Source organism: Pinus tabuliformis, chromosome 3_2 (genome assembly GCF_031772625.1).
Source record: "Pinus tabuliformis cultivar Carrire ecotype Pingquan chromosome 3_2, CPIR1, whole genome shotgun sequence".
Lineage (NCBI taxonomy): Eukaryota > Viridiplantae > Streptophyta > Pinopsida > Pinales > Pinaceae > Pinus > Pinus tabuliformis.
This window is the reverse complement of record NC_142302.1, coordinates 374,669,163-374,813,341: the sequence shown is the minus strand read 5'-3', so window position 1 is coordinate 374,813,341 and position 144,179 is coordinate 374,669,163. Positions and strand designations below refer to the sequence as shown.

Genomic DNA, 144,179 nt, shown 5'->3' with positions numbered 1-144,179 from the left:
TTAATTTGGCTAAAATAAAATTAAAAAAAATTAACAAAATAAAAATAACCCTATAAAAATAAAATTAAATTAAAAAATTAACATGACCCATGCTATTTAGAGCCCATGTTATTTAGAACACATGGTATTCATGTCAAATATAACCTATTTAAAGGGGTAAATTAAATCATCCTAGATCTATCTTAACTTTGGATCTACGAAGCACTGAGAGGGACCAAATACCTTGAGATACAAAACTCGTTTAAAGTGGAAAGAAATTTCATCCCTCTTGGGTCTTGGTAGGTCCAAAGTTAAGTTGGATTTAGAATGTTAGTATTTACAAATCAATGGTTAAAATTTATCTAAGAATTGATTAATTAAAAAACGTCATATGAACAAGTGGCATATGAAGTTAGTTGTCCTTTTTTTGGCATGTGGTATTGATAAACAATGGTATCAACCTATGGTATTAAGAATCTGTGGTAATGTGTGGCTATATATATATATATATATATATATATATATATATATATATATATATATATATATATATCTTAATTGGGTTGAGCGGCACTATTCAGTGTGTGTCCTATTTTCATGTCATGTTATGTAAACATTTTGACTTGGTAAAATTACTTAAAAATAAAAATTAAATTAAAATCAAATAAATTTAATAATTTCAAAATACATTCTCTAGTTGGATTTTGAGAGGCCATTTTTTTCTATTGTATTATTAACCTATGGTTTTTCTCATGATATTTTTCTCTAATGTAGACTATTTATATAACTCCCCTCTATTGTTATGTAAATCTTTCTTACTGGTTCTTTTTAGACTATTATTGTAAATGGCCAACGTGCCATAGGAGAAAAACTCAATGTTAAAATGATATTTTGAATAATAAAAAATTTAAGGGTTAAAGCTCGAAAATGTGGGAAAGAGAAGCTTGCCAAATGTGGAAAAATATATTCATATTATTATCCACTCACTTGAAGATAAACACTGAGGGAACATATATGTGGGAGAGAAAAACATATTTTTAATATGTGGGAGAGAAAAAAAGATTTTTTCCTTTAAAAAAAAGAAAGGGAACAACCTAGGTTAAGGGATAACTAGAACCTTGAAAGGCATGACTCTGTCAAAGAAACATCTGGTGAGAATCAATGACTAAAATACATGGTTGAGAATCTATAGAGGGTTGTTAATTCGAGGCAAGTGACTTCTCAAATCGGGGGAAACTTGTAGATTGGGTTCATGGTTTGGAGGAACAACATTTCCCAATGGCATTTTCTAGCCAGGGTTGTGGTTAGAGATTTCTTTTCCACTATTATTTTACTATGATTATTATTATACCTCTAGATTTCTAATAAGGAAGTGACTTTAGTTTGTATATTTCCGATATAGGATTATCTATGTTTGCAATTATTGATAAGTTGATACACCAATATTATACTCGGGTATTTTTATATATTTAATAAATGATTATTCAGTACTATTATACATAAGAATTTTCATAATCAAATGGATGTATGAATGCTTAGATTTGGTTGTTCATATTACGTTTATCACATGAATAATTATGTAGATTGGTGACATTAGATCAAAATTATAATAAATTATAGAGTTTCTCACAACAAGATAATGACTAGATTTTCATGATAAGTTCTTTAAAACATCATTATGAAAGTTCATGTGTTATACCTAGTCCCCACATGATGTATGAATCAGGTAATATAGCTAGCTGTAGGTTTGTGTATGTCATAAAATTATGGGTGAAAGGATAAAGAGCCTTCCGAGAAGTAGGAAGGATAAGCCTTATCCCTTGTGGTAAGACAGGGTGCAGCTGAATAAAGTTGTTTCTAGCATGAAGAATTATACTGCATCCATCCTAACTAGCTTAGATTCAAGTAGTAATATAGTTCTAGGAAAAACCATAAGGGAGTGTCTCCTGTAAGCCTTCCCTTCCTTCACAGGTGACATGAGCTAAATCCCTTATATACTGGAAAAGAATTAAGTTCTTCCTGCCTAACAATATCTCATTGATAGCTAGATAATGGTAGATAATTCCATATAGGAGTAATTAATTTAACAAGAGTTGTGGGTAACAACTGTTGGGTAACAATGATTTCCGTTGGAACATAAATTAAGATAAATAACTAAAGTCCTATGCAAAACATGTGAAATATAATCTAGAATGATTCAAAGCATCAGAGAAACACATGGAGACTCAATTTTTAGAGGAAAAGTTAAAGAAAATCAGTCAGCTAAGAGTATGCTACTCCTGATGCAGGCATTGAGACTTCTAGTAGTGTGAACACATCTCCAGATTAAAAAAAAATTGAAACAATAATTTAATAATATTTCAAGATAACCAGAAGACTAGTAACACCTAGAAAATGCAACAGGGCCAAGAGCCAGCAAAAAGGAAAACATTGGTACATGAATAGGAAACAGTATATTGAAAAATCTGAATGATATATGTAAAACATATTACAGATCAATTACTTGGATCTGAGAATCCAAATTAAATGCATGGAACCCTCATTAGCCTATAACTCTATTGCATTAAAACGAAAAGAATGCATATATGCTTTAAAATTCCTTTTAATAAACCCTAGTAAGAAGTATTATATCTTGGTTAACTGTTCGAGAAAAAAGGGAAACAAATCGAGGAAACAATTATTTCCCCATCATAACATTCATGATAGTCATGTAGTCGAAATTAGAAGTATAGTCATACCGAAATATCATGCTAGCGAACAAAAACAACACTTCAAAGTTATAACTGTTTGCGTAGTCGAAAACTAGAAATAAAATAAAAAAACACAGCTTTATCATCTTAAGAACATAAATTACATTTTAAATTAGTGACAATTTTGTAGCTAGAACTAGAAGAAGCACTGTATTATCTCCTTAAAAGAACAGGAACAACAATACAGCTAGTCACTAGAGAAACAAGAGTAATGAACGAAGGAACACTGGTTGCATTAGAGGGGTGGTTGACATTTCCACACTCCCTCATAACATAGTTCTAGAATTTCATGTGCTATAGTATGGTCTTACACTTCAACATAAAGGTAAAAGAAGAAAACTTCTAGCGATGAAGCGTAACATCATAAAATATTATGGAGACGCACAAGGGTAGGTTCCCTGGCTAGAGCAGGGGTTCCATAGCAAACAAGGTGCAAATCAAAGAAGCACCCAAACCATTATAGATACGCTGGAAAGCTAAATGTGTGAGGTACCCACATTTAGTAGCATAGAGGGAAGGTGAGATAAATCCTTACACCAATTTCCAAGTGAAACCACAATAGAGGAAATAGCCTCAAAATTATGTACTTGTCACAAATATGAGGAAAACCTAGGATTAAAACATTGTCTACAACAAAATTGGAGGAAGGAACGAGCCTAGAAAGAATACACCAATGAAAAAAAAAATTCTTGATATAAATGTTGTTGCACAAAGTATTTGTTAGCCACCTACCACCCTAAGAATTCATTAGAACCCTATTCACAAATTCAGTTTTTAAAAGAAGAAAATACAACAAGAAAAATGCAAGTTGGGGTAGGGATGGATGACCATACAAAACATAAATCCCCTCCACCTATTGGTAGTCGGTGAAACTCCTCTCTGGTAAAAAGACTCATCAGAGCTAGTGAATGACCAAAATGAGGAGGAAACTGCACACATTACTGAAGCCATTAAGAAAGTCGGGAGAAGGGTTAATCATTTTCACAGACCCAAATGTGTAAATAGGGTGGACTCCTTAGACCCAGGATGCAAATTAGTGATAACTGCCAAGGGTGCAAGGGCTTTAAGGCCCTAGTGGCGAAAGTGATCATCACTTGGAAGGGGAAACCTACAAATAAGAGTAGAAATAAACATTTAGACAAAGTGTGGGAGATCATCGAGACAGAGAAAACAAAATGAAGAGGAGAAGGTTTAATAAGGGTCAAGCTTCACCTGTGAGGGCAATAGCCATGAGAGAGTTGTTGTGAAATTAGCCAAAGAGAACCTGAATCACCATGGATAACACTTGGAAGACTCAACTATCACTCATGAGACCTCTGACAGAAACAACGAAAATAAGTCCAAATGAAAAGAAAATAAGGATTGTTACGGTTAGGGTCATTTCCAATCAAGGACAATGGATCTACCCACAACAAATCTACATTGTTGAAACCTGTACCCCCTCTCAAAAAATGAGTATGCCAGTGTGGGGAGTTAAGGCCATGTGAAGGTGGCTGATGTGGAGACGGAGGAGTGGTGGAGATTGGAAGTGGTACCCCTACCTTCGTTAAATCAACCATGGTCGCGCCCTAGATATAAGGTTAACATGTGGGACATAAAATACCATAGCCACTTTGAGAAATAATTATTGAAGCCATTGTATGGGATGAGTGTAGGGTGGACCAAGGTTTCCCATGGTTTAAAATTAAGATCAAAATTCCACCTTAAAATAAATTAAAGGTATTAGGATTCATAATGGTAACAAGACTAATGATGGGAATAAGTCTAGTAAACTCAAGAAAATAATTATTTTAGTTTCACTTTAAGCAAGACTAGCATTGAGGATTTTCTATCAGTGTATAAAAAAAAAATCTTGGTGCTTGTTATGAACATTTAAATTCCTTACTATATTAAATGATATATGTGAAATATGGTATCAGAGCTCTAGTTATCACACTGGGCCTTGTAGGCACCATCCTAGGAAAAATAATAATAAATCATATAAGCTGATAATTATGATTATATGGTTCATAAGGTACATAGGTGGACTGAATTGTAGCAGAATGACGGAAAGATCTCCTCCAATGAACATGGGGGGCAAGGATTTGTATATTGAATTGGGGGAAGGTAGCACTTCACTTCCCTCTCATATGGTTGATATAGTGAAGAGTCTGCAATAGGAAATAGTACAACTTCATATTAGCAATGAACAATTATTGAGGGCTAGTGGACAGCACGAGAGGATGATAAAAGAATGGACAGAAAAATCCAACCATAGAAGCACTGAGCTAGAAGGAAATAAGAGGAAAAAGGGTGAGAAAGAATAAAAAAATCAGAAAGTGGGAATGAGTCGAGTTGGATATCCCCAAAGGTATATAAAGGAAAGAAGAAGGTTAAGTTACATGATGAGTTCAGGAAGATTAAGGCCCCTACTTTTGATGGGGATAAAGACAAAAATGAAAATACTTGGCTACTAAATATGATTAAATACTTTTAGGTGTATGAATATGAAAGTAATTCGAAGTCCATTCTAGCCATCTATCAACTCTAAGGTAAATCTACCTTGTGATGGGAGGAGGTAAAAGTGTACATCTATTAGAAGAAAAGACAATATCTTGGGAATAATTTTAGTGACAATTTAAGTCACGTTAAGTTAGTCAGCATTATTATGATGATCATGCCAAGGAATTTCACGAATTAAAGCTGGGGAAGCTATCCATGGATGAATTTGTGGCAAAGTTCACCAATCTATTGCGATATGTGCCTTACCTTAAAGAGGAAAATGCCAAAATACAACGTTTCCGGAATTATTTACCCACCTCGTATAAAGAAAGAACTGATTTTGATCAACCTAAAACCATGGATAAAGCAATGAGGAAAGATAGGTTATGCTATCAACAGTTTAAGAACATAAATGAGGTTAGAAAAACATGGAAAATAAAGGTTAAGGGCAAGTCGAGAGGGAGTTTTAAAAGGTGGAAACTCCCTTACCTTAACATTTTTGGTAAGGATCATCAAAGGAAGAATATTTTTAGAGGAAATGTACCTCCACCAGCACAATCCTACACGGGATCAAAACCCACATAATTGAACAACAAAAACAATAATGACACAAAAGATCAAGAACCATTAAAATGTTGGGGTTGTGGGGAGCCACACCTCCTAAGAGATTTCCCACATAACCCATATCTTTCTGGAATATTCAGACAATCCAAGACGCAATGACAGTAAATGATATTGCTAGGAGTATTCCTAGAATAAGCGCAACTTTGGAAGACAGGCAAGTCAAGCATCAATCCACCATGATTGAAGTCAAAGGTAATATATTAAACCAACATATGCTTGTTTTAATTGATCTCAATGCTAGTCTAAGTTACATCAACCCCCACCTTATAGAAAAATGTAATTTAAAAACTGTAAAATTTAAATTTTTTTAGCTAGTCTAGCTGGAAACCAGTGCACAAAGATGGTTCACCAGTTGAATCAAACAATGTATTGTTAACTTAAATGGTTATCATTCAAAAAAAGATATAAATTTTATCCCTTTGGGGTCTTATGATGTACTAATAGGCATGGAATAGTTATAAAAGCAAGGTTCTTTTATAAACTACCTAAAGAAAATAGTCCAATGTGTAGATTAGGGTGGACAGATTTGGTTAATCAAGGGGAAACCAAAACCAGTATCAGTCCAACAAATCACAACATTACAACTAAAAATAAGTGTTAGCAAATGGTGTCAATTGTCTATGGTACAGGTGGAAACTATTGAACAACCAACTGAAAAAGAAAAACTGAAAAGTTTACCAGTGATTAGGGAGTTTCAAGATGTCTTTATGGAAGAAATTTTGGGATCACCCACGCATAGAGATATATATTCACCATTAAATTGGTGCGAGGTGTGACTATGGTGTCTAGAGAACTATATAGGAAGAGCACACAAGAGTTATTGAAACTAACTCTTTGTCAAGAAAAAGGATGCCACCCTTTGAATGTGTACTGATTACCATTAGTTGAACAAGTTAACCATAAAAACAAAATACTCATTGCCTCAAATAGATGATTTGTTCGATCAGGAAAGAGAGGCAACTATATTCTCAAATATAGATTTAAGAATTTGTTATCACTAGTTACGTATCAAGAATGAGGATATATATAAGACAACCTTCAAAACTAGATATAATCATTATGAGTTTTTGGTGTTACCTTTTGGTCTCACAAACGCACCAACAACTTTCATGTGCCTGATGAATAACATAATTCATCCCTACTTGGATAAGTTTGTACTAGTATTTATAGATGACATTCTAATATATTCAAGGAATGAGGAAGAACACAAGGAGAATTTGAGAATAATGCCACATACCTTAAGGGAGGTTCGAATATATGCAAAAATTGATAAGTGTGAATTTTACAAAAATAGCATAAAATATTTAGGGCCTATTATCTCCAAGGAAGCATTGGATGTGGATCAGAAGAAATTTAAGGCCATCATGAATTTGCCTACAGCTAAGGACGTATCAGCTGTATGTGCATTTATGGGAATTTTTGGATATTATCACATATTTATAGAAGCTTTTTCTAAACTAGCCTATCCTATTAGCACTTTGCAAAAAAAAGGTATAAAATTTGAATGGATAGTCAAGTGCAAAGAAATATTTGATAAGTTGAAGCAATTGTTAACCACAACTCCTATACCAAAAATTGCAAATCTTAACATACAGTTCATGGTATGTACATATTCCTGTTTGGAGGGTCTTGGAGGAGTACTAATGCAAGAAAATGTGGTAATATTTTATGGGTGGAGAAAACAAAAATTACATGAACAGAACTATGCACTGTATAATTCAGAACTAGCAGTTGTAATCCATGCGCTCAAAATGTAGAGACACTACCTTTTGGGAAAAATGTTTACCTTAGTGACTGATCACCTCAGTCTCAAATACGTTTTCATTCAACGTGACCTAAATGCAAGGCAAGTAAGGTGGTTGGAATTCCTTAGTGACTTTGGCTTTGAAATGCAGCATATGAAAGGAAAGGAAAACAAACTGGCAGATTCTTTAAGACATGTGCACATGGTGTTGGGAATGTTAGTTAGTAAAGTAAGTACATATTTTATAGAGAAACTTAAGCAGTCAATAACCCAACTCAGTAACAGGAACTTCAACAGAAAATATAGCAGAAGGAAGTTTCAGGATATGCAAAGACTCTTGAAAAGTTACTTAAATATCAAAATAGGATATACATTCCCAATGTAAGCACACTGAAACAGACAATACAAGATCAATATCGCAAGAGACCTTATGCATGCCATCTCAGATACCAAAAGATTTTCATTGCACCGAAAAAGAATCTATTTTGGCCAGGTATGAAAAATTATGTCCCAGAATATTTAATGAAATCCATGGAATGCCAGAAGGTTAAAGTAGAACATCAACATCCCTCTGGGTTACTAAACCCCCGACTTGTACCTGAGTGGAAGTGGGAAACCATTTCAATAGAATTTATTACCAGACTACCATGAACAAAATGACAACATGACTCTATCATGGTGGTAGTAGATGTTTTAACTAAGGCATCTCACTTTATACCAATACATTCCACCTTTGGGATTGCTCAAACTGCTAGTATTTTCATGAAATAAATTTTTCTTCTGCACAGGGTACCTGAAACAATTAGATCGGATAGGAACTCTAAATTTACCTCCATGTTCTGGAAGGCACTATTGGGGGGTTTCAGTACACAGTTGAATTTAAACACTGCATACCAGCCTCAAACTGATGGCCAAAGAGAAAGGAAAAATCAGGTCCTTGAAGGTATCCTAAGAATGTATGTCATGAACCATCCCATGAGGTGGGAAGAGTTTCTGCACTTAGCATAGTTTTCATATAACAATAGCTACCACGTTACCATTAATATGAGTCCTTTCAAGGCATTGTATGGCAAGAAATGTCATACACCCCTAAGTTGGAATCAACCGGAAGATAAACTCTTATTGGGACTAGATACGTTACAGGAAAGGGAGCATATGGTGCGGAATATATGTCAAAATATCAAAGCAAGTCAAGACTGAGAAAAGAGTTATGCAGAAAATAAAATGGTGCACAATGAATTCAGCATTGGGGACCTTGTATTTTTGTGGGTAAAACCCAGGAAAAGAATAGTTTGAACAAGAACCGATGCCAAGTTGACACCACGTTACAATGGACATTTTGAAATCTTGGATAGAGTTGGGTCAGTAGCTTACTATCTAGCTCTTCCCAATCATATTAAAGTGTATAATGTATTTCATGTATCATTATTAAAAAAATATGTCCATGACAATTCTCATGTGGTTGATTGGAATGTGATATAGGTGGAACCCAAAGGAGACTTCCTACCAGAGCCATTCTGTATTCTGGATCGGAGAGAGTACATGCTACAGAATCGAGTTGTCGCTTGGGTTAAAGTAAAATGAAAGTAATTTACTCCTGAGGACGCTACCTAGGAGTGGGAGGATACTATGAAGGAAGCACACCTAGGGTTATTTAAATAAAAAGCAACTAGATAAATAAAGACACTGACTTCGAGAGGGGGAAAATGTAACACCCCTCTGTCGTTATGTAAATATTTCTTACCGTTGATTTTTAGACTATTGTTGCAAGTTGCCAACGAACCATAGGAGAAAAAATGAATGTTAAAATGATATTTTGAATAAATAAAAACTTTAGAGTTAAAGATGCAAAATGTGGGAAAGAGAAGCTTGCCAAATCTGGAAAAATATATTGAGATTATTATCCACTCAGTTCAAGATAAACAATGAGGGAACATATTTGAGGGAGAGAAAAATAGATTTTTAATCTATGAGAGAGAAAAAATAGATTTTTTCCTTTAAAAAAAATGAAACAGCCTAGGGTAAGGGGTCAGTAGAACCCTAAAAGGTAGGACACTGCCAAAGAAACATCTGGTGAGAATCAATGAATAAAATACATGATTGAGAATCTGCAGAAGGCTGTTGATTCGAGGCAAGTGAACTCTTGGCTAGGGCGTAACCTGCGGATTGGGTTCATGGTTGGGAGGAACGACATTTTCCAATAGCATTTTCTAGCCAATGCTATGGTTAGAGATTTCTTTACCACTGTCATTTTACTATGGTTTTTATTATACCTTCAAATTTCTGATAAAAAATTGAGTTTGGTTTGTATGTTTCCGATATAGGATTATCTATGTGTGCAATTATTGATGAGTTGATAAATGAATTTTATAGTTGGGTCATTTTGTATATTTAATAAATGATTATTGAGTACTGGTTTACATAAGAATTTTTATAAGCAAATGGATGTATGAGTGCTTAGATTAGGTGTTTTATGTTACATTTATCAGATGAATAATTCTGAATATTGATGACATTAGTTGAGAATTAGAATAGATTATAGAGTTTATCACATCAACTTAATGACTATATTTTCATGATAATTTCTTTATAGCAACATTATTGAATTGTGTGTGTTATACCTAGTCCCCACATGATGTACGAATAAGGTAATATACCTTCCTATAGGTTTGTGCATGTCATAAAATTCTAGGTGAAAGGATAAAGATCCTTCTAGGAAGTAGGAAGGATAACACTTATCCCTTGTGGTAAGATAGGGCATAGGTGATTAAAGGTGTTTCTAACATGAATCATTATATTGCATGCATCCTATCTAGCTTAGCGTCAAGTAGTAATATAGTTCTAGGAAAAACATAAGGGAGGGTCTCCTATAAGCCTTTCCTTCCTTCACAAGTGACATGAGCTAAATGCCTTATATACTGGAAAAGAATTAAGGTCTTCCTGCCCAACAATATCTTGTTTATGGCCAGACAGTAGTAGATAATTCCATATAGGATTAAATAATTTAACAAGAGTTTTGGGTAACAACTGTTGGGCAACAATGAATTCTGTTGGAACAAAAACTGAGATAGATAATTAAAGTTGTATGAAGAACATGTGAAATATAATCTAGAACAATTCATAACATCATAGAAAGACATAAAGACTCAATTTTCAGAGGAAAAACTAAATCAGCTCATTTAGCCGAGAGTATGTTAGTCTCGATACAGACATCGAGACTTCTAGCAGTGTGAACATAAATCAAGAGTAAACAAAATTTGAAATGATAATTTAGGAATATTTCAAGATAACCAGAAAATGCAACAAGAATGGGAGCCAACACAAACAAAAACATTGGTACATGCATAGGGAATAGTATATTGGACAATTTGAACGATATATTCAAAGCATAGTATAAATAAATTCTCTGGAGCCGAGAATCTAAATTAAATGCATGGCACCCTCATTAACTTATAACACTATTGCATTAAAATGAAAAAAAATTCATATATTCTTTAAAATTCCTTTTAATAAACCCTAGTAAGAAGAATTATATCTTTGTTAAGCATTCTAGGAAAAAGGGAAACAAATTCGGGGAAACAATTACTGCCCCATCATAACATTCTTGATAGTCATGTAGTCGAAACTAGAAGTATGGTCATACCGAAATATCATGTTACCAAACAGATACAACTCTTCAAAGTTATAATTGTTTAGGTAGTGGGAATATAGAAATAAAATTAAAAAACACAACTTTAACATCTTAAGAACAAAAATTACATTTTAAATTAGTGACAATTACGTAGCTAGAACTAGAAGAAGCATTGTATTATCTCCTTAGAAGAACAAGAACAATAGTAAAGCAATCACTTGAGCAACAAGAGTAATGAACCAAGGAACATCGATTACATTAGATGGGTGGTTGAGATTTTCACCATCCGTCATAACACAATTCTAGTTTTCTGTGTGCTACAATATGATCTTACACTTCAACATAATGAAAAAGATGAAAACATCGAGTGATGAAGCATCACACTGGAAAAGATTGTGGAGATGCCCTAGCATAGGTTCCCTGACCAGGGTGGGGGTTCCAAAGCGACCATAGAACAAATAGAAGCAACACCCAAACCATTACATATAACCTGGCAAGGTAAACGCGCAAGGTACCCACCTCTAGTAGCGTAGAGGGCATGTAATAGAAATCCTTACACCAATTTCCAAGTGAAACTGTAACAGAGGAAATAGCCGCAAAATTAAGTATATGTCACAAATTTGAGGCAAACCTTGGATTAAAACATGTATACAACAAAATTGGAGGAAGGAATGAGCCTAGAAAGAATAACACTAATGAAAAAAATTACCTGGATAGAATCCATTGTCACACCATGTATTTGTCAGCCACCTACCACCATAAGAATGCATTAGAACCCTGTTTGCAAATTCGCTTTGTAAAAGAAGAAAAGGAGCCAAGAAAAATGTGAGCTTGGGTAGGGATGGATGACCATGGAAATAGTATATCACCTCCACCTATTAGTAGTTAGTGAAACTCGTCTCTGGTAACAGGATGCGTCAGAGCTAGCAAATGACCAAAATGAGGAGGCAACTACACATCATTCCCAAGCCACTGAGAAAATGTTGAGAAGGATTAATCATTTTCAGAGACACAAATGTGTAAATATGGGTGAACCCCTTAGACCCAAGATGCAACTTAGTCATACCTGCAAATGGTACGAGGGATTTAAGGCTCTAGTGGAGAGAATGATCACCATTTGGAACTAGAAACCTACAAATAAAAGTAGCAATAAACTCTTACACAAAGTGTGGGAGATCATCAAGAAAGAGAAAACAAAATGAAAAGGAGGAGGTTTAACAAGGGTCGAGATTTACCTGTGAGTGCAATGGCCTCTTGGAAATTAGCTAAAGCGAACTCGAAACACCATGAAAGGTGTAGCGAAGAACCAACTACCACTCACAAGACCTCAGGTAGAAACAACAAAAGAGAGTCTAAATGAAAATCAAAGGAGGATGGCTAGGGTGAGGGTAATTAACAATGAAGGAGGATCATGGATTTACCCATGAAAAAATCTACACCATTGAAAGTTGTACACCCTCTCGAAAAATGAGCATGTCAATGTGCAACGTGAAGGCCATGTGAAGGTGGTTGATGTGGAGACAGAGGAGTGGCAGAGTCAGGAGGTGGTACCACCAAATGGAGTGCATAGTCATTCTATTAACCCTTACCCATACCTCTGCTAAATCAACCATGGTTGTGCCTGAGATATCAGGTTATTAGGTGGGACAGAAAATACCATAGCCAATTTGAAAAATAATGGTCAAATCCATTGTATGGGATGAGTGCAGTGCGGAAAAAGGTGTCCCTTGGTTTAGAATTAAGATCAAAATTCAACCTTAAAATAGATTAAAGTTATTAGAATTCATAATGGTAACAAGACTAATGATGGGAAAGAGTCTAGTAAACTCAAGAAAATATTTATTTCAGTTTCACTTTAAGCAAGACTAGAATTGAGGATCTTCTCTGTGCATATAAAAAAGAAATTGCTTGGTGCATGTAATGAACACTTCAATTCCTTACTTTATTCTATGAGATATTTGAAAATTTAAAAGCATAAAAAACTATTGACAATTTTTTTTGAAAGAGAACAATTAGGTTGGTGTATAAGCAAGGAGAAAATTCCAGTACTTGCATTAGATATACAAACTAACTATCAAACTAACAAATAGCGAAGACAGGACAACCTCCATGATATTATAATCAAGCAGTTCCAATCTAAAGAAGTGGATCCCCATGTTGCTTATGGACCCCATCAAATTTTGTGGCCAAGATGGAATTTTCACTGAATGCAAGCCATCTAAGGACATTTCAGATGAAAAAAAATCGACTCACGCCAAATGTGCATTTTTTGAACGACTTAAGTAGAGTTTTACATTGTGAAGGACTTATGTAGAGTTTCACAGATTGCATAAAAATAAATTTTCACATATCTTTGGCAAAGTTCTGTTTAACATTTGGAATTTCCACAACCCCATGTTGTCCATGTGAGCAAGAATGGCGGGGAGAGGAAAGTACCAATATGTAACTCTCTTGGTCACTGTCATAACTAATAAGGAATGAAGAACATGGAGTGGACATCTTCTCTTCTGAATATTACAAATCAATTAAATAAGATTACATTGGAGACATCAACATTAAATGACTGGAGTGAGACTGAAATAAAATGGACTAAGTGAAACTGAACTAGGACACTTGGAAGGACTGTTTTGACACCTAGTAGGTACTCGGAATTAGATTATCCAATAGTCCCCCTTAACTACAAGCACATAAAAATTTAATTAACATGCTTGTTGGTCTATGTCTCAACTAGGCTTATAATTTAAAAAACTAACTTCAACTAGATTTACTTTTCTTCTTCTCTTCTTCCATATCCTGTAGCCTCTAAATTATTTCGACTTTTTCTTCTTGTTGTATCGCTCAAACCTTAGTTCCTTCACTTGCTGGTGCAGGTATTTCATTGTTCCAAGCTGGCTAAGCATGTCTTGGACTTCTCCAAAAAATGGCTTGTATGTGGACTGCTACCACATGTGATCTCTTTTTGTGTGATCTTTATCATCAATTTGCTACAACATAAGTTTATAATAAAAAAATATTTCTTCATGACTCTAATACCTAAAAATTTGATTAATGTTTTCATCATCTAGGCTATCTTTAAGATTCATTTTTCCAGCTTGTATGTAGACTTTATCAAGGCATGGTGTTGCAGGCTGCACTTCAAGGAACTTTAACTCTTCTTCATAATCATCTTGTTAACCTACACATTGGAAATCAATGGTAAGTGTAAAAACGTCTACATAACCACATTGGTTTTGTTCCTTTTTTCACTGCAATGGGAGCTTTCTCATGTTGCATTTTTTTCTCTGCCTCTGCTTTTGTCTCTAGTTTCTCTTTGTGGGCTTCCTTCTTTGCCTCTTCCTCTATCTCTGTCTCACTCTTTGTCTCTTCAAGTTCTTTACTAACCTGTGTTGCTGCAAACATGTTGTCTTCCACTTGGTTTTCAAACTCCAGTGGGATTTTCTCACTAAATAACATCATGTCGATAAGATGTTTCTGTTGTGTCTTCTGCAACCATTTATTTTTAACCAATAATTCTTTATCAAAATCTACATCAACAATATTAATTGCTAGATTCACCATAGCATTGACTGATCCAATGACAACTTCATTGTCATCAGCAAACTTTGTTGTTGGATTCACCGAATCTTCGTCCACTTGTGGTTGTGCATAGTGGGAATCAGGAGCATCTACATGCTCCTTCTCTATTGCTTCTCCATTTTTTTCACAATCATCATCCACTCGTGGTTGATCACAGTGGGATTCACAAATCTCTTCCTCTTCAACTGAATTACTCCCCCTTACACCAAAATTCCTCTCAAGGGTATCTAAAGACTCCTCGGCTTTCTTGGCATCTGAAATTAGGGTAAGAATATTGTCATCTACAAAAAAAATTATGCATTTCAATGCAAAGACGTTATTTTGCCTCTTCACTTCTAATTCTTTCGAAAAAGCTTCATACATTTGTACTTGTTGCTTCGACTTTCTTAGCTTCTTGACTTTTCTTATTTCTTGCGTGTTAACTCACTATGACTCAACGAACCAATCAAACTTCAAACCTAGTGGCTTCTCTACCACTGAGCTTCTACAAAATAAACAGGTGTACAAAGTTCTTTACAAAAGCGACACTTTCTCCATACTTTCACAAATCCTTTTAAAAAGAAATATTGCAACACGATCTAAAAGACATCTTCTTTTATAAAATATTATTATCATTTTTAAAAGAACCTTCCAATATGAACAATGCCTTTTTGTTAATAGACCCTCTTTTTAAAAAAATGATTTTTTTTATCCTTTTCGAAAAAAATTCGAACAATTAATAAAGCCCTTTAACTAAAATTTACAGAAGCCTTTGCTTCAAAATCACATAAACCCCTTTCAAATAATATCAAAAGACTCAAAAATTACATGTGCCTTTTTTCTTTAACACGCGTATTGTTTATAACATACCATTGGAGTCCCTTTTTAAAAGGAATTCCACAAAAGTTTTAATAATACTTTGACCTTTTCAGCACGCATTCGTATGGTCTTCTCTTTTTAAATGGAGTTTTATAATACCATTGACTGAGGTGCTTTCAAAGTAAGAGGTTCTTCGTAAAAAACCACTGAATTAAAAAGATCCCAACCCTTGAAAACATTTGTTTTGTTCTATTTCCGTGCTTGCGCTTGATTGGAAAAAAATATCGTTTTGTTGTATTTTCGTACTTGCCCTTGTGTGTACTTGCCCAATCAAGGAATTTGACCTCTGTGCCTCGTGCTCTCGATTGACCACCAACTCGTATTACAACGGAAAATTTGACATCGACCTCGATAAGGAGCTTGGTGCTGTGACTTCGAGGAACGAAGGTTGAATTCTAAACAGTTGCATTCAGCGCACTTCGCGATACAGACAAGCCACGCTATAATTTTAAATCGTTAGCAGTTAGCGCACTTCCCAATATAGACAAGCTGTGTTTTATAGCAGTTTTGTAAAGATTTTCTTCCTGGTCAACGCACTTTCTCCTCTGTTCCCAATGCGTTGGACGCTTCAAAATTGTTTGAAAGAATGACAGGACGAATTTCTTTTAAAAACTAATTCTAGCAACCGTGCAATCGTTTCCTCGACTTTCTTGACTTTCACTTGCCCAACTTTCTTGCCCCATAAATGCTCGTTCTTATTTTTGGCTCTTCTTTGAGACTAAAGCTTCTTTGTGACGATGATATGATGTTATTTTTATCATATTATAGAATGCATATTATGGAATGTGTTGGAATATTTAATTTTTATTTGTTTTAGTTGTGATTTTTATTAAGTAAATGAGTCTGTTTTTAGTAGTTAGGATCTATTTTCTAAGTTGGTGTGTGGTTGAGACAATCTCTCAACCAACATGTCTAAAATAACTTACCTATCTTGAGACAACACTTCTTGTATATATGTAATTGCATTTGATTAATAAATTAATTTAGATTCACATATTTTATCTTGGTATCAAAGCCCTAAGGGCCTGCCCCTCGTGGGCTTGGCCCCTCTTGGGGTGAGAAAGCTTGGCTCGTCCTAAGGAAATAAAAAAATATATTTAATTATTTTAATTTTCGGCTTGTCCATTTATTTGCTCCTCATGGGCTTGGCCCCTCCTGGGGTGAGAAAGCTTGGCTCGTCCTAAGGAAATAAAAAAATATATTTAATTTTTTTAATTTTCGACTTGTCCATTTATTTAGGGCTGCCGGAGGAGCGATTCAAGTCTGCGTGTTAGAGTTGCATGCTGGAGCTGCGTGTTTGAGCTCAGAGGTGAAGTTGCATGCTAGTGTGTTGCGTGGAGCATTGGGTCTGCGGTGTGCGGAGGTTTTTGGACAAGTCGTGACACAGTGGAGGCATGGTGAGGCTGTGGCGGATCAATCGCAGTTGCAATGGCGCAGAAGCATAGTGCTCTGTAATTGCCACAAGAAAATCGTCACGCTCCAATTATAGTGCAGGGGCTTTGGAACTCTCTGAATTCGCAGGCTGTTGCAAAACGATGAGATGCATTGCTAGGGCTGCAAAATTGATGTGAATATGAGTTGGCAAACATCTTCAGATTTCGTGTTTTGAGCGTTGGAGGAGCGGGGTTCTGGGAGCTTCAAGGTGTGGAAGATCCCAGGTGGATGCCATTTCAGTGCATTTTTGGTTACCTCAATCGCCGCATTGGACGAGCGGTGGTGTTGTACCAAAGATCTAGAAGTGTGTAGTGGTTAATCATGGTGGATCTGTCTCGCTTCAAGGCCGGAGTGGTGACGCCAAAAGCCGGGGGCCGAACTAATTGAGCAGGAAGGGGTTGTCTCGATTGCATATGAATCCATCTATATATGCGAATTGCGAAACTGGTGAATTTACAGTCTAGGTCCAAGGCCAGAGTCATCCACTTAGACGACTCTTCGCTGGAGTGCTTCACCATGAAGGTGTAGTGTAGATCGTATTCCCTCATCATTTTGTTCGACTCCATGCAGCATCAGGAGAAGCGAGAGGTCTGCCTCGATCTACTTCGTGCCGAGTTCGAACTGGTAGCCTCATCTTTCCTAAAGAACAACTAGGGCCAACCCTCGGCCACTAAGGTCTTCTTTTGTGACATGGAATTTGGAGAACCTCGAGCGAGTTTCGGGAAATTAAGAGTGAATACACTACCCCACATCTGCCACGTCGGCCCCGGAAGCACCAAACTGAAGGACGAGGAGTCAATGAAGCAGAACGAGATTGCGGGATCGACAGAGGGCATTGTTGCATTTGTGGAATCAAAAACTAAGTACCGCGTGGGGCGGATCGTGCGACCACCATCAATTTCAAAGAAGCAGATGATCTTTGTGGGAGGGGGGTTGGTCTAGGCCACCTCCTTCATTGTCAAGAGGATCTTGACCCAGGACACACCCTTGCAAACCCCAAGGTTTGGCTGGCCTCAACAGTTTTCATCTATTTCCTCAGCGTCTTCAATGATATGCACAACATTATTCGGAAAATGTCGCTTTTCATGATGGACAGGAACAATCCCAACAAATTGGTGTTCTTTATCCAGGGCTCTGACATCCAACTAGGCGTCGAGGGTTTTGCTGTAGGTTTTTTGTACATGCTGATAGGGTTGTTGCTAGTCTTTGTCATGCATTTTCTGGTTTATGTGAAAAGCGAGAACGCTCGAAGGTTTCTCATGCTGATCACAATGGTTGTGTCGTTCTGGGTGGTGAAAAAGGTCTTAAACACATAATTTATTGGTTGAGATATTATCTCAACCACACATCAATCTAGTAAATAGATCCTAACTATTAGGAATAGACTCCTTTACTTAGTAAGAATCACAACTGAGACAAGTAGGAATTAGATATTCCAACACTCCCCCTTAATGAGTACTTGTCTCCATATCAATATGTAAAATCTAATTGTGGACAAATAAGCTAAAAATAATATGTTGATGTCCATATAAAGGAGCAACCATCCACTAGAATGCATGGGTACTAACCGCTGCAACTGCAAGTCTTGTAGGATGTCCTTTGCATACATGGTTCTTCCAACCATTATAACTGCACACCTATACCTATACCTATACCTATAAATATCCCTCCAATATCATCATGGGTTTTATCGGATTACCCGTAACCATGCTCTGGGTTTTGTCAAATCACCCTCAACCATGCCACCAAGGGCTCTCAGCCACCAAGACTCAACTCAGCTACGAAAGCTCAACATAGCCACAAAGGCTCAACTCAGCCATAAAGGCACTCCAACCACTATGGGCCACAAACTTTCCACTAGCGCAGTCCAAACACCCTACTCAACTAGGTCGAGGTTTTTCTCGGCTAACCCTAAACCATGCCAACAGGAATCTCTGTCCCACTTCACTGTTACACGTGGTTTCTAGCTTACCACAAACCCACAATGCAAATACAAATTGGTTTTTAGATTACCACAAACTGTATGGGGATACACGTCTTACAAGGCTTACATTTCACACCACAACTCTAGAGTTATGAGGTACACAGTTTACAAAGACCACTACAAAACACCCTAGACTTGATTAAAATGTGACTCAAAAAATAACATGCTAGTGAGTCTATTCCACAAACTCACACTAACTCACACAAACTTTCACCTAGTTGTCCATCATCTTCAAATCTCTGATGCAGCTCCTCTAATGCCATCTTCACTATCATGTCTTCACTATCATGTCTTCATGATATCTGGTAGTTAATCATTCTTGCAGTTAAATTTGTCTATTGTTGGAATGGCCAATTCAAGCAAATACACAATCTCGTGAAAAATAGTTGGCCACACTAAATGTCACGACAATACAACATCCAATTCTTTTAACCAGATTTATATGAATGACATTTTTACCTGAAATGCATGTATCAAGATTCTAGTGTGTGTAGCAAACAAGATTCTGTGAAGCAGAAGAAAACCTGTGAGCAATGAGGAGCTCCGTTCATTACTAGGCAGAAGGCCAGAAACAGTGAATCCTGTAGTGAGTGTTCCAGTTACATTTGATTAATAAATTAATCTAGATTCACATATTTTATCAAGATGAAGATTCAATATTATAAATCAGTTAAATAAAATTATATTGGAGACATCAATATTAAATAATTAAATTGAGTCTAATTAAATTTAACAAAGTAAAATTACATTAAAACATAAATTTTAGCACCTAACAAATAATTAAAATTAAACTCTCCAACGATAATGATAAGTTACATCTCCCACGATCACAATGAACTCAAATGTGGCTTCAACGCCGTTCGTTCCCCCTCTTTCGTTGCCCTTGTCGCTTCATTGATCCCCTAGGCTCTCGATTTCACGCAGACGTGTTACAAGTGATCTTTGGTTTGTTTTCTATGTTATATTGGAGAATCTAGTGCCGTTTTCTTTCTGGTATGCTTTGTGACCTCTCGTATTCTTTGTATCGATCAATCTTCGGTTTGTTTTCTATGCTATATTGGGATTTGCTTTGTGACCTATCATATTCTTTCTGTGATCAAATTTATTAGCATGGATTTGTGGACTTTGATCTTTTGTGCTCTATAGCCTTTGAATCTTCTATCTGCCACAAGGATTTCTTTATTTATTGTTTTCCATTTAAGAAGAGAGAATCTTCTCATTATCCTTGTTATTGTATATTCTTGGAATTAATAAAATTCTTTTCCAGCATTAAAATTTCTCTTTTTTTCGCTACTTACAAATTTCTTTGAGCAGAATGGAGTAACCTTAAATCAAAATTTATGCAGGTCGCATATCTATCCTATTACGTATACTGGCTGCGTACTTATAGTGGCTGCTTCACACGTGGTGTAACTTTGGAAATCAGAATTTATGTAGCTGACCATTTGTATCTCATTACTTACAGTCCAACATGTGGGGTAAACTTGGAACTTAGAATTTAAATAGGTGGCCATTTGTATCATGTTACTTACAGCGGCTGCTTCACATCTGGATGATTATAGACATTTTCTTTATTTTTATTTGCTTGGCAGTTTACATAGCGTGATTTCAATTCCCTCTCTAAAGAGATCGAAATATTTTTGCAATATTTTCTAACTTGATGATAATTGTTTTTTCAATACAAAAGAAGCCTTAGTAATATATAAAATCTTTTTCCAAAATTATCAACATATTCATAGTATGAAATTTAAATTCGAATAAAAAATTATCACTAAACTTTCCCAACCACCAAAACCATACATCATTGACATCTTAATAATAAATTATTATTTTATTTTCCCTTATTGACTGAACTTGTTCGAAATGGTTTCTCTGCCCTTGCCCTAGTATTTGCCAGAGATCTCGTGATAACTGAAATATACGTGACTGTATAGATAAAAATCAAAATCGTTTCGAATAATAAATTAAATTATATCCACGGCCACGTCAAATCGTAAATTATCATATTTTTTTTAATAAGGGGCATGCCAAAACCTAAATTTTAATACAAAAATTAATAATAAAAATAATCATCTAATATATTTTAAAATTAAAGTTATACTTAAATGAAATATTAAAGTGGTTTATGAAATTAAATTTATATTATTCATGAAGAAATAATTTAATCTATTTTATTAATAATAAAAAATTTATATTATTCAAAAAAAATAATTTAATCTATTTTATTAATAATAAAAATAATCTAATTTATTTTAAAATAATAATTAAAATTTGATATTAATTCTGAATTTATCAAGCTTGTAAAATGATAAATCTCCTCAGTGGTAAAGATTTCTTAATTAAAGTTATAATTTACTTATTTTTTAATGATTTTTTAAAACTTAAGTATAAATGGTGTATGAAATCAAATTTATATTAATAATAAAAATAATCTAATCTATCTTATTAATAATAAAAACAATGTAATATGCTTTAAAGTGATAGTTAAAATCATTTTGATATCAAAGTCACTAGATTTATTTTAATTCTGGATTTATCAAATTCTTAAAGGGATCAAATCTCTTAAGTTGCAAATCTCTTTTGATAAAATATGTGAATATAGATTAATTTATTATTCAAATGCAATTACATATATACAAGAAGTGTTGTCTCAAGATAGGTACGCTATCTTGAACACACAATTTGTTGGTTGAGAGATTATGTCAACCACACACCAATCTAGGAAATAGATCCTAACTACTACGAACAGAATCCTTTACTTAGTATGAATCACAACTGAGACAAGTAGGAATTAGATATTCCAGCACTCCCCCTTAATGAGGACTTGTCTCCATATCAATCTGTAAAACTAGTTGTGGTCAAATATACCAAAAAGACATGTTGATGTCCGTATAAAGGAGCAACCATCCACCGGAATGCACGGGTACTAACCGCTACAACTCTCAGTCTTGTAGGATGTCCTTCACATATATGGTTCTTCCAACCATTATAACTACACACTTGTACCTGTAAATCCCCCTCCAATATCATCATGGGTTTTATTGGATTACCTGTAATCATGCTCTGGGTTTTATCGGATCACCCTCAACCATGCCACCAAGGGCTCTCAGCCACCAAGGCTAAACACAACCACCAAGGCTCAACTTAGCCATGAAGGCTCAACACAGCCATGAAGGCTCAACACAGCCACGAAGGCTCTCCAGCCGCTTTGGGCTACAAATCTGCCACTAAGGCACTCCAGCCACTCTGGGCCACAAACCTGCCACTAGGGCACTCTAGCCACTAAGGCTCACCAAAGGCCCGACTCAACCAAGCTGAACATTTTTTCGGCTAACCCTAAACCATGCCAAGAGGAATGTCTGTCCCACTTCACTGTTACATGTGGTTTTTGGCTTACCACAAACTGACACTGCAAATACAAAGTGGTTTTTAGATTACCACCAACTCACTGTTACACGTGGTTTTTGGCTTACCACAAACTGACACTGCAAATACAAAGTGGTTTTTAGATTACCACCAAATGTATGGGGATACACATGCCTTACAAGGCTTACATTTCACACTCAAAAATTAGAGTTACTAGGTAGACAATTTACGAAGACCACTATAAAACACCCTAGACTTGCTTACTAATAAAATGTGACTCATAAAATAACATGCTAGTGAGTCTATCCCTCAAACTCACAATAACTCACACAAATGTTCAACCAGTTGTCCATCATTATTTAATTTCATGCGTCTTTGTTGCTCAAAATCAATATTTGCTGCACTTCAACCTTGACCACCTAGTGCCTTTAGTCTCTTCTTTCTATTTCTAATTTAATTGTCTTGGATTTACCTACACGATTTGTTAGAATAGCTAATTCTAACAAAAACCACTCCATTGAATTAGCTAATCTCAATAATTCTAATTCCAAAACAATAATAAATACCACACTAATTTATTTCTTATTGGAATTTTTGAAGTATGCAATTCTAACAAATTGCACTTTTAAGTTGATAAGGCTTAATGTGTTCACCTTCCGCAACTCCAATTCTATCAAGTTTACCCGAAAAAAGAAGAAGAAAAAGGCGGTAAACCTCCAGTTGCATGAGCAATACACTATCCATAGTTCTGTGATCTCGACCGAAAATCCGTTGATGAACCGCGGCCTTCTTCAGCGACTTCTCATCGTTCTCAAGCACATCTTTGTACTATGTAGCCATCAATCGTCACCAAATGGGAATTTTTTCTCTGTAAGCATGACAGCTACCATCGTTCGCTGTGTAAGGGTAATCATCCTCACTGTCGAGCCCACCGTTGTCTATAATAAACTGAAAAGCATAATCCATGAGACCGCATCACTTCCCATAATTTAAAGAGGTCGAGTAGCTCCTGAATTAATCAGTCGAATTCCCTACACCATGGCACACTATACATCCAGGGCTCGTGGCTTAGAACACTAAACAAACAACAACCGAAAAAGCCTGCCACTTCATCAATAACTGCGCAGAAACCCTCTCCCTGTTCAGGAAATCCTCGTCCGATTGCGCAACGAAGGGAAGCTCCACAGCAGATCGCAACCGCAACTTGGGTTGCTGCTTCAATCACCACAATGGGATCCACGACCTGTGACGAGCAGCAGATCTGAACTATTACGGAAATCACACGTTGCGCCACCTCAATCTAGCAACAAATCACAATGAATGCCACAAACCCGCAGCGGATCCACCACGGTCTTCAGCGATTTACTAGCAGATCTTCGATGCTGCTCCGATGGCTTATTTGCTCCACAACGTCTGGGCAACTATCCACGATTTCTGCAACTGGAACTCACCTGCCCGGCTTCCACTGCCCACGTATAGAACTCAAAACTACAGAGTGATCGCCGCTGACAATAAAAACAACATTTCCTTCCAAAAACTGCAAAACCCATGACAGGGACAAGGACAGGCCACCCAAAAAAAAATTAAATCTACGGCAACAAGTGATTAAGATTCAGGCATACTATTGAGGGTACCGAATCAGAAAACAATATCGCAAAATCTTGTGGTCTGTTGGAATTCAACAATGAAATTTCATATGAAAATGCAGTAACTGGCTGCAGTAGACATTCCATCAGGGTTGTGGAAGGACAAGCATTGGGATATTAGAAAATGAACACACCAAATAGGACGCTCTGCAGCCAGCATAACCGACACCAGGTGACCCTTTGCAACATAAATGGATCCGAATTCTTTTTCCACATAAATCACGCCTTCCTCTGTTCCTTGAATCCGACCGTAGTTACAGGCTTCATGCCTCTTCAAACTCACAGATGACTGCACCAGTTCAAATACCCACGCAGATCAGTAAGCTCACATCAACGAGCCATAACATAACAGCCACGCTCCAACGACAATCCGATCTCTTACACTACACCACACTCCTGCTGCAACAATTAATTTAGCAATGGAGATTGTATCGACTCTCCTCCATCGTCTCTATTGTTGCCTTCAGGATTTTCGCTCACCTTAATGCACATACAAAACATCCACACCATGGATCCACCACACCGCCATTGCACCACCGAGAGAGCCTCGCGCCAATCATGATGGACAAACCCAAAAAATTACAACAATACAAATACATTCTTTTATTATTTTCCTCAGCCCACGATGGGCCAAGCCCATGAGGGCCTGGACTTCGTGGCGGGCTATTATACCATGTAAATCCAGATTAATTTATTAATCAAAATGCAATTATATATATACAAGAAGTGTTGTCTCAAGATAGGTATACTATCTTGGACACACAATTTGTTGATTGAGAGATTATCTTAACTATACACTATTCTAGGAAATAGATTCTAACTACTAAGAACAGACTCCTTTACATAGTAAGAATCACAAGTGAGACCAGTAAAGATTAGATATTCCAACATCTTTTAGAGTAAAAAGTGACTTTGATCACTCCGAGGGTCGTTTTAAAATAAAATTATATTCTTTAATTAGTTTTTAACAATTTTTTTAATTATAATCACTTGAGATGTATTATAAAAATATTTGATGTATTATAAAATAAATATTTTCATGATTATTATGGATTGATCCAAATTAAAATTTACCAGCTACATAATTTATATCATTACAGCAATATATTATAAATAATATATCATTACAGCAATATATTATAAATAATAACCCGGATGCGGGTGCCACGTAGAAGAAGGACGGCGCGCCACCTGGTCAGCATGGGCGGCCTCAAGCTTGAACGGGACATTAACTGCCCTCCGCCACCCTGGATGGCAAGCGTGAGAGCAAAGGAGCGAGAGGACGGCAATTCATTGCCGTGGCTGTGCGCCATTAACTGTTGCAGAGGGGAGTTATGGCTTACCAGGATCGAGGCAAGCCAGAGCAGCATAGGTATGGCAAGAATTGGGAATGTTATGCATCGGATCAGGTTCGAATTGTGGAATTGGGTTTCTGGGCGTCAGGTCTCAGAGCACAAGCTCGAGAACTCCCTCTGGCATTTGGAGGTGGAGATAGGGCATCAAAAGGGGGTGAAGGCGGTCTCACACCCTCATCGGACTTCAAGGAAATCATGCCGCCGAGACAGAGGCTCATTAGCCGTCGAGGCACGGGACGAGGCGGAACTTCACGCCCCCCGGTTGCCAATCCATCTTCAAATTGCTGCCGTTGTCTGTGCCACCGGGTGGCTGAAGCAAATCCCATTCAGTCGCAGCAATTCATGGACGCCAGGACGCCGGATTCAAGCGCTGCCCCGCTACCTGCGTTTGGTACAGCGGTATTCTCCTTCAGCGGCGCCCAGGGCAATTCTAACATTCAAGCTCACATCTCAGTCCTATTCCTGGAGGAAGCAAAAGAGGAGGTTGGGGAGCAACCCAGCGCCCAAATTCATCTCGCTGAAAGCTCCAGAGCAGCTGAGGAAAAGGCAGAGGCACAACCTGAGCCAGGGGTCGCTCCACCATCATCTCAACCAGCGCCCGCTTCAGGCAAGGCCAAGTATGATTGGGGACCTCCCCCAGAAGGCGAGTACTGGGTTTATCTAGAAGACTCGGATGAATAGACGCCGGCTCAACCAAGCTCCTGCCCTCAGACAATGCTCAGGTTTTTTTGTGAACTGCTACTCTTATCACAATTTCTCAATGTATGTCGTGAATGTCTATGTTTGGCTTGATAATTATGTAGTTCTATGCATGACCATGCCCTCGCGAGGGATTTTGCTGAAAAACTTCCTTTTCTCTCTCTTGCCCCTGCGAGGGATAGATAATTTTGCTTTTTCTGGTCTTCAAAGCTCTACAGCCCCTGCGTGGGTTACCAGTCTCAGTCACGGTGCCCTTGCATGGGTTCTTGGTCTCAATGGTGTTGCCCCTGCGTGGGTGTTCAGTCGCGATGAGGATGCCCCTGCGCGGGTAGTTTTTTGTGAATACCATCCATCCAGAGCGCCACCCATGGCCTCTGGCGACATGTACTCCTGACTGTAATTGTTCTCTACTGTTACTGTAAATAATAGAAATAACATAGTTTTAGCGATAAAAAATATATATATATATTATAAATAATAAACTTTTTGTTGAGTAATTCCAATTAAGTCACTGATTTAAATATTGCGAAAAAGGATGAACGTAAGAGTCACTTTTAAAGTGTACAGACTTCACGCAGCTTTGCACAATCTTAATTACAACATTTTATAAGGGGATAAAACTTTCTTCTATCCCATATTAAAACTGTCCGCGGCCTAAGCTCACGAATGGAAGGCAAAATAACTATGTTCACCATCAGAAGAAAAAACTAAGGCTACCATTTTTTTAAAGTCCAGAGACATCTAGATCCAAATATTGGAAGAAATTTTCGAAATTTTAAAATAATTTAGACTGTGTTTCTATTTTTACAATAAGTTGTATTTAGTAGATTACTGATCATATGTACCAGTACCGAATCAGAGGTGAAACGAAAACTGAAGTGGAGCTGTTAGAAATAATTGACGTAAAGATCCATAGAAGATAGAAGATTATGACAATGTTCTTTAAAGGTACAGCTGCTGCTAACACAAACTATATATATCTATATATATATATATATATATATTCACAATGGTATGTTTCAGTGATTCGTGATGAATTATAACAACCCCTGCTCATAGTGAAAATCATCTTCGAACCTTGAAGTGATCATCAGTTGTGAGCCACATTCATGTGATATGTCCTGTATTTAAGAGGAGTGCCTGTTCGATTCGAAGCATATACAACGCTGTTAACACTAGGGACACGTGGCTGCAGTGATCCTTCAGGTGTTAATCCTTCTCCTCTGTGTAAAATTGCAGGTCCGCCCTGACAAATATTACGCATGAGTACTTGTCTGTTTGGAACAATATTGTAAACTAAGACCGGAACGATGTGCGTGTGATAAGGTTGAATTAGATTGGGAGAGCTGTGGACTCTGTGCAGGTTGATTCCCATCTTGGAAGGCGAATCGAGGAAGGCTCCCACGGAAGGAACCCTCCTCATATTTTGCTCGAAAAGGAATGGCGGATCATCCATCCACGGAGCCGCTGGGGACTGGCACTCTGTTTCCGTTGGTCCAGTGGATTCTTGGTCGGAAAAGTAAACCGGAATTTTCAGTGATGGCGATGGTGGGATGTTTTGCTTCATTAAATTTGGGATTAGTCCATTTATTGCATCTAGGTACCTCTGCTTTGGACTCACCTGGTTTTCTACAGGTGGCATCCGTGGTTTTTGAGGAAACATAAATGCTCTAAAGCGACGATGAATAGAGCTTTCTTTGTCGCTGTCGTGTCTGTCGTATTCTTCCATCATGTTCTGTAAATCCTCGTTGCATGTTACTGATATCAAGATGTCCAGATCCAGTGTTGGCAACTGATATTTTATGAGCAGACCCGTGGTTTCGAAGACATCCTCTAGCTTTTGCATAAAATCTGCATAATAAAACTTAAATTATATAATATGTTTTATGCTATGACACCGATTACACCGAGAGAAATTCCATGGCCGATGAAAAATTAACTTATAAGTTGCCATAAGTTTTGGCCACCTAGGAATCAAAAACCTTGAAAACCAATTGTCCTCTCAATTAACTTAGAAAATAAAAACTGTAACTGTTAAAAGACAAAGGTATAAATACTCATTTTTTTTAAATTTAGGTTATTAATATTGAAACCAAGCAGATGTTATAATTATAAATATTAATAAAAATTTGGTTGAATAATTAATTTATAAAAATAAATATACTAACTTAAATTTGTCTTTAACTTATTTATCTGAGAGCAATTAAATCTTTCGACTCACAAACCTTTTTTACGCATACAAAATTTGAGGAAAGAATTTTGAGGGTTTTTTATATAATTTGAGAAAATCAAAATTATTTTATAACATCACATAACCTTACAAGATCGCTTCCATTTTAGATCAGAGAGTTTCTCTCCACACACAACATATGCACCACCATCAACCTAAAAAAATAATTAAAAACTACACAAACCAACAACAAAACTATGCTCAAAAACAATAATTAAAAACTACACAAACCAACAACAAAACTATGCTCAAAAACACAATGGATAGTTATGTTTCTAAAAAGATACACTGATTTATTCTATATAATCATATTCTCCTTTAAACTAATGCTCTCATGTTTTATTTAGATTAAACACATTAGCGTGAATAAACATACTGTATTATGTAGGTAATTTTTAAGAAAATGATGTTTTTCCTCATTTTTTGTGATATAAAGAAGTGACAATTTCACGCGACTTAAAAATAAAATCGTAAAAGAAATCTCAATATGAAGTCAAAAGTTGCATAGTTTTCCATTGAAAGTGTCAAGATCACAATTGCTCCATGGAATGCTTGTTTGGCTCACTAACAATAATGTGTAAGTGTGGATTCTGTTGTCAACATTCAGAGAACTGTAAAAAGACATAACCTCAAAGAATATAAGCTAACCACAGGGGTGAAGTGGTAAAAACTACTTAGATGTTAGGCATAGCTAAGCATATTTGGTTTGCTTGTCGCTAACATCGTGAGAAAGCACTCGGCTGCGATATAACAGAGTGCTCCCACAACATTGGTGGCATATAAATATTTCTGATAGTGTTCAATTAGTGTGGCAAGGTCGAATTCAGCATGAGGAGCACTATATATATGCAGCTGAGCATGATGTTACTTATTAACCTTCACATCCTAGGTGATCACTTTGTGCATTTTTGGTGGAGGTAGAATAGATTTGATGATAGATTTGAGGATAATGATTTTAATTGGATTATTATGTTGTTTGTCAACTATCTTGATGTTTTTAGAGTGGGAAAAGTGCAAGAATAAACTTATAGGACCATTTTTACCAATTGGACCCAATTTGCCAAATAGAGGTCTGAAATGTTCTCGGAGCATTTTGAGGTATCAGATGACTTTTTTTGGGGTAGAATATTTCCTCCTTGGCATAACCTTTTTTTCATATTCTACACACATGGAACTTTCCAACGGTGCCACATTGTTCGGAGTTCTTATGCAAAAGTAATGTCACTTATAACCTGAGCTTCCCATTTTCAGGTGCATAATTCAAGAGGATGCCACGTTACCCTATTATTCATGGAAGATGGGTTAGCCACATCATTATGATGAAGAAGTCTCTAGAAGAGTCCACATTGTAACTTTAGCTAAGAGTTGAGGTATTCAAACATAATTACTAGTAGGCTATTGGGCTATGTTATAACTGGACCACAAGGGGGAAAAGGGGTTCCATTCTTTCTACTGCATTTCTTCCATAGATGAGAAAAAATAGTCAAAGTGGATAAGGTATAGAGCACATGGAGAGGATTTGTGCACTGTAGTAGCCAACAAAGCATAATCCATACTTCTTTCTACTTGTAGCCATTTTCTATTTAGATAAAGAGAGTAGAGTGGCCTCACCTTCCAGCTAGGTTTTCTCCCAGAAGTGTTTGCCAAGTCATATCTTGTGTCAAATCATAGCTTGTGAGTTTTATTTCATGTTCTATATTTTATGCCTAATTTTAATTTGCATGCATACACAATTAATTGCAATCTACATATCCATAAAAAGGGAAGTGACAACAAAATAGAGTAGATTTTAGGATTTTTAATTATAGTTTAATGAGATATGCAATGACAAACTATGAAGTGTAATATCTATGAAATATTATGGATCATATTGTTATCAAAACAAACTTATTGTGGTATATTGTGGATATTGCAGGGGATCTAGTTCAATTAGACTAAAAGGCATACAACACTAATCATGGTCGAAAAATCTGTAAATGACCCTTATCATCCTGCATAGGAGAGGCTTTCTTGGCTTGAACCACAAGTTGCAGAAATATGATGTAATATGGATCTCCCCATGTTGACCTTGTTGAATTTCTACTACTAATTAGACAAGAACAATTTTTTGCATCTGGTAATTACTTCCAATGATATATGAACAACATTAAGTAAATACACACAAAAAATTCAACTTCTTAAAAGCTTCAACATTTTCCTTATATTACTTCCTATGTAAGAGGAAGAGATAAATATGTGTGTAATGAATTTCTGTATATGAAAATTTTAGGTGAGTTTTTATAGTGATATTAATTTTCCTGAAAGTGGGACATGTCTTTGAAAATTAAATTTTAAATTAAATTAAATTTTCTTTCTTTTAATTTTAACTTAAATGTAATTTAATTTTCATTCTTCTGATTTTTACATCTGTAGGTGGGGAATACCTCCCACAGCTACCCGAAAATCATCAATCCCTCTTAGCTAGATAGGTATTCACCTTAACTTCCTCTGTTGTCCACTTCCCTGCAAATTTGTTGCCACGACGGTTTGTTGGCTTAAGGGGGCTTGACCCAAGCTCAGAGTTATTCGCGCCAACCAACAAAACCCTAACTGCTAACCCTTTCGGTAACAACTTGCATAGTGCAGGTTGCAATCTCACCCGGAGCAGTATTAGGGGATGCTAGAACCAGGTTTTTGTATCCAGAGACCATGTGATATGTAATTTGAAGCCCTTGTAGCTCAGTTCTGCCTTCGCGTAGATCTATACCTTCCTATGGCTCACTGGTGCAACTCTATCAAAATGGCTCTCAGATCTTTGTGAAGGTCTAGGATCAGGATTTTCATATTGAAAAGAAGCATACTCACAACTTTCGCTTAGTAAATAATAACCCTAGATCTGCCTTCACTCAGATCTACCCGATTCGAATGGTTATCATATCAGACTTAGTTACCACCTTTGCAAAAATAGTTCATTACTCATTTCACACATAGATACTAGAGATTTGACAAATTCGGGTAGAGAATACTCTTTACTTCATAGAAAATAGATCATTAAGCAACAATGCATAAAGTTAAACAGAATTAAGAACAAGGCACATATGCAAGAGATTCAGTTAAAAGTAGTCTTTATTTGATTCAATATTCAATTTACAGACTCTTCCACCCTATGCACCCAGCTGGAGTGGCCGACGCACTCAGCTACAGACTTACCAATGTCTCTGCACACTGATCCAGGTGGCTCCAGAGACACACACAAGATAAAGAGGACTCAAGAAAGCTCAAAAATCAAAGTGTTTGGGTTATGCTCGAACTAGGACCAGAGCGTAGATCTTGTCGTCCTGATTGTGGCAGTTCGAATTGTTCGTTAATCCGAGTCTGGATGAAGGAGATAGAGGTAGTCAAAGTTGAGTTGACTTTCCGCTGACTGCCTAGGCTTAAGGAGGCTGCAATTTTGACTTTTCTGGCAGATGGAATCTGGCCAACTATGGCCAGATTCTGAGCAAAATTGTCGCCTAGTTAAAATCACTCCGGTGAAAAATCCAAATTTTCAAAAAAAATGTCATTATGTTATAAACTATACAGATTAAAAAAAAAAATATATAGTGAAGGTGGTTGGCCACCACCCCCACCACCCCACACCTCACCTTAACATGTATGCATATTAAAAAGGCGTCGGCGGGGGTCGAACCCACCCAGCCCATGTGGGTGGCCCCCAAGCAGGCGGCTCCATGTGATGTACCATTAACATGTGATACGGTCCATTAGTATGGTGTACCACCCAAAACAAATGCGACCCATTAATATTCCAACGCCAATCAAACAAACATGGAGATTGTGGGGAGTTACGGGGGCGGGCCGCCCAATGTGGACCTGACCCTCCTTAAATTCATTTTGGTTACAACATTAAACAATAATGTGTAAAAAAAGGAGGGGTGGGATTTGATCCCCCGACCCCTCCTCAAGAACTTCACGATTTTACCACTACACCAAACTAACTCCTTGTTAAATCTGCCCGAGATTTTATAAAAACATTTATTTTCATCAGTGCACAGGGGAGATGGAGGAACAAGGAGTGGGCATGGATTTCAAGACATAGGAGGCAGAATATTCTCTGATTCCCAAAGATTCTCTAGGGAGGTAAAAATTATTTTTGTCGGAATATAGTCAAGTTTATAGTCATTTTTCATGTTTTTCCACAGGGATCACAATGACAAGATCAGATTCACATTTTTAATTGTAGATTTCTAGTCCACTCATGGAGCAGAATCTTTAAAAAATCTAGGGGGAATCTAAAAGATTCCTTGAGCCCCAGATTCTCAATTTCTCAGAATTCAGAAATTTGACAATTGATTTTCAATTATTCGACGTCACAAATTTGATGGTGCATTCAAAATTTTCATTTGCTCATTCCAGCTACTTTTCTATGTGGAGAGCAGGTGTCAGCATTCATGTGCGAGTAGTGATTTCCATGAGATTCGACGCTGTGAGATCGATGGCACGAGAAACATCAGTAGTTTGACATCCGCTTCTTTAGATGGCCCTTGGTTGCGAGGTATATGTAGTGTGTCCATGTAATTCCTTTTCTATGCACTGTGCTACACAAATCCCTGTTGATGCTTGATGTGGGATCTTGTTTATTACTTGTTTTCATGATTCCTGCTTGATGTGATGCAGAATCGTCTATGTGATGTACTTGTTGTCATGATTCATCATGTTGTGTCTTGAGATACCTTTGTTGTATGTTGATGGGATACTCATGTTGTTGTCATGTATGTTTGCATTGAGGTCCTTTTTGTGACATGTTGGTGGGATACTCATCATGCATGAGTTTTGTGTCATACTGATAGGAGTCTTTTGACTGAGAGTTCCTGAAGTGGAAGATCTCTAGGAGCCACTCTTGCGTGAGGGAATTTTCCTTGTATGATAGCGACATCACCTCTTACATACATCATTACTATTGACAGCACTTAATGTAGCGGCCTACACCATCTTGACACCAGTTCCCTGATACGTACTCCCTTCTGGATGAACTCCATTATCAACGACTTATGTTTTCATGTCTTGATGATTTTCATGTTCTTCTTCTTTCAGCATGCACATGTATTCATTTATGTTTCTTTTAAAAAATGCAATTTAACACATCATGAAAGTAAAAGGTCTTGGAAGGGTCCTTCATCACACCTGGACCTGGATCACACACTCATCTCTACGAGCCTTCCCCTTCCACTTAAGTACAAGCAAAAAGAGCCTTCCTACCTTAACACTTGCTCTTACATGTGTTCTTTTCCCCCAAAGTTTGATATCTAGACTTGCTATGACTCAAATATTTATAGCTTTTCTATTACAATACCATGGTCTGTGACCCATGGTTGAGTCACAAAACCATTTGATTTCTTACGCATACAAGGGGCTAAAGCCCCTTTGACTCCTAATTAGTTGTGCACTTTGTGTCCACATTTCACGGAGACTTTACATTATTTACAAAATTATAATAAAATTTTTATTAAACTAACCCAAAATGGATCCCGGGTACCCTTTCCCAACAGGCCCCAAACACCAATATGGTGACTTTCCTTCAAGTCACTCAGCTAGCTTCTCAACTTTGTGGCAGAGCTCACTAAACTGCTCCTTCAATGTGTTCAGCTCCGTGGTACTTTGTATTGCAACCTTCTTCACCTCTTCGACCAACTTTTCTGTAGTTGGTCCCTCTGCCACAAGTTGCATGGTCCTATGAGTCTTTTGTAGAGCTTTCAGCTTCTCTTGAATGGTGTGTGAAATTTGGCTCGCCTCTTCTATCCAAGCTTGAATCTGAGCCTTTAACATTGATTCTTTTTGCTGCAGTTCTTGTACTTGTGCCTGTATCAACTTCCCTTCATGTAGACGTGCGAAGCATTGGACTGGCACCAATGTGCGGGCAACCAACCTCATCTCATCATAATTTTGCTGGTCCTCTTTGATTTATGTGCTCAACCTTTGGAGGTTTGGGTCCTCTTGCAATGTGTCCCATAATTCTAGGGCATGGTTAAAAACAAAGTCAGATCCTTTAAGTGTAACCTCCAGAGTATTCATATGCTCCTTAATGGATGCATCATGCTGCTCTGTGACCTTTGACGAAGTAGTCGGCTGTAGCTTTAGCTATAATTCTGTTATTTCCATCTTGAAGTCAAACGTGACTCTGCCTATCCCATCTTTTGATTTGCACACTGCAGAATCCAATTTCCCGATCTTCATTGTCGCTGGAGCGTCATTCGGAATATGTAACTCTAGGACTGAATTGTATGCCTGTGTTATTATTGTTTCTAGGCTCTGACTTCATGCTTCTATCTCTTCCTTTTCTTGCAAATCCTGAGCCTTTTCAGTGAATATTTTATTTGTTTTTTACCTTAACCTCGTTGATTACTGTAAGTGTGCATTGCTCTATTGTTATAAGCTCATCCGAGACCCCCTGATATAGCGCATGGAGAGTCCGAAGTGGAAACACAACTAAGTTCACCCCTATGTCTTTGATCATTCCTAGCACAGCGCGGTCTTGCTCTGTTTCCACGCAGACTCATCCTTCTGGTAAGGAGATGACTTTGAGGCCAAGATTCCTTTCCATCTCCAATACTTTCTCACTCCCTTATGCCAGGCTCGCTTGCACCCCGCTCGCTTGCCATACACTTGCTTGAATCCTGCCTGTTTGGATCTATAGCTCAGGCAGATCCTTCTGGATGCTCCCTAGCATCTACATGTATTGTTGCTCAAATTGCTGTCATAGCTCTGTTGTGGTGTCTTTGACTTTATCCCCAAATTCATCGAGATCCCCTTCTACGAGGATCATTGGGTCAATGCGCGGTTGTTTATTTGATTTGTGCTCCTTTACTGGCCCAACAATTGTCTCCTTACTCTGCTTCTTTAATGTGAAGTGAGTACTCTGCTCCTCCCTTCCATCTCCACATGGCTTGGACAGTTCCATCTCCCGATTATGCTGGGAAGCTGATGATTCAAATTCCTCTATGTTAGTGCGCTCTACCTCAGCATGCTCTTTTGCAGCATGCTCTTTTTCAACAGCTGCCTTAGCAGTAGCTTCTTTCTTCCTCTCCTCGGTCAAAGCTCGCGTCGCTGCCTATGCTACTTCTTTTCATTACTGTGCAGCAGAGCTTTCTCCGCCCTAACTGGTACCTACACCAACATCCATGGGTTTTCGCCACTCTCGTGGCCAACTCTCCATAATTTCCTATACGTCTTTCTTGGAGACCAGGTACAGAAACTTGTGGCAGATATGCTTAGGGTCTAACCTCGCCCGAATTGAGATATTATGGATGTTGGCCTGAAACTCCATGAAGGCCCTCAACTACTCGAACAATTTTAGAGACAACCTTTGTCGCTGACTCATTACTGTGCAGAGGTCCATTTCAACCAATATCCATAAAATCTTGGATTCATTGATCCTCTCCGAATCCTTTTTCATCCATAGCGAAGTGAACATCGCTAACTCTAGTAAATCTTCTTCCTACGGAGGAAACTATCTATCCTCCGGCAGGCGCCATGCTGCTAGTAAAATTAGTTACAGGAGCTATTCATAGTGGAATGCCTTCCCTTCCTCCTATGCTTCACAACAATTCATGATGAATTATTTACATAAATACTACGCCCAATTGTAATGTACTCCCTTCACGCACTGGGCAGCCAACGACACTACTGGCACTGAAACTTTATGCGCATGGCATTTCCTCACAATCTTCCCTGCTAGAATTTGGGCAGCAAACTACACCGCCTAGTCTTGAATGGAGCGGATATAATATACGTGCGACTTCTCGATCAATCTAAAATCAGTTTTCATCCTATATGCTAGCTCCTTTTCTCCTCTTTTTCCTCCAAACTCCTTGACAGGATTTCCCCCTTTATAGGGAAGCTTTGTAATCCTATGGATGAGCATATTGGTTATAGGGATGGGTTTACGAAGCCACAAGCACCCATCATGCACCAACGCTAGTGTTTGGCACACACACACAGTGTTGATAATCGACCGGTGGAAGTGTGGTATGCAAAGCATGTGCAGTAAACCGAACTCCTCGGCGCCATTGATCCATTTAATGGGTTCCAGTTGTGTAACCCTAGTTTCTTTGTAGTAGTTCTTTTTCATATACTTATTAGTTGCTAAGTGATGGAATTTATCGTGGTCAGTGAGATCCCAATCCTCCATCTTCAACACCAGGATGCGCGCTATGAAGGCACCTTCAAAAATGACTTGTTCTAGTAACAGTGGGATAGAGACCATAAATTTAACCAATTCTAGGCCTTTGGTTACTTTCGTTTTCCCTTTCCGCAGAGGGATATACTTAGGGAGCCTAATGATAGGCTCGCCCTCCTTAACATCTAATTCCTCAAGACCATCATGGAGTTCTTCTACCTCCGAGTCTAGCATTTTCTCTGGCTACATTGCCTTATCCTTCTTCTCCTTCAGCTGAACCTTTGGGTTGTTCCTCGGTGAATGCTTCACTGATACATGTTTCTTTTGCTTCTCCTTAGCGGTTGATTACTTTGGCCTAGGTGACCTCGACGTCGTAGGCATGGATAGTGTAACTTCCATGCTTGTTATTTCAGCGCTGCCATGTTGGAGACGACAATGTCAGAACTAATAGCCTCTGTGGGATTTTTTGTAGTCATTCAGTCAAAAATAATTTCATAGTTTGTTGTAGATACATTTACGAATGATGGTCATGAAAAGAGTTCTTCCCATTTTGCATGCTTCATAAACTTAAAATAATACAGCTCACAAACAATTCTTAAAATGCAAAGTGTTTCTCTACAGGTCGACATGCCATATGTAGGTTTTAATCCCATACAAAAATTACCTACATACAATTTCTAAACCACATAAATTAAACAATACGAGAGCATAACACATAAAACACATATACACAGAGATTTTCCTTGGATCCCAAAATCAAGACTACCAGCTTGATTTTTCATTATATTCCTTTCAATGTTACATTACATATCTATACATGTTGAAGCATCCAATACCATGGACCGAAAACCATCGCATCAAAAACCATGGACCGAAAACCACGGCGTCCAAAACCATGTGCGTAAAACATGCATAAAACCATAGGTAGGTCCGCCCAACTTAATATAGGGTTGAAAACCAATATTTTTTGTGGCACTGCCCCAGACCCCATAGAGTGGGGTTACCTGCACCCCTCAAACCCCTTGTGACTCCCCCCCACTATGGAATCGATGAAATAAAGTGGGGGCTCTGCCCCACTTCTAACCCCCCTGTTAACTACGTGTGCTAGTGGTAGAAAGAATATAACACAACCCAACATTCTCCCACTTGTTTTATTCTTTCCATAGCGGGCCACAAGAGAGCTTAGTCATTTATCTAGCCTTGCAATGTCCATTGTTTCTCTACACCAAGAGAACTTCTCAGAGCTCACAGATTTTGTCAATGCATCTGCAGTATTCTTCAAAGTGTCCACCTTTACCAGCAACACCTTTTTGTCTTCTATCATATCCCTCACAAAGTGATACTGAACATCAATGCGCTTTGTCTTTGAATGGTAAGAAGGGTTCTTTGCCAAGAAAATTACACTTTGGCTGTCACAGTCTACCCTTATAGCTTCCTCTGCTAATCGCATACTTGAACACAATCTCTGCAACCAAACTGCTTCCTTGCTTGCATGAGTGGCTGCCATGTGTTTTGCCTCTGTAGTTGATAGTACCACTATAGATTGTCTCTTACTCATCCAACTGACTGCACCTCCAAATAGGTTAAACACATACCCACTTGTAGACCTTCTTTGATCCAGATCTCCAGCCCAATCCACATCCACAAAGCCATAGATATCCAAAACTCTATCCAATCTTGGTCTTCCTTGGTAGGACAAACCATAATCACTAGTGCCACGCAAATACTTGGAAACCCACTTCACTGTTGTCCAATGCTCCTTCCCTGGTTTTGACATAAACCTGCTCAATACTCCCACTAAATGTGCAATGTCTGGTCTAGTATATACCATCACATACATCAGGCTACCGACTGCACTTTCATATGGAACACGAGACATATCCTCTTGCTCTTCTTATGTCTCGGGACACTGTTCAACAGATAACTTTACACCTACAGGAATAGGAACCTTCACCGGTTTACTATCCTGCATATTAAACCTCTGCAATATTGTCTCGACATACTTCCTATAGTTTAAATAGAGCTTCCTCTTTGCCTGATCTCTTTTAATTTCCATGCCCAAAATATAGTTTGTAGCGCCAAGATCTTTCATGTCGAATTTGGAGGACAATTGGGTCTTCAAATCTTGGATAATTTCTTTGTCATTTCCAACCAGCAACATATCATCAACATACAAGACCAGATAAATAACACGGTCACCAATTAATTTAAAATACACACAGTGATCTGCTTTGCTTCTAGTGAAGCCAGGTCCCCATATAAATGTATCAAATTTCTGATACCACATCCTTGGTGACTGTTTTAATCCATACAAAGACTTCTTTAACTTGCATACCAGTTCTTTCTTACCCTTCACAGCAAAGCCTTCAGGTTGCTTCATGTAGATCTCCTCTTTGAGATCCCCGTGAAGAGATTTTGTCTTCACATCCATCCGTTCTACCTCAAAATCAAAAGTAGCAGCAACAGATAAAAGTAGTCTAATAGAAGTTGCCTTGGCAACAAGAGAAAAAATATCACCAAAATCAATTCCCGGCACCTGGGAATAACCTTTTGCTACCAATTGAGCTTTGTATTTCTCCACCTTTCCTTTTGCATTTGTCTTCTTCTTGAACACCCATTTGCTGCCAATTAGTTTCCTTCTAGATGGAAACTCCACCAGATCCCAAGCCTCATTTTTGTGCAATGATTCCATTTCATCAACCATGGCCTCTTTCCACAATTTTCCATTCTCTGAATCTACTGCATCCTTTACAGTTCTGGGATCATCATCAATAATAGATAAAGAAAATTTTGAACAGGAAGCAGATGGACTATACCTTTCTGGCCACCTTCTTTCTTGAACTGATCTTCTCACACCCGGAGTTTGTGGCTCTTCATCTTCTGATTCCTCCTCTGTTGTAGAGTTTGATTCTTCCTCCTTTAGCTCAAAATCTATCTTCTCAGGTTCCTTTGGTTGGACTTCATGTTTAATAACATCTTTTACCTTTTTGAACACCACATCTCGGTTGTACAAAACCTTCCTTGTTACTGGGTTGCAAAGCTTATAACCCTTTAAACCATCCTTATACCCAATAAAGATGAACTTTTCAGATTTACTATCCAACTTGGTTCTTCCTCCTTTGGAACATGTACATATACATCACATCCAAATACCCTCAGATGTGAAAGAGAGGGTTTCTTACCAGTCTATACCTATTGTGGAGTCTTATCCCCCAACGCTGATGAAGGTGATCTATTGACTAGGTAACATGATGTCTCCACCGCCTCTGCCTAGAATTCCTATCCTAACCTGGCACCACTGAGCATGCTTCTTTCCCTTTCCATCAACATCTTGTTCATTCTTTCTGAAACCCCATTTTGCTGAGGTGTATATGGAGTAGTCTTCTGCCATGCTATACCACACTTCTTACAGAATTCTTCAAATTCCTTACTGCAAAACTCTCCACCGTTATCTGTTGTTATCACCTTTATCTTCTTCTCTATTTGGTTTTCCACCAGTGCCTTAAATTCTTTAAACCTGTCAAAGACTTCAGATTTCTTCTTAAGGAAATATATCCATGTATTCCTTGAGAAGTCATCTATAAATGATACATAGTACACAGACTTACCTAGTGATGGAACCTTCACAGGTCCAAACACACCACTATGCAAAAGCTCTAATATCTGTTTCGCCTCTTACCACTAGAGGAGAAACTCACTCGATTCTTCTTCCCATATACACAATTTTCATAGAAATCAAAATCCAGAGAACTATTACTCATACTTTCTACCATAACTTTACCATGAAGTATTTGAAGGCCCTTCTCTCCAATATGTCCAAGCCTTTGATGCCACAACATGTTCTTCTCTCCAGAGACCACTATATTTTATGCTCCGCTTTCAAGAACCACAGAACTGTTGCACCCATCAACAACAGTGCTACCTTGCAGCTTGTAGAGAGTTCCAATCCGAACTCCCTGCTTCAATACCAGTACTCCCAAAACCATCTTGCAGGTATCCTTTTGAAACATTGTTTTGACACCTGCATCATCCATCTTGCTTATAGAAATCAGATTTCTGGCCAATGCAAGAATATGTAGAACACCCGGAAGTGTTCTAACACTTCCACCTTGCGACTTCAACTTTACTTTTCCGCGACCAATGATTTTAGCCTTCCTATCATCCCCTAAGAAGACATCACCACCATCGTATTTCTCATACTCGTATAACCATTCTCTATGGGAAGTGAAGTGAAAGGATGCACCTGAGTCAATCAACCATGCCTCATGATCTACATGCGTACTTGAAGAAGCCAAGTACACATCCCCACCTTCATCTGAGGTGGTTTTCACCTCTGTAGAAGGAGCATAATCAGATCCCTTTCCTTTGTCAGGAGCTTTAGATTTACAGTCACTTTTGTTGTGCTCTTCTTTTCTGCATTTCCAGCACACCACCTTTACAAGTTTTCCTGGAGATTTAGATCTCCCTCTAGATTTAGATCTCCCACTCGATGACTTATTTTTGTTTCTATTCTAGGACCATCCTTGTATAGACAAGGCATCACCATTCTGGCTCTCCATATTTTTCTATCTCATCTCCTCTGTCAGCAAGGATGAGACTATTTCATCAAACTCCAAGGTAGTTGCATTGCTACCTATTGCAATAACTAGACTATCCCACAAATCTGGTAGAGAACACAACAAACTAATGCACTTATCTTCATCTGAAATTTTGATATCAATAGATGATAACTGACTTACCACAGTATTAAACAAATTCAGATGCTTTGTCACCAAGTCTCCATCTTTCATCCTTAGGTTATATAGATTTTTCCGTAGGGAGAGTTTATTCACCAGAGACTTAGATTAGAACAAAGTCCCTAACTTGTCCCACAAAGCCTTCACCGTAACTTCCCCTGATACATTCAGCAAATATTGAATTTGAGACATAAAATCGTATTTTTCTCTTTTCACTCCTATCCAACTTCTTCCATTCTTCATCAGACACTCCCATTTGTTTAGTACCTGGATCTATCACGATCCACTGATCTTTATCCACCAACAAATCCTCCATCTTGAGTTTCCACAACTCAAAACTCTGACCATTAAATTTCTCGATCTCTATATTTCCACTGCTCACCATCTTCTTTCACTACCAGAATCGATCCCACAGATCTGCCACTGAACAATGTCTACCGCAGGCCCGAGAGAAACCCCTTAGCAGCAAAGGTGTCCCCTTGAAGTCTAAACAAATCTGATACCAAATGTAGGTTTTAACCCCGTATAGAAATTACCTTCATTTGATTTCTAAACCACATAAAATAAACAATGTGAGAGCATAACACATAAAACACATATACACAGAGATTTTTCCTGGATTCCAAAACTGATACTACCAGCTTGATTTTCATTATATTCCTTTCAATGTTACAATACATATTTATACATGTCGAAGCATCCAATACCATGGACCAAAAACCATCGCGTCCAAAACCATGTGCGAAAAACATGCACAAAACCTTAGGTAGGTCTGCCGATTCTAATATAGGGTCCAAAACCAAAATTTTCCAAGGCGCTGCCCTAGAATCCATAAAGTGGGGTTACCTACACCCCTCAAACCCCCTGTGACTCCCCACGCTACGCAATCTGTGCAACGAAGGGGGGGCTCCACCCCCCTTCTAACCCCTTGGTTAACTACGTAGGCTAGTCATGGAAATAATATAGCACAACCCAACACCATATTTATAGTGGTTTTCAAATTATATGACCATTCCCTCCATTTTCTGATCATAAATGCATCTTTGGTGATAGATCTCCAAATATTTTAGCCATAAATGGCCCCTACCCACTCCTGTTAACGATAGTTTTTCCTTCAAATTGTGAATAGTGACTCCAACAGCTATTTTTGGAACTGGCTATGTGGTAGCTCCCCCTATGGGGAATCCCATCTAGCGCAGCTTCACCTATCACACTTCTTCCTTCCATCGCACAGCCTCCTTACTATATTTGTCTCCTCTTCCGGTAGCATAGTTTATAGTCCTATAATCCCTTGCAACTGCCTAGATTACTAAGATTGTTTTACTACCATCTAGTCATTGTGTAGGGACAGGATCCCCTGTATACAGCTTCAGCCTACTTCCATTCACTTTCCCAGGGATTGGATTCAAATTCAGCTTCACGAGCTAAACTACGCCACCATCTATGATCTCCTTAACAACATATGGTCCTAATCAATGCATTTGGAATTTTCTTGGAAATTTTGTGAACTTGTTGTCATATAGTAGCACTAAATCATCCACCTTGAATGTGTGCAACTTAATATTCTTATTATGCCATGCTTTCTCGCGTTCCCTTTGTACTTTCTGGTGAAATCCTACAAGAAAGCGGTCCTCTTCTAACTTCATTAGCTGTGAGAATCGTTCCTCCAAGGTCTTACGATCCACCATCTCTGTCAAATATGAAATACATAGACTTGGCACAATATATTCCATAGACATCACTGCTTCAATCCCATACACCAACTGTCAACTTCTTGGAGGTCATCCTATATGGCCATAAAACTGCTGGTACATGCATATCATTCCTCTATGCATTATAGACCTTTGTCAACACATTCTCCAAGATTTTGTTAAATGCTTCCACCATTCCATTCACCTGCAGGTGATGGGGCATGCTCTTTTGGTGGTAAACTGAGAATTCTTCGAGCATTGCGCTGATCGTTTCATTCAAGAAATGTATATCACTATCATTTATCAACACCTTAGGTCATCCAAACTGTGTTAAGATATATTCAAACAAAAACCTCGTAGCGGTGGCAACTGTACAATCTGTCACTCGATGCACTTCTGCCCATCTGGTTAAATACTCTGTGGCAGTAATAATATACTGCATGCCTATCTTCTTTCTTGGTGGTTGTATCGGGCCTATGAAATCAACAGCCCACTTATCAAATACCTGCAATGAAACCTGAGGATTTAAAGGAAATTTGTATCTTCGCAAAGGATTTCCCATCCTTTGGGAAGCATCGCATGCCTTGTAGTATGCCATAGAATCCTTATGTAATGTTAGCCACCAAAACCCAACGCACAAAATCTTCCCCACAATTTCTTTTACTGCATAGTGTCCCCCTTCTGCTTCTCCATGTGGTTCGATGAGGATACTAACACATTCAAATTCTAGAACATACCTTCGCAGTATTTTATCTATTCCCATCCTATATAAGTTACCCAAAATCATTGAAAAATCTATAGAGCAGACTACTAATTCCTTCTTCTATTGAGTGGAATACCCCTCCGGAGTTGTACCTGTGGTTAAAAACTGAATGATATTAGTAGAATGGCCATCCATAATGCACAAAGTAAAGCATATGGTAATCCTTCCTCCAAACTATTTGGTTCTTCGCTCATCTCAATTCTTGATAGATGCTCTGGTCCTGCATTCAACCTTCTAGTCTTCACAATCACTTCATAGTGATATTCTTGAAACAATAATAAGTAGCCACAGATTTCCCCCACATCACAGGCTTATTGACCAGGTACTTCAACGCGGAGTGATCTGTTTACATTTTAAAACGTGTGCCCAACAAATAGTGACGAAAATTTTGTAGCGTGTAGACCATTGCCAGTTCTTCGCGGTCTGTAGTGGAATAATTCTTTTCAGCCTTTGACAAATTTGTGCTCGCGAACGAAATTATATAATCAATTTCTCCTTATCCTGCTCGGGTCAATACCACACCGAGTGCAATGCAAGAAGCATCTACATGCACATGGAATTCTTTCTTCCAGTCCGGAAACACCAAAATAGGTGCAGTCACCATCTTCTCCTTCAATACATCTAGGCTGTGCTGATATTCTTCATCCCTGTAAAGCATCGCATCTTTCTTCAATAATTTTTCCATCAACACAGTAATTTAAGCATACACCTTGATAAACTTTCTATAATACCCAATTTTCCCCAATGTTACGCGCAACTATTTTACATTCCTGGGAGCTTCCAAATTTACAACCATAGTGATCTTTGCAACGTTCACCATCAATCCCTGCTTACATACTACATGGAAGAGCAAAATTCTAAAGGGCACACAACATATGCACTTCTTCAAATCTATTGCGATCTGATACATTCGACATGTATCCAACATAAGGCACAAAATCCCAACACGGTGCTTCACCAACCCAAACATAGTCCAAACGTCAAAATAAATCTCCAAAAATTTATGGATAAATTCTTTGAACACCATGATGACAACCCAGGAGAACATTGAAGGCGCGTTCCTTAATCCAAATGGCATTATTGTATATTGGAAGAAACCCCATTCTTTCGCAAAGGTTGTCTTGCTTCGATCTTCCGACATGATCTTGGTTTGATGGTATCCTGAGAACCCATCAGTAAATGAATAAGCCTCCTTTCCTCCAACATTATCTAATACTTTATCTTTAAATGGCATTGGAAATGGATCATGCATGCATGCATCATCCAAATTTCTTAAATCTATGCATATCCCAATTTCACCTTTCTGTTTCTTCTCTTGGACAACCATTAGGCTTACCCAGTTGGATTCCTCTACTGGTTGAATAACACTGGTATCCAACATCTTGTCAAGATCTTGGTGCAGCTTTTCTTTATACTTCGGATTTAGCCAATAAGATCTATGTTGGACGGGCTTCACATCAGGTTTCAAAGTGATTTTCATTACACCTAAACATCCTATGATCCCCTTCAAATTTTAAAACTTTGTTGGGAATAGATCCTGGTATTCATGTAGAAGTTCAACCACCATATTGACTGTATCTTCGTCCCAATAATCTCCTATCTTTGCAAACTTAGGCTCTACTTCAGATCCAATATTTACTTGTCTAGTTTTCAAAGGCTTCGATATATTTAGGTTTTCTTCTTTCGTTCCTTCAACTTCACGTTGACCTATGTCTCTGGAATGTTAATATTCTGTGGGTTTTCTTCTTCCTCTTCAGTAGTCATAGTGTAACATTCTAGCACATGGTGCAATTGTATACTCCAATCCAGCTGAGCCCATTCGACCGGTTCCTTATGCCTTCTAAATATAGATTCTTTTATCTCCTTGAGTGCTTCATCAATGCATTCAGACCTATCCTCAAAGCTGAAAGTTAATAAGAAACTCCTTCTTAAGATATCCCATTTAGCTATCCCATGGCGAAGCTTCTTTTCCAAGTACTAGTTCATTGGGATTGTATCTAGGGTATGATAGAAAATGTGCACCCATTCTGGTTGTCATTCCATTCCCCAGGCCTTAGTTGATCATGGCAAATGATTGCGCACATCATACTTCCCACTGTAATTTTCTATCATCAGGGTATTAACATACCCAAAACTTAATCTCACCATTCTTCTCTATTCCTTCCATCGAGCAAAGCTCTCCTTGTGCCTACTACACCAACAGGCAGACGTTGTGCACAGTGCCAACTCTAGTGCTTGGAAGCAAGTTTTTTCCAATACTTCCATTTCAAATTCATCTAAAAACAAATCCACATCAGTCAATCCATCATAATGTAGAAGCTTCCTTTCCTTAGTTGAGACACACCGCAGTGATTTGGTCATCATATTGCAATGGAGAGCAGATACTTCATGCAATTGATTATGCCAGTGTTCAAGCTCTTCATTCAAGTATGAGGTGTAGGAGCTATCCCTGTCCCACACAATTCATCCATCATTCGTAGGATTGATCAAATCTTTATTTCACGTTGTGATATTGTATATCTGATCCAGGTGATCATCTTCTTCCACAAAGTTGCGAACAGGTTCAATATAACACGCTCCTTCAGCCGGGTCTAGTGGGAATACAACCCTAAGCTACTTCCTTTCAAACGTCCTCTTCCGCTTCTTGAAGTTGATTACTGTGTCCATATGAAAATCCCAATTAATTCCTTGTAGTACGGGGTATGAGTTACTATCATTCACTATTTCAATGACCTTAAAGTCATCCAGCATGCTAACGCCCTTGATATCTACCATTACACCATATAGGTTCCCCATCGGAATAATCTTTCGTTGACTTTCCATGTGCAACTAAATAGGAGACCACTACAACATAGGTCTCCCCATCCTTTCGCATGTCTTCTTAGGTAGTACATTTGCATCAAATCCCAGATCCAGGATTACCTGGTCCATTTCTGTTCTCTTATTTCTGCGGTGAGCCTCAGCTTGTGCCCTGTTCAATCTTTATGCTTACCAATTTTTCTCACAATGCATTGTTTAGCAAGGGTCATTTCTTTAGTGGCACAACTATTGATTAACTCCTAAAACCATTCTACTACTTCCTTATCGTGCAGTAACTTCATACAGGTCTTGAGAAAGGTAGTTGACACTGAATGATCTACCTCTTTTGTTTTACTAGTTTCACGCATTTTCTCCTGGATTCCTAAGGTGGAGGCCTCAAAAACGTTTTTATTTACTTCCATGAAGGTCTATTTAGCACGATTAAGGTCAAAGTATATTTCCTTGTCAATATCCTTGCACAACCACCCATTAGTCTCACGCTGCTTGCCCTTATCTGCACCAATGGCCATACAACTTCTTGTGACTATATTTATGCTCGGATCTTCTCCGCGAGGCTTTTCCCTCATCATATGGATGTTCTGCGTAGGTTGTTGGGGCTGTGTGTTATTTTGTTGCATCTTACCCATAAGGATCAAACATTCCTCTGTCTACAATACTGACGTGACATATGAGTGGGGTTTGGACAATCTCACATGAAGATTCTTGCTTCACCACTATTATAGAACATTATTTGTGCACATCTTCAGCCAGCTTCGTCCCCTCTTCCTAGTCCTCAGCCTTGGAATCTTCTACGCATTGCTCCTGCGCCCTGATCTTGAGGTCAAATTTCTGCTTGCATTTGGTAGGTAGGGCTTCTATCCATGATCGGCAGATAAACCCTACAATGGCATTCATAATGACTTACATATTTCTAGAAATGGCAAAACAACTTATGAGGGGTCTGTACAAACTTTTGTAGTAAATGGAAACTATCAGTCGCATGCAGTCTTTTAGCCTGAAAGATAGCGAACCATGGTGTAGCTCCCATGCTTGGCCCAACGTTGTTCTCTAGTTTTAGGGGAACATGCCCTACCCCAATAAGATAGTTCTTATAAATCAAGAAATGGTCCTTATCATGCCCATGTGCCTTCCATTTTAAGCTCCAAACTTCAACGCTCACCTCCAGCTGGGCTTCCTTTCCTTTCTTCAGGATCTGCAACTCCAAGTGCAGGCTTTCTAGCTGTGAGTGAATTTGTTGTACCCCAAGGTTTGTATCCCGTATGGGTGAGGCGCCTAGCCTCACTGCAATTTCTGAGGCTTCTGTTAATGTTTCTATCTTTTGTTCTGACATCAACAGTCTTAACTGCGGCAAGAGTAATGTTATGTACCAGTTGCGGTGTTGCGAACTTGTAATCAACATATTGGCTTTCTTGATCAGGAATTTCAACCTTTGATCGAAATCCCAAGGTTCCTCGTGTATCTTTTGTTGAATTTCTTTAAACTCAGTCACCAACTGCGCCTCTAACTTAGGCTTTCTAAATTCCTTGTCGAAATCTTGTTGGGTTTCTTCCAACATCGTGATGGGGTTGTCAGCACAATAATTGATGTACCATGTCAATGCTCGACCTTGTAAGGTTGTGACCAACTTCACTTTCTTGATGTTATCATCCATAATCTGCTATGTCGTCGATACAACTCCTACAACAAATTAGAACTGTTTGGGGTCTTCGCTCCCTACCCCTTTAAAAACTGGCATCTTCATCACTTTTTCCATGTTGAAAAGTGGAAATGGAGGTGAAGCTGTAGGTGTATGAGATGGAGGTAGAGATGAAGGTGGAGTGCACAGATGAGGTATCCTCAGGATACCCTAGTTAATTAACTATACTGCACTTCATGGTGTAGTCAGCAGCATCCCTTCATCGTCACTTGAAGGGGGTTCAACGAGTGGATTGTACTTTGAACTAGATCCTTTGTTTCTTCTAGAGAATCTCCTACTTCGTGTCGCCCCAAACATCAAGGTAACTACATAACCCTCTTTTCACATAAGAACATTTTAATCCAAGTCTTTAATAATTTCAAATACTTAACTCGCAATCTCTTAAAGAGCCTATGTTCCACTTCTCTATAGCTAATATTTCTATCAATCCCGAACTCAGTCAAAAAACTTCCAGGTGTGCGATCAATCCAATGATCCACGACCCGCATGATATTTATTCTTGATAATTCCAAATGTCGCACCAGTTTTGGAGTCCACACTCTATGTATGTCAAGCCTCCATGTCCCTTGACTATCTCCTAATTTAGACAACCATTTGTGTAGTTTGCTAGGGAATAAACATAAGAATGCCTCAATCTCATATGTCTATAAATATCTCTATAACCAATGAACTTTGGGTAATTTAGGGCTCCTATTCTCTTAAGCTGCAAATGCATGCACTTTTCAGTCAATCCACTTCTCAATATATTTCTTTGTAGGAAACCATTTATCACACATCTCTTAGATAGATCCCAGTCCTGGAAACAGAACCATTTGTTGTCTTAAGAAGGACAAACCCAAGTTTATAGTTATTCACGCCAACCAAAAAATCCTAACTGTTGGCCCTTTCAGCAACAACCTGCATAGCGTAGGCTGAAGTCTCACCCAAAGCAATATTGAGGGATGCGAGAACCATTTTTCTGCATCCAGAGACCGTGTGATACGTAATCTGAAGCCCTTGTAGCTTAGATCTTCCTCTATGCAGATCTATACCTTCCTATGGCTCACTTCTGCAACTTTATCAAAATGGCTCTCAGACCTTCATGAAGGTCTATGATCAGGATTTTAAGACCTAAAAGAAGCAGACTCACAAAGTTCTCTTAGTGAATAATAACCCTAGATCTTACTTCACGTAGCTCTACCTGATTCGGACAGTTATCATATCAAACTTAGTTACCACCTTCACGAAAATATCTCATTACTCATTTCACTCGTAGATATTAGAGATTCGAGAAATACGTGCAGAGAATACTCTTTACTTCATAGAAAATAGATCATTAAGAAACAATGCATAAACTTAAACAGAATTAAGAAAAAGGCACGGATGCAAGAGATTTGGTTCAAAACAGTCTGTTGGCTTGAGGCTAGCTGACCTAGGTTCGGATTTATCTAGCCAAACAAATCCATACACTACTGGCCCTTTCGGCATCGGCCCACAGAGCGCGGACTGAAGTCTCACCCGAAGCAGTATGGGGGGATACTGGAACCAATTTTCCACACCCTTGAGATGTCTGTGGTGTCGATTTAGTCCAACCATGCCTAACTTTACTTCGTGCACTATTCTAACTTTCTATACCTTCGCGATCTGTTATAACCATCTTTTTTGCAGCCCTAACCAAGGGTTGAGATGCTTCCACGCTGATATGGTAATGACCTGCGATATTTCCCCAAATTACACCATGAATCTTACTTATCTTCTTACAGATGTTAGTTAACTTTGTGTAAACAGATACTCTATATTGCATTCACTTAATCAATAGAGTCATATATATTTGTGCATCATATAAATAGTAGAAGTGCAATTTATACCCAATATATTCAATGCATAAAATAGGAAATAAATACACATAGTTGATGTGAAACTTCTCTTTATTAATACTTCCAACTGTTACAGACTCGACTTGTCCTACACACTCAACTACATGGGTCCACGCACTTAGCTGCGAACTACTAGGCCTCTACGCAATTAGCTGCAGAGCCTTCTCCTACTCTTCGACACAAAACTAGACTTTACTCCATAGATATGACTCAACTCTTCATCCTTCTCGTGATGTCTTAACTACTTAGAGCCTCACTCTATTTATACAATCCCATGGTCCGCAGACCATGGGTAGATCTCTACAGCTGACATTATATTAACAAAGTTGAGGTTGGACAACCCTATGACTCTTTTACAAGCTACAACCTCCGCACCCACAAAATGCGAAGTCTTTAAATTGCAGTTACAATTTTTGACTAAAATCTGGGCTCTAAGCCCCAAAACGTCCCTTGGGGGATCTCGCACCCAACACAGTATTTATTAGATTCAACATTCAAATTACAAACCCTTCCACCCTACGCACCCAACTCCAGGGGCCCGCACACTTAGCTGTGGACTTGCTAAGGTCTCAGCACACTCAACTGCAGGAGCCTTCCCCTTTCGCCTAAGTATAGGAAATTAGATCTTTCCCACCTTAGAACTTGCTCTTACACTTGTTACATTTTCCCCAAAGTTCGATACCTTGATGCGTTATGACTCAAATATTTATAGCTTTTCTATTACAATACCATGGCCCACGGCCCATGGGTGAGTCTCAAAACCATGCTATCACTTACCCATACAAGGGGCTAAAGTCCCTTTGACTCCTACTGCACACTGTGCGTCCACATTTCGTAGAGACTTTACATTCTTTACAAAATTCTACTCAAAAATTAATTAAACTAACACAAAATGTACCCTACGGACCCTTTCCCAATAGAGTTTCCATGGAATGGATATCTATTATCCAAACCTCTAAATGATCGTAATAATAGGCTTCCTTGACTAAGGAATATCTCTCATGGATTTTATCACACTCCTAGTCCCAAGAAGTAATGTATCCAATAAATATCCTTCATCACGAGCTCAGAGGTCAACTCCCTTTAACATTGAAGTAGGGTTAGACTACTCCCTCTATGACAGAAGAAGGTAATCCTACCATTGTTTATCCTTTTGTCACATGATTCCTTCTAGTCCCAATGTAAATAAGTTTCATAATAACAATATCAACCAAGACTCATCAAATATCTATCAATCAAAGAATACCAAGCCCAAATGTCTACGTGTGATTGTACTTATGTATCTAGGGAATACCTCCTACAACTACCCAAAAATCAATAGAACCTGAGTAATATGCTTGGGATATTTGGGGAAGATGGGGGTTCTAAGGGAAAGGATACATTAGAGGGGATATCAAGAGATCAGAAAGAAACAAAGAACTAGCAGGAGAAAGGACCTGAAAAACATCAACCAATTCAAGTGGTGTAACCATCCATAATCCCTATTAAAAAATGAAAGTGACGGTCGATATTAAGATGTACCAAGGTATGGTCAATTATTTAAAGTCGAATCACTATTTGTAGCAATTAGAAGATTAATTTAGGGTCCATCATGTAGAGGAAGAACAAAATATTTGAGTCGTGTAGTTGAGATTAGAGGGCCATGCCCTCACATGGTGGGAAGCCCATAAAAATACTCTAAGGTCGGAGGGAGAAACTCTAGTTACCAAGTGGGAGGATTTAAAAACCCTCATATATTCATAATTTTACATTGTTGAGTATGTAGGACTAGTGGATCCAGTTGCACTATTTCATGCAAAATCCAGGGTAGAGTGTATAGGAGTACACCACATAGTGAAAAATGATGGCCATAATGTTTGGTATATAGCCAAAGAACCCATATGTACTCCTCAAGTATTTCTGGGTTATACACAACCATTTTTCTAAGCAAGTCATGCTATTCAATCACAAATTAGTAGATGATGATTGTATATAGGAATAGTACCTGGAGAACATATGAATAAAGAATGAAATCAAGTGGATCGAAGAAAAAGATAAATATGATTCTTCTAAAGAAGTGGAAAGTGGGTAAGTATCAAAAGATCACAACCACAACACATTAGTCAAAAGATCCTAACAACCACTACAATCACTATAAAATTGACAACCACACTAAGGAGAAGTGATAGAAGTTGCATCCATAGCTTAACTCAAAGAAAAATAAGAAAGACAATATGAAGAATAAGCTCATGGCCATCGATTTGAGTAACTGAGTTGAAAGTAGCCTAGATGTTGATGAGAAGATTGCTTATATATCAGTGTAGAAGAAAGTGATTATGAGTATCCTTCATAATCTGGAGGACATAAAAATTACCAAACTCTTCCACATAAAGATATAGGTCAAGAAGACAAATATTTATGCTTTATTTGATTCAGGATCAGGGGAAAATCTCATTGGAGAAGAATTGGTCAAAAAATTACGATAATAAGTTCATGATCATTTGAGACCATATACATTGGGATGGATAAATAAGCATCCATAGATAAGGGTAACAAAATATTACAAAATAAGATTTTCTATTAGTGCTGATTTTATTAATGAAGTAGAACTAGATGTAGTTCCCCTTGATGCATGTGGAGTCGTGTTTGTAAGTCCCTACATGTGCAAGTGAGATTTTATATTCATCAGAGATCCAACTAGTACTGTCCATCAAGGATGGAAAACCATTCACCATTACCGCACATAAAGTAAATTAAACAATTTCGCTAGTAAGTGTCAACCAAGCCAAGAAATTGATCAGTTCTAGCGAGAATTATGTTTTACTTTTTCTAAGAGCAAATCAGTCTATAGAAGAGTCTGTAATAGGCAAGGCATCGCTAGAGAGATGTACTACAAAAAAGAAATAATATCTAGGAGAATTTCTATAGACATATATGCATTTGTTTTGAGAGCCTAAACGGTTTCCACATACGAAGGAATTGAAGCAAAAAATATAGCTATTGTCAGACTCCCCTTTTCCAAACATTGGTTTGCATTGGAAATCTGTTATAGAAACAAGTGAGGTGAAGAAAAAATCGAAGTAGTGACTACAACAGGTTCTCATTTGACTAAGTACATGACCTTGTAGGTCATCATTCTTCTAAAGAAGGATAGGACTTCGTAGACATGGATTGATTACAAGGAATTGAACAAAATCATGCTCAAGAATAGGTAACCCCTACTTAGGATAGTTTGATCTGTTCGATCAATTGTAACAAGTGAGGTACTTCACGAAGATGGGCTTAATGTTTGTATATCACCATGTTTGACGTAAATAAGAATATAACTAGAAGATTACTTTCAAAATAAAGCAAGGTTTCTATGAGTGGTTAGTCATGTCATTCGACTTAATGCACCAACGACATTTATGAGGTTAAGGAATGATATAATGTTCCATTTTGTAGATTCATTTGTTATTATATATTTGTATGAGATACTAGTATACAATCCTATATGGGAGGAGAACATTTTACATTTACCACATGCATTGGAGATATTAAGAAACCACCAACTATTAGAAAATATGAAGAAGTGTGAGTTTGCTCAACAATCTTTGGTGTATTTTGGGTATGTGATTAGTTGAGGATAGATGAAGATATATATTTCCAAAATATAGGCCGTCATGAAATTGATAATGCATACTAATTTTTTTGAGGTGAAGTGTTTCACTGGGGAATCATAATACATGTGGAAATTCAAAGCCTCATTTTCAGTGGTAGAAGATCCACTCCACACCATAAGAGAAATTGGCAAGAGTTTCTAGTGTGGAAAGTGTCAAGAAAGGGCCCTTGAGTAGCTAAGGGAGAAGAACAATCAAGGACTAATTTTGGAATTAGCAAGCTTGTAGAAACCCTTAGAAGTGGAGACAGGGATGAGTGGTTTTGTTATGGCAGTTGTCTTGATGCAAGGAGGAAGGCCTGTATTCTACCATTTTGAAGTATTTCATAGAGAAATTCTTAACTACCCTTCCTACAATAAGGAGATCTATTCCTTGGTAAAAGCTATGAAGAAGTGGAAGCACTATCTAATGGGAAAGGAGATATGAATCCACATATATCACTAACCACTAAAGTACAAAGTAAGCTACAATAAACCAGACATTACAAGTGAATGGGGTTTATACAACATTATCATTTAGTGATCAAGTACATAAAGGGAATCATAAACAAGTTTGATGAAATGCTTTCAAGGCCACCCACATCCAAGATCATTAGTTTGGGAAATCTGATTCACATGGAGCCATTCACCCATGATGCATATTTAGAGGTATACTGAGGCGATGAGGACATGAAGGAGGTGTTTCATTAGTTGCATAATTAGACTAATGTGCACAATGGTGACATCACCATTGATTACCATTTCCAGAATAGATTACCCTTCAGGTTGGATAAGTTATGCATTCCTAAAGGTGAGCCATTACATTTGATTAGGTAGGCTCACACCTCCAAGGTTGTAGGGAACTTTGGTGTAGGAAAGATAGTGGCAAACTTGCAGAGGTTTATATGTTACTTGAGGAAGTAAGAACATTTAGTTAGGTTCATAATAGGATGCATGCTTTGTTGTACTGCAAATCCAAATAACAGAAAACAAGGTCTATATCATTCCTCACCTACAACAACACATCCTTCACAAAGAATTTCCATGGACTTTTCGGGAGGATTAGCAACAACCAAGAAGGGATATGAATACATGTTCATGGTATTTGACAAGTTTATTAAGATGTGCATTCTAATTCCATGTAGAAACACTGTTGGTGGGAAAGAATGAACAAACTTGTTCTTTAGACATGTCTTGATGCAATTTCAAATATAAACAAGCATCATTTGAGACAAGGACATGGTATTTATTAATGCATTATGTACGACAATTTTGGAGAAGATGGAAATGAATTTGAAGAGGTATACAATGCTCCATCCTTAGATAGATGGGAAAACATAAGCAATCAACATGAATTTGGTGCAACTTTTGAGTAATTTAGTTAGAAGAAATTGAAGCCTTGGGATGAAAATGGGGTATATATACAACACTCTTATAACATAGCAGTCTCAACTTCTATGGTAAGACCCCATTTAAAACTTATTTCGGATATTTCTTGCATTCACCTTTGGATATTGCATTGGGATAACACAAAGGAGTAATGAAGGATCTTATACGATATTATTTGAGGGTCAAAAAAATTATTGAGAAGATTAAGTGGACCCATATACAGGTAGAAGACACTATATAAGTTATAGGAAAAATTGAAGGAAAGCCATGATCAACACATAATAGAGAATTTGTTTAACGCGTGAGACAGAGTATGGCTATAGTTGAACAAGGAGACACTATATTGTCCTTGTAAGAAAATCAAGGCTTTGCGATATGCTCCCTTTGAGATACTAGAAAAATTGGTGATAATTGCTATTGACTCAATCTATCAGCATTCGAAATATAAATAATTTGAAACTCTATCAATGTTCCATGCCAGGTTATGGAGAAGAATAGGTCCTACCTTCTATGGAGGGTCTGACACCAGATGCTCAGGAAGAGTTCAAAAAAGACACATTTTTGCAGAATAGGTCCAAAACTATAATAGAAGGGTAGCATGACTTTTGGATGGTTGGGTTGAAAGGACAACTCCTAGAAAAATTTAAATGGTACACTTGATAGAAGGAGGAAAATTTTCCTCACCTCATTCAATAGAAGCTTTTGGGAGAAAAATCCTCCCAAAATGCGAATGTTTGATCTAGATTGAATTATTATATTATTTATCATCCATCTTGATGCTTTTACAGTCGAAAAAGTGAAGGAGTTAGCACACAGGATTATTTTTACCTATAGGACCATTTTTCTTCCATCTATCATGACACTTTTAGAGTGTAAAGAGTGAAGGAGTTAGCACACAGGATCATTGTTACCTACAACACCCAATTTAGAAAATTGAGCTCTACAATATTTTGCGAGAATTTTGAGGCATAAAATGATGTTTTGTAGGGGTAAAAGTTTTTTTCTTTAGAATCACACTATTTTTTCATATTCTACACACAAATAAATATCCAATGGTGCAAGGATCACATCAATAGGAATTTGTGTATAAAATTTATGCCAATCTGAATATGAACTTCATATTTTCACCACCATAATTGGAGAGGATGTTTTGTCAGCCCCATTATTCATAGAAAATTATCTAGCCATGTGATTAATATGAAGAAAAATCTAGAAGAGTCCATATTGTAACTCTAGTTGAGAGTTGAGGTAGTAAAACCTAACCACTACTAGGTTATTAGGTTGTGTTCTAATCAGATCACTAGGAAGAAAATGGGTGTCATTCTTTTGAGTGTGTTTTTGACATGGATGAGAAAAAATAACCAAGAGGGATAAGAGATAGAGAACTCATAGACAATTAGTGAATTGTAGTAACTAATGGACCACATTCCACACTCTTTTGTACTTGTTGGAATTTCCTATTCAGAGAAAGAGAGGAGAGCATGTTGGGAAAAATACTTGGGGGGGGGGGGGTGGGTGCATAAGTAAGTCACTTAAAATTTTTCATTTCGTAATCTGATTTTCGTACATTGCTGTCATTCATGTAACCCACATATGTATGTGACTATAGTAAAGGAAAATAATGTATAAATAATGAACTAACTTTTCATATATATCATTATGAGTTCATCTTAACTAGTCCATCGTTACTTCATTATTCATTAATTAAATAGTAACCAAACGTAGTAAGAAGAAGATAGATCATTAACACACAAGAAAACCATGATTTTAGGTGGAAAACCAATGTGGGAGAAAACCACTGTTGTCCTCATCTCTTTCTTCTCTTTATTATAAAGAAAAAAATTACAATCTTGTACTAGCACAAACTCATACGAATATGATTGAACCCACGTGGAGAAGGCTACAACCTTCTCTCATTCTCTAGCACCCACTAGAAGGGAGCTCTAACCCCCTTATCTTGTTTATCGGCTCCTACCAAAGGGAGCACTTACCCCCTCCACAAATTCACCAACTACTACTAGAAGGAAGCTTTGACTTCCTCACAGGAGGCTCTAACCCTCAACGCCTTTGTGGACCAAGCTTCATAATTTTTCATACTAGATCCACCTGACTCAAAAACATCAAACTTGTAGGCCACCTTTCATCATACTTTCAGACTGGACCCACTTCCATCATTAAGCCCAAACAAAGTAACAATACTAAAAATAAATACTAAATCAAATCATCTAATCACTACAACATCAACAAACCAAACAATGAATCTTATCCATTGTAACTATTCCATATCAAATATAAATCATCAAATCATATCAATGCACAACAACCAAACCATGCAATGTTCATCATCATAGAAATGAAGTTTTGCCACTGCAAACCCTGATCAACCATACATTAGAATGTACATGCTATTATTCTAAATCATACCCATGTAATTACACACTTCCCTTAAAGAATATCTTTGTACATATCTCAAATCACTGATTAGTGCGATTTTTTTCAAGTTGAATCACTGGTTTAGTCACTAAACACTGAATCATAACAAATACATCAATACTAACTTACTTAAAACCAAATCATAATGTTGCACTATCACTTATTAATATACCAAGTATTATTCAACCCAATCAACATTTTCAAACACAGATTATCATGATAGAGACATCATCGACAAATAGTAGCAAACATAAAAAAACTGATCAAATATCATCAACAAGTCATACTACAAAACCCTAGCATATGTACCTGACTTTCACAAAGCGTATTAGTGTATGTACATGGTTTCCATTCACAACACCCACGTACATATATGCACAAAGTGAAAAACACTTTGCAAAATATATACAGGACTACCCATAAGAAAATCCATAGATGTATGTGACTAACTTGAGTAAAACTAGCATACAGATCTTAAATCACTAAATTATACTTTCCTTGCATAACACCTCATCTATTAAACCCAAATCTTGGCATACATAGTTTTTCAGTCATACATCATTATACCATCATCATATATCTATCAAATGATAAACATATTAAGCAATATGTATTCATTTTAGATCTATCATATCTAATCCATCTCCATGTTCCCCAGTGCACACCTATTTTAGATCAAATTATTCATAAACAATACATGACTTGCAAACCTAAAACTTTGATCTTGTTATGAAACCAGCTCAAGAAAATATAGAAAAGATAGATCAACGCCTTAGAATTCAGCCTCTTCGAGGGGGCAACCTCCTTTACATTACATAAATGAAAAATTCTTCGATGATTCAAATGACAAAACCTCCTTTCTATATATAGGAGTCTAAGGAGTCACAATATAACCCAACCGACCTAACAATAATAATATAAAGCCACAAAAATAACAATAGAGGGATTCTATGGGGCACAGTAATAACAATATGGTGATAATAGGGGCACAACTATATTAATAAGGGATGCAACTACAATATTAATGGGGTAATTACTAGTATTATAGGGACCCAACATGCCCCTCTCCTTCAAAAAAAGTGTTGTCCTCAACACTTGAGTAGTTCTAGATGCTTCTGTATAAAATTCTCATCCTCCCATGTGGAATCTTCGGCAGATATGTTCTTCCACTTGATAATATACTCTGAAATTAATCGATTTCGTAGCTGTCGATTTCTTGTTTCAGTGACTGCTTCCGGTTCCAATATAATTTTTCCTTCCTCGTCAAGTTCTGGTAATATTGTTTGAACTGGGAGCTTGTCACCTATAACCTTCTTTAAACATGAAACATGGAAAACTAGGTGCAATCAAGAAGTTGCAGGAAGCTCCAATTTGTATGCCATAGTAACAATCTTTTGCAACACCTTGTACGGACCATAATACTTTGGTGATAATTTATTATCCTTCTTAGCTTGCTTGAGGGACATTTGCTTATATGGTTGTATCCGTAGGAATACCCAATCACCTACATCAAAACATCTTTCGCTGTGATGTTGATCTGCCTGTTGTTTCATTCTATTCTGTGCCAACACGAGGTTATCCTTTAAGAGTTGGAGGACTTGTTGTTGATGTCCGATGTGATGTTCCACTGCTTGAACCTTATGATTTTCTCTTAAATATGATGTGATGGATGGTGGTTGATATCCATAAACTGCCATAAATGGGGTCATTTTTGTTGCTGTATGGAAGGAAGTGTTATACCACCATTCAGCCAGAGGCAACCATTTGACCCATTGTGTCTGTTTATCACATACAAAGCAACGAAGATATCCTTCCAAACATTTGTTTACTATCTCAGTTTTGCCATCAGATTGATGATGATAAGATGAGCTATGAGCTAACTAAGTACCAAGACAAGAAACTAATTCTGTCCAAAAATGTCGAGTGTAAACGGGATCTCTGTCACTTACAATAATCTTTGGGTTTCCATGTAGCTTTTGAAATGTTTCCATAAATGCAGTAGAAACCATACTGGCTTTAAATGGATGTGATAATGCACAAAAGTGTGCATACTTGGTAAGTCTGTCAACTACCACCATGATGACACTCTTCCCCTCAGACTTGGGTAAACCCGTGATAAAATCCATTGAAACCTCCTCCCAACGTTGGCTTGGAATGGATAGAGGTTGTAATAGACCCGGTGTCTTAACTGTTTCAACTTTATTTTGTTGGCAAACCAAACATTCCGCCACAAATTTTTGAATATCCAATTTAAGGCCATCCCAAAAAAATTCCTTCTTAACCCTGTGGTAAGTTTTTAAAAATCCTGAGTGCCCTCCTAAGGGAGAAGTGTGAAATTCCATAAGAATCTTTTGTTTTAGTTGGTAATTCTTACAGAGGTATAAGCGATCTTTGTACCATAAAGAATCATTTTGCCAGCTAAATGTATCAGACGTACTGGAATCTTGTTGTAACTTTCATACTTCCCATCATAAGTGCCCATACTTCTTCATCATTCTTCCATTCCTCCCTTGCTTCATTTATCTAATCTTGTTGGATAATAGAAATGGCACACAACAATGCTTCCACATACTCATCCTTTCTTGAGAGTGCATCTGCCACCACATTTTGCTTCCCTTTTTTGTAGATGATTTCAAAGTCATAACCCAACATCTTTGTGACCCACTTTTGTTGCTCTTCAGAGGATAGTCTTTTTTCTAAAAAGTATTTAAGGCTATCATGATCCGTTTTTACCTTGAAGTGTCTTCCCATTAGGTAGGGTCTCCTTTTCTTAAGTGCATGGAGTATTGCCAACATTTCCTTCTCATAAATAGCTTTGTGTAAAAACTTTCCCTTGATTAGACGACTTTCAAAAGCAATGGGTCTTTCATCTTGCATTAAAACAACACCAATTCCATTTCCTGAAGCATCACATTCCACAATAGAGGTTTTTGTGAAGTTCGATGTAGCTAAGACCGGTGCTTGGCACATTGCCTCTTTAAGATGTTCGAAGGCCTTTGTTTCTTCTGGAGTCCATGAAAATGCATCTTTCTTCAATAATGTTGTTAGAGGTGCTGCTATTCTCCCATAATTCTTAACAAACTTGTGATAATACCCTGTCAACCCGAGAAATCCTAGCAGATTCTTTATGGATGTGGGGATTTTCCATTCCTTAACGGCTTTAATTTTGCTAGGGTCTACCTTAACTCCTTTATGAGATACAATATGACCCAGATATTCCACCTCTTACACTCCAAAGAAACATTTGGATCTTTTTGCATATAATTGTTTCTCCTCCAATAGTTGTAGTGCCCTATCAACATGTTCAACATGATCCTTCGAAGACTTGGAATTCATCAAATCCTGAAATGTTGAAGGTGAATTGGTAAGGCCAAAAGGCATGACCAAGAATTAATAATGACCCTCATGAGTTCTAAATGATGTTTTCGGAATGTCTTCAGTCTTCATTCTGATTTAATGATATCCTAAATGAAGATCCAACTTGGTGAAGTAAATTGATCCATGCAATTCATCCAGTAATTCATCAATGACGGGAACAGGAAACTTATCTTTATTAGTGAGCTTGTTGAGCTCCATACAATCTGGACACATGCGCCATGATCCATCCTTCTTGTGCACTAATACTACTGGAGCAGAGAAAGAACTTTGACTCGGTTGAATTATACCAGCCTCTAGCATTTCTGCAACCATACGTTCAATTTCACTCTTTTGGGCATAGGGATATCTGTACGGCCTGATGTTTGGAGGAACACTTCGTGGAATCAAATGAATAGCATGATCATGATCAAGAATAGGTGGGAGACCTTTGGGAGTCTCAAATACCTTGGAATGATTGTCCAAGACTTTTTGGAGATCTGGAGAAATAGATGATTTCAATGTGGAAACATCTAGCGAACATAATTGTGCAATTACACCCCTTTGTTCCTTTTTTAGAAGCTTTGTCATACCATTAGAGATAATTATCTTTCCTAGTTTCCCTTTAATACCCCTTAATTCAACTTCCTTTCCTTCCACGGAAAATTTCATGAAATGTTCTTGAAAATTGAAAGCTATTGTACCCAAGGATTGTAGCAATTGTACTCCTAGTACAACATCAGCACCTCCCATTGGAATGGAAATCATTGTGCTAGTCAATACATATTCTCCCATTGATAGCTTGATATTATGGCACTTTCCAGAGCAATTTATTGTTCCTCCATTTTCAACCATCACTTGACACTCTAGTGCTAGGTAAAAGAAGCAATTCAATTCTTTTGCTACCTTACAATGAATAAAATTGTGGGTACTTCCTAAATCAATCAACACTAGTACCTTTTTCTTCTTGATTTGTCCTTCTATCTTGATGGTTTGAGGAGTGGTAATTCCCACCAATGCATTACAAGATATGGTCAGATTCATTTCTTCTTTATCTAGGCTTTGTTCCTCGAGTATATCCTCTTCTTTTGACCTTTCTTGCTCCTTTTCTTCTTCCTCTTCACAATCTATGTAGAATAATTTCTTCTTAGCACACTTATGACCTTTAGTGTATTTGCTATCACAACTGTAACAAAGCCCTTTTGCTCTTTTTTCTTCCAATTCTTGTGGTGTCAACCTTATAGGATTTGGAAGACTAGGAGCAACCACACTTCCATCTTTATAGTTGAGAGTGGTATGCTTCTTGGTTGCCATAATTTTGCTTTCCATTTTTCTTGCTAACCTGAATGCCTTCTCTAATGAATCAGGTTCCCAAAGGCGAACATCATGTTGGATATTATCCTTTAAATACCCTATGAACACATCAATCCTATGCTCCTCTAGAATATCTTTTACCCTACGTTCAATTTTTGGAACTCCTCAATGTGCTCCATTATTGAACCCTTCTGTTTGAGACTTATCAATTGGCTAAAAAAAGTGTTGCTTTTTGTATCCTCATAATGTGCTATCAATTCTTCCATAAAAATTGCCCAAGTGATAATTTTTTTACAAGAGCAAAGCCATTGATACCATACAAACTGATTTGGTTCCAAATATAAAGTTGCCATACGTACCTTTTGTGTGTTTTTCACATTATTGAGATCGAAAAATTGCTCCATTTGTAATATCCATGTTGCGGGATCCTTGCCATCAAACTTCCTCATATCAATTTTTGAAATATGGTGGGTTTTCCATCCCAAATTAGAGTCTAAGAGATCATGATTAACATTTCTTTTGTTCGCATCATGAGTTTCCTTTACTACCTTTTCACCATTGGTAAGTATGTCCTGTAGAAAATTTGTCAAATCTGTCTTCAAATCTGCCATGCCTGTCTTCAAATTTGTGTTCAAATCTATCTTCAAGTTGTCCATCTTAGCTTCCATGCCATTTATCTTAGCTTCTGTTAGCTTTTGTGACAGTGACATTTGTTGCACTTGTTCTTGTAATTTTGATATATCATGTAGCATTTCTTCCTCTTCTTCATGAGTCATGCTAGAGCTTTCAGGTTCCTTACTAGGTGTTTGAATTTTCTTTTCTCGGGGCATCAGTTACTGATAATAATGCTCTACTATGCCCTTTAAATTCCTTCAAAATAAATTTTCAAACCAAGCTTAAGCAAAAATTTAAGAAAATCTACACACCTTTTTTCACTTTGTGGGAGCTCGATATTGCCTCTGATGTATCTTTGAACTTTCCTATCATCTAGTTCTGAATTTGTGACCTGAAATAGCCCTTTATGTCCTCTTTCCAATTCCACAAGTCTGACCCAAATTGGATTCTCCAAGGAAGAGTTATGTGAAATATCCCACAGTGACTTTATTATAGACTAGTTCAGTAGAGCGAACTTGTACGACGTGCCACGACTCACTGTTTCAACCTTTGGATCTAAAAAATGCATACAAGAAACTACAGTCCGTCCTATTTCTGTACCTTCTTACAAAATTTCAATTTGATCCCCAGAGAGAAAGTTATGACTATTTTCCCAAGGTCACCTGTTTGGAATGTAATTCAGGAGTCTGCAAAAAGACCAACTTCCTCAGATCATATCTCCGCAAATATAGCGTGAAAAACTATGAAATTCAAACCAGAGATTCAGTGCAATTTCTTTTCAAATGGGTTTTTTTTTTCAACTTCTGAAACATCGCAGAAAACAAGTTATAGCGAAAATTACACAATGACCTGTTTGGAGCAGCAAAACCTTAGAATCCAAAGCTCTGATACCAAATGTTATGAAACCAGCTCAAGAAAATATAGAAAAGATAGATCAACGCCTTAGAATTCAGCCTCTTCGAGGGGGCAACCTCCTTTACATTACATAAATGAACAATTCTTCGATGATTCAAATGACAAAACCTCCTTTCTATATATAGGAGTCTAAGGAGTCACAATATAACCCAACCGACCTAACAATAATAATATAAAGCCACAAAAATAACAATAGAGGGATTCTATGGGGCACAGTAATAACAATATGGTGATAATAGGGGCACAACTATATTAATAAGGGATGCAACTACAATATTAATGGGGTAATTACTAGTATTATAGGGACCCAACAGATCTCCATATCATTATATAGATTTAGCCTTAGCCAATACCTTAGGCCAATCCCTAAGTAATGAAGTTAGTATTCTTTGACATGATCAAATAACCATTGTTGCTCTCATTACTATGGGCAAATAGCATGGTAAAATCCCCTAGTATCTAGATTATCATGTTGCATATTATGTACGAAAATTTGCTTCATAATACCTACGTATGTACACGACCCTTTCAAAAAGGAAACACGTATACTTTCCCAAGCATCACTTTTATTACTCATATGCCTCTGAATTGATTTTCCTTTTACCATCACCTTTGTCACATATGTATTAGCCTGAATAATCATCATGTTACCATATTTTTGACATCTTTATCATGTAGTTTCTCATCAAGGAAAACACATTATACATCATGCCAACAAGCTCCCCCTTTGGACTTGATGGCAACCACTTTGGTGTTTGATGACCAGTTGTAGTTATCTACAAACACATATGCAAACACCAAGACTTATCACTAAGAATTCTTCTACAAACACCACTATTATCTTCCCCTTTGACCTAAAGGGAAAAGGGCTAACCAATGATGAATTAAGACTTTGTTCCCCCTTTGTAGAGAATATCATTTTAGGGATGATCTGCTCAAAACTGCATATTGACCATGCTCCCCCTGAGCATATGCTGGAACCTTTAAAGATATAAAATAAAAGCACAAGTCTTTATGACTCAACCAAATATGACCTATCACCAATGACTCATGCTTACATCGATTACCCAACACAATCGTGTTATATTTCACCCAACATTACCCGAATTTCCAAACATAATGGGATTACATATATGAATGACTTGACCCCAATAGCCCATACATAACCAAATTTTACAATGATCTTACAACATGCATTTTTACATGACCTTTACAACAAGATATAAATATGAAATTTATAACCAAAACTAGGAACATTTATCATGAGTTAGAAATACCATGATAGTCATCAACAACCATGATACACCATATAGGAACATGCAACTTGAACGCTTGATAGCAGAAATATAGATAACCGCATGAACATCCTTATCATCAATATGTAACATACAACAATGTAGCTCCAATATCATCAACCTTTGACCAAATATACAATTCTTCCAAGCATCATCAAGTAATTGTAGTAGAAGCATAAGATAGTGCAGTAAGTCACTATCAACAACTTATCCCCTCAACCTCATATCATCAAGATCAACATGCTCTTTCCATTTATAGGAAGAGCCACAATCTATGAACATCAAAGACATATTAATCTCTTGCATCACAACACCATAAGTAGCATATATTTCCATGCATCAACAACATATGTGACAACCGAGAATATCACATAGAACTATGCAACAACATCATAACAACTTTTCATATGTAGCTCAAGAAACATATAATAATCATCCATAACTTCACCATATGCAACCTATGCATAATTGAAGGCATAGTGACAACAACATATAAGAAGAAAGTGAATCATAAACTCATCATCATCAACCAATGACCATAGCATGCACATCCTCTTCATCAACTTCACTAAGTGCAACATAAGCAATATATAGCCATCATCCAAGGCTTCATCATTACTAGTGACATAATGACAACAACATATGTTTCTTTAACATCAACAACTATACATCACCAATGATATATATACTTATCATGAACATCATCATGAAATAAGGAATTCTCAAGAAACCATAATGCCAAAAATGCATCATTAGAAGCATAGCAGACGCTACCCCTGGACTTGTGCCAACTTATCATTATAAAATATGATTATATCCAACTCATCAATCAACAAATCCATCAAAGAACCAAAGCAGTAATGAAACTTTGCGGTAACTCATGAACCATCATAAACCAACGTCATTTCTAAGTAACATATGAGGACTATCAAAAACTTGTAACCAATCAATGTCAGGGCCAAATAATAACTGATTGAAGCATATCATAAACTCACCCTTGAGTTTGTACCATTATTTATTTATCTTAGATAAACATATGTGACTGTCCTTCATGTGATTTTCAAACATAAATTAAAATTCTAAGATTTCCATAATAGCATCCCCCCTTTAAAATACCATACATTTTCATGTTCACTGTTATCTCATTAATGCTATGTTAGTAGTATCATCACCAAATGAATATCAAACAAAACTAGAGAACATCACCAAGATAATTATGCATAGCTACCCCTAAGATCATATACTACTAATCCTATGGACTTGATAATTATCACCTTCTCTTCATGAGGTCATGTACCTTGCATCACTTTTGCAGTCATTGTTAGAAGTATACTTTTAAACAAAAAGTTTGTAATGGGAACTATCTTCTTTTATTCTGAATCTATGGGAGAAGAGGAAGTATACCTCTTATTTATGCTTGAATTCTTCTTTGCCAACACATTTAATTTGTTTGGATTATTGTATACTCTTATTATAACCTTTCGGTTTCTTCTTCTATAAATTTTCATTTAGTTGATGTAAATATAATTATGTGTCCTTTTTCAGCTATTTCACCTACACTTAGAATATTATTCTTTAGACCTTGAACTAATAATGCATCAACTACTTTTGTATACTTGTCAAGTTTGATTCTACCTTTTCCATTAACTTTTACTGGAGCATTATTTCCAAGAATCACCTTGCCATCTTTTTTTTTCTTGAGGGAATCAAACTTGTCCTTATCTCTAGCCATCTGATGAGAGAATTTGCTATCTATGTACCATTCTTCTTCATATTCAAATGAGCATAGAGCAAGACCACACCTAGTATGCTCTTCTTCTTTTTTCTTATTATGATAGGTGTTGGTGGATTCATCCTTCTCAGGTCTTTGGCAAACAATATTCTTATTTGATTTCTTTCTATGTTGTCTATGGATTTCCATTGACTTGTTCCTAGATTATTTTTCTACATGCCCAAACTTGTTACAAGTATAACATCTTATATGACCAGAAAAAGGAGAAGAGGAATTATAATGTTTCTGTTTCATATTCATCATATTGCAATCAATATATTTATGACCAAACATGTTGCAAGCAAATAAATATCCCTTCAAGAATCTTGAGTACCTAGGAACTAGTGACCTTCCTGTGAAGTGGCTATTTGCTTGAGATTGAAACAATCTAATTTTGCAATTGGCTACAACATGTCCATAATTATGACATATAAAGAATTTAACATCATTTATGAGAGGAGAAAATCTATTAATATTTATATTAATAGGAACAAATGATTTTTCTTGAAAATTCATCTTTCTTGGATGTCGATCTGGTTGACTTCTGTTGAGGCCTTGAAAATCGTTGCCTCAACATGGGGGGAAACCACCCAGTCCGGAAAACCACCCAGTCTAGACCTTTGTTAGCAGCTCCTTTTCCGTTTGTAGTGGCTCCGACTAGGGATAATGGGACCAGTTTCCCAATGTATTTAATGCTTGTGCTAATGGGGTGATATGTGTGGTTTTAAAGTAATGTCTAAGCTAAAAGTAATCTAATCTGAACTAACAATCACATGCATTTGATTCTAATTTAAACACTATGTAATTATAAATATACCCAGGATTAAATTGATATATGCGATCTATAATAATATATGAAAGCAATTGGTAATAAAGATCATTTGATTGTGATGAGAAGTGAATCCATTTTAACAATAATCATTTCATATAAAAAGTTAGCCGAAAAGATTGTGAAAGATATATCGCATAAGGAATTATTCATATATTCAGCATAAAATATTGATCATCATCATACAAAAGTGCAATAGTGGTAATCAAGATTCTGACTTTCATACATAAACAATTCGAGAAGAAATCATTTATTAATACATAAGTAAAAAGGATTACGAGATAAAAGTACCATTAATAATATGTCCTACTCATGTGTTTCAGAAATATTGATCTATCTTTAGTCCATTCAACACCATCTAAGAGTACAAAAGTGCAATTTCAGTAGAAGATGCTAAATTAGATAGAAAATAAATCATGTTCCATTAATTTCACCAGAACTTCCTCAAAGGAACAAAAGTGCATGTTTTGAAGACTATTTTTGATAAAATTCTAGACCCGTCTCTAAATGCATGAAAGGGGTTTAAATACTAAAACTATAAAACTAAATATAGATTATTATAAGAATAGTTGAGGAGGTTTGAACAACCTTCCCCAATTTGTGCAAAAATAAAATCAAAATGGAAATAAACAAGGTGACTAACTATCCTCCATTTGATCCTTTAGATCGTAAATATCCATCATGGGCTTGAGTTGTGTTGGTTGGCCGACTTCAGCTTTCAACTATCCAAGGAATATGACATCGGTCAAACTCGGTGCCACTGTAGAAGTGGTTAGGCATCGCAGGGTCATCCATTGGCTGTGAAATTTTACCAAATGTTGCCAATATGCCTCCCAGATTAACCTGGTCATTTTCCTTAACTCTTTTGCTTTTTTTGCCGCTACCTATTTCCATTTCTGTTCAAGCTATTTCGCATTAGGAAGGAAACCTGGAATGGACTATGCCACAAGGTTGGTACTATGTAAATTCTCATTGATGTTTTCTATGACATTGTTTGTTGCTCTCACCGCATCTGTTGTTGCCTTTTCTGCTTCTTTAAGATGAGAATCCTAGCTTGCAAATAGGATTTCCTTATGTGATTCTTCCAGCTTGGGTAGGTGAGCTTTTCTCCCATCTTTTGTATTTGGCTAGGCGATAAAATCAGAGACCTTTTTGAAGATCTCATCGTATTCAAGTCTCATTGTCACGACTTAACTTCTCAGTTTATCACTTGTTTCACAATAAGATTTCCATTGTGAAATCTTCTAGCAGGATAATTCTTTCTGGTGCATCAGTTGGGAGTCAAGAATGTGCTATGAAACTAGCTCACAAAAGATAGAAAAGATAGATCAACGCCTTATAAATAATCCTCTTCAAGGGGGAAACCTCCTTTACATTACACAAATGAACAATTCTTAGATGATACAAATGACAATACCTCCTTTCTATATATAGGAGTCCAAGGGGACATAATATAATCACATCCGACATAACAATAATAATGTAAGGGCACAATAATAACAATAGTGGGCTTCTATGGGGCACAATAATAACAATATGGGGACTACATGGGCACAACAATATAATAAGGGGGTTGTACTAATAATAATAAGGGGTTACACTAGCATTATAGGGACCCAACATGCCCCTCTCCTTCAAAAAGTGTTGTCCTCAACGCTTAAGTAATTTTGATGCTTCTGTATAAAATTATTGTCCTGCCATGTAGAATCTTCAGTGGGTAAGTTCTTCCACTTCATGAGATACTCTTAAATTGATCGATTCCATAGCTGTCAAGTTGTTGTTTCTGTGACTTCTCTCGGCTCCAATATGATTTTTTCTTCTTTGTCAAGTTTTGGCTATATTGTCTGAACTGGGACCTTCTGCAACTTTTGAATGAGTGGCAACACTTCTCCATCCTTCTTTCATTCATCCCTTGCTTTGTTTATCGAATCTGGTTGGATAATAGAAATAACACAAAACAATGCTTCCACATCTTCATCCTTTCTTGATAGTGCATCTGCAACAACATTTTGCTTCCCCTTTTTGTAGATGATTTCAAAGGCATAACCCAACATATTTGTGACCCATTTTTCTGTTCTTCTAAAGATAATCTTTGTTATAAAAAGTATTTAAGACTATCATGATCCATTTTTACCTTGAAGTGTCTTCCCATTAGGTAAGGTCACCATTTCTTAAGTGCATGTAGTATTGCCAACATTTCCTTCTCATAAATAGATTTCTTGAGATGTAGCCGTAAAAATACCCAATCGCCTACATCAAAACTTCTTTCACTGCAATGTTGATCTGCATGATGTTTCATTCTATTCTGCACCAAAGTGGCATTATCATTTAAAAGTTGGAGAAATTTTTGTTGATGCTCGATGTGATCTTTCACTGCTTGAATATTTTTCTTCCTGATATGTCCTTCGATCTTGAGATTTTGAGGAGTCGTAATTTCTTCCAATGCATCACAAGATATGGTTGGATTCATTTCTTGATGCTCAATGTGATCTTTCACTTCTTGAACGTTTTCCTTCTTGATATGTCCTTCTATCTTGATAGTTTGATGAGTGGTAATTCTAGCCAATGCATTACAAGATATGGTCGGATTGATTTCTTCTTTCTCAATGCGATTTTTCACTTCTTGAACCTTTTTCTTCTTCATATGTCCTTATATCTTGCGAGTTTGAGGAGTAGTAATTCTTGCCAATTCTTTACAAGACATGGTCAGATTCATTTCTTCTTTCTCTAGGGTTGGTTCTTGGTGTATATCCTCTTCTTTTGATGTTTATTGATCCTTTTCTTCGTCCTCTTCATAATTTATGTAAAATAATTTCTTCTCAACACACTTATGACCTTTAGCGTATTTTCTATCACAATTGTAACAAAGCCCTTTTTCTCTTTTATCTTCCAATTGTTTTCATGTAAACCTTGTAGGTTGTGGAAGGCTAGGAGAAGAAACAGTTCCATAATTATAGTCATGAGTGGTGGGAATCCTTGTTTCTATAATTTCATTTTCAATTTTTCTTGCCAACTTGAATGCCTTCTCCAATGAATCAGGTTCCCAAAGATAAACCTCATATTGAATGTTATCCTTTAAAGTCCCTATGAAGAGATTAATCCTTTGCTTCTCTAGAATATCGTTTACCCTTATATTCAATCTGTGAAAGTGCTCAATGTGCTTTGCCATTGAACCCTTTTTTTCGAGACTTATTAATTGGCTGAGGAAGATGTTCCTATTTGTATCCTCATAATGTGCTATCATTTCTTCCATTAAAATTGACCAAGTGAGAAGTGCTTTACAAGAAAAAGGCCCTTTATACCATAAAAATTGATTTGGTTCTAAAAATAAAGATGCAATATGTACCTTTTGTAATAGTTGAACCTCATGTAGTTCAAAATATTGCTCCACCTATAGTATCCAATTTATCGGATCCTAGCCATCAAGCTTCCTCATATCGCCTTTTCTTGATTTTAGAAGCTTGACCTTGAAACGATTGTAACTCAATAATTTTAGATCTCCAAGTTCTGAAATTTCATCCTACAGTAGCCCTCTAAGTCTGCTTTCTAACCCCGCAAGTCTAATCAGAATTTGATTCTCAAAGAAAGAGTTATGCCCAATCTCCTAAGATGACTTGATTATATAATGTTTCAGTACAATGAACTTGTACGATGTGCCACGTGTCACTATTTCGACCTTCGGATCTGCAAAATATACACAGAAAACTAATGTATGTCCTCGTTCTGTAATTTCTGATGAAATTTCAATCTGATGCTCAGAGAAAAAGTTATGACGATTTTTTGAAGGTCACCTGTTTAGGGTGTAATTCGATAGTCTGCAAACACCCTAACTTTCTCAGATCATATATTCAACAATACAAGGAGACAAGATATAAATTTTGGACCCGAAGTTTAGACTGATTTATTCTCAAATGGGTTTTTGTTTGAGATTCTAAAACTTTGTAGCGAAAACATTATAGCAACAATTCCATGACGACCTGTTTTAGATGAAATTTTTGAGCTTGTAAAAGCCCTAAATTCCTCAAATCATATCTCCGAAAATATACTGAGACAAGATCGGAAATTCAGACATGACTTTCAACGTGATTTCGCCTCAAATGGGCTTTGTTTTTGGCTTCTGAAACATTGTAGGAAAAACATTATAGAGAAAATTCCACGATGGCCTATTTGGAGCAGTGAAACCCTAGAATCCAAATCTCTAATACCAAATGTTATGAAACCAGCTTACAAAAGATAGAAAAGATAGATCAACACCTTAGGAATAAGCCTCTTTGACGTGCCAACCTCCTTTACATTACATAAATGAACAATTCTTAGGTGATACAAATGACAAGACCTCCTTTCTATATATAGGAGTCTAAGGGGTGATAATATAATCAGAGCCGACATAACAATAATAATGTAAGGGCACAATAATAGCAATATGGGGACTACATGGGCACATCAATATAATAAGGGGGTTGTACTAATACCAATAAGGGGTTACACTAGTAGTATAGGGACCTAACAGACTAAGGCTTCGGTAACAAACTGATCAATTTTTGGATCGTAGTTGTGTAGATCAGTTATTCGCTACATCTGTACTTCCTTCTTGGCTAAGTTGGTTCGATGATTTATATGCATCTATTCAAACACCTTTTGAAGCTTTGCCAATTATATCTCTACTTGCTGGTAAGATTTCACTTGCTGTAGTTGTTGCTCAATTGACGTTATTTTATCTTCCTTCTCTCTAAGCAACATTTGTATTTCTCTTGCTTTGTCCATGGTCACTATAGCATAAGCACTTGCAAACTGTGAGAGTCTAGTAAGGTTGGCAGATAGATCAATGGTTGAGTCTTTCCATAGAACATCCATTGGTTCATTTTAAGGGGCAGTAATAGCTGTAGAGTCCAATTTCCTTTTCTTTCTTTGTCTTTTGACCAGGGCCTTATGTTGTGGGCTATAGAACACATCTAGAGGGGGAATTTATTCAATTCGAAAAATTATTTTGGAAGTGGGGGTGGCACGGATGTGCTCTACCTCTTATGTATTTGCAGTCTCTTCCACTATAATTTCCATAGTTGTTTTCTGTTGTGGAGATTGCAACTCTGGCACGTGTTCCTCTATGTTGAGGCTTTTATTAAAATTGTTCCACTCTTCCTCTAAGTAAATTACCATGGGTTTTTTGGCTATGTGGAGGTAGTATGGATTTCAACCTACTTTCTAGCTGAAGTTGCTTCATCTATCTTCTATGTAGATTGGGCTATATCCTTTACTGACTCCATGATTCTGTGTTTCACATTTTGCGATGATTGTTGTGATTCCCTGATGGATTTCTCTTGAGATTCCTCTCCAAAATTAGCCTTAGAATTTTATTTAGAGTCACATTCTATAGTCACACTGGGAGTAGGCTCCCTTATTGGTTCAATCAATAATTGGTCCAATGGGACATTTGCTAACCTCCTTTCTCTATAACTATAAAAAAAATTCCAGATATTCACGGTCAAAAACTAGTTGTGCCATATGCTTCACCACTGTGAAGGTGTTTTTTTGCAAAAAGATGCCATCAAAGGCATCCACCTCATTGCTAAATACTTTTATTTTCACCAGTGTGGTGAAATCTTCAAGAGTGCCGATTGCCTTGCATGAAATTTAGTTAATCACAGAGATAACATGTTCTCTGCTTCTTTGAATGCATGCCCTAGGTCATGTAATGTGAATGCTCCACACTGTACAAGGATTGTAGGCCAAATGACCTTCTTTGAACCCTTGAATGTCTTTCTCATTCCTCCCTCACTAGCTGTTTGATAGCTTATCTCTCTAGCCATCAATTTATCTGGAACATAGTATGGGAGGACATGGGGGGGTGATGTTACCGAAAACCCTGATATATGTAAATGTTTCCTCTCCGAACCCTCTGGCCACTGGGAGGATGTCAACTTCAGCTTCTTGGGAAAAACAAGAGGTGTCTCGATTATAAAGCTGCTTATAAATAGAGAGCATAACTCCATGGAAAATATTGAAGAAATTTGGTTGAAAATTGGATTCCCACATGTCCTTGTGGTATATGTGAATGGGAAGTGGACTTCGAGCAGTCTATTTCCATACGATGATAGAGAATTTTGAACTAAAACAAATTGCGTCCATGACATAGGTGCTCATAAAAAATGGAGGTTAAACCCTCAAAGCAACACTTCTTTTCCTACTATACTTGATAATTATTTATTGCTAAAATTGTCAGACAATTTTGTGCCCAATTCATTACAGTTGCGTTAACAGCGGCATCTATTAACGACAACCATTCTAGGGAGAACATAGCACTATCGGGTATGCCAAATAGTCTGCATAACATAGTCACTGCAAAACTATGAGGGGGACAAACAGACGAAATAGTGTACATACCATTTTTGTCTTTCTCGATTTTTTCTTCATTATTGGACTAGGTCTAGGTACAGTTTGTTGAGTCATTATTTTCTATGGAAAACTTTTCCAAGAACTGCCTATTGTAGATGACTTGTGGCTCTGATAGGTGGTACATAAGCCATAGGTTGTGTGAGGTAAAAGATCCTATAACCCCTTGGCTTCTTGTCCTGAATTCTCTATCTGAGATGTCCGCTTCATCAATAACCCATTTAACCATGTTGGTATAAGGGATTATCTTCGGCCGCACAGCTATGCGGTGCAAAAATGAGCATGCTATCTCTAGCATGGAAGTGTATGAGGAATCATGTCTGTCAATTGGAAATTGTGTTTCCATAATCCTCGGCTACTCCTCCTCAAGTATGTTATACATAGCCTCCCATGCAGAGGTTCCTCCTTCTCTGTTGCATGTAATATTTGTAAATAGAGGAGTCATTTCTGACTTCTCAGAAGCGACTACCTTGCCTTTCTTTACCATTATTCTCAAGGCTTTTCTTTGCAAACTTTTCATGAATGGAAGAACAAAAGCTATCGGATACACAAAGATGAATGTAAAGAAAAATAATCTAGATAGCTTGTAAAGGTGATAAAAAGGAGTTTTATTTGAATGCAAGTAAGAAGATATCATATCACGTTAAATGGATTTTCATACATAAATGCAAGTATCTCGTACTAAATGCCCACTAATGGTTCGTTATCCCTTAACTTTAATGCTCATAATTCTTTGCATCATAAAATTGGAAGAAAGCTTCTAGGGCAACGAGCCTTTGAACTGTGATGATAGTGATTGTGCGATTTGCAAAGAAATATCATAGATCGCAATATCACAATATCCCTTCCCACCTTTCTTACCTCCTGTTGTGTTTCTGTGAGATGCAAGATGTGAGCCGCTCATTAGTTGTTTTCAAAATGTAGCTAATTTCCATGTTTATACTTTGTAAAATACCATTTTTACTGACTGGCGGACCTAAAACATTTTCTTATGATATTTTAAGGAGTGGGTCCAGGTCTTAATCGAATTTCGAAATATCGGTTGGTGGTAAGTACAGGGTGTTCATTTGAATGCCCGAAATGTGATGGGATAAAAGTTACAATGCCATCGCGGTTTTGCATCTCGCATGTTTCGCAATGGACTTTTTGAAGCAGGCCCTTTATGAATGGTGATATGCGATGTGAGACTTAAGCCTGAAAAGCTTAAGGACTTATTTTATGTTGGATTTTATGATAGTTTTGAGAATAGAGTCCTTAATTAATCACTTTTCTTGATTTTGGAGGGTTAGAAAGGTCTTTTGGTGGGTTTAGATCATGCTATATATGTGAAGGTAAACCTCTAGTAGTTTTTATAATAAAAGGGGTTTTGATTGTTATCTTTTCTTTATTCCAAAAAAAATAAAAGAAATGCCTAAATGCTAAGTTTTGTTTTTTGAATATATTTTTTGAAGGATCCCCATTTATTAACGTAATATTAACTACTATCATCAATAAATGGGGGGTTGTTGATACTAAAACAATTGGAAATTCACTTGGAAGAACTAGTTATCTCTAGGAGTTTTTTGAAATTTCTAAAACTTCCAAAATAAAGATAGTTTTGAAAATATAATCAGTTATATGGAACATAAGGTAAGAAATATTGCTCTTTATTAATAAAACAACATCTACTTAACTACTGTTCTTTTCATTATTCTTTTCTCATAAAAAGTCCCTTTGTCTACATCAATCTTTACTTGGGCTTTAAAGATAAAAGCAAGAAGTCTCTCATCAGATATTTTTTTTGTATACTCAGTTGTTGTGCGTAGAGCCTCTACTACCAGTAGGCATTCATAGCCTCGACAAGGTTACCTTCTAACCAACAATGATCCAATATCCAACTTAAATGAGATTGTAATTCTAAAGATAAGCTCATTAGAGTACTTATTGCTTTGTTTCTTTTCTGAAGTAATTCATTGTTGCTTCAGCTCTTCATATTTTGTTTCTTGAAGGAAAATGTCTTGGTTTGGTGACCAATATTGACAATTCCATTCACTTGATTTGTAACTTAACTGAAAAAACTAGCTCATGATGACACCCCTTGTCTTTTGATTAATATAATCTTAAGCCATTACCCTGTTTTCATATGCAGTGTTGGCAATGTCAGTTAGCCATAATCTTATGATCATGGTAAGCCAACTCTTGAGAAGACCTCTTATCCTTTAAGTTTAAGTATATTTTAAAATTACACTCTAAAAATGAAATTTGATTAAGTGGGGAGAATCATTGGTTCTTTAAGAATTTCTAGACGACGATTGTAGAGTTTTAGAGATGCCTTTCTGGAGAGGGACTTTGCTTTGTTATAGATACTTTTTTGGACTGATGTAAAGGAGAAGTTTCTTTCTTAAAGCTAGGTTTCACCGAAAATTCGATAATTGAGGCAAAAAATAGGGAGTTTAAGAGCAATATAACTTAACTGTATATTTCATATGTGAAGATTACTTTCATAAAAATCTTTACTTATACAAGCGAAAATTCAAAATTAAAAAGAGACTATTCTTTTGTAAAACCAGAAGTGAATGTTTTTCAACTGGTATTATTCTTTCTAAAAGATTTTTTTTAACTAAAGGCAATAATATACAGTGAACAGAAGAGATCATCTTCTATGGAAAGTATTTCTTTAGACCCTGTCCATTAACAGGTACAGATTCTCTATTACTTGATAAATCTTGTAACAGAAAAGTTGATGGGCCTAATTGTTCCATAATCTGAAATGGGCCAAGACACATTTGTTGGAATGTGGAATGCTTACCTTTCTCTTGATGTGATTTATCCCATTTTAGTGGTAGGTCTCTGAGTTGAAAAGACTTTGAGGTTACAAAATTTGAATCGAAGGAGGTTTTGACTAATTGCTGATGATGTGCATGCGTGGTCTTGGCTTTTTTCCTTTCTTCTTCAAGCTTAAGAATTTGTAATTGTCTAACCTGCATAGGTGAGGAAGGAGTTTCTTCAATGAATTGAACTATGGCTAAGGAGGGAATAGCTACGTTTTTTGGTAAGACTACTTCTTTCCCATAGACCAAATTAAAAGGAGAAGTGCTAATGGAGGCTTTTTGAGTTATTCGATTAGCCCATAGAGAAAACACTAAAGATTTATGCTAGTTATTTTGGCCTTGCTAAACAGTTCGTTTAATAATCCTGATGATATTTTTATTTGTGGATTTAGCTAATCCATTTCCTTGCGTATAGTAATTGGACGAACACTTAAGATTAAAACCTCTTTTAATAGCAAATTATTTCATAGCATTGGATGAAAAATAAGATGCATTATCAAACATCAAAGCAGATGGTAAGACAAACCTGGTAATGATAAATTGATCTATAAATTCAATAATATTTTCTGAATTGGATACATTGAGAGGAATTTCTTCTACCCATTTGGTGAAATAACCAGTGGCTGTAAGGATGTATCTATGTTGCTTAGAAGAATGAGAAATGATATCACCTATTACGTCCAATCCCAATTGTTCAAATGGTTGGTCAATGTTGATAGGCTATAATGGTAGTGCGGGTCTTCTCAATCTTCCAGCAGTTGTTTGACAAATCTTGCATCTCCTTACATAACTATGTGCATCTTTGAGCAAAGTTGGCTAGTATTAGACGACATGCAAGATTTTATTTGATGTAGTATCACCTCCAAAGTGACCACCAGTTGGTCCATCTTAAAGTTCCTACAACACCCTCTTTGCCTCGTATTTTTCAAGACATCTCTGCCTCGTATTTTTCAAGACATCTAAGTAAAATAGAATCATAGTTTGTTCTAAACAATATGTCCTTGAAAATTTGATATTACCTAACTTTTAATCTCAAGGCTCTTTTCTTTGTATAATTTAATTCGGTTGGTGCATATCTGTTTCTCAACTAAAATATGATATCATCATACCTTGATTCTGTGTCGTGAGGCTTACCTCATAGATGTGGACATCATCACCTGAATGCTACAATTCTAATAGATTCAATGCTCGTGCTAACATTCTGCAAAAACCTTGACCTTTAATAATTTTCATTGGTTTAATTTCTTTGTCATATTCTTGTAGGGTTGTCACCCAACTTGCTCGCTTTTCTCCTACATCCCTTTGTATTAAAATATTTCTCACTGTTGAGAATGGTACTATGACTTTAGTGTGGGTATTGAGGAGAAAAGGTATGAAGTTTTTTATAGATTTAAAAACAACAAAAGCCTGTTTTTCAACATCTGAGTAATTTAATTCATCTCTTTGTAGATTGGAGCTAAAGAAAGAGATTGGGGCTTCATCTTTATCTTGATTCACTTGTCTCAATATGGTTGCGAATGATTTCTCGGAAGCGAAAGTATATAGAATGAAATGATTGGAAAAATTCAGGGTTGTTAAAGATGGGGTGTTTATAATTGCTTGTTTTATCAAGCTAAAAGCTTCATGTTCCGAATGTCCCCATTTAAACAAAGAATTTTTCTTTATCATGGATTGAAGAGGTAAAACAATTCTCGAGAAGTCAGGGACAAATATTTTGACAAAATTTATTTGACCCAAGAAATATTGCATTGATTTTTTGTTATGGGGTAAAGGTATTTCAGAAATTTCTCTAATTCTATCAGGGTCAATATGAATTCCTGCTTTGGACACAATGAATCCAAGGAGATTTCCTTCACTTAACGCAAAAAAAGACATCTTGGGGTTTAGAGAAATTCCATACCTTTGGCAATGTTCAAAGATTTGTTTTAAATCTCTTAGATGATTACTGCATTTTTTAGAGCATATTGTTATATCATCGAAGTAGATTATGACTTATTTGTTTACTAAACCCTTGAAGGCTATATCCATAACTCTTTGGAAAGTGGCATCGGCATTGATCAATCCAAACAACATCTTCTGATAAGCATAAGTGCCCCGCTTTGTCCTGAATGTGGTTTTCAATTAGTCATCTGGGTGTACTGAGATTTGATTATAATTGAGAATCCATCCAAGAAAGACATTAATTATGAGCCTGCTACTTATCGCAAAATCTGTTCCATAGGGGGTAATGGGAAATTGTCCTTTTGGAAAGATTTATTGAGGTTGTGGAAATCTATACATATCCAAATATCGTCGTTCTTTTTCCTGACTGGGACAGGATTGGAAACCCACCGGGAGTGTCCGACGAGAAAAATAATTTTGGCTTTCATCAGTTTATTCAACTCAGATTTAATTAGACTTTCTAAATTAGGATGTATTTTCCTCAATTTATGTTCAATAGGTATTTTGTCAGATATCATAGGAATAGTATGTTGAATAATAGAGGTATCATATGTCTTGAGATCTTGATAGTTCCATGCAAAGACATTCTTGTATCTTTACAACAAGACTATAAAAGCTGCTTTTTCATCTGATGAAAGACTGAGACCTAAGTTAATATTTTGAGGTTTTAAATCGCTCCCAAGGTTAATCAATTCAAACCTTAGAGTTGAACTATGAATTTTTGAATTGGTGGATCATTTAAATCTATATTTAAGGTCATATAGATCTTCCAACTTAACTACAGATTTTGGTACAACATTAATGACTATTTCTTGTTTGAGTTGGTTATCATGCTGGTCCTTATGAACTCTCTGGTCATCGTAGGAAGCTTATGAGGTCAGAAATATTATGATATCTGGATTGTTATTAAAGACTCTCCAGTTGGTGATATTGTCAGGAATAGAACGCCTAAAAATTAATTCAATGGAAAATCGATCTGGGTTGTAATCTTCTGGTGGGATAAGCTTGGAAGCAGCTTTGGCTAGAAGATCGGCACTACCATTCTGGAGTCTTGGAATAGGGGAAATATTAAACACTATAAAGTGGAGAGTCAACTTTTGGACTAATGAATGATAATGTTTAAAAGGTCCTGACAAATAGCGTATACTATTTCTCACTTTTTTAATGAAAATCTCTGAATCTCCAAATACTTGGAGGTATTTAACGTTAAGGCCGATTTCCTTATATAAACCTTCAACTAGTGCCTCATATTCAATGGCGTTGTTTGTGCAATCAAATTCAAGTATGCATGCTAGCATAGTTTTTTCCCCCTCTGGGCTGACTAAGATGTAACTTGCTCCTGCTCCATCATTAGACTTAGATCCATTAAAAATTAATTTGCAAAATAAATATCTAACTACAGGTTTATCTACAAAACTTACACATTTAGAAGTGTATGTTTGAGAAAAAATTTCAACTTGAGAGAAAACTGAATTTTCTAATAAGGTTGAAGTATGAAGATTGAAATTCCCTAGAAATGATTCTACTAAATAATTTCTGATGATATTGTTACTATACACAACTGGTTCATTTTCTCCTTCTAATTTTGTCACATGAACTTTTAATACTTCTCATGATCAACCCTTATTTGATATGGTTTTCCACTATAAGGAAGCCACATGTGAGACCAGTCAGTTGCAAAATAAACATGAAGTTTTTCTGACCAGTCTCTACTAAGGATTAAGCCATAGAACTTAGGAATGTCAGCTACAAGTACGTCAATGACTTGGAAACTTTATGGTTTGATGAAATTCTGATGGTTACTTGGTTAACTTCCTCAACAACTTCGACTTGAGAGAGATGTAACTGAACTATTTGTACAATATATTTCCGAGGCTGAACATTCAACTTTGCACAAAATTTTCTGGGTAATATGTTAGATGAAGCTCTAGAATCAACTAGCCATTTGTGTACATTTTTGTTAAAGACTTCAAAAGTAAGGAGAAATGGTAGGGTGTGGGATTTTGATGTTCCCCCAATTAAAGCTATATCTGTTGGATCAATTTTATTGAAAGAGGCATTAGGGGGCCTTCGCATTTCTTGGGCGGCTTGTGAGATCATGACAATAGGAAGTGGTGTAGTAGGTATTGGTTTGATTTCTTTGAGAAGTAACTTCTGCTGATGTTTCAGTTTACTAAGCTCATGAAATGTGATATTTTCCCTAGTCTTCTTCATATCATGAATAATGTTATATTCCGTTTCATCAGAAACTATCAAAGTTTTAGATGAGGGGGAAGGATCTAATTGAGTAGGTGTAGTTTGAGTGAATTTTGGTACAGATTTCTTACCTGTTGCTTTATCCCTAGGGGGTGGCATTGAAGTCTTCTGTTTTGGATTTGTTTGTGACAATTCAACATGATTTTTACTTCGAGTAGCTATAGGTAATTCTTCTTGAGTTTCTTCATTGGGAGGTATAAAATCCCACATCCCTTGTAACTCTGCTACTTCCTCATCGTTCGTTTGTTCTTCCTTTGTTGAAACTTTTTCCTCATCTCAATCTGATTCATCATTTGATATGGAATTTGGGGGTTTAGGACTAGTAGGGGAATTCCTATTAAATGGTATAAAAGGTTTCTTCGAGGAAGTCTCTGCTACCTATTTTTTTATATCAACTATTTCGTTAGACATTGTCTTGATGACTTTTTGTGACCCTGTTGGAAGTAATACTGAGAGAGGGGGTGAATCAGTGTTACAATCTATAACATTTTCATTACCATACTCAGATTTATATATCATACTTTAGTGAAGGAAACTCATGTGTTCACGCAATTGTTCTTAAGGCAACCAACGTATATCCAGTGAACTTATGATTTAGTTAATTCATATTATGTTGATCTTTAATCAGTGCATCACTACTTTATTAAACATTAAACAGTAACCATTTGCAGTAATAATAGAATAAACCATCACACATGAGAAACACACATGAACACCAAGATTTAAGGTGGAAACCCAATGTGAGTGAAAACCACCTGCTACTGTCATCTTCGTCTTCTTTTAATAATAAGAAAATCTATTTACAATATTCTACTGGTGTAGACTCATACTAATACGTAGTCTTCTACCCGTAGAAGGTTACAACCTTCTCTCATTCTCTAGCTTCTACTGGAAGGGAGCTACAACCCCCTAGCTCTTGTACTAGTCGATATGTTTACTAGTACGTAGGCATTGACGTACAGAAGGCTACAATGTTCTTTCTTCCTCTGTGGACCATGCTTCATAAATTTTTAGACTGGATGCTCCTAGTACACAACAATACACATGAATGCCTCATTTCATCAAATTTTCATACTAGACCCATCAACAACATTGAAGCTCAGAATCAATCACCATTGCAACACAACCATCAAATACATTTGCATCAACGAATCACTGAAACTCATTCATAACTCTCTGAATCAACCAAACTCAATCAATCATTTACATCCTCTGACACAACTAAATCAACCATTCATTCGTACCTAATCAAATTCAACCAATCAATTGAAATAGATAGATCACTATAACCAGTACACAGATTTGAACTCAGAACACTGCATCATCATTTAGAACTAGCTGTAACCTTAAACAAATGCATCAGAGTGTATACACTACTTGGAAGAGCCGAACCGGAGTGTATACATGACTTCAACAAAGTGAACTAGCGCATAGGTTTGCAAATACTTACTTATAACTTCATTGCATTTCTCGACTTCGGACATACCCAGATTATCACATATAAAGGATAAATCTTGCATTAGCAATTAGATCTAGCCCATCCATTATCAAATCACATAATGATAAGTCATTATGATCCTGATCCATCATTAGATCTCATCCATCATCACTAAAGCAAATCACAATCAATCAATCTGAACATTCAAAATACTGTAACCAAAATGAAGTCACCAGAACATAAATCATAACCAAATACTCTAAATCAACAACTAAACCAACTGCAACTTCAAACATCATAGTTCATAAGGTATACACTACTTTTGTGTGTCGAACCAACGTGTATACATGCTTGTACCAAATCGAAACGCCGTACACATCTGTAAATACTAACTTAAAGCTTCATAGACAATCCAGACTTCAGTCATACCCAGATCATAATATTTACAGAATAAAACATGAGTCAGTATTCAGATCTAGACTATGCATGATCAAACCACATAATGATAATTCATTTTAGGCTTTGTGATCCCGATCCATCAACCATCATCAACCACATAGGTTCATCGTTAGATCAGATCAAGAAAAGCAAAGCTCATAACCTGCATATATGATCTAACACTTCATAAGATATTCAATACTTCCACAACCTGGCCTAATGATCTTCTCCTCCTTATATAGTTTTAGGCCTTTCACAATACCTTGGACCAAATACCTAGGGTCAATACCTCGGACCAGATATCTTGGACCAAATACCCTGGACCAATACCTTGGATCAAATACTTGGTTTTCCAACATCTTCATGATTTTCCTTCAATGAAAGTGTGTGTATACGTTATAGGCTTCTTTTGTTTTGTTAACCCGCATGTATATCCTTATTTTCTACAATGAACCTGTGTATACAACTTAACATACCTGAAAATGTCCTTTTTATTCAACTTACTGATTTTGATCTGTAGTCCTTTGTTCCTTCTTCCTATTATTTTGTACCATTACTTTGTTCCCTTTGAATAGACCTATTATAATGTGATTTTCCATTGTACATTACTTCTAAACTGATTCCTTTGAACTGCTCTGCATTTTCTTGCATCTGTAAATACAACTGCCATGCATTCTGTCATTTCTGAGATCTCTCCTATAGATTCATCTAGTTACCATGTACAAGTGAGTTGTTCTGTTATAAGTGGGTTTCCATCAAGTACAACACATGCATCATAATGCCAACGATCTCCCCCTTTGGACTTGATGGTAACCATGTTGGTGTTGATTACTGCAAGCTGCAGAAACTGTTAGAGATAACAAGAAACACCAAAATACTCTCCCCCTTTGACATCAAGGGCAAAGGGTGGGCTGGGATATTCTCCCCCTTTGATATCAACGGCAAAGGGATGACCAAAATGAAGGCTTTCATATCTGAATAGCTGAATATAATCATTGATCATGCTTCCCCTAGGAACATGATGAATTCTCTGATTGAACTCCCCCTTTGTTCATACTGAGATGCACTATATCATACATGCCCCCCCTATGCAGAGTCTGCAAATATTTTCCAAAATAATAACATGACTCTATAACTCAACTATGTGAGTTTGACCTTCATATCACTAATGACTCATACATTCATCAATCTCCTAGCCAAGTGGGGATATAGCAATTTATACAAGACTAAAATATAGCAATTATTACATCATCCTTCCCATGCATAGTGGGGGTACAAATTACATCATATGACAAAAAACGACCCATCAAAAGACTACGACAGATAGAGACAAATATTACATCATGGGTCTTTATATGACCTTTACATCGAATGATATACATGATATTTATAACAGGGACCAAATATCTAAACAAGACTATGATAGTCATCAACAACTGTCATACACCAAGTATGATCTACACCATAAGCATCTGTCAACAGCATCCAGACCAACAACCTGTATATATCCATCATTAGTTATGACAATGTAAATATCATCAACCTGTGATAAAGTATGCCGCATATAGATATCAACTCATCCTCTTGATGTCATCAACATCAAATTGCTTCGTTTCCTTAGTAAAAAGAGCCTTATCATAACCTTCAATGAATCAACTAAGCATATGTCATATCTCCAAGCAATAAAACAAAATCATTCACATCATATCATATGTATGTGAAAACACCAAAGTCATCATCAATGATCATAACATCATCATCAAGAACTACATGATCTTTCCACAAGAACCTTCAATATATCAACCATGTATCATCACTAGGGACCATCCTAGACCTGATAAGCATCAACCATGATAATCAACATATATGAATATCAACCTATCATCATAAGGTAAGAACTCATCATCATTATGTGACTAATTAAGCCATGTCTCTAAATATCCATGTCTTCAAATACATATGTCTTCATGAGATCTACAATAATACCATTCTCTTAGCCAACCAACGATATTTATTAATATGCAATTTATGTAATCATCCATGTATCCAACACACTATGTATCCATAAACTATGTATCTTACAAACCATGATCTCATGGTCATTTTTCAAGCTCTCTTGATATCATCAACAAAAACAATCCCCAGCCATGTGGGAGTCAAGAACTATAGGAATTTTACATCATAATTGCACCATATGAACTTTATGCATCTTTGGAGGCATGATGACACCAGCATAAAATATATGAGTGGTTCATCATCAAATAATGAAGTTATGTACTCAAGCTTTGTAATTCTCCTTGTCGTTATGAATATCACTATGTAAGAAACATATATGTATTGTATGCATCATCAAAAGTCATCCACAATCATCCATAAATCTGATCTGAACAACAAGTATGTAACCCCAAGCAACACAAGTATAATCTGAGATTTCATCATGAGAAAGTCATAAACGTAACATATCATGATGTATCATTTAAACACTTTAGCCACATAAGCATCATCACCATTTATAAGAATCATTAGGTGCCAAAGGCTTCTAAATATAATGCCAACAATGCATTATTAGAAGCATAACATATTCTCCTGTGAACCTGTGCCACCTATTCACTGTCTAATCTGATCATTGCATATATCATTAAGAAATATCATCATCAATCAGATATACATCAAGTTATCAACAACTTATGAGGATCAAGAGCACTTCTAAATAACATCCACAGACTGTAGTCATCTATCATCAACATAGAAAAGATAATTGATAATTGTCTGAATCATATCAGATCATTTTTTTGAGCATGTCCCACTGCCTCTTCATTAAACCAACATATACGCGACTATGAAGCTTCTAACTCATGTATATACGCAACTTGCCTTTATGAAACTTGTGTACGAGATTTAGAACACTGAACTTTCACACTTTTAGCTCGCCCTGAGTCTGTTATATTTGTACACTATGCCATACCACATTTTTCTAATTGTACTTCCTTCTTCTTCCATATGTTCGAGTGTGATGATGTTTTCTCCTTTTGGTATGATGCCCGAAATTTTCTCCTGCATTCCTTTGCTATATGTCCAAACTTGTTACATGCATAACATCTTACATGTTTCATATTCCTTCTATAGCATTGAATGGCTTTGTGACCAAACATATTGGAAGAAAAAAAATATCCCTTAAGGTACCTAGAAGCTGATGATATTTCTGTGTGACGGTCTTGAACAATTCTGCATCTCACTGCAACATGTCCAAAATTATGACATATAAAACATTCAACATTTTTTGTTTGAGGAACTAACTGACTAACAGTTTCACAGTTAGGAGTAAAAGATTTTCTTTGAAGAATTTATTTCCTTGGTTTTTGATGGGGTTGACCTCTCATCTCCTTGTTGAGCATTTCAGATTTTGCATTAGAGTTCCTTGCCTCACCTTGTGAGCTAGATTCAGTTTCAACATATTCAAGAAAGCCAAGAGCAGATTTGATGGCAGGAGACCTTTGACTACTAAGAATATCATCCAAAATCTTAGTACTATCTTGAAATCGTAAAAGCTTATCCTTTTCTTGTAATTTACATTTTAGTATATTTACCTCAACCTTATATTGCTCTTCCTTTTCAAGACACTGCTTCTTCATGATTTCTTCAGATTTTCTTCCTTCTTCAACTTGTTGCCTTAATTCAAGAACTTCAGTTTCTTGTTCTTCAAGAGCTTGGAGTAGTTCTTCATTCTACTTTTTTGATTTTTCAAGATCTTCTTTTAGAGAGAGGATCTTAGCTTCAAGACTTTCATAGTAACTAGATCTATATTTTACTTTCTTGATTGTTGTGCTCCTTTTATTTACTTCATTTCTTAATGATGTCACTTCATCCTGCAGCTTTTGACATTGACCTTCCTTTTCCTTGTACTGCTTCCTTACTTTGTTTCCTTCCTCAAGTTGAGATTTTAGTTTGGTAGCTTCTTCTTTGAAGGCACACTCCCTTTTGTCCAATACATCTTGTTGATCTCTAATTTTGTCTGTGAGTTTTTTAAATTCTACTTCTATTTGATATCTTTCTCTTTCATCCATAAGAGAAAATTCAGTTGTTTCGCTGTCACTTTGATCATCTTCAAATGAACAAAGAAATGTATCACCAAAGGATAACAAATTCATACCTGATAGTTCTTTTGCTTGTTCATCTTCATTCTGAGGTCATTCTAAATTTGAATAATTGCTTCCACATAATCCCCAATCGTCTCTCCTACTGTCATAGTTCCTTTGAGATGTCTTCTTCTTTTGAGGTGCTTTCTTCTTTCCCATTGTTTCTATGGATCTCCTTCAAGCGATCAAGCTTCTGCCAAAGGACCTGCTCTGATACCAATGGTTAGAAATAATACTGAGAGGGGGGAGGGTGAATCATTGTTACAATCTATAATCTTTTCATTTCCATACTCAGATTTATAAATGGTACTTCAGTGAAGGAAACTCGTGTGTGCACACAACTGTTCTTAAGGAAACAAACGCATATCTACTGAACTTATGATTCAGTTAATTCATCTTATGTTGATCTTTAATCAATGCGTCACTACTTTATTAAACATTAAACAGTAACCATGTGTAGTAATAACATAATAAACCATCACACATAAGAAATGCACATGAACACCAAGATTTAAGGTGGAAACCCAATGTGGGTCAAAACCACATGTTGTTGTTGTCTCCGTCTTCTTTTAATAATAAGAAAATATTTTTACAATTATGTACGAGTGTAGGCTCATACATATACGTAGGCTTCTACCTGCAGAAGGTTACAACCTTCTCTCATTCTCCATCTTCTACTAGAAGGGAGCTACAGCCCCCTAGCTCTTGTACTAGCCGATATGTTTACTATTACATCAGCGTTGATGTAAAGAAGGCTACGGACTTCTTTCTTCCTCCAGGGACCACGTTTCATAAATTTTCAGACTAGATGCTCCTCGTACACAACAATACACATGAAGGCCTCGTTTCATCAAATTTTCATACTGGACCCATCAACAACATTGAAACTTAGAATCAATCACCATTACAATATAGCCATCAAATACATCTGCATCAACCAATCACTAAAACTCAATTGTCACTCTCTGAATCAACCAAACTCAATCAATCATTGACATCCTCTGGCACAACTAAATCAACCATTCATTCATTCTTAATCAACTTCAACCATTCAACTGAAATAGATAGATCACTATAACCAGTACACAGATCTAAACTCAGAACACTACATCATCATTCAGAACTAGTGGTAACCTCAAACGCATGCATCCAAGTGTATACGCTACTTGGAAGAGTCGAACTGGCATGTATACGTGACTTCACCAAAGCGAACCAGTGTATAGGTTTGCAAATACTTACTTATAACTTCGCTACACTTACCGACTTCAGACATACCCAGATCATCACATATAGAGGATAAATCATGTGTTAGCAATCAGATCTAGCCCATCCATTATCATATCACATAATGATAATTCATTATGATCTCGATCCATCATTAGATCTCATCCATCATCACTGAAGCAAATCACAATCAATCAATCTGAATATTTAGAATATTGTCACCAGAATGTAGTCACCAGAACACAAAGCATAACCCAGTACTCTGCATCAACAACCAGAACCAACTGGAACTTGAAACATCATAGTTCATAAGGTATATGCTACTTCAATGTGTCAAACCAGCGTGTATATGGGCTTTTACCAAAGCGAAAAAACGTACAGATATGCAAATACTAACTTAAAACTTCAGAGACATTCCAAACTTCAGTCATACCCAGATCATAATATTTACAGAATAAATCATGAGTTAGTATTTAGATGTAAACTGTCCATGATCAAACCACATAATGATAATTCACTTTAGGCTTTATGATCCCGACCCATCAACCATCATCAACCACATAGGTGCATCGATAGATCAGATCAAGAAAAGCATTAGAAGCTCATAACCTGCATATATGATCTAACACTTCATAAGATATTCAATACTTGCACACCTTGGCCTAATGATCTTCTTTTCCTTATATATTTTTAGGCCTTCCACAATTCCTTGGACCAAAACCACTTAGGACCAATACCTTGGACCAAATACCTAGGGTCAATACCTCAGATCAAATACCTTAGACCAAATACCTCATACCAATACCTTGGATTAAAATACCTTGGATCAAATACCTGGTTTTCCAACATGTATGTGCTTTTCCTCCTGTGGAAGTGTGTGTATATGTTATACGCTTCTTTTGTTCTGTTAACCCATGTGTATACGCTTCTTTTCTACAATGAACCTGCGTATACAACTTAACATACCTGAAAATGTCCTTTTTATTCAATTTCTTGATTCTAATTTGTAGTCCTTTGTTCCTTCATCCTATTAATTTGTACCATTACTTTGTTCCTTTTGAATAGACCTGTTATAATGTGATTTCCCATTGTACATTACTTCTGAACTGATTCCTCTGAACTTCCCCGCATTTTGTCACATCTATAAATACAACTGCCACTCATTCTTTAATATCTGATATCTCCCCTGTAGATTCATCTAGTTACATAGATTCATCAAGTTACCATGTACAAGTGAGTTGTTCTACTATAAGTGGGTTGCCATCAAGTACAACACATGCATCATAATGCCAACAGACCCTTCAAGATAAAAAGGATCTTTTGGTGGTTTCTTCTCAGACTCATCTCTGAAGGTTACTTTCTTAGATTTCTGTTCTTCTAATGCATTTTTCTTTTCCACAACTAGAATGCATTTTTCCACAGCTATTGCCTCTTTCATATTTTTTCCAAAGTTGGTTTGGCAGCTCTATCAATGAAGATAGTTGTGTTTGATGGTATAGAAGAGATGTACCACTCATTTTGGACCTCATTGCTAGGCTTAGGTTTCATTGGTATTTTATTCAATACTTTATTGAAGTGAGAGTTGAAGTCGTTAATGGGCTCTTTTAGTTCAACTTTTAAATTAGAGAGATCATTGATTAGGGTAGCTGTAGATCTATCATCTTCAAATTTAGTCAAAAACTTCTCTTGAAAAGCATCCGAACTGTTAATAGAACCTAATGGTAATGAAAAGTACCATGATCCTGCTACTCCTTGTAACGTATATGGGAATAATCTTACAACTGCATCTTCTTCCTCTACTTCATTCAAGTTATTGGACAATATAAAACTATTTATATGTTCCTCAGCTAATAGGCCATTATCAGTATTGAATTTGGGCAACCATTTCTTTGGGTGTGCTGGTAATTGATGTAAAGGTCCATCCATCCTAACAGCCCCTATATTTGTCCATGGCTTTGGAGGATTTTGTGCTATTGCTAGTATGTGGGTAGGGGAAGGTGTAGTAGTAGTGTTTGAAGGTGATTGGGTAGAAGAACATGTAGCTTTTGTACCTGTGTAAGTCATGATCTGGAGTGGTGACATGGATGATTGATCTTGTGAGGATATAGACATGATGAACGAAGATGATGATAGAACCTCATTGTGAGATTCAGATGGTATTTTCTTAGCTCTCTTTCGACTTGGAAGAGGAAATTCAAATAAAGGAATATTGAACTTTTCGCTCTATGCTCTAGTCAACTATTGAGATGGAGTGAGCTAAGAGGTAAAGCTATCCTGGAATAACTCAAATTCTTCTTGGGATAGTGAAATCCCCTATAATTTATGAATCAAAGATTGAACTTTAGGGGTTTCAGTAAAAGAATAATGATCTGGCTTGTTTGGGATTTTAGCAACAGGTTGTATAATATTTTGTGCAACTTCTCACTTAGGATAATGTGATTTGGAAGTCTTTTGAGAATTTGAACGTGAGGGTGAGGGAGTTTTACTCTTAGAATAGCTTGTTAATTCAGATTTACTTGCCATTCACAGTCAGGCCCTCCTTCTGATGCCAAAACGTTGAGGCCTCGAAAATTGTTGCCTCAATGTGGGGGAAAACCACCCAGTTCAGACCTGGTTGGTAGCACCTTTTCCATTTGGAGTAGTCGTTCCAACTGGGGATAATGGGACCAATTTCCCAATATATTTAATGCTTGTGCTAATGGGGTGATATGTGAGGTTTTAAAGTAATGTCTAAGCTAAAGGTAATCTAATATTAACTAACAATCACATGCATTTTATCCTAATTTAAACACTATCTAATTATAGATATACCTGGGATTAAATTGATATATGCGATTTACAATAATATCTAAAAGCAATTGGTAATAAAGTTCATTCAATTGCCATGAGAAGTGAATTCATTTTAACAATAATTGTTTCATATAAAAAGTTAGCCGAAACTATTGTGAAAGATATATTGCATAAGGAATTATTCATATATTCAACATAAAATATAGATCATCATCATATGGAAGTGAAATAATGGTAATCAAGATTCATAATTTCATACATAAAAAATTCAAGAAGAATTTTTTACTTAATACATAAGTAAAAAGGATTACGAGATAAAAGTACCATTTATAATATGTCCTACTCATGTGCTTCAGCAACACTGATCTATCTTCAGTCCATCCAACACCATCTAAGAGTACAAAAGTGCAATTTTAGTAGAAGATGCTAAATCAGATAGAAAATAAATCATGTTCCATTAATTTAACCAGAACTTCCTCAAAGGTACAAAAGTGCATTTTTGAAGACTTTTTTTGATAAAATTCTGGACCCCTCTCTAAATGCATGAGAGGTGTTTAAATACTAAAACTCTAAAACTAAAAATAGATTATTACAAAAATAGTTGAGGAGGTTTAAATGCCTTGCCTCAATTTGTGAAAAAATAAAATCGAAATGGAAATAAACAAGGTGACTAACTATCCTGCATTTGCTCATTCAGATCGCAAATATCCATCATGGGCTTGAGCTGTGTTGGTTGGCCGACTTCAGATTTCAAGTGTCCAGCGAATATAACATCAGTGAGTACTGGTGCCATTTTCTCCCTAGAAGTGGTTAGGCATCACAACGTCATCCATTAGTTGTGAGGTTTTACCAAATGTTGCCAATATGCCTCCCAGTTTAACATGGTCGTTTTCATTATCTCTTGTACTTTTATTGTCACTACCGGTTTCCATTGTTGTTCAAGCTGTTTCACATTAGCAAGGAAACCTGGAATGGAATCTGCCAAAAGGTTGGCACTATGTAAATTCTCGTTGATGTTTTCTATGACACTGTTTGCTGCTACTACCACGTTTGTTGTTGCCTTTTCCGCTTCTTTAAGCTGAGAATCCCAACTCGCAAATAAGATTTTCTTATGTGATTCTTCTAGCTTGGGTAAGTCGTTGTTTCTCCCATCTTCTGTATTTTGCCAGGTGATAAAATCAGAGACCTTTTTGAAGATCTCATCATATCCAAGTCTCATTTCCACAACTTGACTTGTCATTTTATCGCTTATTTCGCAATAAGATTTCCACTGTGTAATCTTCTGGCGGAATAATTCTTTCTGGTGCATCATCTAGGATTCAAGACCGAGTGCTTCGGTAACAAACTGATGAATTTTTAGGTTGTCTTTGTGTATATTAGTTATTTCCTGCATCTGTGCTTCCTTCTCGGATAAGCTGGTTCGATGTTCTATTTGCAACTATTCAAATACCTTTTGAAGCTTGGCCAACTGTATTTCTACCTAATGGTCAGATTTCACTTGTTGTAGTTGTCGCTCAATCGACGTTATTTTATCTTCCTCTCCTCTAAGCAACATTTGTATTTTTGTTTCTTTGTCCATGGTCGTTATAGTGTAACCACCTTTAAACTGTGAGAGTCTAGTAAGGTTGGCAGATGGATCAACGGGCGAGTCTTTCCGTAGAACGTCCATTGGTTCATTTTGAGGGGCAGTAGCAGCTATAGAGTCCAATTTCCATTTCTTTCTTTGTCTTTTCACCAGGGCCTTATGCTCTGGGCTATAGAACACATCTAGAGGGGTAATTTGTTCAATTCTCAAAATTATTTCGGAAGTGGGGTTGGCAAGGATGTGCTCTACCTCTTGTGTATTTATAGTCTCTTCCACTGTAATTTCCAGAATTTTTTTCTATTGTGGAGTTTTCAACTCTAGCGCCTATTCCTCTGTGTTGAGGCTTTTATTAAACTTGTCCCACTCTTCCTCTGAGTCAATTACCATGGGTTTTATTGGCTGTGCAGAGGTAGTAGGGATTTCAGCCTGCTGCTAGCTGAAGTTTCTTCAACTATCTTCTGTGTAGATTTGGTTGTATCCTTTACTGACTCCATGCTTTTTTTCCCATTTTGTGATGACTATTGCGATTCCCTGGTGGATTTCTCTTGAGATTCCTCTCCAGAATCAGTCTTAGAATTTTCTTTGGAGTCACCTTCTATAGTCACAATGGGAGTAGGCTCCCTTATTGGTTCAATAAATAATTGGTCCCATGGGACCTTTGCTAACCTCCTTTCTCTATAACTATAAAAATTTTCCAGATCTTCACGGTCAAAAAGTAGTTGTGCTATATGCTTCACCTCTATGAAGGTGTTTTTCTACAAAAATATGTCATCAAAGGCATCTACCTCATTGCTGAATACTTTTATTTTCACCAGAATGGTGAAATTTTCAACTGTGCCGAATGGGTCATATTGCCTTCCAGGGAATTTAGGTAATCGCAGAGATAACATTTCTCTGTTTCTTTAAATGCATGCCCTAGGTCATGTGATGCAAATGCTCCACATTATAGAGGGAATGTAGGCTAGATGGCCTTCTTTGAATCCTCCAATGTCTTTCTCATTCCTCCCTCACTAGCTGTTTGATAGGTTATCTCTCTAGCCATCAATTTATCTGGAACATAGTATGGGAGGACATGGGGGGAGGTGATGCTGCCAAAAAGCCTGATATATGTAAATGTTTCCTCCTTGAACCATCTGGCCACTAGGAGGATGTCAACTTCAGCTTCTTGGGATAACCTGTGGGCGTCTCGATTATAAATCTGCTTGTGAATCGGGAGCATAACTCCATAACAAATCTTGAAAAACATGTAGTTGAAAATTGGATTCCCACATGTCCTTGTGGTACATGTGAATGGGAAGTGGATTTCGAACAGTCCATTTTCATCCTATGATAGGGAATTTCGAACTAAAACAAATTGCCTCCATGACATAGACACTCATTAAAAATGTAGGGTAAACCCTCAAAGCAACAATTCTTTTCCTTCTATACTAGATAATTGTTTTTTGCTAAAACTTTTAGACAAAATTTGAGCCCAATTCATTACAATTGCATTAACAGTTGCATCTATTAACAACAACCATTCTGGGGAGAACTTAGCACTTTCGGGTCTACCAAATAGTCTACATAACATAGCCACTGCAAAAATATGAGGGGGACAAAAAAACGAAATAGTGTACATACCGTTTTTATCTTTCTTGATTTTTTCCTAATTATTGGACCAGGTCCGGGTGCAGTTTGCTGGGTCATCTTTTTCTTTGGCAAAATTCTCCATGAACTGCCTGTTGTAGGTGATTTGTGGCTCTAGTTGCTGGTACATAAGGCGTAGATTGTTTGGGGTAAAAGATCTGATAACCCCTTTTCTTCTTGTCCTGAATTCTCTGTCTGAGATGTCAGCTTCATCAATAACCCATTTAACCATTGCGTTTTAAGGGATTAGCTTCGGGTGCACAGCTATGTGGTGAAAAAATGAGCATGTCATCTCTAGCATGGAAGTGTCTGAGGAATCATGTCCGTCAACTATATTTTTTGTTTCCATAATCCTCCGCTGCTCCTCCTCCAGTATGTTATACATAGCCTCCCATGTAGGGGTTCCTCCCTCTCTGTTGCATGTAGTATTCGTAAATAGAGAAGTCATTTTTTGATTTCTCAGAGGTGATTGCCTTGCCTTTCTTCACCATTTTTCTCAACGCTTTTCTCTACAAAATTTTCCTGAAAGTGAAGAGCAACAGCTATCGGATACACAAAGATGAACGTAAAACGAAATAATGCAGATAGCTTGTAAAGGTGATAAAAGGCGTTTTATTTGAGCGAACGTAAGAAGATATCATATCACGCTAAATGGATTTTCACACATAAATGCAGTTATCTCTTACTAAATGCCCACTAATGATGCATTATCCCTTAACTTTAATGCACATAGATGTTTGCATCGTAAAACGGGAAGAAATCTTTTGCGATGACAAGCCTTTAAACTGTGATGATATGGATTGCGCGATTTACGAAGCAATATTGCAATATGCCTTTCCGCCTTTCTTACCTCCCATTGTGTTTCTGTGAGATGCGAGATGCAAGCCGCTCATTAGTTGTTTTCAAAACATAGCTAATTGCTAGGTTTATCCTTTTAAAATGACCTTTTTTACTGAGTGGTAGACCTAAAACATTTGCTTATGATACTTTAAGGAGTGGGTCCAGGTCTTAATCATATTTCGCAATATCGGCTGGTGGTAAGTACACAATGTTCATTTGAACGCCTAAAATGCAATGCAATAAAAGTTACAATGCCATCGCGGTTTCACATCTCACATGTTTCACAATGGCCTTTTTAAAGCGAGCCCTTTTTGAATGGTACTATGTGATGCCAGACTTAAGCCTAAAAAGCTTAAGGACTTAGTTTATGTCATATTTTATGATATTTTTGAGCATAGAGTACTTACTTAATCATTTTTCTTGATTTTGGAGGGTTAGAAAGGTCCTTTGGTGGGTTTAAATCATGTTATATGTGTGAAAGTAAGTTTCTAGTAGTTTTTCTAAAAAGGGGGTTTTGATTGTTATCTTTCCTTTATTTCAAAAAAATAAAAGAAACGCCTAAATGCTAAGTTCTGTTTTTTGGATAGACTTTTTGAAGGGCCCCCATTTATTAACATAATATTAAGTACTATCATCAATAAATGGGGGGTTGTTAAATACCACAACAACTTCTTATATATTTAATAGGAATTTCAAATTTTGTATTGTTATCCTTCAATATCCTTGCAAAAGCATGTGAACTAGATTCTCCTTATACAATTTCATGAAAACCAAGAACAAATTTAATGGAAGGAGACGTTTGAATACTAAGAATGTTATCCAAAATCTTAGTACTATCTTGAAATCTCAAGTGTTTCTCATTTTCTTCTAATTTACCTTTTAGAATTTTTACCTCGGCCTCTATACTTTCGTATTGTTCTTTCTTTTCTAGATATTGCTTCCTCATTTCTTCTTCAACCTTTCTTACTTCTTCCAATTTCTCCTTTAATCTGATAATTTATTGATTCAAACCATTCTCTTTTTCTTCAAATACATGAAAAATCTCCTCATTTCACTTGTTTTACTTTTCAAGGTCTCCTCTTAGAGAGACGATCTCAACTTCAAGTCCTTCACAATCTTGTTTAGATTCTGCTGCAACACCTATTGATTTAACATGATCCATTTCATCACATGAATACAACTTATTCTTAAGATTTTTAATCAAAGAAAAATCAAGTTTTCTTCTAATATTAAGAAATTCCTTTAATCTAACTTCTTCTAAATCAGTAACTATATAAGATATACCAATGGTTGTTTTATCATCCTACTTGTCCTTTTACAGATATTTAGAAATAAGATTACCTAATGGTTCTCTTGATGCACAATATTTCTTTGATTTACCTTCATGAATGACCTACATATTATCCCATACTTCCTTTGAAATTTCATAGTGCATAACCTCTCCTAATGCTGAATCAGGTATGTTACCGATGATTTCATTTAATGCAAAATTATTCTTTTGTAATTCTTCACTCAATGGAGGAGTTTTAGTGCAACCATTGCATATTAAATTCCAAAAATCAGATCCTATATTTTTTAATCGACACTTCATCTTCTCTTTCCATTCTTGATAGTTATCGTCACTCAACATAGATATAACTTTATTGTCTATGGTTTCTAACTTGGTTTGTTCTTATGCCGCAGATTGTTCTTGACCAATGAATGCAGATATTGTTATAGCATCAGAGGCATCACTATCATTGTTCCGTTGAATTGACTTCTTCCTTTGATATTTATTCTTCTTTTGCTTCTTTCCAATTGTTCTTGATCCACTTCAAGTGGTTAAGCTTCAACTAATGTGACCTGCTCCAATACCAATTGTTGGGAAAAATACTTGGGGGCGGGGTGGGGGGGTGAATATCAGTATTTGAAACTGACTTTAAACTTTTCATTTCATATTTTGATTCCCATACGCTAATGTCATTCATGTAACTGGCATATGTACATGACTTTAGTAAAGGAAAACAACGTATATGAAGTCAACTAAGTTTTCATACTTGTACTGGTGCAGACTCATCCCACTATGTAGGAACCCACCTACAGAAGGCTACAACATTCTTTCTTTGTCAAGCACCAACTGGAAGGCAGCCGCAACCCCCTGATCTTGTTTACTGACTCCTACCGAAAGGGAGCAATTACCCCCTACACAAATTCACCAGCTACCACTGGAAGGAAGCTCTTACTCCCTCACTGAAGGCTCCAACTCTGAACACCTTTGTGGACCATGTTTCATAAAGTTTCATACTAGATCACCTAACTCAAAAACATCAAACCTATAGGCCACCTTTCATCATATTTTTAGACTTGACCCACTTACATCATGAAGAGAAAAATAAGTAACAATATCGAAACCTAATATTGAGTCAAATCATCCAACCAGTATAACATCAACAAACCAATCACTAAATCTTATCCATTGTAACTATTCCATATCATATATATATATATATATATATATATATCATATCAATGCACAAAAGCCAAACCATGCATTTTTCATCATCACTCTTGTCACTACAAATGCTTATCAACCATACGTCATAATTTAAATGCTACTATTATAAATCATACCCATGTATATACGTGCTTCCCCTTAAGAAGATATGCATACAATCTTAAATCACTGACTACTGATATTTCTGTCAAGCTGAATCATTGGGTTAGTCACTAAATATTGAATCACAATAGATACATCAATACTAACTTACTAAGAACCCAACCTTAATGCTACAATATCACTGATTAATATACCAAGTCTTACTGAACCCAATCAAAACTATCAAACACAGATTATCATGATGGAGATATCATCAACAAAAAACAACAAATAGAACATAACTTATTGTATAAGATTTTTTCCGAAGAAATCACATTGAAAATTTTGGTCGACACGTTTCGAACCAACGAGTGTGGTTCATCTTCCGGACACGATGAAGAACAGATCTAGGAAGAGGGTTAAATAGATAAACAATTCAACCTAATAGCTAGAACATAATGACTATATTTGACTAGGGGAGATAATGACTATATTTGACTCGGGGAGGGAAAGATGGGATTTTTTTTCTTTTTTCTTAACTCATTTAGATGATAATAAAAGATTAAATTTTTTTTACTAGCCATTATGTTATGTTCAATTAATATGTTATATTTATATTATAAATATTTAAATGTATAAGGTAAAGGTATCTAAATATGTAATATGGTTATCAAAAATATATTTATTCTTGTCTGCTTATATTAGACTTAATTTATATGATAATCAAAGAAAAATAATAACCAATTTATATGTTATATTCAATATATTAATAAATAATATATATTTTATATATATAATATATATATATATATATATATATATATATATATATATATATATATATATATATATATATATATATATATATCTAGTAACTAATATCTATATATGTGTGTGTGTGTAGAATAGTTATTTATGTAGTAATAGAATAATAGATATTATTAAAATTAATTATTTATAACAATCTAAATATATAAAGAAACTAAAGATTAGGGTTTTAGTTCTATTTAACCCATTTTAATTTGTTAAAATGAAATGTATTAGACTACCAAAAGATTAGACTATTAATAATGAATTAGAGGTGAAAAAAAAATGAGGCATAGACAAAGACTAAGACGAGAGGCTGGGCATCCAACAACTACTAATTACCTGGCATCAAATATCATCAACAACTCATATTGCATAACCCTAGCATATGTACGTGGCATTCATAAGACGTATCAGCATATGTACATGCTTTCCATTCATAACACCTGTGTACAAATATGCACAAACTAAAAAACACTTTGCAGAATATATACGCGACTACCCAAAAAAAATACGTGTATGTACATGACTAACCTAAGTAAAACTAGCATATAGATCTGAAATTAGTGAATTATACTTTCATTGCACAACATATCATCTGTAAAACCCAAATCTTGGCATACACACTGTTACAGTCACACACCATTATACCATCATCATAGATCTATCAAACCATAAATAGGTGAAGCAATATGTATTCATTTCATACCTATCATCTCTGATCATCTCCATGTTTCCTGTTGTACACCTATTTCAGATCAAATTATTCATAAACAATCCATCACTCACACACCTAACACTTTGATCTCCATATGATTATATAGCTTTCTCCCTAGTCAATACATTAGGCCAATCCCTTAGTAATGTCTGTTGGGTTGTGTTATATTCTTTCCATGACTAGCCTACGCAGTTAACCAAGGATTAGAGGGGGGAGGTCACAGGGGGTTTGAGGCATACCTGTAACCCCACTTTATGGGGTTCGGGGTAACGCCCCAAAAAATTTTGGTTTTGGAACCTATGTTAGGTTGGGCGGATCCACCTATGGTTTTATGCATGATTTTCACACATGTTTTTTGGACGCGATGGTTTTCGGTCCATGGTATTGGATGCTTCAACATGTATAAATATGTACTATAACTTTGAAAGGAATATGATCAAAAGTCAAGCTGGTATTCCCGGTTTTGGGATCCAGGGGAAATCTTTGTGTATATGTGTTTTATGTGTTATGCTTTCGCATTGTTTATTTTCTGCGTTTTAGAATTTGTATGCAGGTAATTTCTGTACGGGGTTAAAAACTACATTTGGTATCAAAGCAGTTTTGGCTTCAAGGGGATGCCTTTGTTGCTGAGGGGTTTTTCTCGGGCCTATGGTAGACCCTGTTCACTGGGAGATCTACGAGATAGATTATGGTGGTGAAAGCAGATGGTGAGCAGTGGAAAGATAGAGATCGAGAAATTTTATGGACAGAGTTTTGAGTTGTGGAAACTCAAGATGGAGGATTTGTTGGTGGATAAAGATCAGTGGATCGTGGTAGATCTGGGTACTAAACCAATGGGAGTGTACGATGAAGAATGGAAGAAGTTGGATCAGAAGGCAAAGAGCACAATACGATTGTGTGTCTTAGATTTAGTATTGTTGAATGTATCAGGGGAAGCTACGGCGAAGGCTTAGTGGGACAAGTTAGGGACTTTGTACCAATCTAAGTCTCTGGTGAATAAATTTTTCCTGTGGAAAAAGCCGTATAACCTAAGGATAAAAGATGGAGACTTGGTGATAGAGCATATAAACACATTTAATAATGCGGTCAGTGAGTTAGCATTCGTTGATATTAAAATTTCAGATGAAGATAAGTGCATCAGTTTGTTGTGTTCTCTACCAGATTCGTGGGATAGTCTGGTTATTGTAATAGGTAGCAATGCAACTGCCTTGAAATTTGATGAAATAGTCTCAGCCTTGTTGACAGAGGAGATGAGATGGAAAAATATGGAGAGCCAGAATGGTGATGCCATGTTTGTACGAGGACGGTCCCATAACAGAAACAAAAATAAGTCATCAAGTGGGAGATCTAAATCTTGAGGGAGATTTAAATCTCCAGGAAAACCTGTAAAGGTGGTGTGCTGGAAATGCGGAAAGGAAGGCCACTTCGAAAGGGACTGTAAATCTAAAGCTCCTGACAAAGGAAAGGGATCTGATGAGGCTCCTTCTACAGAGGTGAAAATCACCTCAGATGAAGGTGGGGATGTGTACTTGGCTTCTTCAAGTACACATGTATATCATAAGGCATGGTTGATTGACTCAGGTGCATCATTTTGCTTCACTCCCCAGAGAGAGTGGTTCTGCGAGTATGAGAAATATGATGGTGGTGATGTCTTCTTTGGGGATGATAGGAAGGCTAAAATCATTGGTCACGGAAAGGTAAAGTTGAAGTTGCAAGGTGGAAGAGTTATAACACTTCCGGGTGTTCTACATATTCCTACATTGGGCAGAAATCTAAATTCTATAAGCAAGCTGGATGATGTAGGTGTGAAAACAGTGTTCGAGAAGGATACCTGCAAAATGGTTTGGGAAGAATTGGTATTGATGCGGGGAGTTCGAATTGGAACTCTATACAAGCTGCAAGGTAGCACTATTATTGATGGGTGCAATAGTTCTGTGTTTCTTGAAAGTGGAGCAGAAAATCTAGTGGTCTTTGGAGAGAAGACCATGTTGTGGCATTAAAGTCTTGGAAATATTGGAGAGAAGGGCCTTTGAATACTTCATGGTAGAGGTATGGTAAAAGGTATGAGGAATAGCTCTCTTGGTTTTGATTTCTATGAAAATTGTGTATATGGGCAGTAGAATCGGGTGAGTTTCCCCTCTGGTAGTAAGAGGGCGAAACAGATATTAGAACTTGTGCACAGTGATGTGTTTGGACCTTTGAAGGTTCCATCACTGGGTAAGTCTATGTACTATGTATCATTTATATATGACTTCTCAAAGATTACATGGATATATTTCCTTAAGAAGAAATCTGATGTCTTTGATAGGTTTAAAGAATTTAAGGCTCTTGTGGAAAATCAGACAGAGAAGAAGATAAAGGTGCTAAGGATAGATAATGGTGGAGTTTTTTGCAGCAAGGAATTTGAATAATTTTGTAAGAAGTGTGGTATAGCATGGTAGAAGACTACTCCATATACACCTGAGCAAAATGGAGTTGTAGAAAGAATGAACAAGACCTTGATGGAAAGAGCAAGAAGCATGCTTACTGGTACCGGGTTAGGACAAGAATTCTGGGTAGAGGCGGTGGACACTGCATGTTACCTGATCAATAGGTCACCTTCATCAGCATTAGAGGATAAGACTCCACAAGAGGTATGGACTGATAAGAAACCCTCTCTTTCACATTTGAGAGTATTTGGATGTGATGAATATGTACATGTTCCAAAGGAGAAATGAACCAAGTTGGATAATAAATATGAAAAGTGCATCTTTATTGGGTATAAGGATGGTTTAAAGGGTTATAAGCTTTGGAACCCAATAACAAGGAAGGTTGTGTACAACCGATATGTGGTGTTCAGAGAGGTGAAAGATGTTATTAAACATGAATTCCAACCAAAGGAACCTGAGAAGATAGAGTTTGAGCTAAAGGAGGAAGAATCAGACTATACAGTAGAGGAGGAATCAGAAGATGAAGATTCACAAGCTCTAGCTGTGAGAAGATTAGTTCGAGAAAGAAGGCAACCAGAAAGGTATAGTCCATCTGCTTTCTATTCCAATTTTTCTTTATCTATTATGGATGATGACCCCAGAACTGCGAAGGAAGTAGTAGATTCAGAGGATGGAAAACTCTGGAAAGAGGCCATGGCTGATGAAATGGAATCTTTGCACAAAAATGAGGCTTGGGATATGGTGGAGTTGCCAGCTGGAAGGAAAACCATTGGTAGCAAATGGGTGTTCAAGAAGAAGACAAATGCAGAAGGAAAAATGGAGAAATACAAAGCTCGGTTGGTAGCAAAAGGTTATTCCCAGGTGTCGAGAATTGATTTTGGTCATATTTTTTCTCATGTTGCCAAGGTAACTTCTATTGTATTACTTTTATCTATTGTTGTTGCTTTTGATTTTGAGGTAGAACAGATGGATGTGAAGACAAAATTTCTTCACGGGGATTTGGAAGAGGAAATATACATGAAGCAACCTGAAGGCTTTGTGGTGAAGGGTAAGAAAGATCTAGTATGCAAGTTAAAGAAGTCTTTGTATGGGTTAAAACAGTCACAAAGGATGTGGTATCAGAAATTTGATACATTTATATGGGCACTTGGTTTCACCAGAAGCAAAGTAGATCACTGTGTGTATTTTAAATTAATTGGTGACCATGTTATTTATCTAGTCTTGTATGTGGATGATATGTTGTTGGTTGGAAATGACAAAGAAATTATCCAGGATTTGAAGACCGAATTGTCCTCCAAATTCAACATGAAAGAACTTGGTGTTGAAAACTATATTTTGGGCATGGAAATTAAAAGAGATCGGGCAAAGAGGAAGCTTTGGTTAAACCAGAGGAAGTATGTCGAGACAATATTGCAGATGTTTAATACGCAACATAGTAAACTGGTGAAGGTTCCTATTCCTATAGTTGTGAGGTTATCTGCTAAACAGTGTCCCAAGACACAAGAAGAGTAAGAGGACATGTCTCATGTTCCATATGCAAGTGCAGTCGATAGCCTGATGTATGCAATGGTCTGTACTAGACAAGACATTGAACATGCAGTGGGAGTATTGAACAGGTTTATGTCAAAACCAGGGAAGGAGCATTGGACAAGAGTGAAGCGGGTTTTTAGCTATTTGTGTGGCACTAGTGATTATGGTTTGTGCTACCAAGGAAGACCAAGATTGGACAGAGTGTTGGATATTCGTGGCTTTGTTGATGTAGACTGGGCTAGAGATCTGGATCAAAGAAGATCTACAAGTGGGTATGTGTTTAACCTATTTGGAGGTGCAATCAGTTGGATGAGTAAGAAATAATCTGTAGTGGCACTATCAACTACAAAGGCAGAATACATGGCAGCCACTCATGTAAGCGAGGAAGCAGTTTAATTGCAGAGGTTGTGTTCAAGTATGGGGTTAGTACAGGAATCTATAAGGATAGAATGTGATAGCCAAAGTGCAATTTTCTTGGCAAATAACCCTGCATATCATTCAAAGACAAAGAACATTGATGTTCAATATCACTTTGTGAAGGATATGATAGAAGACAAAAAGGTGTTGCTGGTAAAGGTGGACACTTTGAAGAATACTAGAGATGCATTGACAAAATCTGTGAGCTCTGAGAAGTTCTCTTGGTGTAGAGAAACAATGGGCGTTTCAGGGCTGGAAAAATGACTAAGCTCTCTTGTGGCCCCCTATGGAAAGAAAACAACAAGGGGGAGAATGTTGGGTTGTGTTATATTCTTTCCATGACTAGCCCACGTAGTTAACCAGGTGTTAGAGGGGGATAGGTCACAGGGGGTTTGAGGCATACCTGTAACCCAACTTTATGGTGTCCGAGGCAGTGCCCTAGAAAATTTTGGTTTTGGAACCTATGTTAGGTTGAGCGGACCCACCTATGGTTTTGTGCATGATTTTCGCACTTGTTTTTTGGACGCGATGGTTTTCAGTCCATGGTATTGGATGCTTTGGCATGTATAAATATGTATTATAACATTGAAAGGAATATAATGAAAAATCAAGCTGGTGGTCCCGGTTTTTGGATCTAGGGGAAATCTTTGTGTATATGTGTTTTATGTGTTATGCTCTCGCATTTTTTATTTTCTGTGTTTTAGAATTTGTATGCAAGTAATTTCTGTACGAGGTTAAAACCTACAATGTCATAAATATTCTTTGACGGGATCAAATAACCATTGTTGCTATCATTATTAAAGGCCAATATCATGGTAAATTTGCTTGGTACCCAGATTACCATGGTGTAGATTTTGTACGAGGCTTTACTTCACAATATCCACATATGTACATGACCGTTTCAAATAGGAGCCACATATAATTTACCAAACATCACTTTTATTACTCATTTGTCTTTGAACTAATATTCCTTTAACCATAACCTCTACTACATTTGTACTAGCCTACATCATCATCATGTTACCATAATGTTCAAATCTTTATCAAGTAGTTTTCCATCAAGGACATCACATTAGCCATAATTCTAATAAAGCAGCCTTAGATTCGATTTGGGTTTTCTCCCAAAAGTGTTTCCTAGGTCATATCTCATGTCAAGTCAAGGTTTTTGAGTTTTTTGTTTCATTGTTCATTGATTTCTACATAATTTTAATTTGTATGCATATGCAATTAACAGTAGTCTACAAATCCATAAATCAAAAGAGAAATAAAATCCTCATAGTGTAGAGTTCATATGTTTTAAATATAGTTTTGTCAAATCTATTGTGATGAACATTCCAGTAGAATATTCATGGCATTGTACAAACCAGGTAGTGTTGTAACTCCACTCCGAATCTAGATATGCACCTATAGCATCCATATTGAAAATAAGTTTATTGAGGCTATCATTAGGCATGCATTCATGAAGCTCATAAGTTTCTCTTTCTCATGGCACTGCCCTTATAGAGGTACAAGTTTTTGATAGCACAGGTCATTCCCTCATTGTGGAACCACCCTTTTAGATGCACAAATTTTTAATGGTCTATGCCTGTTAGTATTATTACTAGTGCCACTAAACGTTGACATAAAAAAAATTACCAAAATAATAGAATAACTTACAAATTTTGCCAAAACATTACCTTGCAAAGCTTTAAAAAAAAAATGGCGAAGCATGCTACACCTAAAATGTTAACATTCAAGGTTAGGTTGTGATAAAACTTATGAAATTTTTGTGAGGTGGAAGGAGGCACAATCCATAATATTAGAATTTAATGTATGGTCTACCTTGCCCAGACAATAGTAAAATTTTGACCATTTTCTCACAATTTTTAAAGCTTCGACATAAAGATGATAATGTTCTCATGTATTGCATGTGGCTTTCTTGGCATAAGGAATCCGATCCAATGTGCATCATGGCTGATAAATTGCTTGAAATAATTTTCTTGCTATATGGAGTTATGTTTTGTGATAAGAATGACAATAATATGGTAGGGAGGAAAATATGGACCACAAATGTTAAGGATGGTCTTCTGTCTTATATAAAAGACAATAAGGTTCATGAGTCCTAGCCCTTTACTAATTTAAATTGAATAATTGTATTCATTTTAATAAAGAAACAATAATGGATTTGAAGATGAAGAAGAAGAATTGGGATTCAGGAAATCTTGGGAACATTAACATTAATTAACTTACCATTACGAGTGATGCGTTGATGGAAAATCCTACCATACATAAAGTGGATAATCATGTCTTATATTTTTCCACTACGTTCTTGACCTTCATGATTAGTAGTGTTTGTAGTGGTTAATCACATAGATAATAGATCCATATTATAAGCTCCATAAATCCATGAAAAATGGGGAGTGATATAATTATCGCTTTGCTTATTATTGACCATCATAGTTATCTATACAGATCCACAATGGAACCACATTCGAGGAACATTGATTAGATATTAGCTTCATTTAATGGTTAATGATTTTCATCTTTTTTGTTGTACTCTAAAATATCACTTCGAACATGCTTAATTAGAGAAGAATACCATGCAAAAAAACCATGGGTTAAGAATAACATGTGAAAACTTGTTAGTTTTCAAAACATAGAGTTTGAAAAAATATAATGCTTACATAACATAACAAGCTGAGCAATTACAACATATCTTTTATACTGGGTTGGAGAGTTCCTCTTAGCACAATTATATATTATATTTGATATTTAAAAAAATAGAAATATCATAAAGAAAACTTAAAGACAATGTAAAAATTGAAAAAACACACAATTATATTAATCAATTTAAGAATTTATATGTATAATATTAACATAGATCTAAAATTTAAATGGTTAATTGATGCTAAAAGGATTAGTATCTTGATAATCTCTAACAAAGCCCTTTCAAGTTGTGCAAATAGTCATAAAGGGCACTGTCACCTTTAAAAGTCCTTGTGGCAGGAGTCCTCCTATCAAGCTAGGAGTCCTCCTATCAAGCTATTCACCAATATCATTTTGTAAATGGAACCATGTTTTTTGTTGTCAACATGGAAATCTACATTAGTATGCATTTAGATATTGAAAATGAAGAAGAAGTGCTAGAATCAGCCCATATGTATGCGAATGATATCCTTACTTTTCTCATAAGAGAAAAAGTTGTTACAAATCTGATTGTCATTGCATTTTTGCATCATAATTGGAGAAGTCACTATTATTTTTGATATTGCATGAGTTAAGAAATTTGAAGATTAAATTTTCTTTGAACATGGAGAATTTAATTGTTGAAAAATTTAATAACCTTAATTTCCATACTTAGAAGGAAAAAATTCAAATGTAATTGATGCATAAGAATTTATGAAGTATATTAAATGGAACATAATCAACCTACAAATTCAAAGAAATTAATTGAATGGGAGAAAAAATAGGATAAAGATAGGACTATTATTGTGTTATCTCTCTTAGATTATCAACTACATCTTAGAAATTTCAAAATTACATGTACAAAAATATCGGAACAATTGAGTATGTTATTTGGAGAAAGAACTGTAAATGAAAAAAATTTCGTTAAAATTACATTTTTAAAAACTTAAATGCATGATGCGACATCCTTGTCTAGTCACATAAATAATGTAAATTATATTATAAAGAAGTTAATAGAAATGAGCAATAAAGAATATGATGAAGATGCAAAGCAAATTTTATTAAATAATATGTCCTTAAATTATGACAATGCTACTCTTACTTGAATTCATTTTTTGTATCAAACAACAGATTATATGATAGTAACACTTTGACTGTGAGAAATGAGGATGAAAGAAGGAGAAACAAAAGTTCAATCACAAACTGAAATGCATTATTTTCCAAACGAAAAATGAATAAAAATAGGAGTTCTATTGAATGTTTCAATTGCCAAATATTTGGATATGCAACATCGAACTGTGAAATTTATGCCAAATTTCTTTTAAACATAAAAGTAAAATACTTAGCCAATATACATATCTCTAAAGACACACTAGCTGTCACCTTAAAGACTCATAAGATTTTGACAGTGATAATGAGCCTCTAATTATTTTCTAAAATATTGCTACTAGTTAGGTAGGTTATATTTATTTTGTTTTGTAGAATGAATTATGAAGAAAATCTCGTAGTACATAGTAATTTAACTTAAGTTTATGGTTCTTGATGTATCTGGTATCAAAAGAACATGTCACAAGTTTTATTATGTCTGCAACTTGGTACAACTTGTGGTTCTTGGACTATTCGGTAAACCAAGAACAACCACTATTGATTATGTGATCTTTTTGTGTTTGTAAGTTTGTAAAAGGTGACATTATAAGATTAAGTATTGGATATATTTAATAATTAGACTAAATTGTTATATAACAATCAAATAGAGTAGTCTATGTACCCCGACAAATGGAAGTATGTCAATAGAAGGATTTAGTTTCTAGATTGGTTTTCTAGAAAATACAATGAATTATGTACTTTGATAAATATAAGTATGTCAAGAATCACTAGTCAATAAAAATTTGAAATTGAAGTTCAAATGTAAATTGTAATTGTAATGGATCAAGTGGTAGCATAAAATTAATAAATGTGAACGAGCATAGTCTATCAATGCTTAAAATTAGATAGAAATGCTAATGAGGACTATGTTAGACAAATATCAAAGTAAGCATTAATTGAGAGTGTGACAATTAATGCTTACTTTATATTTTTTCATGGTTTGTTGGAGATTGTAGAGATATTCTCTCAACTTCTACCTCCAAGTTTGGAATAGATTAGATCCAACAACACTTATATAAATGTATTGTATGTGGGTAATAATAAATAAGTGTGTTTGCTTTATTCATGAAAAAACACATGCACAAAGAAAACACTTCTCATCATTATTCCTTAGATAAAATATTTTTATATGTGTTGTTGAATCCAACGTATTCCAAACTTGGAGATAAAGGGTGAGAGAATAGCTCAACAATCTCCAACAAATCCCAACGAAATATAAAGTAGCCACTAATTCTAACACTCCCAAAATGATTACATCTCAAAAGATAATATTGAATTCACATAAAAACATTCTACTTTGATATTTGTCTCATCTAGTATTCATGGGAATTTCTATCAACTTTTAAACTCTCATAGACTACACTCCTTCACAATCATTCATTTTAAGATACCACTTGATACATTGAAGTTACAATTTCTTCCAGCCATCACTTTCGTGTTCATAATGACTGACAATTCTTGATGTACTTTAATCAATGAAAGCATATATATCATTTCCTTTCCTAGAAAAGAATTCTAAATATTGAATCATTCTATTGACATACTTTGATCTGTCGAAGTACATAGCTTATTGTATTCGCTAGATGTATAGGATAGAAGTCCAAATATTAAATATATATGTCTGCCAACCCTACAACATGACCTTTTAAAAACTCTTAAACACAAAAACATCAAATAATAATTAGTTGTTGTTCTTGGGTTTCTTAATAGTCCAGGAACCATAGGCTGTAATACACTATAGACATAATCTAGATATTGGCATGTTATTTTGGAGCCACATACATCAAGAACCACTGAATAAATTTATGTTACTCAATTCTATGAGATGTTCTTCATAATTCATTTCAAAAACCAAAATAAATATAACACACATAACTAATAGCTATATTATAGAAAATAATGAAAAGGTCATTATCATTGTTAGAATCTAGTGAGTCTTCAAAGATATCTATATTGCATAATTCCTTTAATTTTCTATTTAAAATATATTTGCCAAGGATTTTTAAATTTAATGTTTTATTTCTAAACAGTCAACATTAGAAACATTAAACTAAACTCCTATTTTTATTCATTATGCCCTTCGAAAATAGTCCAATTTTAGTTTGTGAAGTAACTTTGATGTCTCCTTTCATCCTTTTTTTCTTCAAATAATAGTGCTACTATCATATTATCAAATGTTCGAGATGACATCTAAATTAAAGTAAAATGTGACATTTTCATAATTTCATGATAGACTATTTAATAAAATTGCCTTTGTATCTTCATCTTCTACTTTAATGTCAAATTCTAGTGAATGCCTTATAAGAGATTTGTTGAGAAATCTAGCGGAAACTAAATCAGGTGATTTCTATTCATTGATAACTGCTTGTGATGTATTTTTACTTAAATTGATTATATTCTTCTTTCACTTGATTATTATTAGTATTCTCTTCATTAAAAAATCTACCAAATCATAAAGAACAATGAGACAATGGACAAAAGATATAAAAGATATAGGCGATCAACAAGGGCTAAAACTTGTCCAATGGAGAGGAAAAACCATAAGCATTATTTTGTTCTTATAGAATCTTCAATTGAAAAATTCAAAGACCTATGACCCTTAACCAAGACCCTGCAAGAAAAAGTAAAAACATTCTTTCTTAATGAGCCTAACTTCTGCAATTTCGACCTCCCAATAGATTCTTCTACAACTTCATCTTGTCAAGTAGATTCCTATGCACCTTCGACCTACCGAGAAAATTCATCTACAACTTCGACATGCCTAGAAAATTCTTCTGGAACTTTGGCCTCCCTAGAAAATTCTTCTGGGACTACAACCCAATAGTTTCTTCCTAACACTTTGACTTGGCTAACAACACTTCGACTTTCCAATTAGTTGTCCAGTACTTTGACTTTCCCAATAACTTTCTAGCACTTTGATTTTCCTAGAAACTATAGAAACCATAATAAGAGAGAGGGAGAGAGAGGGGGGGAGAGAGAGAGAGAGAGGCCCAAAAATTTGATCTTTCTCTTCTTCTTCTTTTTCATCCCTTTCTAGTGAATTTATTGAGGATATAAAAATTTCTTAAGTGAGTGTGGTAATGAGGTCAAGTTCCTTCTTATTTATAGGCTTTTGAGGGGTATAAATTGATTCCTTTAGGCCGACTTGTCCACTTATTGTTGAGAAATGGTGAAAAGAAATTCAAGTTTAATTTTTCCTTGAATTAAACTGTGAATTAAGATAGAATTCCTTTCTCATAGAAATTTGAAAATAATTAATTAAGTTTAATTAACTTAATTAATTTAGGAATTTGAATTGGAAGTCTTTTAGAAGACATGTATATGTTCTCCCTAACTTATACGAGTTAAGGATGGGTTATGAATGAGTTGTACTTAGTTAACTTAGTTTATTGAGTTAAGTCAATTTAAATTAGTTCCAATCAGTTTCAAGAACCACTAGTGAGTAAACAGTGAGTTGGGACAGTAGTGACCTAATTAGTGCTACTCTAGTTAACTAAAGATTCCAACATGAGAAACTCGTGCATGTTGATTCTGAGAAAGGGACATTTGAGACTAGAGTGTAGGGACACTGTACTATTTGTTTTAGGTTTTTCTGAGTCGCATTGATAGTGCATGCAATCATGAACTGATCCTTGAGGGATTGCACTATTTTTAGAGGCTTTATTTCCCTTTAAATACAAGTTATCCTTCATAGGAATTACACATTGGAATAGATACTTGGAGAGATTTTTAATTGCCTAATATTTGGCCTTGATCTGTTATGAGTTGGGGATTGATTTTACTGAGTGTTGGGATTGTTCTAGACAGAAAAAGCATTGTAATTTCATCTTGATTTTTTGGATTAATACAAAACAGATAATGGGGTTTTGAGCTGTGGCTTTCCCCAGATATTTATTGTGTTATGTGCCTTTGATTCTCTTCCTATATTGATTATTGTTTGCTCAATGTTTATGGGCTTCCGCTGTAAAGAGTAGAAGAATATTCTTGTCTCTTGCTTTAAAAAATTGCATTAGCTTGTGACTCTATAGGTTTTTCTACATGTTATCAGAGCAAGATTATTTTTTGGGCCGAGAGTGTGTAGAGAATTTATGTGGAAAAATTTCCGAAAAAAATTTCAGATTGAATTCCTTGCGAAAATATACCCAAATTAAAAAAAAAAAAATCGTCCAAATCGAAGTTCTGATGAGGGAGATATTGTTGATTTAAAATCAGCTCTCTAGAGGAGATTTTGATGTTTTGAGTTTTTGGGTTATAGGTGAAACAAGAGTTTGCATACATACTTCATGATTGGCAGATGGAATTCCATGGATTGAGACTTGTGTATGCCTTGGAAGGCAGCTCTAATTTTATAGCCTAGAGGGAGAGGATGGAGGTTGTGCTAGAACATAATGTCTTGAAGGAATTCATTGATAAAGAAGTCCCCAACCCAACAACTACAAATGCACAGAACTTGGAAGAATGGAAGAATTGGATGGCGAAAGCAAGGTAGATAATCCTTGATAGAGTTCAACACCACATTTTCTCAGGTCTCCATGGCAAGGAAACTCTGCATGTTATGTGGAAAATATTGACGGACTTGTATCATAATAGAAGTGATGAAAGGAAGTCGGCATTGAAGGATAAACTTCGTAAAATCAAGATGGAGAAATTTTAGACGATTCCAAAGTACTTGACCAAGATCACTCAATGTCAAGATGAACCTGGAAGTGTTGGAATCACATTTTCCAAGGAGGATATGGTGAGCCTTGCTCTTCTTGGACTCCCAAAAATTGGCATATTTATAAGGACTCTATCAATAGTTGGGAGAAGCTGCCAGATTAGGAACGACTATGGTCAGATTAGATGCAAGATGAGATTAGGAGGAAGACCAGGGATGGTTCTTAATCAAATACTGATGATGAAGAGAATTGTGCCTTAGTGATTAAGGAAAGGAAGGGGAAAGGTAAAATTTCTCATTCCAAATTAGATTCTTATCATGGAATTAATACGAAGGACATGATGAAAGTTAAATGATTTCATTGTCACAAGATGGCTCACTTTGCTACAAATTTTCCATTGAAGAAGTCCAATGAGAAGTCCTCAGGAGGAGTGGCGGGTGAGGCTTTGTTCTCCCAATTTGAATTGGAATTTTCCCTCATTGCATGCATGGTGTCTTCAATGATGGGAAGTGTTTGGTACTTAGACATTGGAGCTTCTTTCCACATGACTAGCGACAAAGCATTATTTAGTGAACTAGAGGAGAAAGATCTCAAGATGCATATCGAGATGGCTAATGATGGTAAGTATAGTGTTACTGGTGTGGGCATTATTACTTTGCAGAGGGAGCATGCAACTACACTCACCTTGAAGAGTGTTATGCATGTACCCGGACTAGTGAAGAACTTAGTATCCATTGCCATGATTGAGGATAGAGGCTATCATTTGATCTTTTCGAAAGGAAAGGCGTTCATTCGAGACATAGCCACGGGTCTAGTAAACAAGATAGTGATTCAAGTTCAGAATCTCTATAAGATAGAGGTAGAGGATTGTGCTTCTTTTAGTTCAAAATAGGAAAATATGTTGAGCCAATATGTCGGTGATTTGCAGCATAGGCGATTGGGCCACTTGCATCATGGGGATTTGAGGATATTGCAGCAAATCTCTACAAGTATTCCCAAAGGTGTGCTTAAGTAGGTTAAATATACATGAAAGGGTTTTACTTTGGGAAAATAGACCAAGTCTTACTTTAGAGAAAGAGACATTCAAGCAGAGTCTATTCTGGAGACAGTCAACTCAAATGTGTGTGGACCATTCTCGACAACATCCACCATCAAACACATGTATTATGTTATGTTTGTAGATGACTATTCTCATAAATGCTGGATATTTTTCATGCAGAGAAAGGATCAGACATTCACAAATCTTTGTGAATTCAAAGCATTGGTCAAGAAAGAGTAAGGAAAGAAGGTTAAAGCTCTACAGAGTGAAAATGGTGGAGAATATGCCTCCAATGAGTTTAAGAAATTCTATGTAGCAGAAGGGATTAAATGAGAGTTCATGGCACCTCATAACCCTCCAGAGAATGGGGTTGTCAAGAGGAAGAGTAGGAGCATATTAGGGGTAGAAAGGGTGATGTTGCATGATTAGGGCCTACCACTATACTTGTGGGCTGACGCATGCAACACAGTGGTTTATGTTCAGAATCGTAGTCCACATCAGATACTTGAGATTAAAACACAAGAGGAAGCTTCTTCTGGTAAGAGGCAAAATGTTGGTCACTTCAGGATTTTTGGGTCATCAGTTTATTTCCATGTGACCAAATATGCATGGATGAAGCTTGAGCCAACAACAGAGTTGGGGATTTTTGTGGGGTACACTGATACTCCCCAAAACTATTCGGTGTACATGCAAACTAGTCAGATGATAGTGGTTCGCAAGGATGTAAATTTTGATGAGGAGTCCATGCGAGTATCCCTAGAGAGGGAGCTTGAGCTACATGTGGAGGAGGAAATTTTAGTTTCTAAGTTTGAGGAGCCTTAGATTGATGTGAAGCAGCGCCACGCATAGGTTCTCGTAGTGGAGACACCCACTCAGGTAGAGTTTTCAAGAGTGGCAAGAAAGCATACTAGAGGTTGATAGATTGTTGGATGATGCACATGAGAATGTGGGAGCACCCTCTTCTCAGTGCAAATAGAGGAGGTCACCAGAGAGTTACATTGGATACATGGTACTTATGGGTGCATGTGGGTGCATGTGTTGTGGCAGAGCCATCTTCCTTTCAAGAATAAGTGCAACAACTTGTTTGGTTTGATGCGATGGTGGAGGAGTATGACTCCATAGTTAGAAAGAGTGTTTGGGATGTGATCCTAAGACTAGAGGAAAAGTCATTTGTGAGCTCCCGTTGGCTTTACAAGATAAAGAAACCTGCAGGTGGTAGTGTGGAGAAGCATAAGGCTAGATTTGTGGCCCATGGCTTTTCACAAGTAGAGGGGATGGACTATGATCAACCATTTTCTCCTGTTGCAAGGAACTCATCTATTAGATCTATTTTGCTACTATCTGCACAGATGGGTTGGAGTATCCATCAGATGGATGTGAAGACTACCTTCCTTAATGGCATGATTGAGGAAAAGGTGTACATAGAGCAGCTCAAAGGTTTTGAAACCTTTGATCGTGAGTCACATGTGTGCTGACTCAATAGAGCATTGTATAGGCTGAAGTAAGCACATCGTGGTTAGTACACCTTGATAGATAGCTACTTCACTAGGTTGGGCTTCACAAAGAGTGAAGCGAATGTGAACCTGTATCACATAGTGGTGGAAGGTAAGATTTTGATCATTTTACTTTATGTAGATGATCTCATACTGACAAGTGATGAGAAACTCATCAAATATTGCAAGGAGGATCTTTCAAGAGAGTTTGAGATGAAATACATGGGGCTCATGCATTACTTTCTTTGCATGGAGGTATGGCAGGGATATGGGGAGTTATTTGTTTCTCAAGGAAGTATGCCAATGAGATTCTCATTAGATTTTTCATGGAGAGTAGTAAACCCATGGAGACTCCTCTAGCTGGTAACTAGAGGAAGGATGATGCTACTTTAGGAGAAGTAGTGGAAGCTGCTGTTTATAGGCATCTTGTGGGTTCATTCATGTATTTGGTGAACACAGAGCTAGATATGTGTTATGCAGTTAACCAGCTTAGTCAAGCGATGGTTAGGCTTAATAAGCTGTATTGGAAGGTGACAAAGCATGTATTGAGATACCTCAGAGGTAGTACCCAGATTAGGTTGTGGTACAGATGGAAAAAGGGAGTGAGGATTAAATGCTTCACCAATGTAGATTCGGTGGGGAGTCCATCTGACAGGGAGAACACATGAAGACGGATCTTTAATATTGGGTCAGTTGTAGTTTCTATACAACACAAAACATATATTGATTGCACTTAGTTTTGTAGAGGCAGAGTAAATGACTTCAAGTCAAGCAACATGTGAGGCTATTTATTGTGATAATCAGAGTTGTATCAAACTCTCTCGAAATCTAGTTTTTCATGATCAATACAAACATATAGATATCTGGTATCATCATCTCAGAGATTGTCTATTGAGGAGGATCATGTTGTTAGATTACATTCCCACAAACGAGAAATATGCTGACATCTCAACAAAGACATTGCCAAGATGTAAATTCGAGTTTCATAGAGACAGGATCAGGTAGTGGATAATCCCTTTCTTATTGAAAGGGAGTGTTGAGAAATGGAAACAATAAATTCCAGTTTAGTTTGTCCTTGAATTAAACCGTTAATTAAAATAGAATTCTTATCTCATATAAATTTGAAAGTAATTAATTAAGTTTAATTAACTTAATTAATTTAGGAAATTAGAATTGGAAGTCTTTTAGAAGACATGTATATGTTCTCCTTAATTTATAGGATTTAAGGATGAGTTATGAATGACTTGTAATTAGTTAACTCAGTTTATTGAGTTAAGTCCAGTTAAATTACTTCCAATCAATTTCAGGAACTAATAGTGAATAAACAGTGAGTTGGGACAATAGTTACCTAATTAGTGCTACTCTAGTTAAATAAAGATTCAACCATCATAAAATCATGCATTTGATTATGAGAAAGCCCCACTTGAGACTAGAGTGTAGGGACAATGTACTATTTGTTTTAGATTTTTCTGACTTGCACTGATAGTGCAAGCAATGAGGAACTTATCCTTGAGGGATTGCGCTATTTTTAGAGGCTTTATTTCCATTTCAACGTATCCTTCATAGGAATTACATGTTGGAATAGAGAATTAGAGAGCTTGTGAATTGGCTAAACTTTGGCCTTGAGCTTGCTTATGAGTTGGAGATTGATTTTATTGAGTGCTAGGATTGTTCTAGAGAGAACAAACATTGTAATTTCATCTTGATTTTCTGGATTAATACAAAACAAATAGTGGGGTTTTGAGTTGTGGCTTTCCCTGTGTTACACTAAAATTTGTCACCATGACTATTTGCAGTCAGTGTGGCTCCATCAATAACCATACTGTCCTCCTTGGTAAGTCTTATACCTCTGCTCTTCATGTCAAACTCCAAAAAAGAGAGAAGCCTTTAAAAGTCAATATAACTCTGGTTATGCAGTTTCTCTTACCCTTACCTACGTGTACGCACCTCAAGTTCATAATACATGCGTACTTGTACGCTCTGTCTGTAAGGGGTGGGTGCGTACTCCTATAAAGGTCAAAAGGCGCAAGTTTTACTTCAAAAAACTTACTTGTGGTTGATTCTAGAGCATTCTAGAAGATGGTTTGATGTGGATTGAGTGCCTCCAGATGGTTCATGCATCCCAATGAAAGAGGAACTTATCCCATGAAGAGGGGAGCTATCCCTTTGAAAGAGGGGCTTATCCCATTCATGGTGGACCTGATTAACTTCCTCCAAAGCACTATAAATACAGGCATTGGGCCAGAGGGAGGGGAGGTTGAAAGCTGAACATTCCTAAGGGTAGATGCTGCTGAAATTAGGATTCCTTATAGAGCTTGAGAGGAGAGATTCCAATCCTTTCTTAGCTTCATTTGGAAGTGGGTGAGCTGATCAAAGTAGAGGAGAACTCTTTCTAGACCTTGGGAGGGACCTGCACAACACCAAGGCACTGGTTGTAATGGTTTCTCTTGTTTCCAATTAATACAATTAAGTGGAAACAAAAGAAACCATTATAACCAGTGCCTTGGTGTTGTGCAGGTCCCTCCCAGGGTCTAGCAAGAGTTCTCCTCTACTTTGATCAGCTCACCCACTTCCAAATGAAGCTAAGAAAGGATTGGAATCTCTCATCTCAAGCTCTATAAGGGAGTCCTAATTTCAGTAGCATCTACCCTTAGGAATGTTCAGCTTTCAACCTCCCCTCCCTCTGGCCCAATGCCTGTATTTATAGTGCTTTGGAGGAAGTTAATCAGGTCCACCATCAATGGGATAATCCCCTCTTTCAAAGGGATAGCTCCCCTCTTCATGGGATAAGTTCCTCTTTCATTGGGATGCATGAACCATCTGGAGGCGCTCAATCCACGTCAAACCATCTTCTAGAATGCTCTAGAATCGACCACAAGTAAGTTTTTTGAAGTAAAACTTGCGCCTTTTGACCTTTACAGGAGTACGCACCCACCCCTTTACAGACAGAGCGTACAAGTACACAGGTATTATGAACTTGAGGTGCGTACACGCAGGTAAGGGTAAGAGAAACTGCGTAACCAGAGTTATATTGACTTTTAAAGGCTTCTGTCTTTTTTGGAGTTTGACATGAGGAGCAGAGGTATAAGACTTACCAAGGAGGACAGTATGGTTATTGATGGAGCCATACTGACTGCAAATAGTCATGGTGACAAATTTTAGTGTAACACCCTGTATCTTTATTGTGTTATGTGCCTTTGATTCTCTTCCTCTATTAGTGATTGTTTTCTCGATGTTTATGGGTTTCCGTTGTAAGAGTAGAAGTAGACTCTTGTCTCCTACATTAACGCATTGCATTAGCTTGTGAATCTATAGCTTTTCCTACACTTATGTAGGCCAACTTGATGGCAATTTCTTGGAGGGTATTTTGACTCTATTTTCACTAAAATAAGTTTTTCTTTTCAATATGTAACATGAGAAAAAGGGTATTTCATACATGACATTGACTCATTTGACTTGTAGACTTAATGACAGGCCCTAGAAGCACTCAATGGGTGCTTGACCTAAAAATAAATTTTCCTTGAGCACGAGACCGATGCCTCAAGATTAATAATAAGAAATTCATTTTTCTCATTACATCAAATACATAAAATCATGATTACATATGTAATTATGAAGACCAAACCTAGTTACATATTTCAACATGATTTTAGATTATCTATGTGACTAGGCAATGATTCTCATCAGGCATTTCAAGTTCAAGCAATTGTAAATTTAAAGAAATTTTCATTTACATCTTTTTCACCAAATAACTTAATTTCTCTCATACTTTTGAAGATAATTTATATATTAGATGTAGCCAAAAATATGAGAGAAACAACCCAACAATAGAATTAACTTTATCCTCCTTTTTCTCTCATTTGATTATTTGTTTGGAATTTGCTAGTGTTGATTATGTTCCTTTTGCCATGTTCCATAAATTTCTATTCATCACTTTCATTTTAATCTTTATCATTCAAGTCTGGAAGTTAAGGCCATTAAATTTTTTGACACTTACATACTCCATGTTTAAGAAAATAACTATCTTGAAAATGATTCATGTAGTAACCAGATCAACATTGACTTCTCCCTGATGATGCATTAATGCAAGGGCATGGGGGATTTGTAATGGATTTATCTCTCATGAGAAAACCGAGGATATCATATTTATTCGTTTGGGTGGATTCTCATCTTCAGAGTCTGAAAGTTAACATATAATGCACGTTGATGTAGATGTTTACATTCATGACAAAACATTGTTGCCTCACTTTATGATGTTGATTGGCGATCAAATTTATATGGTGGCTCTTTCTCTAGTGGAAAATAAACCTAGAAATGACCTTAATGGTTGTTTTCATAGCTTCAAAGGCTCGAGGGTGGTTCTCTCCTGAAACACAAAAAAAAAAAACACATACATATTCAAACAATCACTCTACTCTCACACAATTCATTCCCTTACATTACTCCTACAACTACTATGGATTACTAAGGGCTCATCTTCCATCCCTTCACATGATAGTTAATGTTACACACTCTAATACCAAATTGGAAAAAATTCACATACAAATAAAACAGTTTTGAATTATTAATTCCCCAAACACAATGCATTTGTATAAGTGTTTCCAGATCTAACTTGTTCCAAACTTTGAGATAGAGGTTGTGAGATTAACTCAAAACCCTCCAACAAACCCCAACAAACATTAATGTTAACAGTTAGTTATATATATATATATATATATATATATATATATATATATATATATATATATATATATAGATATATAAAGAAATTATTATCTTAGTCTTGAAAGTTAAATGCTTACTTAATTCTAATAAACCTAGTATCATGAATGTTAAACTATATCTTTTTACATGGAAGGAATGTTTCTTTGCACAATTATTACACCGAGAGGTGCATTTTATAGCCCAATACGAGGGAGATGTGGAATTCAGTCTATACTCAACATCAAATTAACATGTGTCCATTTAAAATAAAAATAAATATTCTTTAAATAATAATACAACGTCAAAATGAATATATATGTTTGGTTAGTTTTAATTAAAAACATCATAAAATATCAATAATGTCACTCTCAATGTGGTTTTGTTGTTCGTATTGCATTGTAGTAATGGCATAAATGTTGTAAAAATATTTCACTCTCACTCTCATCCATTAATATTCGATTAAATTAAAAATAAAATATTTTGATTTTCATATAAAGTAATATAATTTTATATCAATTTCTAAAAAGTGATGAAATAATTAGAAGAAAATTAAAAAAAAAAAACACACACTGATGTCTTTTTTTCTTTTGAATATGAGGAAGATGTAGTAACTAATTTATTTCAATATCAATTTCATAAATAGAGAGAGTGTGTAAGAATTTGTATCTGTTTATGTAAGTTGATCATATATAATACTTCAATTCCTAAAACTATTAAGTAATTGAAACAAAAGAAATAAATCACTTTTAATTAAGAATGATAAGAGGGAGATGTGTAATTTATTGAATTATTAATAAAATTAATCTATGAATACATTTAAAAAAATAGTTTATAAATAAAATATTTCAATATACAGGCCTAAATGAATACTGGCATGTACTTAGAAATTTGATCTATGTCTCTACTTGTTAGATCTGTAGTTAAAATTAATCTATATTATATTGATTAATATATATATATATATATATATATATATATATATATATATATGATGATGATGATGATGATGATGATGATGATGATGATGATGATGATGATGATGATGATGATGGTTAACGTCCACTGAGACAAAACTTTGGTCTATCGGACCTAAAGAAACGAATTATTTAGTTTGATTTAAGATTTTATTCCTATGCTCAAAAAGCTTGGAGAGAATCCTCCCAAGCTCACTATAATTTTGACAACTTAAAAGGCTAGGAAGGTCAGTATTGCAACAAAGTTTTGAAACTGAGATCTAATGTGGTTGTACTTGGGGCAATCTAAGAGGAAGTGATTTTCATCCTTGATATTTGTATTCTCATAGAATATACTAGTATCATAAAAGTTAAGTTGTATTACTTTACAATTAGTCAATTTTACTTCTTTTCTTCTTTAGCCATATAGGATTTTCATATTTTTAATTTAATTATTAATAATTATTAAGTGGCTCGTAAGGATTCTCTATGGATTATATACACAATATTTTTAGTAATTGAGAGGGACAAACAATTAAGATTTATCTAAAGTTAATTATTATTTTTTCTTTTCAATTTAATTTAAAAAAAATATTATTTGTAGATATGCAAAAGTTGGCTTCCATATGATTTTTATTTATGGCATTGAAGTCTTATTCCTTATTTTTGTTTTACCATGCATTTCTCATTGATGTTTTTGTTTCTAAGTGTATATATGTTTATTTTCTAAATTAAGTTTTTCCCATCTAAATAATAATAATATATGTCCGCTTGGGGTAGCTTAATTGACAATGGTGGTGGAAATGAAGTCTCACTGCACTGGAAGTCTTCCCTCGATTGTGGTGAGAAGTTGGACATGATGAAGATGTAGTCCTACCAAGTTTACAAAATAAAAAATAATAATCATAATATCTTAAAATAAAATTATAATTTAGATAATTTTCATGATTGTTTTAATCTTGGCAATGTATTATAGAAAAAAGATAAAGAAAAGGAAAATTAGTCAAAGTTGGACATGATGAAGATGTAGCCTTACCACACTGGCAAAATAAAAAAATAAAAAATAAAAAATAATATCTTAAAATAAAATTATAATTTAATTTATCATATACCTTCTGATGTAATACCTTTTATATTAGGTAGACTAGTTGTCTCTTCAAAGTGACACTAACAACCACCTCTGATTATCATAGTCTACCATTGTTGAATACTCTTTTAATTCAAAGCACCTTATTTTGATAAATTTAAAACTCTTTTAATTCAAAACATCTTAATAGTTTTGATAAATTTAAAATTCTTAACCTTGTACTTTTTTACAACTCTCATATTTTGCATAGAAATAATGGATTTAAATTGAACCATTTCTCAAAACTTGTAGTCATCACTTTTACATTAATTTCCTTCACTTATCTATTTTCCAATCTTCCCATCTCTCATTATTTATCTAAACTTTCTTTCTTTTTCCCTATCCCTCATCAACTTTTACATTCATTTCCTTCACTTATTCGATTTCCAATCTTCCTATCTCTCATATCGAGACATTGTTTCTTTTCCAAACCCCTTTCCCTCACCCTTTCCTCATTTTTATTTCTTTTCATTCGTCCCATTCATTTCAAATTTATCCACTTAGTTATACTTTTTGGTCCATTATATTTTAGCTCCTCTAATAATTTCTTTGAATTCCTCATTTATTTTATTCTAATTCTTTCTTAATATCTCATTAATATCTCAATAATTATTTAATCATTTGTCTTGACCTTTCAACAACTACATTAGTTAATTTATTTAATTAATTATAATCTTAATATTTCGTTATATTAGTTTTATAACCGTTTAACTTCGCTTTTAATTTTAAATTAATTACCTCCGTTCCGGTACACATTTTAAAGCTTGCTTAATTAAAGTTATTATTTTTATCTTAATAGCTAATTGAATTCTTATCTTAGCACTGAATTCTTTTCTTACCACTGGTTTATTATTATTACTGTTTTTTATTCTTAATAAAAATAGAGTGTCTACCCGAAACATGGGTTGGATTCCAAATTCTATTCGCAATTTCTCTACCCGAAACATGGGTTGGATTCCAAATTCTATTCACAATTTCCTAAAAAAATTTCTCAAGATTTTTTTTTATTAACTTACTAAAATTCGAAACAAAGTTTATTAATTCATTTATGTAAAAAAACACACATATATATAATCTCTCGCACATATATAATCTCACACATCTACCTAATTTAATTTATTGAAAAAAATCCAACATTCCTATTCCAATTCCAAAATAGTTTTAAGAAATTTCGAATAAAAATAGAAACTACTAAACAAACAAATGATTCACATCACTATAACATAATGTTTAATTACGTCATTATTGCATATTGTTTAATGATTGACATAATTAATAAGATGTCTCTCTATGAATTCATTTAACATTATGTTATACTAGTTATCCTAGGATTTTAGTTTGGCTGGTTTTTAATTCATGATGTATTTTTAATTTAATATTAAAAAATAATAATTTTAATTAAAAATAAATAAATAAAAGTATTTTATAGTTTAATATGAATATAAATTTAATAAAATATTTAAATTTTATAATGGATTTAGTGAAATTTATTTAAAAGTAATTTGATGTTTCTATATTACATGATTTAAAAAAAATAAAAATAAAAACTTTTGTAATGTAAAATAAATTGATGTTTATTATAAATTTGGGTATTTAAACGAAGGATATATTTATATAGATAAGTTAACTATTAATTTAAAATATAAAGGATTTAGATAATATACTTGAAATAATTTGGTGTTTTGTTATTGGATGGTTTAAAAAAAATTACAAAACATTTATATGTAATATAAAATAGTTAACTGGATATTTATTATAAATTTGGTGATTTAAACTAAAGATATAGAGAAAAGTTAACTATTAATTATATTCCGTTGAAATGCATTTCGTTTCCAATTTTGTATCTCAGCATGTACAATCAACATAAAATACAGAGATGATTCAAAAGGAAAGAAAGAAAAGAGTCCTTTCGTCATGGATCTGTCTAAATCTACAAAAGCATGAAAAGCAGTGGAAACACACCGTGGAAAGTGATGCCTCTGTCAACCGTGACAAGTCTGGTTTCTCCTCCAACGTAGCGAAGCTGGGCATCGCATGATCTTGGCAGAATCTTACCCCCATAACTGCACAACAGCTTCATTCTATTGCTTGACAAGTCCTCCAATTTTGGCGAAGCCATCGCTATATCATCACCCACATACTTAGATCCCATATTCTAAACCAGAAATCTTTCAACCGCAGTTGTCACCTCTAATATTTTTCCCACCGCTGTTGCCGCTCCCAGATCTTCAAACTGGATAAAGAAAACCTACGGTTGCAGACGGGCTTGGACTGAAAACCATAGAATAACCCTACGCAGTAATTTTTCTACCTTGAGCAGAGTTATATGAAAATGCTTCATCGAACCATTAAGAAGTTAATGGGAATTTTCTATTAATAGAGCCACAGAAGCTGCATAGAAATGAGCCACAGAATCTGCATCGGAATGAATGAAAGCTACTTTCGCTGGAAAGCACCCGCAAAATTGTTATTCAAATCACTTGGCAACATCTAAGTACACGTATTTCCGGCTCCATCTTTTAATTATTTATAAAATGGATAACGGAGCTTTCCAGACACGTGGTGATTGCGTCATTAACCAAATTCTAGAATCTACTCCCTATCCGCTATAAGGCCGTCTTACAGAGTAGTGGCTAGCTTGCGATATCCCTGAAATCTGTACAAAAAGGAGTGCGTATGCTATTTATGTATTTTAATGCAAATACCTGCCGTGGAAAAATGATTTAGTATTTAAAAAAGTTGATATTTAAATTTTCCCAAAACCAATAATTTAAATTATAACTCTTTAATTATTAATTAAATCTGAAACAAAATTAACCTCCAAAAATAACCTTCTGAAACTCCTTCAAAAGGTTATGTATAGTTTGAGCTGAATTTTGGCTTTTATGAAGTTGTAATATTTAATTATTTGTATTTTAGCCTTTAAAAAAAATTAAAAGATTATTTTGAATTTTTTTAAGTAAATTTTATTAATTATACAAACTCCTTCAAAAGGTTATGTATAGTTTGAGCTGAAATTTGGCTTTTATGAAGTTGTAATATTTAATTATTTGTATTTTAGTATTTAAAAAAATTAAAAGATTATTTTGAATTTTTTTGAAGTAAATTTTATTAATTATAGAAACTGGAGTTTACATAGAGGATTACAAAAGTTTAGTTAGTCTCTCTCATGGATTATTGGACCATAATTAAATATAGACTCTCCTCAAGGTTAGGAGAGACAACTTGGAACTAATGGTAATGCTAAGACTTAAATTAAAGCTAAAATACTAGACCAACTATTCCTATGCATAAGTAAAAAACATAGGTAATAAAAAATTATCTCCATATCATAATTACGTTGAGGGGTTTGAATCTAAGCCTACAATCTGCATATGATCCTTTCGAACCTCTCCTACTTTCCCTATCACTAGAGGAATGTTGAGATGTTGCTCTATCTTCTCCACCCCCTTGTCTAGATCCCTTAGATGGTTTTGCATGTGCTGAAATGAGTAGAGAATGTCTACATGGGCTTCATAATTGTCCAATAAGGTCTGGCACAATAGAAACTCCTTTTGCTAGTACAAATCCATCATTTGCATGTACTATTTGATCTACCCACTACGTGTCACCTATGTCCAGGATTCAATCATCCTATTCAGTTGGAACCTCAAAGTGAGAGAGGGAGGGTCTATGAGAAGAGGCTTCCCCTGTGCCGAGGTGAGTTCTTCCTATATATGGGTTGGAGTGAACTCCCTGTATCGAGAGACAAAGTTCTCTATGAGATGGTCCATGCATGTGTGACCCTAGTAAGCGTGCCATTCATAGTAAGCGCCTCCTCGTCCAACTCAACCATTTTGTCATGGCATGGGTGAAGGAAAAGTAAGAGCAGAAAAGTGTAAGAGGACATCGAGGTCAGCAACTACAACGTATTTTCCTTGCAAGTACCGAGTCGCATGTATGTTTTCCTCACTAGTTTTGGCACGCATGGCATATGAATGTGGTGTGTTGGTTATGATCTGTATTATGCATGGAGGATGGTCACGATTGAGAGTGGATTTGCCTAGCCTAGCCATTCTTAAATAGCCATGGAGATTGTGGAGTTATTTTTTGTTTTGTTTTGGTTGGTTTTCACGTTTCCTTAGTTTGGGTTGAGTTACTAGTTCGTGGAGCCTTAGCTGGACAAACGTTCTGGAGCATTGTAATAGTTTGGGTTCAGTTACTAGTCTTGGAGCCTTGGTTGGACAAACACTCCAGAGCTCTTGGTGGGTTGAGTTACTAGTTCTGGAGCCCTAGTTGGACAAAAAGTTCCCAAGAAAGTTTCATGTATATAATATGTAAAACAATAGAAATCCTTTAAATTTAAAAAGAGGTACATGTAAATATTTGGAAGGAAAATAAAAAATAAAAAACTATTTTTTTAATTGTATTTTTGTCTTATCTCCTTATAGGTTTACTCAAATTTCATGTGTAGACACTTGTTGGATGCAAAATTAACTTTGACATCCAATGAGTATTCATTATGCATACTTTTGAGAACATTAACATTGATAAAAATTGAGGATATATTAAAAAAATATGTTTTTAATGTATCTTCAATTTTTATCAATGTGGGTCTTCTCAAAAGTATGCATAATTGATACTCATTCGATGATGAATTAAATTCTGCATCCAATGACTATCTACACTTGACATATGAGTAAGCCATTAAGGAATTAAGCCAAAAATACAATGAAAAAAATAGTTTTCTTCTTTTCCCTCCAAAATTCATAGCTCTTATTTTATTATTTTCATATTATTTTATTAAATTTCCTTAGGAGGCCACTTTTAGGCTAAACTTTCCTATGATGAAATGATCTGGAGCCCGATATAAGCTGTGCGTTGAGTTACTATTCCTGGAGCCTTGGTTGGGACAAACGCTCTAGAGCCCTGAAAGGCTTGGATAGAAACCGATCTGATGGTGGTTTTGTGATGTTCGACCATGAGGTGGAACCATTGTTTTATGGTTTGACGTGGATGGCTCTCGAAGCCTTAGATGGTTTTGGATTGATGCATTCTATGAGATCCCACATTCATTCTTGGAATATGGCACGGGGGGTGGATGGTTGAAGAAAGGTTTGGCTCAACCATTCTACAGTCCAGTGGAACTTGGAAGTCCAATCTTAGGTTTGGATTTTGTATCATCAATATGAGTTTATTTCTCCTTGTATTTCTATGATTATTATACTGGTTTATATGTGGATCATATGGTTGTGATTTCGTTGGTATTTATATTTCTATTATGCGGGTTATGTATATGATTTATGATAGTAGCTATGTATGACTCTCATCATGTTTTTACTTGTAAATGAATGAACAACGTACCTATTAACTAATGGATGAAATGGAAGTTAGTGTGTTGAGGCATCAATGAGTCTTAGCGATCCTTAGCTAAGTATGAGACCCCTATGCCGAAATATGTCATTTACACCTATAGATTACATATTTGTGATATGTTTGATGAAATATCTATCATGGTGAGTAGGGGTCTAGTTAAGGCCTTATTCATGTAGTTTCATTTGTATTGTCATTTCCTTGTTATCTGACTATTTTGAAGGTTTCATTCAAATCAAGGCAGTGACCTGGGTTTTGGGCCTGTAAAAGTGGCTCACATCTCAGTGATGTTGGCACAACACTAACCAAAATAGTCCATAGGTGTTATCATGCTGTTGGAATTATGAGACAAGTGTTGTCCTTGATGGCAAATCACACTGATGACAAATCATAGTGCAGAAGGATAGCAGCAAGGAATTGATGATCAGTCTACAAGTATGAAGAAAAATATATACACGCTGGTTCACTATATACCAAGTCGCGTATACAAGCAGGTTCACTATATACCAAGTCACGTATACGCAGGTTGGCTATATACCAAGTCGCGTGTACACGCAGGTTGGCTTCAGTAAAAGCGCGTGTATGTGGAAAACTTATCTTTGGTCCATGGCGGTTATTCCTTGGAAGTTGTGCCTATGGTTTTGGACCTTGGTGTCTCGACGGACGTGTTGATCCCTAGTTTTGAAGTTGATGGTATTGGATTTCTATGGTTTTGGCCCTTGGTATTGAACAAGGCCTAAGGCTATATAAGGAGAAGAAGATCATTAGGCAAAGGCATCTGAAAATTCTTGAATATCTGATGAAGTATTAGATCCAGTATGCAGGTTATGGGTTGATGATGCATTGCTTGATCTGAGCTAAGGAGAGATCTCACCGGTTGATAGAGAACAAGATCTAAGGAGAGATCAGGATCAAATGGTTTGAAATGAACTATCCTTATATGGTTGATTATGCGTATTCTAGATCTGCATACTGACGCAAATAATGTTCTATAAGTATTATAGAATGATTGATGTCTGGTACGGCTGCAAAGTTATAAGGAAATATTTTTAGATCTGTACGCGGGTTGACCTTGGAAAAAGAGCGTATACACGCAGGTTGGGTTCATCCAAGTAGCGTGTACATTGTAAAGCTTGATATTTGAAGTTGCAGATGGGTCTGATGGTTATTGCAGAGTTCTGTGTCTACTCTGTGTTCTGGTGACTGTATTGTTGACAAAGTTTCAGTGTTTCAGTGTTTCAGTGATTAATGATGCAGGTTGTACTACATGGTGATTGTCTTATGGATCCAGTATGAAAATGTATGAAACGTGGTCCCGGGTAGATCGTAGGCTGGCACCTACGTACTGGTAAACATATCAGCCAGTACAAGAGCAAAGGAGTTGTAGTTCCCTTCCAGGAGTAGCTGAAGAACGAGTAAAGGTTGGAGCATTTTGTAGGCAGGCACCTACGTACTAGTAAATGGATCGGCTAGTACAAGAGCTAAGAGGGTTGTAGCCCTCTGCAGGTTGTAGCCTGCGTGCTGGTAAAGGACTGCACCAGTACATTGTAAAAGAAGTTTCTTATTAAAGGAAGATAGAAACAAATTGCAGCAGGTGGTTTTCACCCACATTGGGTTTCCACCTTATATCATGGTGTTCATGTGTGTGCCTTATGTGTGATGATCTGTTCTGTTATACTGCACCTGTTTACTGTTAATATGGGTAATAATGTTCTGATGCATTTACTGAAGATAAGCTAACTGAATCATAAGATTACTGCATGTACGCTAGTTGCCCTTAACAAAGTCGCGTGTATACGCTGATATCCTTAACTGAAGCTGCGTGTATGAATCTGAGTATGAAATTGAAAAGTTTTATCTGATCTGATAATACTGATTCACCCCCCCCCTCTCAGTATTATTTCCAACAATTGGTATCAGAGCAGGTCCTTTGGTAGAAGCTTGATCACTTGAAGGAGATCCGTGGAACAATGGGAAAGAAGCTTAAGAAGAAAGCTCATAAGAATAAGAAGACATCTCAGAAGATCTATGACAGTGGGAGAGTCGATTGGGGATTAGGTATAAGAAGTTCTTCAGATTCAGAATCAGATTCAGAATCATTATCAGGTATGAATGTGTTATCCTCTGATGTTCCTGCTATATTTCCTTGTGAAAGTGATGGAAGTGATAGTGAAACTACTGAACATTCTTTTATGGGTGAGCAAGAAAAGTATCAAATAGAGGCAGTATTTAGAAGGCTTACAGACAAAGTTAAAGATCAACAAGATCTATTGAACAAAAGGGAATGTGCTTTCAAAGAAGAAGTTACCAAACTAAAAGCTCAATCAGAGGAAGGAAACAAGGTAAGAAAGTTACTCAAGGACAAGGAAAATCAATGTCAAAAGTTGCAGGGTGAAGTGACATCATTAAGAGATGAAGTCAATGAAAGAAGCACAACCATCAAGAAACTCAGAGATAGATCCAGTTACTATGAAAGTCTTGAAGCCACGATCCGCTCGCTAAAGAAAGATCTTGAAGAATCAAAGAAGCAGAATAAAGATCTACTCCAAGCTATTGAAAAACAGCAGGATCTGAATGAAGAACAAGAAAAGGAGATTCTCAAACTAAGGCATCAGTTGGAAGAAGGAAGGAAAGATGGAGAAGACATGAAGAAGCAATGTCTAGAAAAGGAGGAACAACTTCAAGTTGAGGTAAATATCTTGAAAGGTAAATTAGAAGAAAAGGATAAACTTTTGAGATTTCAAGATAGTACTAAAGCCTTGGATGATATTCTTAGTAGTCAAAGGTCTCCTGCTATCAAGACTGGTATTGGTTTTCATGAATCTATTGAAGGTGAATCTAGTTGACAAGGTGAGGCAAGGAACTCTAAAGAGAAATCTAAAATGATCAACAAGGAGATGAAAGGTCAACCCCATCAACAATCAAGGAAAGAGACTACTCAAAGAAAATCTTTTACTCCTCCTATGAATAATATTGAATGTTATGTATGTCATAATCTTGGACATGTTGCAGCTAGATGTAGAAGAAGAAGGGTTCAAGACCATCATGCAGAAAGATCATCACACTCAAGGTACTTTAATGGATATTGCTTTGCTTGCAATATGTTTGGTCACAAAGCTGCTGATTGCTACAGGAGGAATATGAAACATGTAAGATGTTATGCATGTAACAAGCTTGGACATATAGCAAAGGAATGCAGGAACAAAGGATGGACATCACACCAAAAGGAGAAAACCTCATCATACTTGAAGATATGGAGGAAGAAGGAAGTACAGTCAGCACAATGTACTGAGACACAGCACAGCACAGACATATCAGACTCAGGGGGAGATGAAAGTGTAAAACTTCAGCGTTCTGAATCTCATACGCAAGTTCCTTAAAGGGAAGTCGCGTACATACGCGAGTTAGACACTGCAAAGTCGCGTATATGTCAGTCTGAGGAAAAGCAGTGGGGACAAGATCAGAAAAAGGATCTGATATGATTCAGTCTATTATTTGCTCTATTGGTTACAGTCTGCTGAGGATGTGTGGAAATGCTTTGTTACTTGTATGATGTCTAGAAGTGTTTTGATCCTAACTTGAGGATGATGATGTTTTGATGCTTATTGCTGATATATGCATGATCAGATCTAACAGATGGCACTGGTTGAGGGGGAGCATATGCCTTTAGTAATTCATTGTTGGCATTATGGTTAATAATCCTTGGTGATGATTCTTATATGGCTAAATGATATATCTTGCTATGATATGATGTTGTGAGTTGTCTATGATAAACTCTCATATGATTCTTGAAGCTACATAGTAGATGTTCAGATCAGATTTATGGTTGATCCTTTGATGATGCTTACATGGTGATCTTCATAAGGATAAGGAGAGGTACAAAGCTTGAATACACATCTTCCTCACTTGATGATGAGTCACTCATATACTGCTGTTGTCATATGCATAAAGATCATACAGTTATGATGCAGGCACTCTTGTGGATAAGGATTGTTGCTGTTGATGATATCAAGAAGTTTTGTCAAATGAGCTTGAGCTCAAGATACATAGTGCTGATACATGGATGACTACTCAAAGTTGCTTTGTTGGAGACATGGTGATGAGTTCATATCTATATGATGATAGGTTGATACTTACATATGTTGATTGATGCAGATGTTCCCAAGTAATGATACTTGGATCATGTAGATCTTGACGTTGATGTAATGGCTATGGTGGTTTCACATGTAATGTGAATGATTTCATGATGATGTTTAAAAGGAGGAGTTGACATCTATGTTCAGACATACCTTGCTGCAGGACATTTACAGGTTGCTGATATGAAAATGGTTGTACGCGAGTTTCATAAGGCCTATCCGCGTATATACGCTTGTTTATGTGGATGCAGACGCGTATATGGAGTTTTGAAGGAAATCAGCAGGGACAGATGTTGGTTGCAGAAAGTCTGATATGGGTCCGACAGAGATCATCTGGCACAGGTTCAAGGGGAGCAGATAATCTTCCAATGATGCATTATTGGCATTATCTTAAAGCTTTTGGTTCTAGTTCACATTTGTTGTTGGTTTCAAGTAGAACAAAGGCAAAAGGAGAACAGAAGGATCTCTTGGTTGCTGATCTGAATGGTGATTATCAGATGATGCTGGTGACTTTCATAAGTCTTGGTCTAGTTCTTTCATCTCTATGTCATATATCTCTTTTGTGGTATCTCTTTCATGGTGTCAAGGTCATGTAACGGCCTATTTTGGTTTCCCCACTATGCTTGGGATGATTGATGCAATGTGATTGGTTGTCATATGTAAACTTTTAATGTATCCCCACTTGGTTGGGTGGATGAGTCAATTTTTGTATATCCTCACTTAGTTGAGAGATGGATGAATGTATGAGTCTTTGGTGATAGGAAGGTATTTTATGATGTATAGAGTCATGTTCTTCTTGAAGAACATCTTTTTCAGATCTTGCCTACAGTCAGGAAGAGCATGAACAGCACACTTCAGCAGTACAGAGACTCGGTAGATACTCAGGGGGAGTATGGACAGCGAAATGTTCAACAAAGGAAGAGAACATCTTGGTCCACCCTTTGCCCTTGATGTCAAAGGGGGAGAGTGATTTGGTGTTGTTGCCATCAAGTCCAAAGGGGGAGATTGTTGGCATTATGATGCATGTGTTGTACTTGATGGCAACCCTCTCATAGAAGAATATCTCACTTATGTATAACTGGATGAATCTTCAGAAGAGATGTCAGATGTGACTGATGGAGGACAGCTCAAAGGAATCAGATGATAGTTCTAAGTGTAACAAGTCAGCTTTGCCATCAAGTCCAAAGGGGGAGATTGTTGGCATTATGAGACAAGTGTTGTCCTTGATGGCAAATCACACTGATGACAAATCATAGTGCAGAAGGATAGCAGCAAGGAATTGATGATCAGTCTACAAGTATGAAGAAAAATATATACATGCTGGTTCACTATATACCAAGTCGCGTATACAAGCAGGTTCACTATATACCAAGTCGCGTATACGCAGGTTGGCTATATACCAAGTCGCGTGTACACGCAGGTTGGCTTCAGTAAAAGCGCGTGTATGTGGAAAACTTATCTTTGGTCCATGGCGTTATTCCTTGGAAGTTGTGCCTATGGTTTTGGACCTTGGTGTCTCGACAGACGTGTTGATCCCTAGTTTTGAAGTTGATGGTATTGGATTTCTATGGTTTTGGCCCTTGGTATTGAACAAGGCCTAAGGCTATATAAGGAGAAGAAGATCATTAGGCAAAGGCATCTGAAAATTCTTGAATATCTGATGAAGTATTAGATCCAGTATGTAGGTTATGGGTTGATGATGCATTGCTTGATCTGAGCTAAGGAGAGATCTCACCGGTTGATAGAGAATAAGATCTAAGGAGAGATCGGGATCAAATGGTTTGAAATGAACTATCCTTATATGGTTGATTATGCGTATTCTAGATCTGCACACTAACGCAAATAATGTTCTATAAGTATTATAGAATGATTGATGTCTGGTACGGCTGCAAAGTTATAAGGAAATATTTTTAGATCTGTACGCGGGTTGACCTTGGAAAAAGAGCGTATACACGCAGGTTGGGTTCATCCAAGTAGCGTGTACATTGTAAAGCTTGATATTTGAAGTTGCAGATGGGTCTGATGGTTATTGCAGAGTTCTGTGTCTGCTCTGTGTTCTGGTGACTGTATTGTTGACAGAGTTTCAGTGTTTCAGTGTTTCAGTGATTAATGATGCAGGTTGTACTACATGGTGATTGTCTTATGGATCCAGTATGAAAATGTATGAAACGTGGTCCCGGGTAGATCATAGGCTGGCACCTACGTACTGGTAAACATATCAGCCAGTACAAGAGCAAAGGAGTTGTAGCTCCCTTCCAGGAGCAGCTGAAGAACGAGTAAAGGTTGGAGCATTTTGTAGGCAGGCACCTACGTACTAGTAAATGGATCGGCTAGTACAAGAGCTAAGAGGGTTGTAGCCCTCTGCAGGTTGTAGCCTGCGTGTTGGTAAAGGACTGCACCAGTACATTGTAAAAGAAGTTTCTTATTAAAGGAAGATAGAAACAAATTGCAGCAGGTGGTTTTCACCAACATTGGGTTTCCACCTTATATCATGGTGTTCATGTGTGTGCCTTATGTGTGATGATCTGTTCTGTTATACTGCACCTGTTTACTGTTAATATGGGTAATAATGTTCTGATGCATTTACTGAAGATAAGCTAACGGAATCATAAGATTACTGCATGTACGCTAGTTGCCCTTAACAATGTCGCGTGTATACGCTGATATCCTTAACTGAAGCTGCATGTATGAATCTGAGTATGAAATTGAAAAGTTTTATCTGATCTAATAATACTGATTCACCCCCCCCCCCTCTCAGTATTATTTCCAACACATGCCTATATCATGGTTGTGTCCAGAGCCTCCTTGACACTAGAAGACCTATAGCATGGGAGCGTTCGTTGGTCAAGTGGTCCAAAATCTTAGTAGGACCCAGGGGCTAGTTGGTAGAAAGGTTGGGATGGTTCCTAGGGATCCTATTGCTAATGTTGAAGGTGTATATGGTGTGTTTCCATCGATTCCACTTCCTTAACATGACTTAGGAGGTTGCATCATATCATAGTAACTTCTCATCACATGTTTACTCTAGTTGGCTGGTTTCTTGGGTAGATTAGGGAGGAGGATGCTAAGAGTGGTATCAGAACATGGTTCACCCCTCAAACTAGATGGGCTATGTTTGTTGGCCATGCATGCATGTTTCTGATGCTTGAATTCCATGTGCTTGTTGCATTTGTGTGGTTTTGATCATGGTTGTAGTGATGTCACCATGTGGAAGTTGGTGGTGTTGTTATGGAATGCATCGTTATGAGAGTATGACCGGTTAAATGTTGTTATATGTTGCTTACATGTATCATTCTTCTATGCTTGGTTACCTTCTTGTATGCTTGGTTACATGTATCATTCTTATAGGCTTGGTTACAAGTATTGTTCATTTATGCTTGATTATATGTGTCTATGTGTGCATGTGATAGATTACGCATTGCTTGTGTATGTAAATGTTTGCATGTGGTCAAGTATACAATGATGTATTGGTGGTTTTCATGCATGAGGCCATAGTATGTGTGGTTGACATGGTCATGCATTAGTGACTGAACCCTACCTAGAATGAGGGTTGCATGGTTATATGATTATGTGTTATGTTCTATATGTTGTCATGATTATGTTATACATGTATCACGTTGATTTGTTGATCTTGCAGACAAGGTATCCTTCCTGAGCTATACTAAGGTATGTTGGTTTATTGCGATTTGGTTTAGCTAACATGATATACGTTAGAGGAAGAATATCAAATGGCTAGCAAGATGGTAAACTACAAAGAATCTCCCTAGGAATCAAATGAGCAGTATGGTGTTGGTAATTATTCTAGTTTGGCAGATACACTGAGAAGGTTAAAGGAAAGAATAAGTAGTTGTAAGGTAGATAATAACAGAATCATACAGGCACAAGAGAAGCTAGCAGAGGTAAATGTAGTGATAGCTGCAGTGACATGGACCGCTTCAGATCAACCATGAGCAAGAGGGAAAAACTAATGGGTCGTATGGTAGTAGATCGCATGGTGGTCACAGGTCAGATAAAGATTACACAGTGAGAGATGGTAGATTGTTGGACACTCTAGATAGGAGAGGTGATAGACATAGGTACCATTCTAGTTTTTGTTCTGACAGGCATGATGATTGATATCGTTATAATCTGTACAGGAGGAGTGATAAGGGATACTTTCAAGATCAGTTTAAGAAAGAAAATCCACAAAAATTTGATGGATAGGTGAAGAAATCACAGGATGCAGAGGCATGGTTGCTTGGCATGAGGAAGTTCTTTAGGTTGCATGACTATTCAAAGAACATGAAAGCCATAGTAGCTACATTCAATCTCCAAAGGTAAAGAAGACATTTGGTGGGAAGATGTGAAGAATGTCAGAGGTATACATAAGGAAGACTTCACTTAGAGTGAGTTTGAGCAACTATTCAAGAGGAAGCATCTATCAGAGAGATACTTTGATGACACGACAAAATAATTCTATGAGATAAAGATGGGATCTATGAAAGATGATGAGTACACTAGAAAGTTATTGGATCTACTGAGGTATGTTCTGTAATAAAAGGAGGAGAAGGCCAAGATTAAGATATTCACTAGTGGGTTACTGATGGCATTCAAAGACAAAATTGAGTTCGATAAGCCTATTTCATTGCAGGAGGACATCTGAAAGCTAAATTATTTTTGTGAACAATCGAAGTGCAAGTCTGAGGCTAAAAGAGATTGGAAAGGTAATGCAAAGAACAAGGGAAAATGGGACAAGAAGCGAGTAATACCATAGGATTTAGGTAATAAAGGGAATATAGCACAATCTAATAAGTTTAACTCATCTCACAGAGGACAGGGACATCGGTCTAAGGAGTAGAATAAGGAGCCTATGCAGTGTTGGACTTGTGGAGGACATCATCGCAGGAGAGAGTGTCCACAGTATGAGGGTCATAGGCCTTATATATATAGTGTGTAGAAAGCATAGCCTATTGGCAATATTGGTCAAAGCATTCCTCAAATTTATGCAACATTGGATAACAAATAGGCAGACCATCAAGCATCTATCATTGAGATGGATGGGAAGCTTTGTGATCAAGTTATTCCTATTTTAATTGACCCTAGATCTAATTATATCTATGTTAGTACTAACTTGGTGGATAAATGTGGTTTGACTAAGGAATTGCATGCAAAATCTTGGTTAGAGTAGTTGCCTACATGTACAAAGAAGCAATTTCGTCATTAGGTAAGATCTTGTGCATTTTATTTAAATGGCATGTCTACCATAGCACATTTAAATGTATTACCATTGGGATCATACAATATGTTGTTGGGCATGGATTGGTTGTACCTTCATAAAACCAAGGTGATTATTATGATAAGGCCATTCAGTGCTTGGATGACAATGGAGAACCAAGAGTCTTACGAGGAAAGAAGAAAGACACATCAGCTAGGGTGGGCACTGTTATGCAGGCAAAGTGTAGTCGTAGGAAAGGGTGTGTGTTATTCCCAGTGCACATTTCTAGCGACAAAGGTAAGGAAGTTGAGGATCTAGATGTTTTGAGCAGGTAACTAGTTCTACGATAATTTCATGATGTATTTCTTGAGGACATTACAGAGTTTCCATCGCACAAGGAGGTATACATAGAAAATATTAGGGCGAACCTTAGCCTAAGGGATAAATTTAAGGCTTTTATATTTTGGAGGGGATTTTTTTTTATAATACACCCATTTTCTACGGTTAGCCCAACATTTATTTAAAAACTAAATATCTATTAAATTTTAGCCATAAAAAAAGGCAAATAAACAATGCAAAGTTTCATTCACATGGCTTGGGAGGTTGGATTTGGTTCCAATAAGCCGATTTCCAGATTTTGAGGTTGGATTTGGTTGCAATTGCCCATATTTTCTAGTTTTCAAATCGAGGGCAGGGTTGAATTTGGGGGATTCGCCTGTATAAATTATACAATCTCCAATTCATGAGTTTTACAAGATCATGGCTCATTTTTGAGAAAGAGACTTGAGGGCACAGAAAGGATTAACCAAGTAAGGAAGACCGAAAATTCAAGACTAGGTAAGGTGTTCTGATGGTGCCCAAGATCACACTTCTAATATTTCCTAGGCTAAATCCAATGTAAAGAATATAGCTAGAGAGGAGCTACCCTAGCACCATATTGGAATGGGAATGCTACAAGCCCTATATCTGGATCAGATGTTGAAGAGGCAAAGGTAGGCCATTGGGGAGTTTATTTGAAGTTTAAGGAAAAAAGAGTATTTGTTAGAGATAATAAGTGTAAGCGCAGGTTTGGTTCGATCAAGTTGAGCTCAGCCTAGTCTAGGTGCATACATACATAAATGTATGTCATGTCTGCCCTTCCCCCAAATCCATTTCCACTCAAAATTTGTCCAATTCCTCTGGTGTTTGTTGCCATGCTATTGTGGCCTTTTCAAACCAACCAATGAAAATGCAATGTGTTGATTCTTTAAGCCCCGACGACAAGGTGATTGCATATGGGGCTGGATCCATCATGTCCAGCCCTTTGTCACAATCGATGTTCCTACTATCCATTGTGCCTACTCACCCAAATCTAAATTATGGGCCCAAACTCTTCATTTTCCCTTCTCCAAGGGATGCATTGAGACATTGGTCACTCTTGGCTTCATATTCATCCAAAAATTTTATCATTAGAAGAGATGTAAAGTTTGTTGAAAATATATCGGCCTACAAGCCTAGTTTGGCAGATGTGCCACCTCTCTCTATCCCTTCTACTTCTAAAAATATTTCTTCTTGAGATGATGACTGCGAGGATGAAAATCGTCGCCCACCTTCTCAGGATCCTCCTTCAGCTCCTCAGCTTCAAAAATGGGTTTGTGCTACTCAGGATGTAGTAGGTGCTCTTGTCAGTGATCCTACAGATCAGTGACGTACACGTTCTTAGTTCGATAGAGCCTCTTATTTACTGGCTCAAGCTTCAACGAATTATGATCCTGACACCTTTATAGAAGCTTCAGGCCATCCAGATTGGGACATAGCTATGAATGAAGAATATCATTCATTATTGGCAAATGATACATGGGATCTTGTTCCTCTACCAAAGGGATGAAAACTTGTTAGATGCAAATGGGTTTACAGAACCAAGTATGGACGAGATGGAAAAGTTGATAAACATAAAGCTCGTCTTGTTGTTAAGGGTTTTTCACAAGTAGAAGGCATTGACTATACTGAAACCTTCTCCCCTATTTCCAAAATGAACTCTATCCACCTTGTTCTTTCCCTTGCTGCCTCTTGCAAATGGGAAGTCCATTAGATGGATTTTAAATCTGCCTTCTTGCATGGGGACTTGCATGAAGAAATATATATGGCAACCTACTGAATTTATACAAATAGACTCTAGCCTTGTATGTTGGCTTAAGAAATCCCTTTATGGTCTCAAGCAAGCCCCTTGCTCTTGGTATGCCAAAATGGACAGCTTTCTTTTAGAAACTGACTTTTCTAGGTGTCATTCTGACAATATTGTCTACACCAAGAAAGTGGGCAAGTGTCTTATCATTCTTGCTCTTTATGTTGATGATATTATCCTTACTGGTAGTGATCCCAACATTATAAACCATGTGAAGTCTAGCCTTAAAAAGAAGTTTGAAATGACAGACTTAGGACACTTGCATTATTTTCTTGGTCTTCAAGTCTTACAATCTGAGGAAGGTATATCCCTTTCCTAGTCCAAGTATGCTTGTGATCTTCTATGCCATTTTCACATGGAATACTGTAAGCCAGCCCCTTCTCCCTTTTAGTCTGGAGCCAAAATTTCAGTCATTTGTACTTCCCCTAAAGTTGATGCTACCTTATACTGTCAACTTGTAGGAAAACTTGTGTATCTGACCCATACTCATCCTGGCCTTTCTTTTGTTGTTGGCCTTATTGCTCAGTTTATTAAAAATCCACATGAAAGTCATTGTAAAGCAACTAAAAGAATACTTCATTATGTTCGAGGTACAATTTAGTTTGGGATTCATTAAAGTGCAGAATCATCTCCTCTATTGGCTGGTTTCACTAATTCCAATTGGGCCGGTGACCCTGATGATCGGAAGTCTACTGCAGTTTATGTGTTCACTATTGGTTCAGGACCTATTACATGGGCTTGCAAGAAACAAAGTTCCATTTCTCTTTCTTCAGCAGAAGCAGAGTATCATGGTGTCATAGAAGCTAGTAAGGAAGCCATGTGGCTTTGTCAAATCATGTCAAAGTTTGGATTTCAGTAGCAGCATCCAACTACACTTTGGTGTGATAATCAAAGTGCCATTCAACTATGCAATGATCCGCTCATTCATGACCATGTTCCTAAAGTGCAATATTGTTCAACAGACGATCAGGTTGCAGACATCTTTACAAAGGTTCTCATAGAGGTGAAGTTTACTAAACTTCGATTTATGGTTGGAGTTTAGGAAGTTGTCACTAAGGGGGAATAGGCTCTAATGCATCCTTCCTTCTCCTATTGTGTCATATTTGTACATCCTTCATTCCTATCCCAAGTTTTTCTTTAGGGGGGATGTTAGGATATTCCAACACATAGGAAATAGTTAAGTATAACTTGGTCTATTGTAGAGCTAGGTAAAGTGTGTTTCTTTCCTATGTACTTTTGTAACATACAATCCGACGATCACGATATGTAGCGATCTGACGGTTCATTCTCTCCTCGGTATTACCGACACTTGATCCGTGGCTTAATACCCGATTGGTCCATGATCTCTACTTAAAAAGCATGGAGGGTCATTTGTAGTGTAACCGTTCATGAGAGAAGCTTATGTAAGTTTTCATTCTTTTATTAATAAATTTCCTGAAGTGGCTGTGTTGGCTCAAGCCATGGACTGTTTCCCTCTTTGAAGGTTTTAACCACATCAAGAATACTGGTGTATTGATCTATGATATGTTTGTGAGTAGTGTCCTTTGGTGTTTTGTCTGAGGAACTTACCTTGTAAGTTCTTACAAGCTTGTTAGTGTAATCAATTAGATTTGTGTTTGAGGATTCTGAAATAAATGCTTAGAGGGGAAAATAGAGGGATGAGTTGTAGGAAGCCCATAAATCTAGCAAACAAGAGGGAGGCATGGTTGATGATTTAGAAAAACCAATGGAGGAAAAGCCACAACCAAAACATAGGTGACATGTGGAGAGAAGAACCAGAGGAACTTATGACTCTCAATTACCATAGGTCAAACCATCTTCAATCTTAAAGGTTAGCTAAAGTTGTAGTTAATAATTAAATAACTAGTTATGAAATATATGTATGTGATATATATAGTCATAAGTTTCCGCCAAAAAAAATATGAGGCTAACTTAATTAAGACCTAATTCATATGAGTTGTATAATAAATATATTGAGAAGAAATAATTTGTAATTTATATAATTTAAAGATGTTCATATTAGGATATAAATATGTAAAGATAATAAATTTGATTATATCAAGTAATCATAATTTGTGTGTGTGTGGTTGAAGGGTTAAAAAATGAATAAAAATGATAAATAAATATTTTAAAATCTTGAGAGAGAAAGGGTTAACTAAGAAAAGAGATAGGTGAAAAAGAAAGTGAAGAGTTTCAAAAAGGATGGAAGAAACATAGGAAGAGATATAATAAATAAGAATGAAGAAGTATGTAATGAGAATGAGGAGAGTTTGGTAGAGGAAATTAGAGGTAAGATATAATGAATTGGATGGGGGATGGGGTTTAATGAATAAATTGATATATAGTGGGTTTTCAAGAATGACTAATTCTATAGTCATCTTCCATATCAAAATCTCTAGGATGTTTCTTGTTTTCAAGAGCTTCACAAATGATACAAGAGGAATAATGAGGAGATGCTTAGATTTTGGCTTGGCCAAAAATATAATGTTTTAGAATTGTGGGATTATTTTGCGATTGTTTATTTTGGGATGTGGTTATGGAGTGTGTTCATAATGTTCTCTATAAAGTAGGTTTAATTGATTTATCTATTTGTGTGATATGTGATATGCCATAAATAAAAGGATATTGGTAGACCCCTTTCGTTAATATAGGGTAGTATTTATCCTTATAGAATTTAATTAGATGATTTAGGGTCCTCTGACGCTTATAAAATGTTTTTATATCCTTTCTAGATAGGATTTTAGAAATGTCATTAGTAACCCCATGCACATAAGGAAGAGAAATGGTAATTTTAGGTAGGGTAGTTGGAGGGTTTTTGGCTTTGGAATTAAGGGTTGAGAAAAATGATTTGTGAATTTGGGTTATACAATAGCCATTGGATGGAAGATCCTTACTAAGGTGATTTTTTTATTTTTCGAGGTGATGGGGTAAAGAGATGAAAATGGCATGAGTGATGAGGGTTTCGAGAATGACAAATTGCTAGGTCGGGTGGTGGTGAGATTGGGCATGAAAATAATTATTAGTGCATGTCTCTTTTCTATGGAATTGTTGGGTGAGTCTAACATTAGGTTGGTGAGAGTTAGGAAGATCCAAAAAGGGAATATAATGGTATATTTTAGATTCCATAGGGAATTGAATATGGGGAGAAATGATGTTAAGGTTGTTAGAGAAATAATAAAGAGAAATTTAGCCATGTGGTTATCCAAATTTATGAAGAAACAAAATTAAATATATCTTTAAAAATAAATATAGAGATACAATGAAAATAAACTTCAATTAATAAAATAGGAAAAAAATTACTAGAAAAATGAAAGAAAACTAGCTTAGGCAATGGTAGCTTATCTCTAAGAAGAGATGTAAGGCTACAAGCTTTCTGAACAATGTTACTATGAGGCTTTGAGGAATTTTTTCCATGAAGTAACAATGAAAAGCCCTAAAAAACCACAAATCTAAACCTAGGTGATGAATCACGAAAATATTATTGGCTCTAATAGGATTAGTTGGAACACCAACTTCTCGGGGTTGTAACTTTGGCATACAATCTCTATTTGGCACATAGGATAACCCGTTAAAAACTTATATTTGAAGATACAAAATTTAGAAAAAAAGGATAAGTCTTAGGCCTATGTTTTCGTATTTCCCCCAAAAACACCATTTAGGTCCTAAAAACAATTGTCGAAGTTTAGGATATGAAAACTTCCAAAAATAGAAAACTCTTGAAATAGGAAACTATGCTGAAAAATAGGAAATTGATAGGAAATAATGTTGGGTTGCAAGTGGAATAGGAGGATGGACAACAATATCCACTTGGACTAGTCCTCACCCCTTAGGAACAAATGGTTTTCCATTGCATTGACTACCTCCATGAGATGGGGAAACTTTTGCTGACTTTGGTCCCTCATGAGTCACTTGCCTTGGTGTAGAAGTTGGCTGGTTTCGAAAACTAAATATATCTAGATCCTCGTTCTTAATATGTGCTCCCATGATATTATCACTTGTGGCATGTTCAATGCAATCTAGGTTGAACTCTATTGGTTCCAGTTTCTCAACATTGTCTGATGTGCCCAACAACAGTTGAAATTATGGCCAAATATGGTCCACATTGAATATTGATTGCAGGCCAAGGAATTGGCCGATAATTAGCTCGAAGGTGTTGTCATGCACAACCTCTTTGATTGTGTATTTCCCATATCAAATTGGTTTAAGCTTTTGATGGCCTCCTACAATCCATTCCATCTACAAATGCAACCAAACCTAGTTGCCCAATCAGAAGTTATGTGGCACCCAATGTTGATCATGATGTTTTTTGTACTTAGTACTAGTTGTATCCAAGATATCATGAGCCTTCTAGAAGATGTGTTGAATGTGTTCAATAAACTTGACGAATTTATCAGATTCATATCAAACATGTGTATATTCTACTTGTGCAGTTTCAAGAGCCATTGCAACATTAGTGGGACATAACAGTTGAAATACTAAGCCCACCTGAAAGAGGCTATGGCTAGTTAATTTGTGGAGAGATGTATTGTAGATATGTTGAACATAGGGGAGACTCTCATCCCATTTTATTGGATTTTTAGAGTTGTGTACGTGTAGTATGTGCATTATCATCATGTTGAAAACCTTTGTCTCGCCATTAGTATGGGGGTGGAAGGAAGTCGACTTCATGAGATTGATGTCTAACAATGACCAAAGGCTCAAGAAAAATTCACTTAGTAACCTACTATCTTGATCTAATATCATGGTCTATGAGATCACAAAATGTACCCATACTCATTCTAAGAAGAGCTTGGAAATTTCTTTTGCCACGATACTCTTCTTACAGGAAACCAATATGGCCATCTTAGAAAATCTATCAATGATCACAAATACATAGTCATTACCATGTTTCGAAAAATGAAGGCCATACATATAGTCTATGGATATGGATTCCCAAGGCCAACTAGGAGTAGGTAGAGGGTTGTATAGGCCTTCCTTTTTAATGGTTTTCTTAGTGATGGCACATGTCATGCAAGGTATGATATATTTGCAAACATCTTATGAGAGTTTTAGCAAATAAAAATACATCTACAATACTGCCACCATTTCTCCATGCCAAAGGTCATTGCTACCTAACTGTAATGTGGCACCAAAATTAGCTTGGAACACTTGCTTGAAGGAACAAAAAGGTGTCCCAAGTAGAAAATTAGTGCATCCTAGAGGTGGAAGTTTGGGACTTCCTTGTCGTCTATCAACATCTAGAATGTGGTGGAAAATTCTATATCAATTTTGTATAGTTGCATCCATCTAGAAGTCTCATGCCCATAAGAGTTGAGAAAAATGTTCAATACCACAACGCGAGGTCAAATGAGGCAAAAAGAAACATGATTTGTGCTACCCTTCTTGTAATTTAATGTTAAAATTGATTTTTTCTAGATATGTGGACCATTGATGATGGAAATCGTTATGTATCTTTCCTCGTGTCAACATAAATTGAGGAGGTCAATGGTTTGTGTGGATGATTATCTCCTTCCCTAGAATGTAATGTTTCTGCTATCGATAGGCCTACATGATGGAATACATCTCCTTATAATATGTGGAGCATATTTGTATAGTATCAAAGAGTTCTCACTATGATAGGCCATTGGATGCCCTTGCTGAGTGAGGATTGAACCAATAACATAGTCGGAGGGATTTATCTCAATCTCAAATAGTTGTTGGAGGTCTTGCAATGTGAGAACTAGTGTATAGAAAAGGCAGCGTTTTAGCTCAACAAGTTCGTTTTGTTGTGACTCAAACCAAAAAAAACTTTGCTTTTTCTCCTCCCTTGGTAACTTTACTTAAGGGTTGAGTGATATGAGTAAATCCCAACATGAATCTATGGTAGAAATTAGCAACGCACAAGAAGTTGGGAAGCTCTATGAGACTCATCAGGATCGACCAATCCTGAATAACTTGGGTCTTAGCTAGTTCCATATGTAAACCTTGCTCCTCAGTGATGTAACCCATATATTGGACC

At 36.3% G+C, this 144,179-nt stretch overlaps 1 protein-coding gene and 1 pseudogene across 1 annotated transcript; one reads left to right on the top strand and one right to left on the bottom strand.

Moving 5' to 3' along the window:
* Positions 1-17,506: 17,506 nt before the first annotated feature.
* LOC149180979 (putative dolichyl-diphosphooligosaccharide--protein glycosyltransferase subunit 3B pseudogene) lies at positions 17,507-18,393 on the top strand (annotated as a pseudogene).
* An 8,824-nt stretch (positions 18,394-27,217) lies between these two features.
* On the bottom strand, positions 27,218-123,700 carry LOC149180978 (uncharacterized). Its single transcript, XM_089414051.1, has 2 exons — positions 123,298-123,700; positions 27,218-27,978 (listed from the first exon to the last, which is right to left on the bottom strand). The coding sequence occupies exons 1-2, from the start codon at positions 123,485-123,487 to the stop codon at positions 27,218-27,220; spliced, it is 951 nt and encodes a 316-aa protein (XP_089270177.1). The 5' UTR covers positions 123,488-123,700.
* Positions 123,701-144,179: the final 20,479 nt, after the last annotated feature.

Excerpts from the sequence above, each read along its gene's own strand:
- LOC149180978 (XM_089414051.1), bottom strand. The coding sequence starts at position 123,487 with ATGGGATCTAAGTATGTGGGTGATGATATAGCGATGGCTTCGCCAAAA. Across the intron at positions 27,979-123,297 it reads CAGAGGCATCACTTTCCACG|ATTTTATGCAAAAGCTAGAG; the intron begins GTGTGTTTCCAC and ends TTTATTATGCAG.